The 118,659-nt window shown below is 43.1% G+C and overlaps 5 protein-coding genes across 6 annotated transcripts; 2 read left to right on the top strand and 3 right to left on the bottom strand.

Moving 5' to 3' along the window:
• The first annotated feature begins 4,494 nt into the window (after positions 1-4,494).
• On the top strand, positions 4,495-88,498 carry disp1 (dispatched homolog 1). Of its 2 annotated transcripts, XM_080514091.1 has the most exons (12): positions 4,495-4,578; positions 7,052-7,114; positions 38,810-38,884; positions 65,494-66,162; positions 79,536-79,565; positions 80,159-80,282; positions 80,378-80,505; positions 82,233-82,327; positions 83,086-83,183; positions 83,269-84,858; positions 84,945-85,208; positions 85,430-88,498. In XM_080514091.1, the coding sequence occupies exons 4-12, from the start codon at positions 65,522-65,524 to the stop codon at positions 87,134-87,136; spliced, it is 4,677 nt and encodes a 1,558-aa protein (XP_080370217.1). In that variant the 5' UTR covers positions 4,495-4,578; positions 7,052-7,114; positions 38,810-38,884; positions 65,494-65,521; the 3' UTR covers positions 87,137-88,498. The 2 variants fall into 2 exon arrangements, with proteins under 2 accessions (XP_080370217.1, XP_080370216.1); XM_080514090.1 differs by lacking the exons at positions 4,495-4,578; positions 7,052-7,114; positions 38,810-38,884 and adding an exon at positions 60,552-60,747.
• On the top strand, positions 18,315-42,637 carry LOC308143264 (uncharacterized protein; the record flags this gene model as incomplete). Its single annotated transcript, XM_080514003.1, has 9 exons — positions 18,315-18,502; positions 18,705-18,750; positions 18,855-18,946; positions 19,487-19,597; positions 19,823-20,099; positions 20,468-20,627; positions 40,799-40,918; positions 41,001-41,108; positions 42,621-42,637. The coding sequence occupies 9 exons, from the start codon at positions 18,315-18,317 to the stop codon at positions 42,635-42,637; spliced, it is 1,119 nt and encodes a 372-aa protein (XP_080370129.1).
• Positions 88,499-92,303: 3,805 nt separating the features above from the next.
• LOC308143263 (toll-like receptor 5) lies at positions 92,304-96,676 on the bottom strand (the record flags this gene model as incomplete). The annotated part of the gene is made up of 3 exons (XM_080514002.1): positions 92,304-93,093; positions 93,965-94,053; positions 94,378-96,676. 3 exons carry the CDS (start codon positions 96,674-96,676, stop codon positions 92,869-92,871), a joined length of 2,613 nt encoding a protein of 870 aa, XP_080370128.1. The 3' UTR covers positions 92,304-92,868.
• A 3,356-nt stretch (positions 96,677-100,032) lies between these two features.
• LOC308143406 (thrombomodulin-like) lies at positions 100,033-103,896 on the bottom strand. The gene has a single exon (XM_080514197.1). The coding sequence runs from the start codon at positions 103,686-103,688 to the stop codon at positions 102,006-102,008; it is 1,683 nt and encodes a 560-aa protein (XP_080370323.1). The 5' UTR covers positions 103,689-103,896; the 3' UTR covers positions 100,033-102,005.
• A 2,157-nt stretch (positions 103,897-106,053) lies between these two features.
• Positions 106,054-109,451, bottom strand: LOC308143022 (thrombomodulin-like). The gene has a single exon (XM_080513679.1). It carries the CDS (start codon positions 109,340-109,342, stop codon positions 107,768-107,770), a length of 1,575 nt encoding a protein of 524 aa, XP_080369805.1. The 5' UTR covers positions 109,343-109,451; the 3' UTR covers positions 106,054-107,767.
• Between the last annotated feature and the right edge of the window lie 9,208 nt (positions 109,452-118,659).

The following is a 118,659-nucleotide window of genomic DNA, read 5'->3' as shown; positions in this document are numbered from 1 at the left end:
TATTGCTGCAGTTAAACTCTACATATCATTCTGTTCACCTTCCAGGAAGGGAAAAATAAAAGCGAATCGTGACACTTTTACTGTATCATGTTGGCTTTGCTCGACAAGTCGATGCTGCAAGTTTTAATCAACGGCTTAACTCGAGCATCCGTGTAGGTAAAACTCAGAGAATGATGATGATCTTATAGTGCAGGGTTTGATGTGGATGTTGTGTTGGGAAAGCCAATGACAAGTGCTGTGCTCCATTTCTTTTCTTTTTTTTCTAACAAAGTGCTCTTCAAGCAGACAGTTAAAGCTAATCTGCCACAGTGGAGGTGTTAAGTAGTCTGATGCAATTTGAAGCGTTTGTGTTGCACAATAGAAGGTGATGAATATTAATGCTGTTAAAGCAGTTTGTCTGTGACTTAACGATCATGAATAATGCAGGATGAGCTGGCGGCGCTCGAATAAGGTGCTTATGGCACCATATTTACAGCGAGCTGCATGTGATGCACTACCACGCTCAGTGGGGACGCAGAAGCACACATTGTGTAAATGAGGTGCCAATGCTGCTCTGCAGGATCTGTACAGTTTATACTCATACTGCCCCCAAGTGACGGCTACAATACAGAAACTGTAGCGGCGAAATAAGCCGTATCAGTATGAAGAGGAAAAAGATTTAAAACTGAGCTATCAGGTTGTGGTTTTCCATATTTTTATATTGTCATTCCATATTCATTGAGTGATGTCATTGTTTGTGTCCATCAAACATGATGAAAGTGTCTAAAAATGAGGCCAGACATTAGCTTTAAGTCTCTTGGGTACTTGTATTAATATGCATTTCACACGATCACGTTACACGTGTCGACGTTTGTCCGTGTCATGCGTTTTGGGCTAACCCCTTGGGTTTGGATTGTATTACAACCTCTACGTCACTTCCGAATAATGCAGGAGGGGCTGGCTCACATAAAGTGACTATGGCACCATATCTGATCTCCCCAAACACAGGTGTAAACGGGCCCTTGGTTTGCAGGAGCTGATATAATCCTGTCGCTAATTTCCTTACATGATCATCTGATCCAAGCACAGCCACCACAAGTCTTCTTAGTGTTTCTTATAATGTCAATATCACCTGGAGACGTCTCTTTTCGTAATAGAAAAATCTATAAAACATCTTCGCTTTTTTTTTAATGTTTTTTTTCATCACCCAGTCTGCTGCGTCTGCTGCATGTAAAAAAACGTCTCCACATATGTAAATGATGGTGTGGTACACGTTAGTAAATGTTCGTGGTATTGGCGAAGCACAACTATTTTTCTTTCCTAACTGGACGATCATTAAAACAAGTTTGAAAGTCTTATAACTGCAGTCTATAAAGTAATAATACACCAACAGGATTGTAATTCTGAAAGATTTCTTTTCAGCGTTCTTTTGTAGTTTTCTTGTCAAAAATCACAAATGGTATAGTTGTCATTAAAATTTTTTGAGAATATGTCATTTTTTTAACATTGTCAACTATTGTTGTTATTTTAATTTGACCATTTCATTTACATTATGGGTTTTTTTACTTTAAAAATGGCAAAATATTCCAATAGTATCAGCACAATATCTGTTATTAGCCTTTAGTATATCATTGGCTGCAACAAATATCATTTGAAAACATGGAAATTTGCTTTCCAGGTTTTATAAGTCAAATTTATTTCTTTATATGTTATTTCTATACGTAGGAGATTTTGGGGCCCTAAACAGGATCAGTTTTAGGAGCCCTAATAAATAGATTGCTAGAAGTGCACTTGAGCTTTTGAAAATATAACCCATATAATTTAATTTAACTCTATCAACCCAAAGCCCTTTTGTGTTTATAGGCAGGGGTGCCTATAATTTTATTGTATGACGAGCCCTCCTCGCAATCACGCATATGTGCCTCTGTGTGCTTTGTATGCCGCAGAGGAGTTATACACTTTTGTAATAACTGCGCTCCATATCCGCCTTTATCATTTCAGTTAAACCTCCAGAGTCTGAGTCGATGTGTGACCTTGCATGACGACACTGTTATGAGTGCGACTCAGCCGAGAAACAAAGGGAGAGCAGAGCATCGAGAGCTGGGACGCGCTTAATTGCACGGAGGTCAAGAGCATGAAGCAAGGTGAGAGAGTGAAAGGTGTTTATGAACAGACCCTGACGTGCTGTCAGGAAGGAAGAAACAGGCCTTTTAAACGACTCCGCTGTCTCCAGGTACTCAGCTATTCACGATTCCCTTCACAATAAGGTTTTGTTCTTCGCTTTAAGCTGCATGCTACAGGAGTTTAAAGACCTCCGTATTATTGGTTAAAAAACGCTTGGTTATTCTCACAATATTTCTAAGTTTAGCAGTTTAGCACCTTCAGCACCGGGAATATTTAGTCCGACATTTATTTCAAATTCCACAACACATTATCCATGATTCTCTGCGACTGCATTTTTTTTTATTTATGTGACTGTGATATTAAAGCTGCTATGAGAATTGCTGCCAAACAAACTTTCATTTTATGTCTATATATTAACAATAAAGCCTCTTCTTCTTCTTCTTCTTCTTAGAAGTTCATTTTTCTTAGGCAGTTTTTGTTTATGAAACCATGCTTCTTAAAATACCTGCAGAATTTAGTTTTGCTTTGCTTTACTTCAATAAGTTATATATCCTTTTTGAAAATATGTGGGCTGAAAGGAGTCATATATAAATTAAGATCCTGGAAATATTATCTAACATTATTAGAGGAAAAGGGCAAATGATCTGTCATGTTCACTGTCATTAATACAACTAGATGTTATGTCTGAGAGCAGTTGGACTCTTCAGCACAAGGACTATTTCACTAATTGGATGGAGAATACAGGTTTTACATTACATTCCTGAGATCTGAGCTCAGTAGCCACTTCCGTTTGAGATTTTTAAATAGTTTTTGCAAATTAAGCAATTAATCAAACTTTGTTTTTAATTATATCAATTTGAACTTACAGGGCAAAAATGCATATAGCACATGGACACACAATTCATTGCATTTCAGTCATTCCAATAATAATAGATTTGTAATACTGTATTTGTATATTATGCAGCCCTGGTATGAATGCAATCATATGATGCTCTAATAGCATATGACCAAACACAAACGTAACCATCAGGTGCATCCAAACACACATCAGAGATGCTGGTGCTAATAAAGTGTTGGAAGTTTCTTCTTTTGTGTCGGGGTTTTTGTGAAATTGAGTTTTTCACTATGTAGAAATTCTGTTTGAAACTATTCAGAATGTGGCTTTACATTCAAGCTTTATGTGGTTTTATATTCAAGCTGTAATTTTAGTGTCAGCATATGTTGTTCCCAAACCTGTGAATATTATGTGTAAATGACTCCTTCATGTGTGTGGCTGTTCATGTTCACTCCTCCCCAATACATAGCAGCTCTTTCACTGCCTACTGAAAACAACAACAACAACTTAGAGCACCCATCATATATCATCACATCCAAAGGAGACTGTGACATGTCAGCATGTTGCTGGGTATATTTAGATATACAGGGGGGGCGATTTGCCTTTTTTTTTTTTTTTATAGAAGGGGATCTACCAGCTCTGCTATATCCAACCTTCTGCTGGAGTATTTTTGGTTGGGATTATGAAGGGCTTCCCAACTGTATGTAAGGGTCCAGTTACTAAAGGTTTTACTACACAGGCTAAAGCACGCCAGAAGAAACAAACATTTTCCTTAATTATAAGATACCATATGTTATATAATACAATCCGTTGTTAAGTAGCTTCAGTTTATCTTTTAAGAGATGCTTCTTTTCCCGTGGATCTACGATGGCCAATACTTATAACTCAATAATTTTAGGAGCACAAGTGATCTCACTAATCCCCATAGTTTTTATCGGGTTCATCGTGTCGGACAAACATAGGCCACGCCCTCAGGAAAGAGCACGCCCTGTTTCATTATTGGATGTCTCTGAGGCATAATCGGTTAGTGCATGTGGCTGTTTTTCGAAAGGTTGGTGGTTGAAGCCCACCCAGGGTCGAGAACTTTTCATATGTGTCTGAATGACCCATTTCATCTCAGTGTATTATAAGGTCAGAAATGACAATAATACACTTCTGTTTGAATAAAATATCAACCTGATTGTATATATATATTATGTAGTAAGGTAAGATGGGAGTTTTTTTATGGACATCGTATCATTCCTACATCATATTGTTTCTGCTGTCTATGCTTCTGCTACACATCAATTCATATGATTTAAGTATCTGAAATAAAACAAATCTCCTCCTTGCTATTATGATTTTCTTTTCTTTCTTTTAAAGTTTGATTGATAATGAACCAATTTCATTTCATTTTATTTCATCATGTCAACTTTTGAGCATTCCTTGGCCCGGGCCCCAGACCGGACCTCCCGCCGGGCCGCTGTTGGGCCGCGGGCCCTATGTTGTCCGGCCCCCCCGACTTTCCCAAACAGAAGTGAGTGCGCAGCTGCCCACCAGCATGCTTCCTGATGCCTGGATGGTGGATACATGAGCATCTAACCCCGGGAATCGCTGGCTGCTCGCCCGGCGCCGCGCCTCCGCTCCCGCGGGCTGCCCGTGTGAGTATGCGGCTCTCGTTTTGGGGAGGTTGGAGGGAAGGGGGGGGGGGGACCCGCGGAGGAACCCGCGGAGGAACCCGCTGTGGTCCGGCCAGCTGTGCGGCTCCGCGGCGCTAGCAGGGGCAGGCTAGCAGGCAGGCTAACGGAGCTAGCTCCCCGAAGAGGGCAAACTGCAGCCAGCGGCCGGAGCCGCTTCCTGCTTCCCGGGCAGGGGCCGTGGAGCTCCCTCCCCCCGCCGCCGTGATGGAGGGGGCTCCGGTTAGCCTCCGTGGTCAGCTGTGATCTGACATGAGGCCCAGAGATAACGACATGTTTGGTCCAGGATCAAACTGACTCTGGTCTAATGTTTGAATAGTGCAAATAACAATCAACAACAAACTGCGTCTTACTTTAAAATCACACGCAAACAGTGTTATTGTTTTTTTCTTGTTTAGTTTCCTGCCCCTTGATCGCACAATAACAAAAACTATAAACAAATCTGAGTGTTTGTAAACATCTGTTTGGCTGGAAGACAGCTGGATGTTGAGGCTGATTGAGTCCCATCTTTATCATTTTCTCGTATTTAACATATTCACTTCATGCTTTGCCTGAAGCAAGATTGTTTTTTCATCTATTTTCTCTAATTATTTCTTTACAACCCACTTCTTTGTGTTTTGTCTGCCCCAGGAAAGCTTTTTGTTTGAATTTACTGACTTGTAGTATTTAGGGCTCATAATTTGACATCATCCTCAGGTCTCCCTTTTTTTAATTGTGAGTTTCTGAAAATTATTTATGAGTTCAGCATCTGTCTGAAGTACTTGTTGTTATTGTTGCAGCAGTTTTTCAAAACATGAAAACAATCAACAATAGCAATGAGGGATTCCAGACTGCAACCTACAGCTTTTCACCTTTTTATTGGGTTGCATGTTCTCCCTGTGTGTGCCTTTTGGTTTTCCTCCAATTTGTTGTCTTTAAGCTCAATAGTTATTATTATTTTTTAGATATCATGGTTATAAAAAGCAAACATGGAAAAATCCTGTCAGTGGAGACAAGAAAGGGAAAACATGTCACCACTAGTCCAGGATGAAACCCAGAAACAAGTCGTTGTTGTATCATCTGCACCTTTAAGAGTTTCCTCCCTGAAATCCCAACTTCTTTGAGTCGGCTGTCCTCCAACAAGCCAAGGGTGACTGTAATTTGACACCAGCCTCACCATTTCAACACAGTGGTTAAGATTGTGGCTCAATTCCGCATGAATTTCCACCATTGTAATGTCCATCCAGCCATTCCTCCCTCCTTTTATAAACCACTTTCCTAAACGTCGCTGAAGGCTGCAGCAAATCCCTGCCAACAATGGACAAAGGCAGGCTACGGCCTCGACAGAATGCTTTCCGATTCTAAATGTCCTGCCTGGTTTCTCAGATGACGTGCGTTTATAGTGTTGGCTAAATGATAGAAAAAGTCCAGAGCTCTTTAAAACCTTGTGCCTATAGACTAGTCTACGAAGCTCTGTGTCCTTAAGTTTGTTGTGAAAGAGTTTCCCTCACGAGCATTAGCAGAGTAATCCACGTCTTACAGCTTCCCTGCATCATATGAACGTGACGCGAAGGCAAAGAGCAGTGGGGTTGAACCGAGGAGGCTGCAGAAGGCTATCAGTGCTAAAGCTAAGATGCTATTTGCCAACTGTGTTTTTGCTTGGGTTGAGTTGAGATCGTTAATGTCTGTCTCGGGAGGTTTCCCTGCTGACAACTCCCCAAGATTTCACTTTATTTTGCTGTATTGATTTCGCAGAGAAGCCTTTTTGCGACATCATGCTGTTTGCGCTCTGCTTTCAGTGTGGGGATGATGGTTTTATTTGTGTGTGATTTTGTTGGCACAGACGGAACAAAGTCCAATGTGATTGCTTGAGACGTTGGAGTCATGCGATCACGATGTTGGATTTCATTGTACTTCTTCTTCTATCCCAGTGCTTTCCAACCTCTTTATCCACAGTCCATAGAGATCTGACGCGTTTCTGCCCGTTGTTCCAAACGGTGTGCGTAGCCTTTCATGGAAATCATCTCTGAGGGGTTGATCCAGTTATGTTTGCTCTAATGAAGGTCAGACAGAAGTTTCACGAGATCCGACATCCTACCGTTGGATCTGCTCGGGCATGGAAAGATGCTGAGATGCACAAGTGCAGTAGAACTGCGACGAGACCGTCTCCTTTTCTTACCCCGATTCTTCAGAGGCTTTCAGAATAGCATTAATCCACATTGCACCGCAGTGGTCCACCTGTATTAAATTCAACATTTTCAGCTGAGAATCAGACACCCAAGAGTTCTGGGATTTTCAAAGGTTTTATTTTTTCCTATTTTCTAGAAAGCGTCTTATTCTGGTTTTCTTTACTGTGTAAATGTATTTATAATTTAAGAAAAAAGACGATGGAAGTGTTTCATATACGGATGACACCTGCTACTAATAAATAATGTTTAATGCATTTTGTTCTTTTCAGAGTTTTGGCAGCGGTCATCTTATTGAAACCTGAGACAACAAAAGAAAACTCCAAGACTTTACAGTAAGTATCAAGTAAAAAAACATGACATTGTCCATGTTGTCCTTTTTGAATTTGTATGTTTTTGTTGTTGTACAGTTTTGTTTATATTGGGCTTCTTGTAGCGTCTTGTCATTTAAAAAAAAAAAATATATATATATATACATTCCCTGTCAGATCACCAAGATATAACTCTGTAAATCTCTCTGCAAGTGTAATGATCAGTGTCCGAGACCAACCAGCTCTAAAAGCTGCCCACATGTTCGCTAACGGTGTAATAGTGTGGATTACAGAGCCATAAATAAGCAAATTAGATTCGTCCTTCACTTTCTGTCCCTCCATCCTGCTCGGAGTTGCTTGTATGCTTCGGTAAAAGCCACCAGGGGTCCCTGTAATGCTTGTTATTGTGTACAGTCAGCCCTCCACAGTGTACTGAAGGCTTCCTGTGGGACATCCTGGTGTGATTTTAGTGTTTCGGAAGAGGAAAAACTCCCAATCAGCATGTAAACACACTCATGAGTCCTGCAGTCCTTGTAATTGCTTTCAATGGCACAGGTTTCTACATGCAGGGGAGCATTGTGGGTGTTTGCTTGTTCATAATCTGATTTATATGGGTGCTTTCCGTGCGGTAAAGGAGCAGGAAACTTTTTGTCTGATAGGTTTTCTGTGCGGTGGCGACTTGTTTGAACACTTTTAACCTCTTTCCTTTCAGCTTTTTCCACTTTGCCCTCACCCTCTCCGTTTGCTTGTTATATATACCCCCCCCCCCCCCGCCTCTTTCTGAAATCTCTGAATCCCTCCATCCTGGCCTGCAAGCCCTTATGAACAACTGGCATGGACAGCTGGCTACAACAGCTGCTTGCCATCTCATTTCGGCCTCCGTCTGCATCTGGACACTTTTATTTTTTCTTTTTCTTTTTTTTTTCCATGGCGTGGGCCTTTTTATGAGCCACTTTTCCTTTCTGAATCAGTCTCAGTGCTATCTTTGTGTCACCGTTCCAGCAGTTTCTTTAAACTTTGGAAACATTTACATTGTCTCTATTTGCCGTTATCGGCTTGATCCAACCACCGAGACGTCTTCTCTTATCTGCGTGTCTTTGTTCTACGGTTTCCCCATCGTTTTCTTATTGATCCCCTTTTCCTCACACTGATTCCTGTCACTCATTTCAGCTGCAACACTTCTGTTGTCAAAGTGTCTTTTGTCCGGTCAGTGTTCTTTACCGAATGTGAAGGCAGACGTTTGGCAACAACTTGTCGAGTTAAAAACTCGTCGTTTTTTGCGTTTTCTTTGTTGAAAAGTTTTTAAAACGATGTCTAGTTTCAGGTATAGCTTGAATAATGTTGAGCTGCTTTGAATCTTTAGCAGGCGTTTGTTTGTGCCGATCAATAACGGACTGTACAACAGCAGTGAGGTCTCACCAATACCCCACTGTTGACTGACTTAATTTATCATTTTGTCTTTTTATCTCCTGACTTGTGGCATTTTATTAATTTTATTCATATTATGTAATAAGATTCTTCTTATTTAACGTAGGTCATGCGCTGCTGTGGCATTTCAATGTATGTGGTTAAAAGGAAACCAAAGAAGAGGTTCTAAGTAATGTAGTGAATAGCTAGTTTATAAAGCCAGTTAACAAAAGTAGGTCTTACACAACATTAAGTATAGCGGACGTCTGATCCTCGATTCAGGCTTTTCTCCTGCGTGTATTTAAAATATCGAAGTATAATTTTAGAGGGTTCTTCAGTGTCACAAGATCAGGTGTTAGGTGAAGCTCGTGAGTCATTTAGCAAAGCATTCATCAGTCACCAGAAAGGAATAATTTGAAAAGGAACAGATGAACTTATTATTGAGTCAATATATTGAATTATACTGCAAAAGCGTGTTTTACCAAAGGATTGTTCACCTGCATTTATTTGCGAATATATCTGAAGTTGTGTGACGAGCACCGTATCGAATTCTTCTATTCTACAAGACGGCAAGGCTGAGAGATGACGAGACAGGTGGCTGGACGTTTTGGCTCCGTTTCCATCTCGCATAATCGTCACACACATCGTGAGTCAGAGGTGAAACCTGCTGGACGCTTCGCTGCACATTTTCTCGGATTGGTTGTCGGATTTAAGAGATTGAGCCATCAAGCGCCCCGTTGACACGCCCGACCTTTTGTCCCGCTGCCGATGCGCAGTTGTTGGCGTTGTAATTCATATAGCATCATGAGGAGCTGCACTATCTTCCCCCCACCTCAGGGCAGCACAGGGGTTAATCAGGCTGTGAGCTGGATGCCACCGGGGGGGGGCATGACTGCACACTTGCTCTCTATAATTCAAACTGTTGCACTGGCGGCTTTGATGTGGAGCCGAGGGATGGAGACCGCTGGTGGGTCTCCCGGACCGCCGCGGCACCGGCGTGCCTAATCGCTGTCTGTCTTTGTAGCGGTTTGATGTCTCCACACAGCGTAGGATTTGTTCCTCTCGGTGCCGACAGGCCGGCTGTTCGGGCCGGAGCCGCCGAACGTATCAGAGGGAGACGCTGTCCCGGCTCAGAGCAGACAAAGCCGTCCGTTATAAAGCCCGTCAAGGACATGGATTTAGATTTATCTGAGATAAATGTTTTTTCTCTCACCGAGGATGAAATCCGAGCCAAGATTCATATTTCAAAGTTGGGTTCTTCGTAGCAGACAGAGGAGTCTGTGAGATCCTCCCATCAGTCTCCACATGAAGGACAATCTATCACCATCAGTTGACTTAGTTGGCCTCTGTGGGACACAATCACTTTCACTGTCGTATCTTCTGCCAGCCAAAGATTATAAATCAATATTTCTGCTGTTTAGTTGTTTGGAGTTTTATTTTTCAGTTTGATGCCATTGAGGGATAAGCTTAGAGGTGGGTAACCAGCAATCCAGATAGCCTGTGTTAAAATTTCCAATACAAACCCATATACATTTTTTTTTTTTCGCCAAACCAGAAAACCTTGGTTCAAAAGATTTTGGTGTAGAAACTTATCCCGTTTTCTCTTTGGTTAAAATCTTAGGCCTTGTTTTCACGCCAATGTTTTAAGTGAAAATGCATTAGAAATAAAATATTTTCACATAGTTATAGAATCACACATTAGTTTTTACAGTCCTGTGTACGGTCTAATATTAAACCCCCGCTTTTGCACTGGACTTCACTGTAAGTTTAGACGCTAATTTGAAATCTGTGAGTGATTTACACTCTGACAGAGGATAGTTGTGTCCTCTGTAGGGAAATAAACTTTCGCAAGAAACACAATGTCATTGTGTGGGTTTTATGGTTATTGCACTTTCAATTCAGGGAAGCTTGTGTCATTTTTGAATCCAGTCCTGGAAATATAAAAAAAACAAAAAACTTTTCAAAAGGCCTGGTGTGTGCTGCAACTTCACCTCTTCTGCCCTTGTGGATGGGTTCCATCGCCAAGAAGGTCAGGAGGACAAATGAGTCAGATGAAAACCCGATGTCCAAGTGAGACTGAAGATTAGCTGTTAACTGAAAACTGTTTTTTATGCTTTACTCATCTGATGAACTCTGATGACTGATGATTTGTTTATACCAACCTCCTCCATGGGACAGGCACGGAGGTTGCTCAATCTATTGAGAAGAAGTGAGCATGCGTGCAATATTGTTTTTTTCTTCTCATTTGGTTTCATTTATTGAATTTGGAAAAGATGAGACATGGATCCAAAGCTAAAATTGCTTTCATTGGACGGTGAAGGTATTGTATTGATCTCAGAACGAGGTGTGACAGTGTCTATCTATCCATCCATCCATCCATCAGATAAAATAGAAGACACAAGCTTTAAATCATTCCATATGAAATGCTTCTACACAGGACGACACATTGTCTTTTAGTCTTTTCCTGCAGTGTTGTTTCCAATAGACGTCTGACTGTTTTTTCTTGATGTTGAATGTGTTAACCTAAGACAAATGGAAGTATCCCCAACCCCAGCCCGATCGCTCTTCCTCCTCCGTCAGTACTCCCTCTTGTTTGATGGGAGGCAGCCTTGGGTCTTGGGTGTGTCTGGCATGTGGACCATCGCGCCCGGCCAACTTGAGCCTGAGCAGACCCGAGCCGCGGATCCTTTCATGGCGTCTCGCAGGCCGTCCATCACATCGGCTCCTATCTCGGTGTCTTTATGGAGCTTGTAATTGAAAGCAGCCTGCCCGATAGGCGGCTTCTCCTTTAACTTCCCGCGCTCCAGATTAAAGAAATCGATAGCGTCTGCCGTTCCTCAAAAAAAGCACATGTGAAATATTACAGACCCTGGCCACTGCACTCTGCTTGTAGCTTTTTGACCTCATGTAGGAAGTATAGCTCCCAGAAACAAGGCCCCTGATCTCTGTCCTCCTGCAGTATCGCTGGCCCGCACCACAGCTGTCACTGTTTGTGTATTTGATATACTGACGGACGCCGAAAAGGAACAGGTGTTCCACGTTAGTCCCACTATTTTATTCTCCTCCCCTCTGGAAGAAAAAAAAAGGTCAACTGTGCTCAATAGACTTGTCAGAGTGTATCATTGTAATACATGAGGATTTGACTTTTAAACCAAGCTTTGCTACGTTTGCTGAGGGGAAGAACCGGGCGCAGAAAGCCGAAAATGAATTCAAGTGCTTCAGGTGGATTGACCCTCAGGACACATCACGAACTTGGGAATGTCTTTGAACGTCACAGGCTTTTTCCGCCCTGCTGTTTGGTCTGTATTGAATTTTTAGGAAGATCAAGCACAGATGGATGCTTTACCTTGCTTGATATTGACATTTATGGCCAGTATTTCTTGTCAGAAATGGTTAAAATCCCACAGACCCATCTGAAGTCAAATTGCCATGCGCTATGCGTAACATGTCACTGTTGCAACATTATAATCAAGTTTGTATTTTTGTTGAAGGAGGCCTATATATGATTTCCTCACTTCCTCTCGACATCCAAACTGAGGTCGCATTTTGACATTTGACGTGTACGACCATGTAAATCAGCCTGATTCTAGCTGGTTTTATATGTTTAGAACTGTTGAAAAGTTTGGATTATGGTTGAAATCACTACATCGTCAGACTTGTGAAACATTCAACAGCTTGCACAGTAAATATTCTCATTCATTCAGGTAACAGTACATTTAATTCTTATATTAAGACTATTTTCGGTGACTTTAGCATTTTTCCTGTTTCTTCCAAACTAAAAATGGTTTAAAAATGACAGTTCTCAGTTGAAATAATTTGAATCGGTCTAGTTTCTAAAGAAATTCTGGAATTTCAAAAAAATTACAGTTCTCCTTGATGCTTCTGATCAAATAAACTTTTGCTTTGACAAAGCATCTCTCAGTGAATCAGTACAGCTGGTTGACATTTTAACTTGAATGCATCAACTTAGTCATATTTATTGGCGATTACTTTGGCAAATAACACATATTGTTGGACAATGTTTCTTGATGTGTAAGAAGTCTGAACCAGATTGCTCAACTTTCATTTTAAATATCAGTTTTTACGAGTTTTTACCTACACTTTGTAAAATACATCTGATTTTGACCAGTTGTATGGCTTTCAACAGATTTTTGGTAAATGTAAAAGACATACAGGATAAATATATATACTGAAGTGCTCTAAATTGGAGAGTTGGATATTCCTACCTATGACCTTGTCGGTAACGTGGAGAAGTTTAAAAAGATCATCTCATAGTTGTGGCTGTGCTCAACTTAGTTGTTGTCTGTCATTTTGTCTGAAAGAGTCGCCACAAAAGATCTGCAGTCAGTAATTTAATCAGTGACAGAAAGCCTTCTAATTTTTTGACTATTGTGGTTAAGTTAATCTTAAACGTATTTTGATGTCGCTATGTCTGCATCCCACCGTGTGCCTTTCAGAAATGGGTACGCTGCCCTCAGAACGACTACACAGGAAAATTGTGCAATCATTTCTCAAATTTGGATTGCAAAAACTTTCCACATCTCTGTTGTGCAACAATGAAAAGAATCTTTGTAAGAAAACAACGAGGGTTTGGGCCCTCAGTTTGAATTCCTTTAAAAACGGATGCAGCCGGTCAAAAATACCAGTTATAACATTGTCATGCGAACAGAACCAAAAAAGGCTTGAAGCCGAGACGCTGCCGTCTTTTGTACACTTGCTCATTCAGGTGAGACGGACAAAAGTCCCGTGGTCTAGTGAAGGAAATATTTTTGGAAAGTCATGCATGCTGTACCATTCATCATTTGAAGATGCCACTAGGAATTACATGGACGACTTTCAGGAGTTGGCGCAACAAGCTTCCCTTCCAAGTCTTTTTTTTTTCTGAGAAAACCCTATAAATCTTTGCAGGACTCTACTAGATACACCATCCTGTAAGTATTCCCACATCATGGTCCCAAGTGATTGACAGCTGTAATTGTTTCATACCTGGTGGCCACAGAGCAGAAGTAGGAAGTACGAAAATCAAGTGAAAATGAATTGGTCACAACTGGTGGAGCAAGATGGACAAAATTCAAAGCACGAAGAAACTAACCTCACATATTTAAGCATTTGTATTTTTCTCGAATCGTGTTGTTGTTGCAATATTGAGCATTACTGCGTACATTATGTTCAATTCAAGCTGTGATGCAGTCTCGTCGAAATTTGGGATCTCAGACCACAGGGAGGATATGATTGGGGATCGTGACTGATTTGCTTGGTAGAACTCTTTATAGCTTTGTGTGTTTTGTAAACTGCCGGGGATTATTATGCATTATGCAGCATTTAGCTCAGGAGGCTTTGTCAACATCAGAACAGCGGTCCACATGTGTTTTGTGTACAACCTTGTTAAAAAAAAATGTCCCGTGAAGCAACCATATGAACCAGCTCAGGATTAGGGAATTGCACCATGAGCGTGAGCACCACCTCAGGCTTCCTTCGCCTCGTTTGCTGTTGTTTTTGTGAGTGCTGGAGGATTGTAGGCAGGTGTTTTGCTTCGCACACACACAGAGCAGCCTCATTAGGATTTGTTGCTCAAACTGGAGAATATCGACAGGCCAAGGCAGCAACAAGGCCTCCCCTCCTGGGGGCGAGGGCTCCTCGCTGTGGCTTTGACCCTGGAGCTTTGGGTCTTGTCGGATCATATTTGACTCACGCGGCGCCCGGTCATGGGCTCGGTTACCTCTGAACCAGCCGCACTGAGGCCTGCAGGTACAACCAAGCTTCGGGTTTTAATAAAGCGTGTTGAGGAAACACGGGGAGGCCATGTTGCTATCACGAGGAAGAGTGTAGTGTATATCTGCTTGAACCTTTAATCCAGGCTCGTTAATTTAGTGAATCAATAAGTGTCAAGGAGTGTCGAGAGAATGAGAGGCTGAATGCTCACTTGTTCTCAGTTGTGAGTTGAATTGTTTCCAAGAGAAGTGGAGTAACTTTTCTTAATTTTTATTTCTTTTATGTTTCAGAACTCCTGAACTCTGGACGTTTCCATCATTTGTAGTCTTAAGAAATCGTTGGTTTTCCTGCATTTTATTTGACCCTGCGTCTTCTCCTTTCTGTAACGTGATGATGATGATAGTTGAACATGTGTAACAATGCTTAAAACCACTTGCGCGGTATTTCAAATGCACAGACTGCACTGAAAGTCGACAAGCTACCTACGAATAAATCAAGTTTGGACCTTGAAGTGTTGGCTGACCAGAGATTGAGCCCTGGTTGGGACAAAAAGGGCATCCTATAAGTACAGTTATCCTCTGTATACTTGGACATCTATTATGATGATGATGTGTCAGTGTGAGGCAGTACAGAAGCAATTCAATCAGACAAAAGGGGGGGGGGGGGGGGGGGGGGGGGCATTATTTGTCTCTTCCTTCTGTCTCAGCTCTTTGGTAATAATGATGGTTCTGATTGAAGAGGCGACTCTACAGTGTCACCTTCATCTTTGTGTGGCTTTAACAAAAAGCCTGCAGCATTGCCACAGAAATGAGTTGGCAGCTGTGCAGTAGACACGAGTGTGTCAGGCTTAACGGGAGAACAAAAAAGAACAGAAGTCTTTGTTATCCATCTCTCAGCACTGTTGAATCACTTCCATGTCTGCTGGTTCTGCTCTTGTTCCTGCCACTGCTCAGTTTCCCACGTGCGACTCACACTATCGTAATGCTTCTGACCCCCGCACAGATGGTACGATAAAGGTGCTGCTGTCTGTTCACTGTATATTCCCTCACAGGAAGTAGTATGATCCCATCTGGTGTAATGCTCAACATGTGGAATATCGCATCAGTCTCGGGAGCTTTCAACACCTACAGTCGGATTTTCACGAGGTTGTTTCTGCCACTTAATGAATTCAATGGATCCCGCAGAAAAGAACAGAATTTAAGACAAAAGATCTTCTATTGCATTATTTTCAAACCCCCATTGATGAAAAATACCATTTCCTGTTCGATTTTGATCGCTTCAGGAAGTGAGATCGACACCCTTGTCCGGTTGGCAAGGCTCTAATGTTGCCATGAGGCATGCAACGATCAGAGAACGAGGCAGAGTATAAAAAGGAAAAGGCGTGACGGGGAGTACACACCTGCTTCTCAGAACTCAGGTAATGACATGTTTGACTGCATTGAGAAGTTTGCTGCCGAGGGCTTATAAAACTGAATCAGTGGTCTGCCAGTCAGACTGAATCTATGTTTCCCATCATGCTGTCAATAGTGGTGCTTTCAGGCAGAGGTTAAGCAGGAGTTGTAGATCCTGATGGGAAAAGCTTCCCCCTAATCAGTCTCTTGCTCTGTAGTTAGCTTAGTGAGACTGTGACAATGAATGAAAGAAAAGTAACAGCAATTCAAAGTGTATTCACAGGAAATTACATCATTGTAGTAATTGTAGCATATCTGGAGCATACTGAAAGATGGTGGATGTGGTTTTTTGGAGTTTTCACTGTAATTTGCAGCAGGGAACATCATTAAAGTAAGCATACTGTTTAAAAAAAAAAAAACAACCCATGAAAATGGTGTATTTTTGTGTTAAATGTACTGCTCTAAGACAAAGGGAATATATATACTTAAAGGTTATGATAACATTTGTATAGAATTTCAGGAGTACATAATGTACTCCTGAAACTATATAACTAGACTCCAGTCAGGCCAATGTGGCTTGCAATAAAACGAACAAATGTCTGTTCATAACCAAACTGCCAGGATTCCATCACTAAGTGCACTTATTTTTTTTTTTTAGTCAGACTGTTGTTACATGTATGTTTCCCTTGCTTGATTGATTAATTTGAAACTGTCATTGTAGTAGAAACGTGCTCCAGTGTTGTTTCGCACTAATACTGGTTGTGATTGCTGGAAGTAGTTAAATAATAATGGCTGCTGACGCTGGCCTCAGGATGATTAATGAATCGCCTTCATTTCCTGACATCAATAGACGGCTATGTCTGATTCCTCATTCTTTCGGACAGCACGAGTCCTATGGAAGTAAAACTGTGCCATCAGATTCTGAATTCGAATTTCTAACTCTGAATTTTTTTACCATCGAAATCAGACTTTGAATTTGAAAAGCTGTCTAAAACATCTAAAAATATTCAGTGTGTAAAAATTCAATGTGTCTAAAAATTCATCTGCAAAAAAAAATTCGGCTGCACAAAAAATTCAGCCGCAAAAAAAAATTCGGCTGCAAAAAAAATTCGGCTGAAAAAAAAATTCGGCTGCAAAAAAAATTCGGCTGCAAAACAGCCAGAATATCTGTGCCATCAGGACGATGCAATCGATACCTGGTCTCATCCACCAAACATCCAATCAAGGGAAGCTTTGTTGGTCACGTGACAAGTGCAACACTGGGCAGGAGCGCGCCCAGGATTTTCAATCAGCCATGGAGGCCAGCGGTGACGGCGCTTCGGTGAGTATTTGCCATTTATGTCTGTAAACCACACGTTGCAAATCACCAGAAGTTATGAAGCAACATATGTGGCGAACTTTTAATGATGTGTGGAAATGTTTTCAAAGAAATTACATTTACTGTATGCAATGTTTTACATGCAGAAAATAGTCAAATTGTCTCCTGTTTGATTTTTTTTTAATGTCCATTGAATACTCTAATCTGCGCAGTGCTTGTTGTGGCAAAAAATTTCTTTAACAAACATAACCAGGTCATTGACGGTGGCGCTAGAAACACTATTGCAGGGGGAGGGAACCCGCGCTCCTGAGGCACGTGGCTCTGACGTGAGCTGCCCCACCCCGCGAAAATCTGTGAAAATAGTCAAGTCGTTTGTGCTGCGTTGGTGCTGGTTTGTGCTGATTAAAAGTATCGTTTGTGCAGCTTTGGCATCACACATGAACTGTAATGTCATTATGCAACAATAGCAGTGCAAAGAGTGTTGAAGGTTGCCATCCCCTGTACTAGTGGAACCAATGTTAATGGTAGGACACTTACCTCTCGGAAATAAACTATACTCATTCATGATGTAAAGCAAGTAATCAATATTAAAATCACTCAAAACGCTCATCCCTAGTTATAAATGAAGAGATGGGAAAAATTCAAAGAACAGACTATGCCCATAGAATGATGTCCTGTGATCAGGAGGTAACCGAGTAAGGGCTGAATGGTGATAGCAGCAGGGTTTGCCTTTTCTTTCATGCCGTGGTATAACAAAAGTTCATCATTTTATGGCCGGCATCAGAATTTGAATTGTTACTTAATCTGATGAAGCAGTAATCATTACAAATCACAATTTCTAAACACAATGTATTACAATCTTTGATTTGCTTTTCTATTAGTAATTTTCTGTTTTGCTTTTCTCTCCTAGGAACACTTGCTAGATTATCTTTTACAAAGACTTCGTTCTCGATTGGAACATATTCTTGGACGCATGCCTGTGGACGTGGACTTCTTAGAGTTCACTTGCACCCAAGAACTTGTGTTTTTGAATGCTGTGTCCAGCCAAGTAACTGTTTGTCCAGCGATATTAGATGCACTGACAGAGCTACACAGTCTCATAAATTCCAAAAAAGAGGAAAGGGACCAACACATTGCAGTTGTGCAGTTTGAGCAAGGACCAACTGGGCGCCAACGGATGGTCGTCTCCCCAGATCACCTTAGCAAACTTCTGGAACTTAACCTGTCTGTCCCATGTATAGCCAGACTTTTGGGGATGTCCAAACGCACAATATACAGACGCATGGCTGAGTTTAATCTCTCAGTAAAGGCCCTCTACAGCACCATAACAGATGAAGAGTTAGACCAGTGTGTGAGGGAGATTAAATCCAGGCAGCCTAACTCTGGATATCGAATGATGAAGGGCCTCCTGCAAGCCAGAGGACTGAGGGTGCAGTATAACCGTGTCAGAGCCTGCATGCACCGAGTCGACACTACTGGTGTCATAAACCGAATGGTCCGTATTGGATGTATTGCTCGACGGACCTACTCAGTTCCAGGACCCCAGTCGTTGATGCACATCGATACAAATCATAAATTGATTCGGTAACGTCTTCAGTAATGTTTTGGATAATATTGTTTTCAAAGCATGGAGTTATTAGTATGCAGAATGAAACATTTTTGTATACTGCTTGTTTCATGTTACTTTATGTAACATAAACTAACCTCCTAAAATGACACTCCAACAGTTAAATAGTTTGTCTTACTTGGTATGTTATGTACAATTGAAAAATTGTTTCTCTTTCAGCTACAACATTGTTGTCTTTGGAGGCATTGACGGTTTTTCCCGCAAGGTTAGCACAATCATTTGGACAAAGTGCACCCATTTCTTAGAAATTTCTTAGAAATATTAAATACTTGAGTGTTTCATAGATGTGTAATTTAATTTGTGCTGCAGATAATGTATCTTGGTGCAGCTTCCAACAACCTTGCATCAACCACCCTGGCATTCTTCCAAGAATCTGTTGAGAAGTTTGGTTTTCCTCTCAGGTAAATTTATATTTCATGACAGATTTTACACAAGCACTACCTATGGTGGAAAGTAGCAATATTTATTCAATTACTGTTCTTAAAGATTCCATTCCAAGCGGTATCATTGTAATAAAAACTTACTTTGAAGAATAATTTAAATCTGGATACTACTTCCACTTTCATATTTTATATAATGTATGTATTTCTCTGGTAGGCAAGTCTTGTTGGTGTGAAAAATTAAAACAGGTTTGCTTACACAACTATTTAAACTTGCCTTGTTTCACAAAAATTATCACTTGTTGCAAAGATGTTTACTTACTGGTCTTAGGAAGAATTCAGAATTACCACTACTGATTGCTCAGTCAGAACTATGTATCCAAGAGGTAAGTTGGAATGGAGGGACACCAGGTCAACGATAAGCACATGGCAAGAACAATTTTAAAAATGCCTTTTTCAGAATTCTTCTCTCAGGTGCTGTTATCACTGATATAATATTTTGGTTAACTGATTAACTGTAACTAACTTTCCATACATATATTTTAAAATGTTTTGTGTCAGAGTACGTGGAGATCAAGGAGTGGAAAACGTGGATGTTGCTCGCTTGATGTTCACAGTCCGGGGCACTGGAAGGGGCAGCTTCATATCTGGGAAGAGTGTTCACAACCAACGGTATGTTCAGTAGAATACTGACTATTACAAGTTTCCACCTCACTGATGTCATGAGATGGTAATGTGTTGGCTTACAACTGTCATCAGGATGGTATGTGTGCTCATATTTATGTCATGTGCAAGGTTTAATAGCATGCAGGACCTATGCATAAAACAAATATAATTCTGAACATAATGGGTTATGTGTAAATACAAAGGTTTACAGGTTTAATGCAAATTTTCCAGGATTGAGCGTCTGTGGAGAGACCTGTGGACAGCCGTAACTTGCATCTACTATGATGTTCTCCACTACCTGGAAGAAGACGGCTTCCTCAGCATCGCCAACGATGCACACCTCTTCTGCTGCCACTTCGTGTTCCTCCCACGCCTGCAGGATGACCTCGATACTTTTCGCAGTGGTTGGGACAATCACCCACTGAGAACAGAATGCCACATGAGCCCTACCCAGCTGTGGGAGCTGGGCCGCACACATTCTCCAGTTGCAGGACCAGAGAACACAGAGGTACATGAAGGCTGCTGGCGTAGCCCTTCCTTTTTTCTGAATCCTAAACATGTCTATTATCCAAATTTGACTGGTAACATTGCATAAACTGGAATGCACTATCAAATTTTAACACATTTTTAATGAGACCATCAACTGTGTCTAAAGAACCTAAGTGATTCTCAAAATGTTGGTTTCCTTTCAAATTGTACTAGAATCATCTTGGTGCATAAATGTTCCCGCCATTGTTTGGTCAATAGCTGGACCCCCTTCAGCCAGCAGGATAATGCAGATGTGATTTAAATGAATAATGTGGTTCACATGTTGAACGTGTTTAATTTGAAGCCCACGGCACATCGTATTTCAATTAAAATTGTCTCCATCTGTAGGGCCTGGATATTCCTGACATTGACTGGGAAAACAGTGGACTTCCTGATGATGACCACTCGAGCATCGTTGTTCCACACACAGGATGCCCACTGACTGATGGACAAATGGCAGCTTTAAGAGCTGCAGTTCACCCAAGAGCTGCATCCCAGTGCTTTGGCAGTGACATTTACATTGCTGCTGTTCAATTTTGTGAGCAATTCCTTCATGTCTGAAGGAATCAATCATAGAATCAGTTCTGAGTTTTGTATGTTGTAGCTTGAGTGTTGTAACAATGTAACAAAGACTTTAAATTGTGTAATATGGAAATAAAATCAGTGTTCACTTTATAACTTGAATATTTGGAACATTGCATACGTCAAACTAGAGTAAGAAGGGCAAGGAATCTCATAGTGCATGGTTCAGAGAATCGGTGGGTTGCTGTTGTAACAAATGCAACAATTCAGTCAAGTCTTGGAAGTGGGATCTATGCAGTCAAATTTATTTGAACAATTAACGAACATCAACATTACTTTGGACAAACAAGCTGTCTCAGAAATTGAACCATTGTCAAATTTGGATTGTATGAATGAAAAACCTATCCAGACATCCAGAGCTCTAAAACATGTCATTTAGGCTTGGAAACGAACTTTTCACTTTCCCTAAATACAGGCCCCATATTGTCACTCACACAAGACCAAATCCCGTATGGCAAGTGGCAATGCATGCCAGGATGTCATTTTTAAAAGAATTGTAGTCTGTATAATGTCCTGGGATGCGCAAGGTCTCAAAGCAGGTGGAGGCCGTGGGGTATCTGCCACTGATGATTTGGATGGTGAGATTTTGTGGCAGAACCTCCCATCCAGTCCAGAACTTGACCAGGTCGTTTAATTCACTTGCAGCTGCTATAGAGTAGAGTAAAATAGATTATGATCACGTGTACTCTGCGCACACTCACACATTGGTAGCATGAGGAGGCCTTAAACCTACCATTGGCTATGAACTGTCGTACATAGCCCGACATGCGGCATTTTGCTTTAATTGAGCAATCATCCTCATCGTCACTGTCGTCTTGAGGCCATGTGATCCGCTGAAGAAGAACCTGCATTGAAAAAATAGCATGATAACTGATCATTTATCATTCTTGAACTCGTACTCTTTTTCCAATTTGTGGTTCTTTGTTGGAAGACACAAAATACCAGCACATCTCTCCCAAAAATGTGAATCATGCCCACAACCTGAAGCTCAAGACAGAGATCATCAGACAGACACATGGCCATCTGTTTAAGGTGGGTTACCTGTGTAAAGATTATGTCACTGTTTTTGTCCCGATTTTTCATCTTTCCAACCAAGAGCTTAAAAAAGCAAAGTTTATGTTGCAATTTGTGGCACAATTCTGAAAATCATTGAAAAATGGATTCACGTGTTGCTGAAGATCTACCTGAGGTTGGTTTTAGTTAGTTTACTTTTAGTCATTTCAAGTAAACCAGCCCCAAAACACATTCATTTTCTTGAAGGGAGTAATGAATAAGTTCATAAAATGTCTTCTGGATAAGTGCACTCTATCTGTTTAAAAGATCATTTTCATCACTAGGGGCCTCTCTCGACCTAAAAAAGGCAAGATTGTTGTGGGTTAGGGTGATGTGGTTTCTGCATTTAAATTAAGTTTACACTGACTGAAAAGGAAGAATGAAGAGTCAGCCTGTGAAATTTACCACCAGCTACCACACTGGAGGGGTCTGTAAGAAATAAGTCTCTTCAAATTTAAGAAGCCTCTGTGTGTACCCCACTAAGGTACTATGACCACATTAAGTTACCTTTGTGTTATTGTGTGAATGAGTGAGTGAGTTCATGTTCTTCACCTCAGCGCTGACATTCCCCGCCCCATCTTTGGGAAACATCAAAGCCACCGTGTCAGGTCTTTGGGTCATCAGGGTCCACATTGGGGTTTCTTTGATACCTCGTCTTAGCTGCTTAATCTGCCTTGTGACTCGTCCTATCACCTGTTAATAGTAATAAGGCAGAGAAAATCAAAGTCAGAATTCCTTTAAACGCAATCTTGACTGAAATGTATAATAATTTTATTTAAATACATTTATGCTGCATGTCTCTGATAAAAAGAAATAATCATAGGCTGTTATGCAGATTTGCCAGAATACAGTTTTATGTGTATGTAAAATAACTTGTCACATAGAAAGGATACATTTCAAGTCAGTTTTTGAACTTGAGAATAAATGAGGGAAAAGTGCAGGAATTCTTTTTTCAGACATTTTTTTCTTTTATTTAGGAAATTTGTGATGTGCATTTATAACCAAGCGTTGCTCATAAGATTTAAAAAATATAAATAAAAAATTAACTCACGGCATGGATCAATAGCTTCTCAAAAAGCCATCTCCTGTTACTGTCAGTTAGTGCAGGAAGGTCCCATGCATAGGCCAGGTCCTGGACACTTTGTTTCTCCTTATCTGACAATGTAGATCCCTCTTCAAGCTTCAAGACAATGAGCCACATGTAAACGTCACTCATCAAAGACGATGGTCAATGAAAGGGTGCTCATTGCACATAACACATTCATGAATGAAAACAAAAAGTTTTTAATCAAACATACAAGCCTGATTGTTTGTCTGATGTCGAGGTCTGGACAGTCCTGAAGTGTAACAGTTGCAGTTTCAGGACTTCCACCAAGCAGAACATGAACAACAGCAGGGCTGAGTCCAGACAGGCGTGGTCCTCCATGAAGAAAGGAGTGGCCTACCATTCTACCTGCCACCATGAACAAATCACTTTCCACGAGAAAGTGAGAAGCTGATGGGACTAAATGGTCAGGCTCGCCTTCAAAAAGCCGTGTAAGATTTGAGTTGGCTGTCAAAGATATTTAAAGACATGCATTAACAACAATAAAAAAGTCATAGGCTCACGACAGAGTACAGAGACAAGCATGTTGATATTGCCCTTACTTGCTACTAGGTATGATCGTAGTAATGAATGGTTGTCAGAAAATTAATTTCAGTTTTGTGATGCACTTGAAACCCTACCTACCCAAACAGGCATTATACATTTACAAAAAAAACCCAAACATAAACCTCGTCTAAATATACAAATATTTAAAGAATATGGTTATACAGTATCTCAAAAAAGTGAGTACACCCCAAACATTTCTATAAATATTAACTGAAGAGATGAAACTTTGAGACAAAGTAAAGTCGTCAGTGTTCAGCTTGTATGGCCATGTAAATCTTCTAACAGGACAGGATCCACTCAGAACAGGCATCGCCATGGTGTTGTCCCATCAAAAAATACAATTTAATATTTACTGAAATGTCAGGGGTGTACTCGCTTTAGTGATATACATTATAAATGAACATAGCATTTAGCAACATATAGCATGAAGGATGTGATTATATACATACCAAAGTTGATGGAAAACCCTGACCTCAGCTTTTCCATGCATGTAGAAAAAACAAACCGCGTTACGCCCTCTCCAATAGCGGTGTCTCCTGTAACACAATGTAAAGTTTGAGGAATAAAGACAGAGCAAATACGTTAGTTAATTTTGGACAACTGTAACTTCTCGCTGGAGCGACCTTCAAGTTTGCAATTCAGTGGCCGTCCCCATTCCACATTAGGTCGCTTGTAGAAGGAAATAAGTGCCATGTCCTGGTCAGCAGGGCTCCTTCTGATGTCCATGGTGAGATGCAAGGGATTCGCATTTTCATTCTTCCGTAGAGAACTTTCAGCACACTGAGATATGGCCTTGGTGGGGTCACGGACAGTTAACCAGCCTTATATGAAACAAAAACATGGTTGTTTCATTATTTATGCTTGACCGTGAAGACACCAAAACATTATTTAATATTGGAATGTAACTGTGCATCTTTCTTAATATCCCTATGCAACTGCTCAACCTGATCAGCACCTACCATCTGTAACAGTTGTAGAAGTTCTGGACGGTCCAGGCATTGCTGCTTCCTCTTCCTCACCGACAATGCTTTCATGTACCACCTCTTTTTCTGCCCTACCCTCATAAAACCAGGTGTGTTACAACAGCACAGCATGTAAAACAAAGACCAACGCAATTACAGAAAAATGATTGACAATAAAAAGCCATTTGTTACCTTTCCACACATGAGGAAGCATGTACCTCAATGAAGTCAGTAGGAAACATGTTTGTGCAGACAGGACATTCCTGCATATCTGCTGTTGACAAACGTTGAGAAGTTACAGGTAAGAACGTTTTATTTTTTCACTGTTTCTGTTGTTTTACAATATATTAAGAAAGGAATAATATTAAGAATACTTACATGTTATATCTTCAGGTTCACTGGTATCCACATTAGTCAGGTCACTGTCACTTTTATCCATGGCATGGCAAGTCTTTATATGTTCTGTGAGGAGTGGAAGGGGAACTACCACTTCACACTTTTGACATTTGGATTTTGGCATGGTACTGAATGCTTCATCAGTTAGTGGCAGGGGGCTCGTACTAAGCTCTTCTTGAATTGGGGCAATGAAGAGAGTTGTAGACCCACGAGTTACAGATTTTAACATCATGCCTGTATAGCCAGTATCCTCAGGAGCCACAAGACAAAGTTTTCGGCTACCCCATCCACCTATAGAAAGGAGAGCAATATTGCAGAGGAATATTAGATTGTAATCTATCAACAGTTCATTTGATATCGACTATTATGAGTGACATCAAAGCAACTACACTTCTTGTCTGACAACAGACCAGGCTGAAGAAGGCATCAAAAGCAAGATATGTCAGACTTTTTAATTACCAGTACATTTTTTCAGATACAATGAATGGCAGTGGGTAATTTGCAGGTAGACATGAACAAATAAATGATCAAATAGATAGGCTTAATAACAATGAATATACAGAGATGAGATTAAGGATATCTATTAACGTTTTATTTAGACTATATTAAATAATGTATTGCATAATGATAGATTAGCTGCAGCATGTATATGTACTTGACACAACAACACTAACACTTGTTGACCTACCTGAAGATTTGTATAGCAGCCACCCACCAGTGACTGTTCCCAATTGCGGAAATAACTCTATGAGGGCATCACATAACTGAAAGGAAAACACAGATACAAGTGTAATCTTCTCAAAAAGAGCGTCAAAACTCTAATCAGAAACATCAATAACAATACAACTAGCCTAAATAACAAAGTGCATGTTTTTACCTCATTGTGTGTTGTACTTTGATCGAGATGAGCAGTCCTTCTGCCCAATCCTGCATGCATATGTACTATTTGCTCCTGCTCGTTTGGGGTTTTTTCGAATCGCTTTGGCAACAAATAGAAAGTCAGATCCAATGGTTTCGGCCTCTTGGCAGGAACAGGGCTTGCCACAGGTAAGCGCCTCTTCCCTCTGCCCCGAGCAAACATTCCCGGAAAGGACCTGCAGAATTTTTTTCATATCAAAAACAGATTTAACATTAGCCTTAAGTGAAATGGATCTTTCTATTTATACACAAAACATAAGATGTTTTATTCCAGGATTTAATAAAGTACATTTAATGGTCTGCAACATTAGTAGGAAACAATAAAGACAATACTACCATCGCTTACTGTCAAAATATAAAGCTGCACACATCAATAGCAGGTTAAAATATGTATAGGGCTTTATTTAAAATAAACTTATTTTCACCTGGTCAAATCTGCTTGGACTGATGGTCTGGATTCTGTCCATCTCTGTTCTCTGCAGGATTGCACCCAAGAATATTTATTGATGATCAATACATCTACAATGCAAATAAGATAACCCTGATGTACATGAAATGTTTAATACAAAACCTCATATCTTGACTTGTGCCGCCACCACTGGCTGCAATTTGTTGTGTATTAGACGAACGTAATAAATGTAGAAGGTTCCGGGCTGACTGCACAAGATCATCATCACCATCATGACGACCCTGTCATCATAATTGACAAAGAATAAATTATGTTATTAGAAACTAGAACTTCAAAGATAGTTTTAAACAACTGAATATTACTGGACTTTAATTGAAGTGACATAGTTTGATTAGCAGAAAAGATGACACTTAAACTGTGGTTTATACATACATTATCAAGACCTAACAACTAAATAAAGCATTTCCATCAGCAAACATAAATTCAGATATGCTCATTCAATATGCCTTTAAGATATAATTTTTTGTTCAGGTTTTGTATTTCCTAAAATTATTTATTTAATATCTGAAAAACAAAGGCAGTACAACCCACCACCAATGCAGATTGACACCATTTTTGTTCATAATAATTTTATTATATCTTACAAATTAAAGCTGCACAAACGATACTTTTAATCAGCACAAACCAGCACCAACGCAGCACAAACGACTTGACTATTTTCACAGATTTTCGCGGGGTGGGGCAGCTCACGTCAGAGCCACGTGCCTCAGGAGCGCGGGTTCCCTCCCCCTGCAATAGTGTTTCTAGCGCCACCGTCAATGACCTGGTTATGTTTGTTAAAAAATTTTTTTGCCACAACAAGCACTGCGCAGATTAGAGTATTCAATGGACATTAAAAAAAAATCAAACAGGAGACAATTTGACTATTTTCTGCATGTAAAACATTGCATACAGTAAATGTAATTTCTTTGAAAACATTTCCACACATCATTAAAAGTTCGCCACATATGTTGCTTCATAACTTCTGGTGATTTGCAACGTGTGGTTTACAGACATAAATGGCAAATACTCACCGAAGCGCCGTCACCGCTGGCCTCCATGGCTGATTGAAAATCCTGGGCGCGCTCCTGCCCAGTGTTGCACTTGTCACGTGACCAACAAAGCTTCCCTTGATTGGATGTTTGGTGGATGAGACCAGGTATCGATTGCATCGTCCTGATGGCACAGATATTCTGGCTGTTTTGCAGCCGAATTTTTTTTGCAGCCGAATTTTTTTTTCAGCCGAATTTTTTTTGCAGCCGAATTTTTTTTTGCGGCTGAATTTTTTGTGCAGCCGAATTTTTTTTTGCAGATGAATTTTTAGACACATTGAATTTTTACACACTGAATATTTTTAGATGTTTTAGACAGCTTTTCAAATTCAAAGTCTGATTTCGATGGTAAAAAAATTCAGAGTTAGAAATTCGAATTCAGAATCTGATGGCACAGTTTTACTTCCATAGAGTCCAAATTCCTCTAATAATTCACACCAAATCGCACCGGTCTGCGGAATCATTACCGACAAGCCTCAGACCGTGCCAGTCCTCTGACGTCATGGATAGACCGTACCTCACAGCAAAATCCACAACATATTTAACAGAGGCAGGTGAAGGGAGAAAAAAAATGGACTAATGTGGAAATCACCTTATGTTACCACAGTGTTTCCTCAAATTCAAAGAAAGAGCTGTTTCAAAATCATATGTTTATTAAAGTCTCAGGTGCTTTTTAACTTCTTGAGTTTGGAAACGGTTGTGGAACAGTGTTAATGAAAACTGCCAATATAAAGCCTTCAAAGTCCCATTTTTACAAAAATGTCAGTCAAAAACATTTTTCATTACTCAAGCGTTGCACAATATCCACATTGTTTGACTGAGCTTCTTTAGGGACTCTTTAAAGACCTGTAATACCTGGGAATAGAGCTGTGAGCATGGAAAAGTAGACCTTAATGATCACAGATGGAGAAGCGGCCTGTTCAGACTTCTTTCTCCTCATCTGGTTCCTTATGTCGCTACCAGAACTCTGGGACTGTCCATAAGGACCTGTGAATGGAGCTTTTTTGCTGCAGCGCACTACTGTCGCCTCTTGATAGTCGTTCCAAGTCGCCACTTTCATGGAAAATCCAAATGGTCTCCCTGACACATTATAAAGAATCTGGCACCTCAGGCTTCTTACACTACCTCAGCAAAAATAATGGTTTTACAGGTTGAACTGTAGTTTGAGTACATGTGGTCTCCAACTAACGTATATTTATTAATATTTGCATATATTAATTAAATGACCCGATGTTGCTTTTTGAAAATGGCTCCCAAGGTGGAACTTTTCAAAAATGCTCCGAATATCTGCTACTGCACACGTGCGCAAGGCCTCCGTAAATGCTTCTTCTGCAAATGTGTGAGTACATGGACAAGAACAACAATGGCGGCCTCCAGAGTAGCGCGACTCCCAGTCCACGTTCTCCTGGGTTTTGGTAGTTTTATCGTTGAGAGTCACTGTAACAATCAAACTTGGTTGTCTGTCTGTATGTCCGTGTACTCCCATCGTTCATGTTAATAGTGAATTACTTTCTGCGCACAAGTGGATCGTTTCATTACAAAAGCAACCGTCAGTGCCAACTTGTGGCCTGCCATGCTAGCTACATCATTTTAAGCATCTCTGCTGTTTCTGTGGAAACTTTGTTGTTTGAATGCAAAAATGATTTGTTTTTAATTTGAAACGTCGTGTAAATGGGTGTCTCTTCTGCAGGTGAACGAAGTACGATATACTGCGATAATGCTGAAATGCTCTGTTGGACTCCGCGGTCTGATTGCCGTTGACTTCTCGGAGCACAACACCGGATGCAAAGAACACAAGGAGCATGCCCCTGGCCTTCGTTCTGACACGCCTCATCTGCTTTAGCTTTTCGAGTACTGGTTCTCACAACGCACACACTTTTGTTTGATGTCTGGATTCTTTCTGTAGCCGTGGTTCTTGTCATCCGTTAAGATACTCCATGTTGCAGAAGCGTCTTGGCTCCGTTCCCACAGGTTTCAGAGTCCTCGGGGGAAAAAGAATACACCAAAGTTATTTTTCACATCTGGGTGTCTGCGAACAGCCGACACACTGAACCATCATGGTGATGTGTTCAAACAACACATGTTGTCATGGCCTTGATTTGTTTGGGTACCAACATTGCTTATCTATATTTAAGAATAGAATCAAAAGTCATACCAGTTCACCCATGCATGTTCAGAAGTACATTTCTTGATAGGTGACAGTTTGTTAGAGTCCACAATCATTAAACTTTTGTAATGACTAGTAATGCAATAATGGCAAAAAATATAGTACCAACCAGTACTGTAATCATTTTGTGATTCCTGTTGGAGGAAGTCCTCCACGCTAACTGTCAGTATTTACATAAAACCTGTGTATCAGAAAAACAAAATAATCCCAGCTATGATGCTTAAGAAGAGATTAGCTCACATTATTTCTTATAATGTACTAATTTCATCATCCAGTAAATGGCTTTATGGATAAACTAATGAATGTGAAAGACAGACAATTGAAATGTATAAAAGAAATTGGTGTCTCATTTATCCGATGGAGTGTGCTTCTCTGCCCGACTACCAGAAGCTCCAGTTTACCATAAATGGGAAACTGCCAGGTTTTCTGGAAATCCCTTGCTTTGGGTTAGTAATCTTGAGCTCGGTTGCTTCAAATGTCAAAGTACTTCAGATTACTTGTTTGCGATGTAAACATAGACCATCTTCCCTCAGAGAGGCTGAAATTTGTTAAACACTCTGACAAAAGGGAACGAGAGGATGTACTTTTTCGATAAGGGGAACCCCTTCATCACCAGACTCTTCTAAAAACAAAGTATATGCTGATTATACATGAGAAAACATATGTCGAAAAGCACATTCCTGGTTCCAGCTAGTTGACAGATTGTTGATGTCGCGGGCACTGAAATCGTCAAAATAAATATGTATTTGTAGCATAGTATCATTACTATTGTAATAATACAGCTGTGCCCTGGAGGTCAAAACTAACCTCGAAATGGAAATATGCCCTTTTTACGATTGTTCCCTCCATGGAAACACAAAGCACTCAATGTCCAGTATGAGTGGCTGGAGTTCATCTACCTTGGCTTGTGCCTGCTTCATGAAGCATGAAGATTTAATAGGGTCACATTGTGATATTGCATACTCTGAGTAGGCCGAGCTCCCAACGCCATCATCACAATTATATATTACCCGTCATCCTCGCGGCAAAGGCGTTTCAAGGGAGACGGTGCGGATTTAGCCCTCCCTCTGATGCCTGTACGTCCTGCTCTCAGTCTGTCATCCTCTTCGTCCTTCGCTGCAATCTCCCAAAAGGCGTCCACCAGTCTGAAGCCCTTAATTCAATAAGAGATAAATTGGAAAAATGTGCAAATGTAAGGCATATCTCAGGCTTGCCGGCGAAGAGAGCATTTCCAGGGTGCATTTTCGTACTCCCCTCTCTTGCTACTTTAACTGCCCTTCTTCCCTCTGTTTTCTCTCCCTCTGCGTGCTGTAAATCGTTCCCGTGGTCGATCGGCTCTCTGGCTACAGCGAGTTTCAGGGGCTTGTTCATTAGGCTGACACAAACCAGAGAGGTTTTTCGAGCGAGAGGGGAAGGTGCTCCTGGGAAGGGCGGATAGAGAGCGTTGTTGGCCTTAAGCCCAAGCTGTGGACCCTGCAGGTTTTGTTAGTTTTGAGCCATAGCGCGATAAGAGGCAGATAAGAGCTTGGAATATGTTGGACTAGCCCCAGAGTAGCTCGCTACAAAAAAACTTTATTTCAGGGTAAATGTTTACCTGCAAACAGTGTTGAAGTTGAATGGTTTTCCTGATGGGGCTTAATCTAAATTTCTTTTTGTCAGCAGAGAAATTAGGTACCGGGGACAGACCTCAGAAAGGACAAGTGGCCTCTTGACTTTCCCCCCCTATTTTGTTAAATGTATTTTCTTTATCACTTTCTTTCAGCCTTGACAAGGTTAGAGGAAAGTCTCTCTGTCCCGGATTTAACCTTTGTCTTCTGGTTTGGAGGCCGCAGCCGCAGCCGCTGCTTCTGCGGAGTCTCATTGTTTGAATCTCGATTTAATCGCGTGTTTATTTTCAACATCAGGTTTTATGGCAATGTTTGTTTTATGCTTTGCTCATTTTTAAGCGCTGCTGACGTTTTTCTCCCCCCTCCAGGGAGTTGTGTTTCTTTCCTGTGGATTAAAGTTGACGAAACGCATGTTTAATGGTGCCAGTGGTATGGACACACCTGCACGCAAACAGCCGCTCACACACACGTGAACTTGGATGCACATTCGCATTCATACATGTCAAAGTGAGTGAGCAACATTTGGTTTTCATTACCTCGGCAGCTTCTTCCAGAGGGGGGAGGGGGTAGGTTGAGTATGGAGCCACGGGGAGAGAACGGGACTTCAAAGTTTTGTGCTTTAAGCACAATGTTTCACAAATGTTGGTTTTGTTTGGGATTCCAGTTGGATGTAGGAGCTTTGGGACTCTGGCTGGTTTCTGTCTGAGATGCCTGAGGGTTCTTGCAGAGCTGCCCGCCTGCTTTCTGTGTTGGGTAGTGTTTTGCTAATGGCACTCGCCGTGGTGTTGACGTCTCTTCAGTCTGCTGTCTGGATATAAATCCAGCTTCTCTGTGGCTATTTCAAGTTCCTTTTTATTGTAGTTTTCACTTTCCTTAATGATGATAGTTTACCCGATGAGTTGAAATCTGATGGTCCAGAACTTGTGAACATTTCCATTTAAGTAATTATGAGATTGAATAGTTTCTGGTTTTTAAATGTAATCCAGTAAAAGCCAGCAATACACAGCAGATCCCATGTATGATTTGAAACGGAGAAGTTGATTGATACATTTGATACCGAAGGTTGTTGATTTTAGGATTGATTCTTTGCACGCTCATTAAAAAGAAAATTGTGTTATGTTAGTTGTTGCCCAAAGTTTAGGGCTCAGACAGTTGTGTCAGGAAGGGAAACAGGTACAACGTGTGTCAAGTCAAACACTTGAATCAAGACCTGCTGTAGTAACCCCGGAGAACAGAGCGTGTAAAGACAACCTCACAAGAACAACTGTAGATAGATAAATGACCTTATAATGGCAATTGATTTATCAAAATCCCTTTAACTTTTCTGTAATACACTCAGTTTTGTACCTCATATGGGCATTTTATTTTCAGTAATATGTGTAATGCTGGAAAGAAGATCAGTAACAAGTTTGCATAAGTCAGAATTTATTTGATTGATTTGATTTTGTCGGTGATATTTGCGTGTAATCCCTCTGACTGATTGTAGGCAGAAATACAGAGCTCGCGCTCATGGGCTCCACTTGAAGTGCACTTGTGGTCTGGTCTCCGTCAGCTGTCGGCGGTCCTCCTGCTGGTCCGGCCTGGGTCGTGCCATCCTTTCTGTTACCTTAAGAGCAGCAGGTTTATAGACCTCTGGAGACTCAGTGCTGCAGCGCAGGCACGCTGCTTCGTTTGTCAGACTTAATTGTGATTTGTGGAGTTAATGTCTTTGGGGTCAACTACATTCTCCAGTCATTGACCAACTGCAGTCCGGGTTAATGCTTTTCATTACCTCTGCATCAGTTGGATCATCTGTGACGTAAGTTTGAGTCTGATTTACAACGTCGCGTCTTTCCCATCTTTAGGAGGCGCTGCTCGGCAGGAGGCACTCCGAGTCGTTGATTGGACAAGAAACAACACAAACTCTTATGTTTTTCACATTAACTGTGTAAAAACATTGGCGTTGCTCCTATGTTAACATCTGTGTCTTGTTTTACAGCCAGTCCTCAAATACTACAACATAATGGACTCACTATTAGCCAAGGGTTGCTAATAACAGGGAGTTAATTCTCCTGATTCTCATGAATCCTTCAAATAAAGGCTTATTATTGCAAACCTGCTGTCAGGCTCACTTCTCTTTACCCTACACCTCCATCACACCCTTCCTCCCTCCGTCTTCTTTTATTGGAGAAACAGAGCGAGCTTTGTCTTTGTAATAATCACTTGGGCCTAAATCACATTTCCAAAGCTTGAAGGGCACAGCAATTTCCCCTTTGGGGTTTGATTTAAGTGGCACTTAGGCTCGCTACAGTAGCTAATCACAAGGATTTATAGAGTGCATCACCAAGGGGCCGAAGGACCAAGGAATGTTTGCTGGCACCCTGCTGCAGGTGTTGCAGACCTCTTTTCTTTCGTCCCGTCTTTCTTTTCCCTCTTCTATTATGACCGCTGATGGAAGGCAGCTGGAAGACCTTGCTTGTTCTCCACTTGTTGGGTTAAGGGGGGGAGGAGGGGGGTAGTGGTTCTGTTGGTGGAACATAATGCTGGCAACACCCCTCCTCCTCCGCCGCCGGTCTCTCCCCAGTCCGGAAAGTCCTCCATGTAAAGCTTTCATAATTACATTGATCTTAAGGGGGCCTTTTTACAACCTGCTGACGCATTCAATCACATTTCAGCACGGCCCTTGTTAAAGCCTCCTGCGTTTTGCATATTCCAAGTTCATGTCCACCCATTGGCACTTCTCATGTTTCTGGTAATTGAGAGTTTTCGCATGGTCTTGAAGGACAGGGGTGGAGAAGGGAAGGGAAGGAGGACAAGGCAAACAAGAAGAGGCGGAAGGGGCAAGGATGCACCACAAAGGGGATTGTTGCTCAGTAGTGAGAGAGTTGAAAATCTCTACAGGCATGCAGTAAGAGATCCAGATGTTTTATCCCTTCTTTTCAGAATACACCCAACCCCATCATCTCCATGGACCGTACATAAAAGTAAAGATGGATTATTTTGCATTAGAGAAATAGCTTGAGTTCTCACCATCAAATTGTGTGCCCTCTGTTTTGTGGTTCAGGCCTAAATACAAGAAGTCTTTATTAGGTTCTGCCTTATCCAAGGAAATGTATATATGGTCCCTCACCCCCACAGTCACTCTCCCGCCCTCTTTGAATTTCCACCCGATCATGTCTTTGGTCCGGTTTGAGTGAACGCAACAGCGGGTCACAGCTAATGAGGTTTCTGTGATCTAAGAGCAATGCCATCGAGAGGCATTCACCCTGAGACCATGCCAAATAGCAAACACTTGGAAGAGATGGAACTTGACTATCTGTTAAAGCTCTAAGGAAGCCTTTTGTAGAGATTTTTTCAACTTGTGGTTTTGAATCCATCACTGAACAAAATTCAGCTTAACGCAATTATAAATCCAGGAAGGTCCCGTTCCCCGGTGAGGTTACCTGAAGGTGAGGGTGTTGAACAGACTTGTTCTTAGTTTTAACTCTTGCTCACCTTCGTCATTCACCCTCCTTTCCTTTCCTTTAAAAGATCCGCTCCCCTGCCTCTCCCCATTGCCGAGTGACCTTTGGCATGAAGGGTCAGTGTTGCGTTCCAGCAGAATGACCTCTGATAATGAGGAGACAGGTTAGCGGGCGACCTGGAAGCGCTTTGTGCACCTCTCCTGGGAACACAAACAGTAATAGGCACTAAGGCACACAGGAACAGCTGCAGGGTTGTCGTCTTGTGTGCTCCGGACTGCTCTTATGCCCATTTGTCACTTCACTGGAAAAAAAACGAAATATAAACAAGAGGCAATGCTCCGCGACTCATGTTCTTGAAGTGTCTGGGCTCTTAGTTGAGATCTGGTCTGGAATATCTGAGAACATTTTGGTAAGTGATGATGGAAGATTGCAGGGGACTGATTGGAAAAATATGGCCAAATGTAATATTTTCAATCTAATGGTCTGAAGTACACCATGTCACACAGTCACAGACAGCAGATTCTGAATGCAGCTCATATGATCCAATATTGAAATTGCTGAAAGTCTAGGAAAACCTGGTTTTGGGGAAATAAACTTTGAATACAACATTTTTGGACCAGTGAGACCCATGTGAAAGTGTTGAAAAGCTGTATAAAATGACCCCTTTTAAATGAATGACCTCCTACTATTTCTTAAACTTAGACAACAGCTCAACGTTTTCACTGCTTTCACTGCTATGCCAAACTTGACTACTCTTTCAGGCAAACATGTTGGGTGGGTGGACAGATAGTACTTTTGCAATTTTAACACGAACGCTGGATTCAAATGACAACAAAATTCTCTCGTCGGCATCCTTGTTGACCGCCCTGTTTTCAAAAAGCTAGCTCTTTGGGCACAGTGTCTCGCAAGCTGCGCTTCTGTTTAAACCGGACGGGATGTGAGAATGAGTCATGGGCCCACACGAGTGTGAGCTGACAGGTGTGTATGTGGGTTGAGGTGTACTTTCCCTTGAAGGTGTGGGTATTCATCTGTGATTTTAACACCCAGAGTTTTTGTCAAAGTCTGCAAAGGATGGTGCAGTCAGGCAATCTCTACAGTTTGTAATGGGATTAAAACTGAATGCTGGCATAATTCTAAAGTTCAATCAACCCTTTCAAAGCCAAACCCTCCCCTCCATCCCTCCTTATCCTATGATCATTTCCATTGTATAGTTACTGTATGTTGTTTTATTCCTGCCTTAGCCTTTCCCCAGCTCCCTCTCTCAACGCTGCAGCTTTCATCACTGGAGATCTCCCATGTTGATTAGCGAATGTCATTTGATATGAGCTTAAGCTTTGTGTGTGTGTGTGTCTCTGTGTGTGTGTTGTTACCCTTTAAAATCTGAGTGGTCCCATATGAACGCGAGTCTGACTTTCAGAAGCAATTTACATATCTGGCACAGAATCGAACAGCTGAAAAAAGACACAAGAGGGGAGAGAAGCTGGTAGACACGTCCTGGCTGGCATCCACCAAGTGCAAAGATTGCTAATCTGCCTGCACCACTGTGCTCCATTTCCCTTGACTTTCAAGCACTTTAGAAAAAAAGAAAAGAAAGGGCATCCTTGAGTCCTCTTTTGCATTGCACTAGCATGTCATTGACTTGCAAGTACAAAACATTAGGAAATAGGAAAATGAGAGAAAATGGCAAAGTGCCACAATCATTGTTGGCATTGATCCTTCATTGAACAAGAAAGGTTTTCTCAAGGTTGCTTGATCCCACCGCACTGAGAGCATGCTCTGGCCTTTCACTCTTTTCATTCCATACTTGAAAGCCACGCAGCTATGGGACCACTTTGATCCCTTACAATTGGGAGAGACTTGCATTTGTACAGCCTGAGAAGGTAAGCCCTCTGGAATCCTATAGGCTGCAAGTCATTTGCAGAAATCATCTTCTTTTTTTTTTTTTTATCATAAAAAAGCAAGAGATTAAGAGTGTGCTTAAAGACAGTTGCTGTCTTCCTTCCTGAACTAATTCTGATGAATTTTTCACGGTAATCTTGATAATAGGCTGCCATTTATTCACACGAATGAAAATGAGTGAAGAGTGATGGGCGTTCAACCTTTTGAAGGTCTGTGAAGTCACTGGGAAAAAGTTGTTTCACGATCGTGATCCATGTATGAACGCATCACGTCATTATTCGTTTGTGGCTTTTCTTCGCGACAACCTGCTTGCTGCCCTGCAGCGTGCAGTCTGCACTTTGTCTGCAGGCCATAGGGAGATCTGGAACCAGAGCAGGAACAAACCAGATTTCGCTGCTGTCTTGTCTGTCTGGAGATGGCTTTCACTCAGAGGAAATGAGTCTACGATACACGGGCATTGCTCAAATTCCTACCCTTGTGTCATCGCCGCTAAAGCAAATAACGGCTTAGGGGGAAGGATTCTGCCACTGAGTCAACAGATTGTTTGGGTCTTCACTGTCTCAAAGGGTGCATTTTTAGAATTGTGGAAAGGTAGGAATTCGGGGAGTAGTTTAACTCTCGCTGGAAGACCCATGACTTCAATCTCTGATTGAAAAGGTGCTTTTTCAAAAGCTCAGTCCGTCTACTTCTAAATCTCTGCAAAGTGTTTCCTATTAGGAGGGAGACATTTGGACGGCAGCTTTCACAATTTGGAAAAAAAAAATGGTCTGAATCACTGGATTGATTGATTAAATTAGTAATGATCAGACGACTGTACGACTAAATCAGTTTAACAACGTTGCGGTTTTCCCCTCCAGCACTTTGCAATATGCAAGAAGGAAGAAGTAGAAGAACAAAGAACAGAATGTGCTTTACAAAATGCATATTGCTCTTTCCTCAATGACGCAGATCTTAAGTTGACTAATGGTATTAATTGCAAATGGTGACTCTTTGGCCTTTTAGGAAACAAAAATGCTACAGATTCTAGTTTGTCTTACTGCAACTTCACATTCGGGACTTTCCTAATTTGATGACTTTCCTAATATGATGACATACATGGGTTATTTTCTAAGCCTTCTTGGGATTTTCATTAAATCAGAGTGTCACGGGCCTTATCCTAAGTGTAATTGGAGATTAATTTTAAAAAAAAACATTAACTTTCCTGCAAAACAACGGAGGTTAACCACAGTTGCAGACTACATATACCTTAGGCAAGACAAATAAGAACAGCCAAACACCTCTTGACACTTTGGCCTCCTGGATGAACCTATTTTATTCTCCACTATTGGCAGTTATGAATGTCACATTTTGTGAATAACTTTTGCTATTCGCTCACACAATTTTCTAAATAGTTTGAAGCAAAGAAAAAAATGAAAGTGCGATTAAATAGACTGTTTTCATTGATGACAGTGTGTCAGGCGTGAGAGATGTGAACCCATACATTGTTTTTCCTTTAACTTACAATCAACCACATGGGATATATGTGTGTGTGTGTGTGTGTATATATATATATATATATAACATTTGTTACGAGGGAAACATAAGCCCTATCTGAAGTACAAAACAGGAAGCGTGTTGGTCATTAAAAAGTCATTGATGCTTGCGTGCACTTTGGAACCTTTGTTTGCTAAGAGGTCAAAATTGTGTGCTTCTGTGAAGGCTGGTCCAAGTAGGATGTTGAGTAGACAAACACTTCTTACATTTCTCTCTGAATAATTTGGTTGCCTGTACACTGTTCCCCGAGTAGGAACTAAATGTCTTTACGCCGGGTTAAACGGGTCCCTTTGACCTGCGGTTGTCGCTCCGAAGTGGCTCCTCATCTGTCCATATTTAATCGTCTGGGGCTACCACCCTCTTCATCTTCTCCCGATCCAAGCACACCTTAGTAATTGATGATGTGGACCATATGTTGGCTTTGAATGGCCTTCTGTTCTGGAAAACCGACATGCTCTAGGATGTATCAGAACTTTCTTGTGTGGCTACCTGTCCCTTCCTGGACTGGCGTCACAGGCGAGGGGGAGAGTCGCCCCCCCAAGTCTTACTATCAGACCTCCTGATCTCCTCTTCCATACCTGTCAAATCATCACCCATAGCTTGTGGGTGTTGATCTGTCAGTGTACGTAATCTTCACCATTAGACGACCTCCTCAGCCCGATCAGCAGGCTGAGGGGAGCCGGCAGTGGTATGAACTCTGAGCTGGTGGGTCAGAGGTGGTAAAAGACTTTCGGATTTTGTGGAAAATGTGTTCTTTGTTGGGCTGTATATGATAAATCTCTGGAGAGGCAATATATAAAGTGAGATGAAAGCAAAATACATTGAGAAAACCCACACATATACCAGGAGAACATGCAAACTCCACAAACGACCCTGATCGTAAATGTTGATGAAGGTTGCGACTGTGATTTTGCGTGTGTGCCGGAAAGCGACCTTCACTTTTGACGGAGAATATTTTCTTCACTGTGTCCACCTACAGATTAACCGGTGTGTGGGAGGACTTGAGTGTGAACGCATGAACAGATGCAGAGTACGGTCCATTGTCATCCAACAGGTAAGACAGAACAAGGCAAACATCTGTTTGCTGACTGAAGCAGACCTTTTCCATACAAATGAAATGATTTGCTATAAAAATTGGATACAGACGGGTGTCAGACGTTCTGCTGCTACAATGAGACGGATGTTCTGTTTAGCCTGTTTAACCTGTTCACTCCCGTCCTGATGAGCTGTGGCATGTGTAGCTTTCTTAAACATAATTCCATTTCGTTTCTCATAACTTTCATTCGTTTAATTTAAAGTTTGCATTCAGATTGATGTGATTATCATGCTCAAAGTAACAGCTGAGGGCCGTTGCTTATCCCGGATCATCATTTCCTGTCTCACCGCTATGCATTTAATTGTAGTAACTTTGTTTCTGAAAAAGACATCCTAACTGTCTTGGTATATCGTGAGAAGTGCACTTCGAAGATACTTTACATTTTCTTAATGCGCACGTCTTTCTGTGGGATCTGCGAGCGGCCAGCTACAGTGGTTAGTGGAAAAGTCGGCCTCCTTTTATCAGCGTGCTGTAATCACAAGCAGCCTCATAAACATAACATGCAAACCCCCCCCCCCCCCCCCCCCCCCCCCCCACTGCTCTGTCTGGCGAGTCCTCACAAGCCTCCAGTAGAAGGTGAGGATGTTTGTTCTTCACCTCGATACAGCTGGGTCATTGAGCCAGGTAAAGGTGTTTACCCACAGCTTCTATCGGTAAGACATTATTATGCCCCTGATTTCTTTCAGTGACTCGGTGTGTGCGAAGATTAGAGCTCAGAACTTACTACTCTCTGTAAAATATATCACAAATAGTTTTCAGTAACCGGTATGAAATACGTTCCCAAGGGAAATGAAGGAGACGCCAATAGTTTTTTTCTCTCTTATAGAATGAATACCAGTGCATAAAAAGTTTTTTTTAATAATTTTTATGGAGCAATATTCACGTAGCAAAAGTATGCCTGAACTGCAGTAAATTGAGTTGAAAGCTGAGTTACTGTCAACTCTTTTTTTTTTTAGCAATTTTTCAACATTTTCGGCTCCGTCATCTGGCCTGTGGCCACCAGACGTGACATAGTGTTTAATTCTCGGTGTGAATTATGAATCATTGTAAACATGAGATGTGAAAGTGACTGGTTTACAGTTCCTCTCTTGTAGGAACTCTCTTCTGCGCGGCTTAATGTGGTTTCCTGCACTTATATACTTTTTACATATTGAGCTTGGAGCCATTTCCAGGACGCGTCTTGAGACACGCTGCTGGTTTCTAATGAAACAGCAACTGACGACTCTGGGCTGCGTCTGTTTTGAATTATGGTTTTACTGACCATTTGCCACAACTTGTGGTAACATTACCAAGGGAACAAAACAATGATTCACCCATTCAACTGCCCTTACATGATAAGATCACCTATTGGCACAAGCATAGTGGGAGGAGAATTATTAGAAAGTTCACAGGTCAATAGTTAGCGAGCTTACCTGTGTGTATATTGTAGACACAATGTACACGTTAAACATGCCCTTAGCCTTGCAATACTATTAAATAGTCATTTTAAATACATGAAAAAAGATACAGATTTTGTAAATGCCTAAATGTAGTAGTTTTGTTACATAAATTAATCAAATGCTGACTCAACTAATTTTAAGACAAAAAAAAGTTATATCCTTTAAAATCAAGAGTGCTTTATGAGCCCCCCAACCCCTTTATAATTGATTATTAGCTATTTAATAACATTTGATCCAAGAAGCACCATTTTTCTATTCAAATTGATTTTGGTGTATCTATAAATCACTGAACATACTTGCATATGTTTACGCAACAATTAACGTCATCAGGAATTTGCCATTTGGAATCTGTTCCTCACATTGAATATTGGCCAGCCAGATCCAAATTGAATGTCACTTTCCTCTCAAAGTGTCAGATGATTTGTGGTGGTAGCGGCGTGTGAGGGCCATTCACAAGTCATCCCCACCAAGAAAAACAAGAACGCACAGTTCGTGGGGCGAACCCGTGACGCCACGTTGGAAGTGTGGACGCAGAGCAGTCCTTCACGCTCCGGTGGCCACACTTCTCTCGCTAACCGCGCCGCCCCGGGGTCGGTGTCACGCCTGACAGGCTTCCCTCACACTCACTCCGTCAGGTGTTCCTGCGGGCACCGTGTCCCGACCTGCTGACAGGCTCGCCGGGCAGCGTCAGTCAGCCAGCAGCTCCGTGCTCAGAGCCTCTCGCTGGTCCCAGTTGGACGCCGGTCGGTTTCCCCCACTTCATTCCTTCAGTCGGGACCGATTCGGAGGGTTAACACGAGACCAACACAGGCCGTGTGCTCAGGAATTACGCAAGAATTCACGTGTTTTAAAGTCCGGACGGTGCGTGTCTGGATTCATCTCTCACTGTGTGTGTGTGTACAGTAACTTTGAGAACAGCTGCGGTTGCTCTCCGACATGGACTGTTGTAGATTTTGTTGGATGAGTCGGATCCAGCACTACCTTTTGTAATCGCCCTCAACATCTTTGGAAGTAAAACACTGACCTGGTCGTAAAATGGAAACGTGCAAATGATAATAGTCGTTCAGCTTTGGTGCCGAGCAGATTTTTTTGGGGCTGTGATCGAGCCCAAATCAGTTGTTCCCCTCCGCATGTGTTCCCTCTTCGCTGTGTCATCCTGTCCAACAGGAAATGGTGGATAAAGTAAAGTAGAGCCAAATTACTTGATTACAGGTAATCGGTTCAGTTCTTCTATTGGAACAGAATAGTTGGCTTTGCTCATTGTGTTGTTCTGTAAAAATGTGTTCAAGTCATGACTTTTTTTTTTTTTACTGAGCTATTCCCGTTTGGATTTTCTGCCGAGTGTCGACAATAAAGCCTTTGACTTCAGTGCTGTTAAACTGCAAATTGAGCTGCAACAGATACTTGGTTAATTGAATTGTACATGACGGAGTAAAGAAAATAACTTTTATCATCCTACTAATCAATCATTTGACTTATTGTCGAGTTACTCAGTCATCCATTCTTTCTAGAAGTGAAAAGTTTAGGAACTTTGGTGTGGGATTCATAAGTAATTGTAAAAGGAGGGGAGTCTAAGATCTAGATCTGACATCTTGTGTAAGTGACAACAACATTATAGTTGCTGTATTGGATTATCACATAAAATAATGCTGTGGAAAGATAAAGTTCAAAAGGTGTGTTGATTTTGACTATTTGCTTCGTTACATTTGTACAAGTCCATACATCCTTCCATCCATTAAAACAGTTTTATCCTTATTTAATGACGACCTTCAGAGTGACATAACTCCCAGTCCACATCCTCCTGGAACTGGGTAGTTTTTGAGTTGAAACCTGTGTAAAGTGTCTTCACTGCTTTTTGAAAGGCATTTTAACAATTTTAACTCTTTGCAGCTTTTGCCACATGTTTTTGGATTGTTTTTCTCAGTTTTTCTAGTGGTTTATCGTGCTTTAGTAGTATAACCTGAAGCGTTGAGTTATTTTTAACCTTTACCATTAAGCTTTACACATGGGTTTATGCTATTTGTTGCCAAAAATAGACATTTCAGCATTTTCAATAATTTTTATGTAATTTTATGTTTTTTCTTTGTTGTGTTTTTCTGTTTTTATCCCTTTTTAGCAAAGAGAAGATGGTTAGAATTGCAAAATATATGCAACACATACCAAGAAACTGATTGAAAACACAGAGAAAAGTGGCTCGGGGGGTAATTACTACGTACTGACAAAGGGTTTTCGTGATTTCTGCCAATGTGTCTCAGATCCCTCGCTGGGCTAAGTGTGCCGGTAACCAGCGACTGCTCCACCCTCCCCGCTCCCCACCAGCAGCTGTGTTGACTGTCTCGTGCCTGGGAACCGCTGATTACTAGTCTGACTGTACGTTTTGGGCCGAGTCTGGCAGCCTTGCTCATAGAGCCTCCCTCGCCTCGCGCACGTTCAGGCCCTCTCCACTTTGATCGTGCGGAGCTGCAAAACGACTGCCGCTCCGTCATCCGAGGCCTCGGGCCATCCACCGGGATTTATTATCCTAATGAGCGGTTTGGAGATGTTTATCTATGCTACAGTACATCTGCCCGAAGACGCCTCTGGCAGCCGGTTCGTGTCCAATAAGCTCACGCTGGCAGACGATGACATGTTGTGCGCTTCGTTAGAAGCTTCAGCTGCGATACGTTGGAATGATGTCTTTGTTGAACTTTATGATTTGTTGATTTAATAACCTGTTGTGTGTCTCGATGTGATTGTTAAAGAAAAACACGGCCGCTGGCGATAACAAGACGCAGGTGGAGTGCAGTGACATCAGTGCGCGGGCTCAGTTGGAGGCGAGTCGCCAGCCAAAATGTGATTTATCTGACATTTGCCCACAGAGTGATTAATGATTAGCCTGGTTCTGCGTAATAACAGCACAGATTCATACCAAGGGACAATGAATGCGATGAAAACCTGCTCGTTATGAAGCAATTTAAACAATTTGGATAAAGTGTTGGTTCAGGACCAAAAACAGATGCTTTTGAAAGAATGGCCGTCTTAGTTCTTTAAATGTTTGGAGCTTGTCTGGATCAGGGATTTGTTTTCCAAAGCAGGTTTAACAAAGTCTGAGAGTATTCCTGAACGCTTGAGTTGACAAACTGAACCGCAAGGAGAAGAATGAAGTTGGTTCACTGTGCATTAAAGCCATTTTGCCATTATCAACTTGGCTCCATTTTAATTTCATTCCATGTACAATTGTATAATTAAATGTCTGTGTCTTTAAGACTTTCTGTCCCTCTGAAAACTTTGTATGTAGTATAGTGCCATTGCTGGTGAATAAGTTTTCTTATTTATTCAACCAAGTAAACCATTAAGGACAGATCTTAATTTACAATGACGACTTGGCTAAAGGCCCTTTTATACAGATTTTGTACACAGGTATAATGATAAATAAACAGTACAACTAGACATTATACAAAAAGAAACACTGAAGAAATCCAACTGCAGAAAGCAGTTCCATGTATCAGTGAGAAAATTCTCATTTTAGGGACCATAAATTGACATTTTAATGCAGTTTTGATGAGGGTTTTTTTTTCTCATAGATTATACCAGCTCATTGTATGCGGTAGTTTACATTTGCCTTTACTAGATTTGAAGTTACTGATGCTGTGAGAAACACTGGGTGAAGCCCCCTTTTTTTTTCTGAGCCTCTTTGTTTTAAGCCTCCTCTGCCACAGGATGCACTTTAACTCATGTTTAATTCAGCCCGGGGTCTGAGAAACTTTAAACTCCTCTCATTTCCAAGCCTTTCTCAGACAGGAAGCAGATCTTAGAGCCGGGAAGCGGGTGGAGGAAGCAATAAATGAAGGACAGGCGCAGGCTCAACGCTTCATGCAGATCTGAGCTCTGTTTATTGTTCCAGGCGTTAAGGAGGTTGTCGCTTTGATCCGGCGGATTAGAAGCTCCACCTGTGTGACACCTGGCTGACCTGTTGCATGCACCACGAGGTTGTTTTTTTTATACAGAAAGCGATATCAAAACAGAAAGTCGCCTACGAGGAGGGGTCTCCAAGAAGCGGGCCTCTCACACTAAAGGCCCAGACCAGTGAGGACCGAGTTCTTTCTCGCCGGATTTCCCTCACATTGATACATCTTCAGTTCCCTCATCCTCCTCATTTCTTTAAGACGAACTCAACAAATATTGCTGCTCTGACATAGACGATTTGAATTTGGCCGCCCCCGGAAAGCCCTGTTTGGTTCCGCCTTGGAAAAAAATGACTATTGGTTTTGCTTTGTTGAGGGAGCTTGGCGAGGTGGAGAGATGAAGCCTGGAGGGGCGTGTGTATTCATAACAGCAGCGCCTCTTTCCTTTGTGCCGCCATCGTCTGCTGTTGTGGACCCTCTTCGCCCTATTGTCTCAGGAGTTCCGCTGGTGGTCTCTCGTGTAAACAGCTCTCAAAAGGGGGAGCCTTTCTCCACTCTCCTTTTCTCTCTTTCTTTTTTTTTTTCTTCTTTCTCTTCTTTCCGCAAGGCCTGTGTCTCTTTCCGTGGTCGCCTTCTCCACCCACGCACACACAAACACACACGGGCTCAGATTGTTACCGGCATTAGGTCCGTCCCGATGCAGCACTAATAGTGTATTCTGAGATTTTTTTGGGGGGGGAGGGGGGGGGCGCCAAGGGCTAAGGTGCCAGTTGGATAGGAAGGACCCTGCTGTCTCATTGGCGTCTCTGACCCCCTCTGTCACAATGGCTCCCTCTCCCCGCCCACTCATTTCCCTGCCAAGCTGGGAAGAGTAAATATTTATCAGCCCCCCCACAACAATGGGGCAGCCCGGTGGAGAAAGAGACCCCGAGCAGAGCCCTTGGAAGCGAAGCTGGTGTCAGTCGGAGCTTAAAGATGGAAGATTAAGACGGAGCCTCTGCATTTTGGGGGGGGGGGAATCACATTCCATAAGCTTGTTCCGTCGCCAGAATCTCCTCGCACTTTGGCTACAGTTGAAAACCGCCAACTGACACACATATCGAATGGGCCACAGACAGACCACCACTTTTCATGGGGGTCGACAGCAGAAATCAGCAACTGGTGGCTGCCCGTTTCATATGGCGCAATCAACAAGCCAATTTCCAAAAGCCAATAAATGATTGGTTCCAGAGATGAATGGCGGATGACAAACATCAATTGTATTATAATGTTGTCATAATTATTTACTTGTTTTTTGTTCCGCAGTCGTTACAGTTGCGTCACAAGATATTGACAAACTGAATACCTTAAATGATTAAATCATTCAAGGAAAAAAACCCATTAAATTTAGGGTTAGCCACACTTGATTTGGGTGTCCATTGTTTACTTTACACACATATGGGTAGGAACACACCCTTATTGTTATTACTCACACATTCATTGGTAAATTTGGCCAATTCATTCATCATTCCAGTCCTGTTCCCCTATATCCCGATAGATGAAACTAAAAAAAAACCTTGGAATAGATGTTGACAAGTACACCTATTTCACAGCCTTAACATTTGTTAATATTGGCACCGCATCATATGTCGCAATTTTATCGTTATCTCGATATCCGTGTGAGCAATAGAAATATTGCAGAAGGGTGACTGAATTGCCATTCGATAATCGCAATTACATTTCTTCAAATTCTTCCAAGTTTATTTCCGACTTATTACTTTGAGATAAAATAGAGAACATCTTTAACTTTTGCTCGATGGAGACACCAATGCCCAAGTGGCGATTTAAGCAAGGTGACCTGTTTGTTTGCTTTGGTGATGAAACTTCAGAAGAAACGTACATGTTCATAAATCGTGAGGATGTTCATTATGTTGTTGCACTTTTTTGTGCATCTCCGCAAGCAGCTTTACAACAGGCACAAATCTGAAATATTCTGCACATAAAATGTGGCGAAGGAAACACCTGCTTCAGTGACGAGCACGGTGTGTTGCGAGCAGGTGTCTTCACACATGTTCAGTCTGAAGGATAATTAGGCACTTAAACGTAGCTTTATGGGCTTGTATATAGCGAGTCGATTAGCACTGTAGCTCATTCTGGCTTTACCTGTGTCGCACTTCGCGCAATTATGACAGAACAGACAAAGCGTTTACAGGAGGATTTGAGAGAAATACTGTGATTCTTTTTTTTTCTTTTTTTTCTTTTTTTTCTTTTAACCAATCTGCACATATTGCACCTTTGCACATATTTTCCTCAGTAACAGCGGTGCACCGACCGTGAATCTGCACATGTTGCAAACCATTACCAGCATTCTTCCTGATGTGCTGCGCCTCTCTTTACGCCCATTAATTGGCCCAATAAGAGTTGTTTTGGCGTGGATCCATAATGAGACGCTCCCCTGTTAGATACGGTGTGAAGTGGTGCAGGGCGAGGGGGTTGGCAGGGATGAAGGTGGCGCATGCCAGAAAACTGCTGCTTTATGAGACGCTTGACGTGCGCGCCGCGCTTTTATAGCTTTTATTTGGTAGGAGCCTTGTTTTTGTATGTTACGTGTTTCAGAGTCCTTCCAGTCAATGCAAAGTTTCTGGAAAGTATATGCTTGGAACAATAAGCGTACTCGGGGTGACGGCAGTTTTATATCAAACGGGGTCAATAATCTGGCTTCGGGCATGGGTGGGTTGTGAGACTGTGATGCCTTCGCACAAAGACACAAGAAAGGATTGCTTGCCCTCTAAACATAAACATTACAAAAAAAGTTTACATTTTAATATAAAAGAAAAGTGCAACAAATTGTGTGCATTTGTTTTTTTCTTTCTTTTTTTTTGTACAAATTAACAATTCTACAGCAATACGTAATCATGTCAAAGAATTTGATAATCATCTGTTAGCATTTGGCAAATAAATAAATAACTGGACACAGGTATGGCAATTAGATTGTTTACATTACCTATAATTTAGCAGGAATAAAATGCTGTGATGACGAGCTGCATCCGTGCAAAGTTGTTGGCACGTCATGAATAAGACTGGATGACAACAATGTGGGAAACATCAACAAACACTTCACATACACTCAGAGGCTGAGAGGACGCATTTCTTTCCAGGGCTGCTGATTCATAATTGGTTTGTCTGTGTGTTCAATGTGTGGAAATAATTTCTCCGGCATCTACGTGCACAGTAACAAACACACATCCCCACCTGCAGCCAGTTATTTTTAAGGGGAGGGACTTTTGCTCTGCTCTTTTCAAGGCCCTCAGCAATGCAATAACCTTATTCTTTGTTTAAGATGTTCATTATGGCCTCGATGCTTTATTTATGTGAATTTGAAGATGTAACACCCCATCAGATGTGACCATAAACTGAACCTTCGCTGGCAGGTGGTACTCCCAAACCTGTTGTATTGCCTGGGAAAACTCACTCACTGCTATTTAGTTCACCTTCCAACCTGCAGAGAGTTTACAGAGGTGGGACCACAAGGTCCCTCAGCTCCTCATATCATTGTGTGTCTCTGGTCATCTGTTGCCAAGCCTTTCAGGAGAGGCCCACTGACCCAAAGCATGATGTAATTCCATAAGCCTGTCACTAATAATTTCCCCCACATTTTTAATGACTGCAAGATTAATGCCAGACCCGGACTGGGGCCCCCAGTCATTTTCAGGGTGTGGAGGGGCTCTTTTTTTTTTTTTTTTTTCTCCCCTCCCCGTCTGCTTTTATAGCAATTTTGCACTGTTTATAAATATTTATGGACATATACAGACAGCTAATAAAGCCGGAATGGGAGAAAAAGGAAACCAGACAACTTTCCACCTATTTTCATTTTTCGAGCATTACTGTTCGCCCCGCTTCGCGCTGCCAAATAGCCGTACCCGCCATTTGAGTCATAATAATAACAGCTTGTTTTCTCACATGGGAAAAGAAAAAGGGCAGTCGGGTGGTGGTGGAGGGGAAAAAATTGCAAACAGCACCTCGGACCAAAGCGTTTGAATCTACATGCCTGGGCGCGGTGAACGTACCCTCATGTGTCCACATTGCGAGTGGCTGCATGGCGCTGTTGGATGGCGCACGCACACACACAGGCACACACACACACACCTACCTACCTACCTGTAGCCCCCCCCCCCCCCCCCCCCCCCCCCCCCCCTTGTGGTACTGTATCAGTTTTCCTTTTGATGTGGAGTTTGTTTTTGTTCGTCGCGGCTCAGTGGCTGCAGAGGAGTCAGATGTTGTGTGAAGCAGATGGGCCGTCCGGGGGAGAAAGGGGCGCCATTATTGTGTCACCACAGTGTGTGTGTGTGTGTTTTTTTAAGGTGGCAACTTTGATGATCACAAAGATTTCATTCAGGAGAGTTCTGGATGGGAGGAAACTCACAGCACTCTCATTTTCATGCACTTTATCGTCTCCACTCGTTCCGTTTCCCGTGCCGGTCCGCGCCGGTATATAGGATTATTTCTCGACTCCCATTTGTCAAAGTGCACATTTATCACAGAGCCCAGCAGTGTCAGACCTGCTGCTTTCCCACCACGTCTCCATTACGCTCTGCTGGTACTCAGTGAGACACACAACACCTGATGTGACACCCACACACACACACACGCACACGCACACGCGCACACGCACACGCACTGCATACTGTATCCTCACATTCTTTTACTGTATGTGGGACCCAGATCAATAGATTAAAAATGTTTTTTTTTTTACAACATTCTTTTTTGCTCTGTTTCCCACATCATCAAATCGGAAATTGTATAGATCACGTGTGTAAAACCGGTGGGCCTTAAGTTCGCCTTACATTTGACAAAAGCGTGATTATTTAATTCTTGTGTTAGGTTAATGTGCAGGAGCTGAAGGGGGGAAGCTGCTGAGATGGATATTCCAAGGGGAGAGTTAAAATTGTATATGTGTGTTTAGAGGAGAGTGGAGAGCAGCTGTGGAGGCCCGAGTTCCCATCTCTGGTGCACACCTCTCCACGGGGAGTGGGACGGGCTCCAAGTGCCTGGAACCAGAACAGCCTATCTTATTCACACACGGACATGCATAAATACCCGACATTATATGCATGCCTCATACACTAAAGGGCCCTGTCATTTGTTTTGGTTTTTTTCCTCTCGTACTTCCTCTCTACTAGAGTATTTTTTGGCCAATAATTTCATTTAATTTCCACCTCATTTCGGTTCATTTAACATGCATTTTGGCCCACGGCATTATGCACAAGTACTCGGTATGTGTTATCTCTACCTTGCAGTCTTTATCCGGAAAGCTCTTTTAGCAGGCCTTCACCCTCAAACCTCGAGAGGCCTTCTTGTCCTCCAGCGAGATGACACAGGATGAAGTCACTCCATTTTCTTTGGCACCGGCGCGCCAGTTTCAGGCACTGTGGTGACATGCCAAGGGCAGTGCAGCTCCCACAGCAGAGCTGTCTGGCCACTGCTCGAAGACAGGACAAGGCCATAAAGACTCAAGTGTGCTCAGGGTCGACCAACAAAGTGCTCTGTGGAACGGATCGTGCCAGAGTGTGGCAGTAAACCTTTTTTGTTGTTGTTGTTGTTCTTCTTGTTTGTCATTAAAGCAGGTTGGACATTGCACAACACAGCTGCATTCTGTTTGCTCCTATTTCAACACTTGTCTCATTCACTCTTTCAACCCTACCTTGAGAAAAAAAAATGAATTGTATTTTTTCCATGAACTATTTACTCCTGACTGGTTTCGCAACATCAAATGTGTTCGTTATAAACGCCTCAAGGTACGAGCCGTTCATTGTTGGAGCAAAAATGTTAAGCGTGTTGTGACACCGTCACATTTAGTTTTGAATTATATCTACCTATCAAATTAATAATTGATCTAATTTATGTGCTTTTCATTGGAATACAAGAAGTGCTTTTACAACTACTCTTGGTAAATTCATCCAACCCATACTCACCAGTCTGCTAATGTGAACTATCTCATTCTTTGTATGACCTCTACCTGATATTCTGTTGTGTGCCCGTCATAACTACCCTGACCACCAGGGGGTTCCCCTTCTGCTCGAGATGTTATGGATGTCAGTCATAGTTAATAGCTTAAACCCAACAAAGTAGTTTTGTTGTCTAAACGTGGCGAAGTACTTCCAAAGACTGAACCATCTTTTTTTCCTCTCAGTCTGAGTGAGCAACATCATAGACATACTGAGTGCAACAGTCAGGTTCTTACCCACATGATCACTTTACAACCAGCACTTTAGATATCTTTAGCCATTTGTTGGACTGAGGAACCTTTTAACTTCCTTCAGATTCTCCAGTGGAACCCAAAGCTGCTCTTAGACCCCGGGCTATGTCTCGGAGACATAAGTCTTCAGCTGTCTCAGTCGATCTTGTCATTTGACGGACAAAAGACTTGCAAGAAAACGAGAGATTGGTCCTCTGTATAAAATTTGTATGTCGAGCTCATGTATCCAGGATACGGTCGAAGACTTGGACGACGTCAGAGAGCAGACGACGATTGAGTTGCCCAAAGTACATTGAAGTTGCCTCAACGTCAAGGAGAACTAGACTGGCCTTGTCTGCATTCCAGCAGCCGACTGCGGTGACACTTCGGTGACAGTTCTGTCTGCTACGTCCGGACTTTGTATTTGTAGAGAGGGCAGAAGGAAAGCTGCTGCTGCCTTTCTTCTCATCCTGAAACCTTTCCCTTCAAACTCGGCTTCCGCCCCGCATCTCTGCCTCTGTCTCGGTGTTTCTGACTGTCGGAAGGTTTATGGCGGCAGGATGTGATCTCCCACCTCCTCAAACATCTTCAACCACACAAAAAAATGTCTTTTTATCAGTCCCACCCCCCCGACCTCTACAAGGCCATCCAGCTCTGCACCCTCAGAGGCCCCCGGAGAAATTTGACACACGGATGTGATCTTTCAAGTTTTATCACAGTTTTTCTTCAGAGCTATTTGCCCATTTGGGACATTATGTGCTCCTCTAGTAGTTTGGCCTCTCCTTGCTGCCCCCACTGCAAATATTATTATCTATTTAAACTCCTAATGTCATATGTTCGACTCATATTGTTTGTGGGTGAGGCTGTAACATTGATTGAATCAAGAAGACATTATCATTATGTAGCAAATGAGCCTGTTTTTTAAGTTAAATTCTTAATTTTCTTTCTTTAAGGCTCTGAAATTAGTGTTTTGTAAATAATTATCAAGTAAAACATCTAAAAGGGGTTTCCATTCTTTATCTACACTATCTTTTTCAGCCTTGTATGATGAAACTCTTTTCAAACTTTGGGCTTTCACCAGTGTTAATGTCGTTCCTCCTTCCACAAGAAAGCAGATAGCAGCACTGCCGAATGGTAAAATAGCTTCTCCGGCCATGTCCAGCTCTCATACAGTAACTGTCGGTCTCCTAGAATCTCCTCAACGTTCTCGAGACAACTGGAAGGCAGCATAAAGAGGGGGGAAATCAACGTCTCCGCAAAGCATCTCCCATTCTGAGGTTGTCTCATGATTGGCCCTTGATTTCACCTGTTGTTAGTTTCCACAGCAACGCAGCTCAATCTGAACAATAACTGAAATGACCAGATCAGACTGATGTGAAAGAATGATTGTTCCTACTTTGTAACTACTGATCAGAGAGTCAAGCACAAAATATCTCTGCAAGTTTCACCTCCGTAAATACAAACAATGCACACACACACACACACACACATACACATACACTTGTAGCATTCGTTGAGTTTTGAAGCTTTGAAGGAGAGCCGAGTGTAAAATCCGGCTGTGTGTATGTTTGGGCAGTTCCTCAAAGAGTGTGTGCTCCGTCTGATGAGCAAACGCTAACTCCCGTCCACTCAAAGAGGAACTCTCTTCCATTAATTCTCGCACACAAACATCTTCCCACCAAATTCCTCTGACACAGTCTTTTGTGTGAATTGTCTCTGGGCCTCCATTTCTGGAAGTCCACCTACCTGCTTCTGGCCTTTGCCTTCCTCTGACTTTCTCTTTTCCCACTCTGTGTTAAGTCCCCGCTGCCCTATTTGTGTCCCAGATCAAACCAAGTCTCAAAACAGTTCAAACAAGTGAAAGTCCTTTCCCTCCCTCCTCTGTTGCTCCTGCCCATCCACTTCATAAGACCTTTGCGTTTGCCTACCGCCACTTTTCTCGGTCACCCCTCCCCACACTTTTCTCTCTGAAGGACAACAGAAAGAAGAGTTTTGATTGAGCTGCGTCTATTCCCAGAGTAAGAAATTGCTCAGGCACAAGTGGAGAAAAGATAAAGAGGTGAATGTAGAGCGAGGTTGGGATAAAAGACAAGTGTGATCCAGGGTAAGGAAGGACAATGGCTGCTTTAAGCACACTCGCATCCTGTGAAGTCCACAGGGGAAACAGTCCTAATTAGAAGGTTGTGCCCAGTTTTGGCCCAAAACCATGCAACACTTGTTATTTCTCAACATTGGATGGCTTTTGTGTCATATATTAATCACCACATCTGATGTTGTAGGCGAATTAAAACTGATATTGATGAATAATTTGGCAAAATGATATGTCTTTCCTATTTGCACTTTGAACAAACTATCTTCTTCATGGACTTTTATATTAGGATACTATGTTCTCCAAATGACTCCTAAACCACATAGGATCTGTAATGTTGAACTGATACACTGCTTTTTTTCCAGCTTGGTGGCCTGCCCAGAATAATTTCCTAGTATCTTGAACTTCTAATGTGTTTTATCGCTGCTGATTTTGGGAGTAAACAACATCTTCTGTTTTGAGACGTCAGCACATTCCAACTCAGAACACCAGCTCAGCCGCCTCTGTGCGGCGAGGAACACATCACTGCTCACCCTTATATTAGGAATCCTGTCTTAGGTGTTTCAAACCTGACAATGCCCAGTATATTCCAAATAGACATGAATATTGTATGCTATCATAGCGATATCACTGACTTTCTTCAGAAGCGGGCATCTTAAAGTGAGTTGTTCAATGCCAGAAAGCTGAGATTCTTATAATCAATGAGGCTTGAACCAGTGACTATAAGTATCTGAGTCAAGGCCAGAGGTTGAGCCATTTGGATGGAATGGGTTCCATGGATCAGGGGTGATGGGAGCAATTATAGTCCCTGCAAACTTGAAACGTTTTGTGGAACTTGCTTGAACAATGTAACCCAAGATGTATTGCACCACAACTCAAGTTATTCCATCAAATGCCTCCAGGCATCTGATCGGCCTCAAGAGTCTGATCCTGGGGGGCCATTTCTTTATTCATAAATGCCCGAATTTGTCCTTTGGCACCGCTAATTTCTCTGCTCTAAAGGTATTTGCTTCACACAGAATTCAAAAAGGCTTTAAAAAATGCTTTATTTACCCTTCAATTCGTTGGTTTCAGTCTGTTTTGAGTGATCCCTGACCTCTCAGCAGAGCGACTGAGACGAGCCTTTTGGCTCCACTTTAGTTTGTTTCCACAAACTGCTTTGGAGTCACAGCACATTAAAACTATTTTCGCATTCTCAAATTAACAAGTTTTCTCGCCTTTGGATCTTGCACCTGCCAACCAATGGGAGTCTGGCATGTGCGTGTGATGTCATTCTCACCTTTGAGCTGCCATTCAACACCTCCGAGGAGGAAATGGGCTCGTGCAGCTCAGCCGCTCTGCCATGTCTCTTATCGCTGAAGCCAACTGGTATGGCTCTTTTTCTTTTTATCTCTGTGGTGCATATTAAAATAAGTAATGGGGAAACAGACAGATGGGTCATCTGGATACAGCATGTTTCTGCACAACAACGCGGTCCCTCCGGTGTCTGCTTCCACCTTCCAAATCATTCATGAAAGGGATGATCCATCATCATTTTGTACATGTGGCCTCTTGAGTTTTGTTGATGGAGGCTTCCATCTCACCTCCTGCTCTTCATATGTCAAATCTCTATCTTTGAACATTAAAGTTTCTCATATATTGTAATTGATGGAAAAATTGAGGACCACACCATTCAAACTGCAACTCACAGCACAAGCACCGAATATATTGATTTTCGGGATATATGAACTCGGCCATCATGTTTTCCTTTTTTCTCCAACCTGTGGTCCCTTCATGCGACCATTAGTATTTTCTTCATTACTAAACGCAAGTTTCATTCATAGTACAAGTTTTCCAAGACATTTCAGTTCAAAACTCACATTTATATAAGTAGATAGTAAGATGTAACCCAAATGACGGCATGAAAACATGATGATAATAAGTTTGTCTCTCTTCTGTTTCTCACTTTTTTTTACTGTAACAGCACCATTTCAACAATTGTGATCACTGAAAATCCTTCTTGCAATCTGTGCTTTATATCATTAGATGACAGTTTCCATGAAAGCAGTCTCTCGGAAATAATATATTCATTGTGGCCATGTTCCATCATTTATTTAAAATTACATTTTCATAAAACAGGTTTGTCTCCTTCTTGTGTAGATTATATTATCCTTTAATATTGTTCCTGGTCACAGCTTTTCCCTTCAAGTAAAAACTATTCTTTATATCTGTCTGCTTTAGTACATTTCTCATTTTAGCAGTTTTCACTATTAACCAATGCTGTCTTTTTCACGTAGGCTTCAAATGTAGATTTCAAATGGCCTTGTTTGAGTCAAACAAGGTAAGAACAAAGCCGAACAAACCAGTTTTATTCCACACCTTGCTTTGAAAATGAAGAACGGGACTTTTTAGTGGTGGTTATAGGAAAGAATGTATGAATTATCCCAAAAGGAATTGGACTCGTGTTGAGTTTTTGAGAACTCCATGAAAGTTAAATGTGTACAGTCACACTGTTTTCTGTGTCTATAAAACACTGTAACGTGAGTACACGTGGACACGTGGACTTTTATGCTTTGGTCATAGTTCGTACAGCCTCTAGAGGCCACATTTTAAATAATGCTCTCAGCCTGGGGTTATGAATGTGGGAGTATGAGACTTGTCATGCCGAGTTATAATATTTGGTTGAATTTTGGACAGTGTAATGTTTTTCACATTAAAAGACAACATTGCTAATGACTGTTGGGCTCTTTAGAGAAATAACGAGAAAAAAAAAGTCCTTTTGCAGTAACTGTTAAATTTACGTTTTAAGAAAATACTAAATTGTTTCATCCTCGGAAACAAATGCTGAGAAAGGGAATACCCTTCCCTCAGATTATTCTGGCTTTTGCACTCCAACCCCCCCAAAGCTTGCTGAAGCCCCCCGACTACTGCTTTGCCCTCTCCATGTTGGGATATAATTCAACAGTAATTTTGAGTTCTGTTAAAAGTTCTCGACAATATATTGCAACCACAGGTCCTCTGAATACTGTGTTCCAAACTTGAACTACGCCCCTGGAGCTCTGCAGCCGGCCTTTTTCTGAGACACCATACATTACCCGGTGTACTGACATACGCTAACTGGCGGTCGCTTTATTTGGAAACTCTATTCAAAAAAAATGTTGACCAGGTTGCCAAAAACCTCACAATAAACTAGAGCGTGTGCACATGTGTGAGGCACATGTTTCTTGACGGGGCCCTTACCAAAGCCTTCCCCGTGTGTTTTATGTATGATAAATTATTTGGATTTGGAGAACCACACCAGAGAGGCAGAAATGAGTTGGAATCACACTGGAAGCCTCTTTGTTACTCACGTTGGCTCAGCTCGTGCGGACAACTGTGACTTGGCTCTTAGATCTTGTTTGGGTTTCAGTAATTTCTCGACCCCCCCTTGGGGTCAATCTGGAAGCGAGTCGCCGGGCTCTGTGCTAATCAGGTGCGAGATGTCTGTCCTCGCTGCCAAGGGAGTCGCCGGGCTCTGTGCTAATCAGGTGCGAGATGTCTGTCCTCGCTGCCAAGGTGTTGAAGGCATTGGGTTTCCCTCATTTCCACAACTCAGACCAACAGAAGCCAATGAGCAGATGCAGGCGTCTCTTCTGTACTGTCTCTGCTCGCTCTCGTTTCCCCACTCTCGTCCGCTCCAACGAATTCAGAGGTGGCTACAATGCTCCGGGGGCCTATAGTATTACCTGTCGCCTTTCTGTGGATGTGTCGGAGCACATTACAGCCCGGCGTCTGAGCGCTCCGCTATTAGGTGGCCGTTGATGTGCTCTGGGATCATGTTTAAACTTCCAGGACAAAGCCGTGTGGATTCGAGTCCCTCCCCCAGGTCACCGTTTTCTTCTTCTTTGCAGCTGTTTGAGGTTTCGTGCCTTACTCTTGTGTTGGTTCGTAAAAAGAAAACAACAATTTGCAGTTTAGGCTGCGTGTCTGCTTTCGGTGTGTCACACATGCTCTGGTTAACAAAGGAAAAATGCCGAGTCATCAAAGAAATGGATTTATTCTAGGGAGAAAGAAAAAAAAACTAATTTGAAGACATTATTTTTGACATGGCATGCCAAAGCCTTAAATGGTTCCGTAACATCGTCTCCTTCACTTCTCTCCCTCCCTCGTCTCTTCTTGTTGTTCGCTAAACCTGTCACTTTGATGAGTTGTGTGCAATCTTCCCGGGGGCCGTTACGCTTTCACCGGGGGCCTCTGGCCTTCCTTGGTACAGTGCCGTCTTTGATGTAGTTTCCTTCTTTAGCTCCATGCGGGCAGGACTCGGCCCCTGCTGGCCGAGGCCACGCACGGCTTCTCTGAAGTCATTATACGACCGCATATCAGAAGAAAGTGTTGCTCTTGGAGGAGGTGAGCGGCTGGACAGTGGTGTCGGCGCTGAAAGACCTTTGTGTTATTTTAAATCAAGGCGGCGTTGTCCTGAGTTGACCGCCTGAGCCTGCTGGCATCGGTGCGCTGGCATGGTCGCTCACAAACGGCTCATTCACCACTGCACCCACAGGGATACGGTTCTGAGGCCCTGCAGTGATGTAGTGTGCTTTGGATGTGGACACAACTTGACAGAGATATTTCTTAGTCGTTGAAGACAAGAGTGGCTGTTTGCTTGTATAAGAAGAACAACATGTTGGAGTCATTCAGCTAAAACCAACTATGCAGTGAAAGATTTGTGAATAAAACAAAAGGAACTTCAGAGTATTAGTGCAACCGGGCATTTCTCGGATCAGTAGGGTACATAACTGCCGTCTAATTAATGAATTGAGTTATACATGTTGATATATTCACAGTCATCTACACAATAGTGTCAGAATCCAACAGAGGGGCACAAACACAAGTTTTCCATGGCACACTCGAGAATCTAACATCGTCCCAAATAATCTGCATTAGCTTTTAGGGAATGTGACTCACTGTGTGTCATCAAAGTTGGTTCAGCACAAACAGGAAACCTCAAAGTAGCTATCGAATAATCGTGGGTGCAGAAGTTCCTCTGAGACGCCCTCACTGTGTAAAATAAACTCCAAACTGTGCAGTGAGTTTGTTTCGCCTCGTCTCCGTTTCTCTGAAAGATACTCCTTAAAGTGTAAACAATACACACATTAGCCTGCTTGGCCCCGTGGTATGGCGCTAGGAAAAGCTGCAGAAACTACCCAGGAAAAACTATAAAACACAACATTTCCTCATGAAACATCAAAATAACCCTTGAAACCTTGGAGCAGCTTTTGAATATATTGCCGGTACAGTTGCTATAACTGACATTCCCCACAGTGACGATGAAATGTACCTATGTCGTACCACCATTAGTGTACTTTGCCCCTTGTCAAGGTCACAATCAATCACGTCTTGGGGAAAGACACATTCAGAGTTTAGCTGAAAGCAAAAAAAAACCCCACAACAGTCCGTCATGACGCACTGAGCAGTCCTCCATAGTGCAACGAACACATCAGTACACGTGACGCAGTCCTTCATAGTCTGAACATTTTCTCGTATGTTCAGAGACCAAAGTGTAACACACGAACATGTTTTTTTGGTTTTTTTTAGGATCAAAACATAATGCAATACAATGAACTCTGCTAAGCCCATTAGTACCAGGTTATTAGTATTAGAGACAACTACAAAGCAGTGACTGGTTCAGGCTCTGCCTGGCCTGGGGGCCAGCTGTGAACAAGCGGCTCACTACTGCAGATGATTACAGCTTGCTATATGAACTGTGTCCTAATCCTGCTAGACAGCTGAAATTAAAGCCAGGTACGCCTCAGCCTTCCCAGCATTCCCTGTGATAAACTCCCCCCACCTCCCCTGCTGAGAAGAATTTGTTGTTTGTGAGCAAAAAAAAAAGAAAGAGGCTATTTCTAGAAAGTTCCTCCACTTACGACAGACGAGGCATTTCTCCCAACGAAAAGATTAAGGCGACACGACTGATGATTGATGATTCCATTTCTACATTGTGCAACAAACATGCGTTTAAATAAAATGATGCAGTGCATCGAGTCAGTGTCCTGGCCCTGCAAACTTCGTGTGAGATTTGGACTCTGCTGCATCAAGATCTCTGACATGAAACTCAAAGATGCAATAGAAGTATTCTTTCTTGTAAAGAACATAACCAGAGCAGATACATTTCTTCCAAACTAAATGATTGCCAGTACACGATTTAGAAATGGTGCGGTACATGGAAATGTTTGTTTTTTTTTTAGTTTTTTTAGCATGTTGTGTTTTTCCCCTTTGCTTTGAATTGGTATTTGTCACTAGAGCTGCATATCAGGTGAAAATATATTGTTGTTGGGTGTTGCAATAGCATGTGATCTGAGATAAATATAGTTATTTCGTCTGAAGGTGCTCTTTCTCTTGATCGTCTGCAGTTTCCACCAGCAGTGATTCAGAAGTGGCACATTTTGTCAGTGTTATTCTTTTTGGTAATTTTTTTGATTTTCTTAATGATTCTGATGTCTTTCCTGAGCCAACCAGGTGTATAATTATAATATAACTAAGTAATATGAGTAATAATGATAATAATTAGATCTGCCGATCAAACTATTTTATCAGTTGTTACATAAATGAATGAGTGATGAATCAAAGACTTTTCTTTCATACTGTAAAATCAGTCTTTTTAAAATTGCACAGCATGAATGCATTGAGAACAATTTATAACAGTGCATAATATCAAGATAAAATACATTTGTGATATGTTGCAGCTTTTTTTTGCAACTTTAAAACAAAAGCAAAATACTGTTTCTGTTCACTTGAAGTCATATTTTTTTTTTTACAACAAGTTCATTAACATGCAGCCTTTATACAAATCAGTTTTTTTCATCAAGCCTGTGGGTCACAGTGTTTATTCTGAGAGTGTAAATACTGACATTTTGTTGAATATCTGAAATACTTAACTGAAAACATGACATACTGCTCCATCAAACATCTCATTTTGACTGCATGAATCTGAATCTTTTACTTTAAAATGGGTTTGAGGATGTGCTGATACGGACAGTTCAGCTTTCTTTGACACCTTCATATAACTGCAATTACCCAGGGCTGTCGTAGCCTTGGGTGTGGAAGAAGAGTCTTTCTAAGTAGTTATTACAGTGAACCTCGAAGAGCAGCCAACACATCTGAACAGTATTCTATAATTTAAATTGACTGATGCATCGAAGACGGGTGCGGCCTTATTAAAGAAAAATTACGCTATTTAAAAAAGAAAAAAAAAAGGAATTCGGTGGTCGAGTTACAGATAATTAAAGAGTGTTTAACTGTAAGATGTTGATGAAAGCCTTCTTTGGTCATTTGATTCATTGAATTTTTCTCTTTTTTTTAACAACAAATTCTGTAACTGGATTTTTAGATTCTTAAGATGTGGCCTAGTTTGGAGAGGTTTTCTTCTAATACCAGGGGTCGGAGGTGGTTTTTGTCAATGCATAGCCTTGGTGTTATCGTCTGAATATGGACTTTTGATAATTAGGTTTAATTTGTGACGGTGCGTCGCAGAGGTTCTGGGTTAGTTTGCAGAGATGCAGAGGGTTTGCGTCGTGACGGTGTGAATGTGACATGTACTATAAATTGGGTTTATTTTGACCATGTTGTTGTGGTCCCCCCCCCCCCCCGCCCCTGATCCAACAGATCCCGTTGATCCGCCCCTGCTCGGTTAATGTCCTTTTAATGCCCCACCTGAAACCAACTTTAAACAGTTCTTTCACCAAGAGCGGGGCTTCCTGGAGGCGGTAAGATAAGGCCCGGAGCGGGTACCCGCGCTGCGGGTCGGTGCAAGCGGCAGTGAGCGGGTTAAAGCAGACAGCGTGACCGTCCTATCAGTGCTCCGCGGCGGAGTCCCGGCCCACCGCCCACCGCCCACCGCCTCCCTCCCGGGGAGGGAGAGAGAGAGAGAGAGAGAGGCAGAGAGGAGCCGGGGCTTTCAGTCCGTGTGTGTGTGTGTGTGTGTGTGTGTGTGTGTGTGTGTGTGTGTGTGTGTGTGTGTGTGTGTGTGTGTGTGTGGGGCTGTTTGTCATTCTGCCAGCACACACTCCCAGGAGCTCCAGCCCGCTCCTCCTCGGGACTCTTTGCCGTCTCCCCCCTCCCCTCCCCTCCCTCTCCGTGTTGTCGGATATTTCCCCTCCGATCGGGGGTCGTTCGTGTCTCCGCGGCGTGCTGCGGATCGTCCGGCTGGAAGCACCGCCACCGGGCCGCACAACAACACGGTAGGAGGGCAGAGCGCGGCTCCCGGCCGCTCGGCTTGTTTGCACAGTTTGCCTTTATGTATTCGGAGACTTTGAGTCGTGGGGGGGAATCTGGATTCCGAGTTGGGTGCAGTTTTCCTGGACCGATGACTTTTAACCTGATGAGAAGAATCGCGTAACGTCTGAGGACTGTAGTCAGGGTTTTGTTTACATAGAAATTGAACAGTTCAGAAAAAAAAATATGACCTGTAACAAGTTAGATCAGTGAGATGTATGGACATGTTCTTAAACTGCATGCTGAAATCTTGGAGGTTTCATTTACAATATATACAAGAAAGTCCTCATTTTAATGAAAAGGGTGTCTACAAAGTTTGTGGTGCTCATGACTTGTTTCTAACATCTCTGTTGCACAACTGCAACATCCATTTGTCACTGTTGACTGGAGTCACTGGAAATCCCAAAACTTTCCTATTCATAAAAAAGTCTGATTGTGTTCGGTCTGATCCTACAATCTTCAAGCGACTTAGGTAATTGAGATGTAGGGATTTGTGTCAGACCACATCCTGAAAACGATGCACTTCCATTAATGGTACGCCCAAGAAAAACCTAACGACAGGAAAGTGGTGCTCACAGTGCAAGAAGAGGTTCTAGCAAGTTTATTACAGTTGCAGTATTATTTTTGTTTGATATATTGTAAAAGATCAAAGTTTGTGGAGAGTCGAATCAGAATCGCTTGTCACATTCAGTTAATGACACAATCAGCTGACCGGTATGATTTCAGTGTTTTCTTTTTCGCATTCTTGTTTTTAATGTAAACATCTGTGTTAAAGTTGGCTGGCAACTGTTAATAGCTACAATGTGGACTGGCATCAGCAGTCATTAGTCATGGATCATTAAAACCAAACTGTACATTGCAAAACTCCTTATCTTATGAGTGTCAAGTTTCAGACAAAAAGAATTAAAACTGATGACACAAGTCGCCAAACAACTAAGACTTTTGAGATGTTGGGACTTGCAGTCAAGGACAAACATTGTTTTTTGATGAAAAGTTCTTATTACAGCCAACAAACTCAACACAGCCACGATTTGAATATTTGAGAGGAGTTTCCGCAACATCAAAGAGTTCTCGTGTTACAGTTTTGTGTATAATCAAGACAAATTGTCCCGTCAGCTTCATTCTGACACAAATTCAACAAACAAATAGGATTTCAGTTGAATTTAGGGACTTGTTCTTAGACCCTACTTCCAAAATTTAAAGACACTTTTAATCAGTTTCAACAGAAATGGTTCATATTTGGTTGAGATTCTCCTTATGGACTTTGTTTTTAGACTGCATCTTGAAGTAATTCTCATTTTATTTACAGTAAACTCGAGAAGAAATCTCATAGAAACGATCCTGAACAAGTTCATAAACACTTTTGTAGTAGTTTCTGTATGCTAATTCTATATTTAATTTACATTTAACGTCAAACTATTTCTGTTTACAATCTTCTCAGAGTTTGTCATCACACAATAACATAGCTTAATTGAGTTACTATTGAGGGACTATTTTTGAAAGCTAGATTTTGAAATTATGGGCTTTCTGTAGCAATACAAGGAAGAAAATCCTCATTTTAATTGAAAATTATTGTTGGGGTTGTGCTGCTTTATTGGACAAGGTGAACAGCCAAGTTATCCTTACTTCTCAGATACTTTTCGATTAGATTACATCCTCTCATAAGTGACTGCAAAATAAGCTTTTGGTGCAGCTTGTAGCCAGATATCTTGTAATATTCGTCAAGTACTGCCATTGATGTGTGTGGGGGGATGTGACTAACCATGTTGAGTGCTTTGGGGAGTTCTGAAGCAGTGGAAAAATGCCCCGTGAGATAAACTATTTTCTCCATCTTGAAATCAAGACTCTTCTTCTGAGCAAAAAAAAAAAAAAAACTAAAACTAGTTTCCTCCAAATGATCATCACTGTATATTGACTTTGTTACAGAACTGCAAAACAGACAAACCAGTTTATGATAAATACATTTGATTATTCCTCATACTTTACAGAAATGAAAATTCTCACGCAGTATTCCACTTCAGTGTCACTTTGATACTTTTCCTTCACTTGTATGTTCACATTCACCAATAATATCAATTTCACCATTTTCGTCCAGCTTCTCGTCCAAACTGGTCTTTTAGCTTTCATGTTTTCCTTGTTGGCACTTGAATTAATTTGCCCATTTGGTACATTTTAAACTACTGTCTTGCTTTGCCGTTTCCATTGTTTGCAGGGTCTTTTTTTTTTTTTTTTATGCCCCATTGACCATTTTTCTTTTTCAATGTGCCGGCGTCTCACGGCATTCACCTGATTTACCCGGAGATTCACCGTTGTAGGCGCGAGCCGGCCTTCCTCTACTTGGTCAGATTACCAGCCCAGCTGTGAGCCAGACCCTCGGGACGGTCTCGCACGTCCAGAAAGTCTCACGATAGCCAGAAACGCGTCAAACCAAATGACGCTGTGGAGTCTAGCGAGTGCCGAGTGGGGGCAGACTGCCTGCTGCTGACGGTATTATTATTAGGAGCAGTGTTGTTATTAACCGTCTCTTGACTGATTCCTGGTAATTGCCAGCTATTAGCTTTAATTAAAGGGATGCAGGATGCCTCTGCCTGGTGCTGTGTAGCCGCCTGTCGCCCAAGGTCTCCGCGTCTCTCTCGCACCCCATAATCATCAACTTCACATGAAAGACGGCAGAAGAATCACTTCGTCATCACCTGCGTTCACTCCAAACCGCTCACACTGGGAATCATTATGCGGGTAGCTTTTTTTTTTTTTCTTCGCTCGGCTTCTTCTTTGGCTTTCTCCTTGAAGGTGAAGCGAGATGAATGGTTCTGCTGAGCGAGGACCTTTGGGTCTTGAGTGAGAGGGTGACCGAGCGTGGCTTCGCCCGGGCTCGGACTACACCTTCCTGTAAAGTTACACGGTTTTTCGCGAAGTCGAGTTGGCGCCTCGTCACTTCATCCAGGCTGACGTGTCGGATGAGGTGATCGTGATGGTTGAGGGTGAAAGGTCATGCTATTTTACCCCTGCCTTTTTTTTTTGTTGAAAGTCAGTCACTGTGGTTGTGAATGAGTTGGTATACAGCTTTTATATGTCAGTACTGTTCCTTAGCAGAGAGTGGACGGCGAATTCTTGATTCACTTCAAACTACTTATACAATTACTGTCAGGTACTAACATTGTACACGCCAAATTTTGGAATTAACTACTTAAAAAATGGTCATATTCCTTTGAAAACACACTTCTTTTGCTGGCTGCCTTTTTCTTTTTCTTCTCTCTCTCTCTTTTCGCCTCTTCATTTCCCATTTCTGTTTTGCAGTCTCAGGTTACCGTCAGGTGGATTGCCACAGCACTATAAATACGAGATAATCCCTCTGCATATAGAACACATTTCATGGGCGATAAACAACAAGGTGAGAACGAGGTGAAAGACTGAGCAAACATAAGAAGTGGCGAGGAGAGACTTATTGAACGCGATTTGTGTGGAGACGCCGAGGCCACGTGGCTGAAAGCGAAGCGGAGATCTCCGACGGGGGGGGGGGATTCAGAACAAGAACACGGTTATGGAAGAGAAATGTCTCAGCCGTCTTTCAAAGGGACATTCAACTGAAGCGTTGAAGCGTTGAAGACAAACAGCAGTTTGAGAAAATCCTCCTTCCAGTACTTAATCCTGATTTTGTTGGCTTGTTTACTTTTAAACTTAATGAAAACCAGGCGGCCATGTTTACAAGCTTCATTTCGGTTGCTTTGGTTTAAAAAAAAAAAAAAAACAACACGAAAAAAACTTTGAGTGGCTGTGGGAGTTTTTTGGAGCTTTGCCTCCAGTTGTTCTCTGGACCCAGCTGTCAGTTTTGATTCTGAATTAGACACAAGACCCTGCTTGTGTCCGCTCGGTGGGCCCGGGATGTCTCACCTGTCTGTCAACGCCGCTCGGAATTCCTCCAGACAGACAACGCGCTTCACTCAGGCGCATGTTGACCGTCAGCACCGCGAACCACTGAGCTGTCTTCTGCTCGTGAAACAACCCCCCAGATCTAATCTCCGTTAAATTCTCCCGCTTCCACGCAGCGTCTTTGACTCATTACAGGCTTTCTGACAGCTGTGGGAGCCAGACTAATGACTTCATCTGGGTCTCCCTCGGCGCTCTGCTATTCTGAGTTCCCCAGTTCTGATCCCCGGCGCTGATATGAAGCAGGATGGATCCATGTTGTCATGTTGGCAATGTGTCGTCTTGGATCAACTCATCAGACCAGATTTCCTTCTTGGTTTTAATCTTCTGTTTCTGTCACACGTTGTGCGAGTCCGCGTGGATCGTGGCCTTGGTTTCCTGTTCTCTGCCGACAGCAGTGACTTTGGGATTTGTTCTGCAGGTCTCGGTTTGAGCAGGTGTTTGTTTGAGTTTCAACTCCAACCAGTCTGGACATTGTCATTTGCTCCCGTCAAGCCACGTTGACACCGAAAACTGCAGCTCTAGTCAGATTTACCCTCTCTGAACAGTCTTGTTGCTGTCTGGAAGATATCTTTGTAGGGATGTTGACTAAATTAAACAAATTAACTGACCAGTCTTGGCTTGTGATACCATTTTATACCACATAAAGAAGGAGGAACGGTCCGTTTTTTTCCTCTTTTTAACTTGGCCTCATCATATTTGATGACCAAGCAAGACCGATACTGAAAGAAAATGAAGACTGAAACAAAGACGGCGCTTCATGTTTTGTTGTTGTTCTTCCGCAGAGGAGTAACGGCTGACTGGGAGAGGACCATGGCCCTGAGCGACACCAGCCGAGACCCTCTGCCTCTCAGCAACGGAGGGCATCATCATCATCCTCCTCCTCCTCCTCCTCTCAGCGCCAGCGGAACTACTCTGTCACACACCGGCGATGTCCCGGACCCTCTCTCAGCCGCCTCTCGTGGTGACTGCCACACATCGGACGGAGACGAGGACGCCACGCCCGCGAACTCGAAGCCGCCGCAGAGGTCCAAGGTGTCGCAGAGAGCGAGCAGGCCCAGCCAGAACGGCGGGGTGGCCAAGCAGAACGGCTCCCTGAGGAGCCTCCCCTCCGCCTCCACAGACCCCCAGAGACTGGCGAGGGGCGCCCTCCCGTCGCCCGCCTCCCCTCCCCCGCTGCACCCCCTGCCGCTCTGCTGCCAGCACTGCCACTTCCACTCCACCCTGTGCTGCCCCTGCGGGCAGCAGGACTGCCCCCTCTTCCAGGGTCTGGGCTCGGGCGCGGGCACCCTGGCCACCGCCGCCGCCGCCGCCGGCTCGCCCTGCGCCTGCTGCCTCTCCACTTGCCCGTACTCTCACCCCCACCCCCCTCACCCGACCTCCCCGCTCCATCACCACCATCACCCCCACTGGCAGGAGCACCTGCAGAGCCAGATGCACGCACCCAGGATCAGGTACGTCTCTGCAATGTTTCTACTCGTTTAAAGTGATGTCGAAAATACGATTCGATCCATTGGATTTTAAGATAAATGCATTAATCTGTTGCTCTGTTAGGAGGTCAGATCATAAAGAACTTGCGCTTTATATAGTTTTGTGCATCTTATACAATGATTGACATGTTGGTTGTGTCAGTATTATAATTGGTGGTGGTGCAAAGATCACATCGACAGAAAGTGTAAAATGTTTTGGTTTCTTCCAATTATTAGATCTGATATTTTCTTCAGATCAGGCCAAGAGTAGTAAACCAGACATTATTGCATTTCACTCAGTTCTGAAATCAAATTGTTGAACTTCGAATTTGCAAGCATTAATTGATAGTTTGGGACTTGATCACTCTGATTTGTTCACTTGTGCTCCTCCAGAAGCTCTGCTCATTCACGGGTCCCTTCACAAGATTTCACGGCTTTGTATCTTTCCACTGAACTGAACACTGATGGCAAGAGCAAGGATACACTAAGTTTTCCTTTACACGTTTCCTACTCGCTACCAAACACACTCACACATGCAGAGGCCTGGCCACAGCTTAGCACTGCAGCCTTTTCCTCAGCTGATCCATATTTAGTGAGTCGTTTCTTTTCCCTTTCACTTCCAAACCACAAGGCCTTCCCACCGCATGCCGAACTGGAACCGTTTTAATGCTTCACACAATAATTTACATAATCCTATATTTACCGTCTCCGCTGAGAAGGGTGAAGATTTTTTTTCTTCCACAAGAGTAATTATTTACTTATGTTGGCGCCTTTTTTTTTCTTTTTTTTTCTTACAACCTTGCAATTCAATCTGCAGGAGACTTTTATTCCTTCTTGCTGCTCGACATGGAATTTTCCCTTCGCCGAAAAAGTCGCACCCTTCCCACCCTCCGTCATAAGGTCATCAGAAGCGGTGGCGAGCGGCGAGGTTGGTGTGTCGCTGCGGTCGCTCCGTACACACTTGCGGACCTCGACCGGGCAGAGGGGAAGCATGCTCGCATTGTGTTTGCAGATATTTAGATGCATCCATCGGCGTACTTTTCCCCTCCAAGCGCTGATCCTTCGTCAGTTTTTCCTCCTCGCCCACCCCATCAACACTCTTCATTCTGTCCTCATTACCTCCCCTCCCTCCCTCCCCCGTCCCTCCTCCCACATCGGAATGAGGAGCAGATGTGGCGGGGGACGCCTCTCGTGTCGGATCGCTCGCCTATTTACCAAACAAGTCACTCTTGTTCGGTGACGACGGGTTTGGATTACGGCGCCCCGGTTCGTTTCTGCTCACTTCGGGCCGTCTACGGTTTCCCAATCGTTGCTCGTTTAGTGAATATGCGTTAGATTGTGGAGATAAAACGGGAGGAAATTGTATACCTGTATCAGTTGTGCAGGTTTCTAACTGGAACGCCTCAGACTTGGTCTCCTGCTGACTCTGGCCCTTCTGACCCTTCGGCCACATGTTACTAACGTTTAGAGGTTGTTAAACCCAACGCTTGCGTGCCACTTATTCCTAATACCCTCCATAATTTGAGGGGACGGAGTCAAGACACCATGGTGTCGGATATCGGTTTGATCTACCCCGGGGCTGCGATCTGCCAGATTAGCCGAGGGATTACACTTGTGACGGCGGCACACTCAAGGTCTCATTCGCACATAGTCTTGACTCGTAGTCGTTACATTCGCCCTTCAGGCAGACCTTTTTATGTGCGTTTCACAACGGGAGATTTTTATGCTCCCGTTCTCGGCTTCACAAAGCTTTAATCCATTTAGCGAGATTAGCACACGCTTTGTTTCCCAATGTTTCTATTTTGAGATCCATCGAAAGCCTCGGGGTGTTTATCCTCGTATGAAATACCTCAAATCCTCCGAATAGGAGTTGAGGCACAACTCAGCAGTTTTTATAAAATGACAGACTAAAGCTCAGCCGAGTTTTTTTTTTGTTTTTTTTTAACTGGGTCTGTTAAAAACATTAGCGGAATGTCAGTGGAAGATTCTCTATCCCTGTGTATTATTTAAGATCGTCTGGAAGCGGAGTGTCCTTCGGATGTCAGGCGTTGTTTGGCTCCAGCGTGTGTCAGCAGGTTAAAAGGCCTCAGGTAAAACCTCAGCCGTGGTTGAAGGCCAATTCCCCCCATTACTTCTACTTAATTTCCTCGTAAACCCCGTCGCACTATGTTTAAAAGTGTAAGCTAAAGCCAATGCACAAGTGCAGCCAGTCAGCCTTGTCTAAATCTGTTTGCAAAGCACCATGTTTATGAGTTATCAATGTGTTGAATAAACCAGAGCGCCATCTTGCTTTGCCATTAAGAGCTCAGCGTACAGACTTCCTGAGAGGAAATACATATTCTCTGGAGTGAAGACGGCTGCTCTGTGGCAAATAAACTGTTTACCTGCCGGATAAACTACAAAATTGCCTCTATTGTGTCTGCCCGGACCTCGTTCGAGGCAGTCGCCATTAAAAGATGACAGTCATTCGCCATGAAGACATTGTATTGGGTTCCATTTTCACCAAGCAAAACCGCCTTCTTGAATTAAAGTCTTACACTTTATACGTATTGTCTGCAGCTGACACCTTGCAGCCTGCCATCCCATGAATAAATTACCAGTTTAACAGGCAATAATGTATAAAACGAACATTTCCACCAGGCATCAATTCAAATTACTTGAAATCTGTCCAAGATTGGCTTTATTTCAAGGTTGAAAAGCTTAAATAAATGCACATTGATTAAAACTAAAGGCATGTAGTCAGTCCTTTTCATGAAATGAGCTGCTTTATCGCCTATAAGTTCTTGTTTTAGAGGCGCTCGCTCGTAATTTGACACATTGACTGTCGACAGCTGCTGACAAATTGATCTTATCGTTCCCTCTATCCATCCGTCAGTCTGTAATGGACGACTCCTTGATCCCTGAGGACATCTGTGATGGTGTCCTGAGTGAGAGTAAGGCCCCGCTTACACAGGCAACATTTCAAGTAGATCATTGAAAGGTTTTGCATTTACACTGCGTCATTTTAAAAATGATGCAGATTATTGTGAAAACACTGAAGTAGTTTTCATGTTGAGTCACTAGCAGGTGCTGTTGTTTGTATTTGTAATGAAACCACACATGGCCTTCTTAAAAATGCACAATTGTAATGTACTTTCAGTTCTATAGCGGGACCATTTAAACCATGGTGGCCCATCACAGTCTCCTAATTAATGGAAAACATTGGAAAAGCTCATTATGCGTGGCTTCAAGGCTCCTGAGGTTCAGCTAACCTGCTCCTACCTGCACCGACGACCTTGTGACAGCTAACAAACAGCTCACCGACACTCAGGCATCCAGGGTCACGGCGGGTATTTAACCCCCACCGCCAGCCCCCACCCTCAACCACCGCTCTCTCCTTGCCCTCGCCGCTCCCGTCGTTTATGGCAACCACAAGTTTGCTGGAGATTCATGCCTTGTCAGATAAGAAAAATTCCTGCCTTGCTCCCTCCGACTGGGAGAAGAAAGGTCAGCCGGAGTGGGTCTTGAATTTCGAAGTGCGAGTGTCCAGGCAGGTGGTTCGGTTGCTACGACACGTCAACTCTGAAAACATGACGGATTCGCAGAGCACTTCCATCACATGCAGCTTTGTATCACTTGAGGGTATCGGCTGGTTTTCTCCCGCCGTGCTCCCCCCCTCTTTTCCTTTCCGTTGTCTCCCTCGGTCTTTTGCTGGTCGGACAGCTGCTGGCCCAGCCCGGCGTAGTGCTGCTGTCTGCTTCGGGGTGTCAGCTCGACACAGGCTTTGCACATTATCAAGGAGGGAAAAGGGTTTGCATTGCATGGCTTCTCTGTCAATTATCTCGTCTTCATTTCAATACTTGATACGCAAATTGTGTGTGAATAAGTTGGGTGAGCGTTGCCATCTGTACAGATTTACCACGGGGGGGGATGCAGCCATGAGTCTTTTTCAAGCATTTAAGTCCATCGTTTCCGACTGAATCCCAGGTTACGCCATGTAAAGATTCGGTAATGACAAGGTTGTATGTCAATGTGTATTTTGTGGCTCCGAGGGCATCCATAAATGCTGTGTGATGGATGGGGGCAGAGTTATTGACATCCGGCGTGTCTCATCCAAGCTTCAGTGTCCGTTTTTTTTAACTTATTTTTGACTTTTTTTTTTTTTAGATTAACCCCTTGAGATGTTTTTCCAGTTCTATGTTTTATATTCTATGCCCCTAATTATTTAATCTTTTGATGTTAATCCTGGCTACTCCCCATAACTTTTTTTCTCCCCCAGGTAACTTCAATTATTACAATCGGTATCATATGTATGAAATCAATAGTTTGACTGTAAAAACTTTTAATAGCATTCCTCAAATGATGTTTTCTGAACATTGGTACTTGTTCACTGTTGTAGTTTTTTTTTTCCTGTCTGGTATTATACACAGGGTGCGACTTATTTAAGAAACTGTTGACTATCTTGTTTTGGTTTGGCCAGAAACATCAAATTAAGTGAAAGCAGATCATTTTTGCATTTTCTACTATCATTGTCTATTTAGCTTTGGTTCATATATGATCCTTAAGCATCTCTGATCTAGACACACACTCATGCTAGATAACCCTGCAATAGTTCTTCATTTTACAGTCAGTCATGTTTTTTTCAATAAGCCATCAAATTCTTCGATTCCATCTGTTTTTCTATATTGTCCAACTCGCTCTGGATCTTATTGCTGCCAGATGGGAGTACGTCAATAAGTGCAGGAAGACGAGTGTTTCATGAGAATGTAATGTTACGCCATGTGCATGGCGGAGCTGATAGCTGTTACAGCGTGACTGCAAGGATACAGTTTTACATAATTATTTATGTTGAGGATTTCTGAAGAAGATCCACACATTTGATCACATCGTGTTCTGGTTGGTGTTTCACTGTAAGGCTGCCCAACATGTGTGTGTGTCAGGTCTCTGCCTCGAACTCCATAATGTAAGTTTCGTCTGGAGATACACTCTGCAGTTTATGGTCCATTTCTGACTTTTTATGCCCGGAGGCCTGTGCTTTAGATCATCTCTGTTTGGATACCGTGAGAACGTGATGTTGGCGTATGTATATAAACAGCTCATTAATACAGATGTCCTACTGTTTAAGTGTACCAACATAAAGCTCTGTTCATACACCATGCATGTGGAATTATATAATTTCATATTAAAACTGGACTCAAATTTTTTTTTTAATACAACTTTTGAAAGTTTTTAAAGCGGCTAACCTGAATGAACACAAACATACTGTTATTTATTGTAGTTTATTCAGCAAAAACAAGACTTTTGAGTCCAGATGGGAATTACTTGAAGATTGCCATGATTTATTTTGCCTCATTTAAATGAATAGACAATATAATATTTATTGATGTCATTTACATACCAGTACATGATTCATATCTGGCTAAAAATTTAGGATTGTCCTGATATGAATTGTTGATTTTTCTTTATTTTTTTCCCTCCTTACTTTTTTCCATTAACATTTATATTACCTCTCCCCTCACTCCTCTTCTCGCCGCCCTTGGTCTTGCATTATCATAACTGAGTATGACCCTTGTAAAGATGTTGCTCTCAGAACAAAGGTATCTCAGTCCCATAAAGCCGGATCAAAAGCCTGACGGACGAGCGGCGTTGTCATAACTCCTCATGAGCTCCAGAAGCGGCTCGCCGGGCCTCAGCTGGATAAATGTGGCTGCTTGAGATTATCGCGCCACTTTGAAGGGAATAAGCCACGACATGTGTCCAGACTGCAGCAAGAATGTATTCAGCTTTTCAGGGGTTGTACTCTTGACTTGATGGGCGTTAGCATGAGTGTTTTTTTGTTTTTCCTGATTCGTCAAATTTAAGATAAAACGTTTGTTTGATGGAAAAATATCCAGCCCGAAGTCCTGGTCCACCTCATCCTCGAATGAAGGAGTGAGTGCCACAGCAAGTCCAGCTGGCGCGCTGCCGCTTCCCCAATCGCCGGCTTAAAGCCTCCAGATGTTTCTTCCTGAGGTTGTAAAAGTTTATTTACTTGGTAATTCCTCACAAGACATTAAAAAACCCTGTTAATTTGCTGTGTGTTTGCGGCGTGAATGCTCGGCTGGACGGCGCAGGATGCAAGGGGTATGAATTCTTTGAATTGTGCTCGTGAGAGGAAGGGAAAAAGAATCAAAAACACCATAAATGATTCGTATTCATGCTGTATGGCAAGAAAAGTTTGCCTGTTAGCTTTGTTCTTTGAAAGACTTTCCGACACCTCTGCAAAGTACTACCTTGAAATGAGCATAGTTATATATCGTCTACACGAATATATACGAATCACTATTTTGTTTTGCTTCAATTTCCTCTCCTGCAATTTGTGAACTGTTAGGAGGAATTTTTCCAGAATACTCCCTGTATTCATCTTGTTCAAACGCCTCCTCAACTCTCACAAACACGGCGTGTAACGTCTGAAGAGCGTCTGATTCCAAAGCGGTGTTTAGGCTTCTCACATTTAGACTCGGGGTCATCGACGTTCTGGGTAAATTCAACCTAACAAATGAAGCTGTCAGACACGTGGAATAACCCGAGATGTCACAGCCCTGCTCTGCATCATCATACTCAGCCCAACAGCAGCATGAAGTTCTTCGAAGTGTTTAGAAATTTAAACGTCTACCCTGCGAAGCAATTGCAGTCTAACTCCTCTCGTGTCCTTTTGAAGGGGAATCGTGTGTGCGAGAGATTTTTCTCCCAGTGGTGTTAAATAAACAAGCTCATTCCCCCGGAAGAAGCAGAATTCATGTTGAAATTTGGTCTCTTGTAGATTATGGGCTTCTTTGGCTTCTCGCCCGGCGTCCATGTTTGATCAGGAGCTTCCGATCCCCGGTCATCTCAGGACCTCAAGCTAAGCGACGCAGGCGTAGGTTGAATCCGTCGGTTCGCTTTCTCACCTGGATCCTCTCGCGCTCGGCTTTCTTTCTGCTGCGCCCCACCTCGAGGCTGGCAGGATTTCGCCATTCACATTTTTCACATTAATTCTACTCCCCGCCTGCAAATACTGAGAAGTCGCCCCCACTCGAGCAGAAAACGTTCGGCTCTGGTGTCCGTGAGCTGGGAAGCGACTTGGGGGGGGGGGGGGGGGGGACGGCCCAAATAAAGACATCAGGCTGACTGACAGCTTGCAACTATTGGCTACAGTCCTCAGATCCCGCCTGCACGTCTGGAATTCACTCGCGCCCGTATTTCACCGCGGAGAATTTGGGGGAATGGCAGGTGCAGCCAGAAAAGGCCATGCTCACCAACGGATGCTTTCATTCCAGATAAATCCCACTTGCACACACGGGACATCTGTTGCTGCTCCTCAACGCTGGAGACGGGAATCAGAAATAAAATAGCTTTCTTCATTCTCATTTGGCGCAGCATATGAGGCTGAACAAAACTAACATTTTCTGTACGATTCTGGCAAAACGGAGTCACACTGTTAATGTTGGCGGCCTGTAAAGGCATTAATCACCTTGTAATGTGCGAAAGTCATCAAAAGCTTGTCAGAAAAAGCCACTGGTTAAATTCCACTTGAGCTTTTCTTTCATCTTGCCATTAATGCTGTGAACCAGGGCGTGAAATCAAATGCAGAACAGTGACTTTCTGCAGTTTTTATTTCCTATAGCCTCTGCTTGTACCCCCCCCACACACACACACACACACACACACACACACACACACACACACACACACACCCACGCGCTCCCAAATGTGATAATGAGAGGCGAGTGTCCCCGACTGACCTCTGCTTAAACCTTTGTGTTTAAAGAGCTCGAGCCTGTTCCACTGTTTATTGGAGGCTTGTTAGAAACACGATGCCCTATGAATCACAGTGTGTTTCCGCCGAAGCTAAACGACGAGGGTTTCCCTCCACCTCACCCTCCACTCGGATCCTGCTGGGAGATCCAACCTTGCGATTCTATCACAGTTAGTTCATGTCACACTTGTTGAGATTAGAAGGGTGTTGATATGCTTCCTTTACGCATACATTTAGGCCTTTTAGAGGTAAAACTGAGAGCATCATTCACTCTCTCAAACATTGTACTGTGTGTTCAACTGTGGTCAAGACATATTTTATCTGGGTTTTTGTTTATAGGCCTGTATGGTAGTAGTATTGTGGTTGGGGTTTGTACTTCCAAATAGCAGTACCGTTTACCTTTTTGGACCAAATTTGTTTCTTTTATGTTCTGTTTCAGACTTTTTCTGATTTCGGGCCTGTTATCTCCAGCTCTGATGTAATGTTGAAATAATCAAGTGAAATGCGATCAGTCTTCATCCAAATGTATACATTTATTGCAGTTCAGTCAGCTTTTGGCTATATTATGAGTGTTGTGTTGTGGGTAGTATAATTCAGCCTTCTTTTGTGTTTTTTTTTTTTTTTTTTTTTTTGGTAAAACATGCTTTATAGGTTCTTCACTGTCTTAGCCTGCATATAAATATTAGTGAAGCTAAAGAGCTCAACGTCAGCTGTAGTTATTTAGCACTTCTTCTGAACACAGCACTGTTGTACTTAGATTTAGTACTCCCCTTTAGACAATTCAAAAAAATCAATTTTTACTGACACGGATGTCGTTCAGCTTTACACAGCAGCTCACTGTGGGGGATTGTCGATCGCTCTCTCGGCTCTCTGCTTCAGTTACCAGAGCTTTTGTTCAACTATACACACACACACACACGGGCTGACTTGTCAAGCGAAGCCAAAGAGGGTTTTTTTGTTTTTTCTCCCCTGCCGTCATGTTCTCGTGATGTCACTGGAACGGGAGCACACGGTAGACGGGACCCTATTTCATGGGTAGGTCGAGCCTGTAATTGCGCGCAGCGTTCCAGCGAGGCTCTAATCAGGGCGAGGCGGCCCACCGGCCTCACGGCTGACACTAATTGCTCCGGCTCTGACTCGTATGAAATATTTAGCCGCCCGTCTGTCGACAGTTCACCCTCTGAATCCTCACACACACACACACACACACACACTCCTGTACAACAACACATGCAGGCATTCATGGGCATGTTTAGTCACGGTCACCGCTGTTTCCACACCAAATTCTCTGAGACGCTTGTGGATGGACTTCATTTCAATCGGGTTCTGTTAAGTTCCTTAAAAAAAAAAACATGCTTCTCTCTTCTTTTTTTTGAGGCAAAACTGAACACTGTTTATTATCATGAGAATAAAACAATCAAAAGTACCCTTTATTTCAGAACTTTGTTAGTTTTTTATCAGTTTGATTTTAGATATTGTCTAGAGTTTATAGTTCCGGATTAACTGTTAGTAGTTACAGACTGATTCAGTTTTAGAGGTGCAGTAATTTATGGGTAATATTCCGAGAGCAGGTTTGTGGAGTTTGCAATCGTGTCAATGTCTGTCTTTCTGGGGTCATCTCACCATGGGAACATCTCCAGCACCCCCTCAACCCTGAGACTAATGATGTGGTTTAGAAGGTGGATGTATTTTTTGCGATAGGTGGAGGCTGTCCCATGGAAAACTCCGATATGACAGATTTAGGTTCTGCAATCCTGCAAGAATCAGAAGATTTCTCATAGTTAACCTGCACGGAAGGTGCCAAGAAAAATACTTTTACCGTCCATGAGAACTATTGTGAAAATATCACATTTTCGTGGAGCATGGATATGCTTATAAAATGTGCTTATGTGGATGAATATGAAAAGATATCATTGCTAACTCAGTTTATTTGGAGGATTACACTGCTTTAACTTGCATAAGACGTTTATTATTTAAGCCTTTGCTTTCTAAAAGGAATATTAGATTAGTATAACAGTTTAGCAACATTTTAAAAAGATTATTTGACTTTTAATTGTTATTCCACGGGGACCCAGCAATGCACTTTTAAATGTCGATCTGATAATGTAAACTTTTCTGCAGCCATCCTCAGGTGTCACCCTGCAGAATAGTTTAAAAGACACTTTAAACTCCCACTCCACCTCTTAAAACACTTGAATTCAATCACATAAGTTTCTCGATCTGTCGGACTGTAGGTTTTGGATCAGTGCCCAAAGATTTCCCACGGCCGACCATTTTTGTTTGGCATACGTTGATGATTTCTGAGGGTCTATCCATAAAGCAGAAGCCCCTCGACATGCATACCGAGCCCCCGGCTGCTTCTGTGCCCCTCTCCTCTGTCAGCGCGGTGCTGAGTGAGCGGCCGGCGGTCTGTGTTTACCTTATTAATTAGCCCAGTGATCCAGAAACACTCTCCCTTCGGTAAATAGAATAACAGTGAAAGGTTAGTCAGGGCCGGAGGAGACAGAAGGGAAAATAAGAGGTGGGGCCAGGAGCCGGGGGAAGGAAGAGGGTCTGTGGCTGAACTTTTGCTTTAGAGAAATCCTGAGCTTGAAGTCATCAGAGGCTGGAGGAGGAAACCTGACACTGTGGCCTGTCATCCTGCACAATTTAAAGCCTCTGTGATCATCAGTCAAAACTTTGCTCTCTGTAGCAAACCTCCCCACAGTTTCCCCCATGGATTTTCTTGTGCACAGGTTGTAATAGTCGCAGAGGGTAACTTCGACAGGTTGAGTCCAGAGGTAGAAATTCCCTGGGAGTGCAGATCGATCGCAGCCTGCCAGCTCTGCTTGAGTTTTTAGGAGAGCAGGGTGAATTATTGCCATCGACCTGACGGATTCTTGATCCGGCTGCGCATCTTTTCCAAGCGGCTGAAGTGAATTCGGATTGCAGCTCTGCGGACCGAAATTCAAAGCAGACCTTGAGCAGACAAATAGATATGCCTGACAGCGCTTTTTATGAGTTTGTTCCAAGTATTTCCAATAACTCACCTCCATTTTTGGGCCATATCTCCATCCAGAGGCCTGCAGCACAGGGCCATACATGGAAGAGACGCTGCACATTAGCAATGCAGGATTTTCCCCTGGCTACTAGTTCAAAGAAAAGTGGAGAAATGTGGTTTTCATTCGCCGGCGTCGGTCTCAGTCAGGTTAAAGGTCAGTTTTGTGGATGATAGGAAACATGAGCTGGGTTTGGATGAACATCACTGATGATGTGTTTTTATGAAGAATATATGAAAGGCCAGGGACAGGACTGTCACAGCTGAAGTGAGGAAACAAAATTCAATTTATGAGGTTTAAACATGCATCAAACAGACTTGAAGACCAAAATAAGAAAACGGTTCTAAATAGATAAAATCTTAATAATGTGTTTTGTTTTGTCTTTAATTTGCATACATTCCTTTTTTTATAATCAAATATTTTTGAGTCATACCATCTAAAAAGCTTATGTTTGAGTTTTCTTGCTGTATTGGACACTCAGTGGCTCGTTTATCTGTCTGTACATCTGAAACAATGTTCTGTTTGTCTCCGAGCTTTCCTCTGCTGGTAGCTTGCACTTTAAAACTGCGCTGCTTGATGGTCTTGCTGTCATAATAATGTGCCCAGAGAAACTCTAAAAGGGATTTACAGCCCCCCCCCCCCCCCACGGAGTGAAGCTCCCTGCCAATAGTCGTTGGTGCTTCCCTTTACCACTAATTACAACATTCCGCAGATTTCACTTCTCAGCAAAATAGACGAGGAAAAAAAGGAAACCTTTGACTTCCCCTGACCGTCTTTCATAAATCACAGGACTTCTGTCCGTGGTGTTGTTGACCCGATCGGCCTCAGAAGAAGATGGCCCCCCGAGCTCACGTCCTGCTCTTCTTTCGCCATTCGAGGAAATTGAGGCCATTTCCCTCACAGTGAAGATGTGAATATAATCTGTGACGGGATAAAGAATGTATTTGCAATCCTTTTAGCTTTTAGTTGAGGCCATTAATGCAAAGCATTTATCTTTACTAATGTCTTTGCTGGCAGAGGTTTGTGTAAAAATGTCAAATCTGTCCCCCCGGATTCTCGGGAGTCTGTCTGGATGAAGAAGGGCAGTCAATCTAAGACACTGCAGTCTTTAAGGACTGCGCAACTGAATATGAACTGAAATCACACCGGATGGGAGTTGAAAAATAGTATTGCAGTAGACGATTGACCAAATATCATGGGTTTGACACAAGTTTGGGCTGAAAAGGCTCCTGTACTCCAATGAGTATGTGCATGCTGAGTTCAGTAAAGGCCTCATGACGAGGAGCTTCAATCGCTCAGTGGAAGGACAGAAGGTCAAATTGTTACATCTGTCAGACAATCGCAATTAGATATTCTTCCTCACAAAACAGCGCTGCTATTCACCTTCATTCTTTCTGGCTTGCCACACCACATACATGCCTTTCTTGCTTCTGTTCCCCCCCACTGACTTACCTACCTTTGTACTTCCTCACTTCTATCCTACCTTCCTGTCCATCCTTCCTAAACCATTTCTAAATATGAAGGAAGAATCAACGTCAACCTCCAGATTGCTGTTTACTCTGTCTGTCCATGGTAACTTTACATGGAGCACCAACGCTGATGCTGCAGCAGGCCAACGAAGCTGGTGTCAAATAACAAGTGTTTGTTGCAAGCTTGTTAAAAAGATTAACTTCCTAGTAGCAGGATAGTCAGAAGTTAGTGGGCTCTGAAGAAGACCTCCAAGATGCAGAAAACGAAACCTCTTGCCTCAGACTTTCTTGGTCTGTGAATCGAGGCGGATATGAATCTGAACGTTTCCCCACCGCCCAGGATTCGCACCCCGTGGACACGTCTCCAAACCTTTCGCCTTGGATCATCTCTCATCTGGCCTCTCTGTGATCAGGTGCCCATATCTGATTTTCCCACTTCCTCCCTCCCTCCTCCTGGAGCCAGTGCACTTTCGCTGCTTCTCCCGGCATACCGGACGCCCCCCCACTGCTCCCAGGAGGAGCTGACGAGAAATCCAGACGGATCCCGAGCAGCTGAAAGCCCCCTGTGTCTCCGTCTCCGTCTCTGTGTTTGAGTCGCCGTATCAAAGCGATGCGACGCGTTGTCTTAAGAGACGCCGACTTATCTGAGAAACACAACATTAAATATTGTTGTGAAGGGTCCGGACAGGTTTCTCCTCCTCCTGGTGGAGATCAGATTGAGAAAGGTTGTTCATACTTATTGGGAACATTCGGGTCTTTATTCCACTTCAGCCTCACATCCTTTTCACATTTGCTTTGGGTTCTGACTGAAATCCTCCAGGATCACTTTAAGCCAGGCAGCAGTTTCCAGGTTTCTGCAGTGTAAACGTGTCCACATGGAGGTTCAAGCCCAGAGTGTTGGAACTCAGTCAGTCCAGGATGATAAGTTCACTGGAAAGTGGCTTTGACAGCCGTGTCAGGTTTAATGTCATCAGTGTAGCAGTACCAAAGGTCTGTCAAGGAAAACAAGAGGAAAGACGACAGGTCTTAAAGGAAAGCTGCTTTGACTGTGAAATGTGCACCTGATTTATATCCTTTCTTTTTTTTGTTTTGCAGCCCTGTGAGGCCGTTCCGATTCCCCAAAAGGTAAGACCTGCCAGAAAACCTTTCCTCTCTGTTCATGCTCCGTCTTCCTCCTCCTTCTAGTCCTGTCATTCATCCATCCATCCTCTCTGGTGCGCCACCATTCCTGAGCCGTGAGTCATGAACGTTATCGACATGAGCGCTCACACAGCTCACCGGGTCGAATCTAGCAGGCTGTTCAATGAAAGATGAATACTTTTTCACAGTGTTTACAAAGGAAGACCCTCAGTAATGGAACAAAACTCCAGAAAGCTACTGAAACCGTTCATAAACACGAAAACCTTCCAAACAAAATCTCCTGGTTTTCAGTTTTTACTGGGTTTCCTGTAAAATGAAGCAGGGTGTAGATGTAAAGCAGTTAATTTAATTGAAAAAATCTAAACAAAAACATCGACTTTTAACATTTCAGAATAAAGCATAAACAGTTCTGTGTAAAAATTCAAAAAGCAAAAAAAAAAAAAAAATCTGAAGCATGAACTGACAAAAGAAATCATACGATTTTGTGTTTCTATACCCGTCTCTCAGCTCTTCTTTTTCTCCATCCATCATTTCTGTCACTGCATTTCACTCTTTTCTTTTCTTTTTTTCCCCTGCAGCTACGCAGAGCTGATAGCTGATTGGCCGGTGGTGGTGCTGGGCGTGTGCACGGTGCTCATCGTGGTGTGCGCCCTGGTGGGCATCCTGGTGCCGGACCTGCCCGATTTCTCCGACCCAGTGCTGGTGAGTTCAGGAAGTGAGCACGTAAAAGCTACTTTATAAAGTTGTTTACTTCAGCTGACTGTTGTTTGTTTTGTTTTTTTCCCCCCCACAAAAAGGGCTTCGAGCCGCGGGGAACGGCCATCGGCCAGCGTCTGGTCACATGGAACAATATGGTGAAGAACACGGGCTACAAGGCAACGCTGGCTAACTACCCCTTCAAATACGCTGACGAGCAAGCCAAGAAGTGAGCACACAGCCGTCTCGCACTCTTTTGAGCTCCGTTTACGCGACGATTCAAGTGAAATCGCTTCGCTTCTGCTGGGATCAGAAAGTATTTCTAATCTATTCCCAGACTCCAATTGACTCCAATGACAAATGTCAAGACTCGCATATCAAATGTCATTTTGACAATACTCAACTTGTGGTGCATTTGTAGTTTGTTCCCACATATTATGGGAAGTTACCACAAAATAAAGTCCTTTCGGACATAGAAGTCTTTGTCGTGTTTGATGCCGGAAGCTTCAGCAGCAGTTTGTTCTGTTAGGCATTTATTTTCTGCACGTCTCATCACTTGTGAACGAATCTAACGGCCATCTTGAGCCGGAGACAGGAAAGCGTGCCGTCTTCGTGTGGTTAAGATTAGAAGGTCTAAAAACTGCAGCTCCTTTCTGCTGATTAGATAATGGCTCGGATCTTCTCTTCCTCTGTGGCTGCCTTTGTCTTCCTCTGCGTCTCGTTCCGAGCGTCTGTCCTCGGACGTAATTGCGAGGTTCTCTGTCAGCGTCCCCTCGGCCTTTCTTCTCTCTCTCTCTCTCTGACAGCCACCTGATTACTCCTCCTTCTTCACAGGAGGGTTGTACTACATTAATCTTTGCTTTTCAGCGCCGTCGTTGCCCTAAAGCTCACGTAGAAAACACACACATCCAAAGAATCGTGTTCTCCGCAGTCCGCCGGGCCCCTGCTCAATCAGAGCTACTATTATCATTATTATGATAATAACGCCGCCCTCCTCGTACTGCAGCGGTTTGTCCGTCTGACTTCAGAGCAACGGCAAATTACTGCGGCTTATTTCATTACCCAGCTTCCTTCACTGTACGTCACGCTGACTTAGCGGCATCTCTGCTCTCCGCTTGATTACTTGATGACTTATTAAATTGTACATCAGACTGCGTGCCGTGGTCGTTTGTGGGTTCTGGTAGATGAAACCAGCAGGGCTCCTATTGATGTCCTTTACGAGGCGATTTCTTACCGGGATGCTTGCGTCTTTTACCAACATGTGCATGTTATCATTGTACTGGTAGGAAGCGTCTCAAAGCAACTCGACCTGGCCTCGTGTCTTGGAAGACATTAGTTAGACTAGTCAGATCCTTGTACAACAAGATTAAAACAAGATAGTCTTCATGAATACAGTTTATGGCTTTGGAAGCCAAAGTGCTGTGGCCTTAAGAAAACTGACAACATTAGACTGATCAGAAGCTCAGAGGTATCGGCATGAACTCAGCAATGTGATACTTCCCATGTGTAGTGTAAGAATTTTTGGCTTTCTGTAACAGTATATTGCACAATATTTTAATGCTGAACTTAATCATTTATAAGATGGTATTAAAACACAAGTAATAAAACCCAGAATAGTAAAAGAAAGCATTAAAAACTAAACTAAACCCAGCGTGAAAATCTATTGAGTCACTGCAGACCTGATTCAATCCACCAAATAACCAAAACTTTAAGCAGCAAAAACTGCAAGAGAAATTTCATGACAGGCTTAGCAGGAGGCAGGTGTCAAGTTACCAGCACTCGGTGCTGTGTCGACAGGCTTCCTCAAAAGGGGGAAGCCAAAATAAAATGTATTATTACCGGGAGTTGGTCCATTTGTCTGACATGTTTTGATTCTACTGATGTTTCTGACTTTGTTGCTTTTGTAAACATGTTTAGTTCTCTCCACAAACTCAACGTGGATTTGTTGTTTTCTAGCCACCAAGAACCCCGGTGGCCTAAAGACCACTTCGAAAGAGACAAGCGACAAGCTGAGTGGGACTTCAGTAAAGACTTCTTCTGTGATGTACCAGGTAAAACCTACAGTGTACAATGGAGAAAACTGAGACGACAGACAAAGGCAATATCCTCAGTTCAGTGTGAGAGAAAATCTCACACTGAACTGAGGTTATCTTACAAAACCATAATTAATGTTTGTACCTTGATTCAAACAAAACAGAAAGTTTTGATCTATTGTGAAACTAGGAAATCTTTTTTTTTTTTTTTTGTTAAAGGGCAGCCAGATTTGAATCATCCCTCTCAAAACACCAGTGTTTTTAGTGCTGCTGAGGAAAGACATAAATAGGGATGTAGCGGTGGATACATCCAGAAACAGTTTGGACAATGTTGTGATCTGCATCAATAGGTTGTATATGTCTGCCCCCAACCACAAAGTTTACACAACTTCACCATTGAGTAGGTATTTTACACCAGATCCACTTTTTGCCGCAACAGGGAATCAGATAATTATACTTAAAGGTGTGTGCGCAGTACTGGATACGCCGGGTACTCCGACCCAGCCAGATGGTGATAAAACGTTCATTCAAGTTAATCTTGCAGCCTTGTTTAGAAAACTACTTCCTCCTGGCTATCACAAAAAATATACTTGCATATTTATAGAAAAAAGATTTTGCATATTTATAGACATTCATTAAATTCATGTTCTATAAAAAATACGTTTCATCTCTTGAGTTTTCAGGTTTAATTGAGCAGAAAAGTATTTTTAGATGGATGGTTTAAAGATGTATCGGTCTTGCTCTTTTCTCGAGTGTTAAGCTTTCAATCTCTGCAGGTGGCAGTTACCCTCGCCTGGTGTTTGCATCAGCTGAAGGGAAGAACCTGTGGAGCATTCAGGCCATAAAATCCATGTGCAACCTGGACAACACCAGAGTAAGAACACGGCAAAATGCTCCCTCATGGTGGAAGAACTGCCGTTAATGGAGATGTTCCAATAACTTCTTCTATTTGCCTTCAGGTCCGTTCCCATCGTGACTACTGGAGCATCTGCCAGCGCACCAACAACGCCTCCTGCTGCCCCAGCTGGACCCTCGGAAACTACATCGCCATCCTCACCAACCGGTCGTCCTGCCAGAAGATCACGGAACGCGACGTCTCGCACACACTCAAAATCCTGCGCTCATGCGCAAAGTACTACCACAACGGCACTCTGGGACCCGACTGCTGGGACATGACCCTGAGACGGAAAGACCAGCTGAAGTGTGCCAGTGTTCCTCGCAAGTGTACCAAGCATAACGCCGTCTACCAGATCCTCCACTTCCTAGTGGATAAAGACTTCCTCAGCACCAAGAGCCTGGAGTATCCGCCACCTGTGCTCAAGTACAGCATGCTCTTCTCCCCCACCGAGAAAGGAAAGTCCATGATGAACATCTACTTGGACAACTTTGAGAACTGGAACGCCTCAGACGGCATCACCACGGTCACCGGAATCGAGTTTGGCATCAAGCACGACCTCTTCCAGGATTACCTCCTCACGGACACCGTGTACCCCGCCATCGCCATCATCATTGTGCTGCTGGTGATGTGTGTGTACACACGCTCGGTCTTCATCACGCTAATGACAATAATAGCCATCATCAGCTCTCTGATTGTGTCCTACTTCCTTTACCGGACGGTGTTCAACTTCGAGTTCTTCCCCTTCATGAACCTCACGGTGCTCATCATTCTGGTGGGCATCGGCGCGGACGATGCCTTCGTACTCTGCGACGTGTGGAACTATACGAAGTTTGACAAGCCCCAGGCCGAACTGTCAGAGACGGTGGGCGTGACGCTGCAACACGCTGCGCTCTCCATGTTTGTCACCAGCTTCACCACCGCCGCAGCGTTCTATGCCAACTATGTCAGCAACATCACCGCCATACGCTGCTTCGGGGTTTACGCCGGCACTGCCATTCTGGTGAACTACATCCTCATGGTGACGTGGCTGCCGGCTGTGGTGGTGCTACATGAACGCTACCTGCCGAACATGCTCCCCTGTTCCAAGCTGCCGCAACAGCAGGGGGGCTGCTGCACCCGGATGTTCTGGGCAGGTCTTTGCCAGAAGGCCAGCAAATGTCTGTTCACAGTGTCCGAGGCATCCAGAATCTTCTTCGAGAAGGTGCTGCCCTGCATCGTCATCAAGCTGCGCTACCTGTGGCTGTTCTGGTTCTTCGCCATCACAGTTGGTGGCGCCTACGTGGTTTGCGTGAACCCAAAGATGAAGCTTCCGTCCTTGGAGCTTGCGGAGTTCCAGGTGTTCCGCTCGTCCCACCCCTTCGAGCGCTACGACGCCGAGTACAAGAGGCTTTTCATGTTCGAGAGGGTCCACCACAGTGAGGACCTCCACATGCCCATCACCATCATCTGGGGGGTGACACCTGTGGATAATGGCGACCCCCTCAACCCCAAAAACAAGGGGAAACTGATGCTCGACAGCACTTTCAACATCGCCAGTCCAGCCGCTCAGCTGTGGATCCTCAATTTCTGCCAGAAACTGAGAAACCAGAGTTTTGTCTTTCAGTCGGAGGAGCAGGACTTCACCAGCTGCTTCATCGAGACGTTCAAACAGGTCAGTACTACATGTGTGCTTATGATGTATACAGCAGATTTTGTGCTGAACACTTGACCGATTAAGCCATACCTTGATTTCAACAGTGGATGGAGAACCAGGACTGCGAAGAGGCCTCCATCTACCCCTGCTGCAGCCAGTCAACGTTCCCATACAAGCAGGATGTCTTTGAGTTGTGCATTAAGAGAGCCATCATGGAGTTGGACCGGAGCACCAACTACCATCTGGACAGCAAGACCCCCGGCCCTCGATTTGACATCAACGACACCATCAGAGCCATTGTTTTAGAGTTTCACAGTACCTACCTGTTCACACTGGCTTACGAAAAGATGTACCAGTTCTACCGTGAGGTGGGTATTTTCATGAGTAACCTCATCAGTATGAAATGAAAGGAGTCTGTCCTGTTCAGAATAATTTCTGTGGATTATAAATTCCTTCCTGTTGTGTGGTTTGGTTGAGGTGTAATATTCTGTCTGGAGCAACACACAGACGTACTGTTCTTGTAGATCTTAAGTCATTATAATGTTCTTTATTCTATTTTTTCACGTTTGGCAATGTTCTTCTGTTTCAGGTGGACGCCTGGATTACAGAAGAGCTGCGCTTGGCCCCCGCAGGCCTCAGCCATGGCTGGTTCATCAGCAACCTGGAGTTCTACGACCTCCAGGACAGTTTGTCGGGTGGTACCCTGGTTGCCATGGCTCTGTCGGTGGCCGTGGCGTTCAGCGTCATGCTCCTGACCACCTGGAACATCATCATCAGCCTGTACGCCATCCTGTCCATTGCAGGGACCATATTCGTCACTGTGGGGTCTCTGGTGCTTCTGGGTTGGGAGCTGAACGTCTTGGAATCCGTCACCATCTCTGTCGCCGTGGGGCTGTCGGTAGACTTCGCCGTCCACTACGGCGTGGCGTACCGACTCGCCCCAGAGCCCGACCGCGAGGGGAAGGTGATCTTTTCACTCAGTCGGATGGGCTCCGCCATCGCCATGGCGGCGCTCACCACCTTTGTGGCGGGTGCAATGATGATGCCCTCAACAGTGCTGGCGTACACGCAGCTGGGCACGTTCATGATGCTCATCATGTGCATCAGCTGGGCCTTTGCCACCTTCTTCTTTCAGTGCATGTGCCGCTGCCTCGGGCCTCAGGGCACCTGTGGCCAGATCCCCCTGCCCAAAAAGCTGCGGTGTCAGGCCTTTAACGAAGTCACGTCCACGAGCCCGCCACCTCAAGGAAAGGGCTCGGGCTTAGGAAAGTACCAACTGGACAGCACAGGCGGGGAGGTGGAGCATTACGAGCTGGAGCCGCTGGCCTCCGCTCAGAAAGCAGAAGATAAACCACAAGAAGAGGATCCGTTATGTACTCAGCTTTACAATGGAGTCCCTCCTCATCACCACAACTCACATTTCTCACAGATTCACTATAAGGGGGCAGAAACTGGCAAAGGAGGCCCAGAGAATGGGATTGTAGCCACCCTGAACACAGCAACCAGGTGTCAGTACTCCCAGAACACTAACTGTACATGTGGGGACGCTCCCCCTCCCCCGCTGCTGCAGCACTGGACCCCCCAGGACTGTCACCCGCGTCCCCCCGCCATGCAGATCTACCCCGTCTCAGGAAACACCCTGAACCTGGACCCAGTCTACACTCACATGGAGTGCCGGATGCACTACGTTCACTGCCCCCTCACCCACTTCCATCACTGCTCCCAGGGAAGGGTGGCGCCCCCCAGGCAAGGACCTGCCCACACGTGCCACCTCAGGAAGTACTGCATCCACGCCACAAACGCACAAAACAGCTCGGGCCGGGAAACGAGACCCACCACCCCGGCCCCACCCCCCGACACGGGCCCCGAGCAGGTCTGTGGCTCCGAGGGGGGCGACGACAAACCTCACAGACGCCCCGCGAGTCCTTCCCGTCCCGACGTGCGTCAATCCGGAGGCGCCACGTCGCCGTCACGCCCTCGCAGCCCGCCGCTTTGCCCCTCGCACACGCCCTGTGTTGGCGAGAGTCGCGCGTCCACGGAGGCTTGTTGTAAAGTCCCTGACAGCCAGGAGAAGCTCGAGAGTATTCCCGTCACACGGGAGGAGAGCGCCAAGAAGTGCAAGCGGAACTCTAAAAAACAGCGGGCGTCCCCCGCCTCGCCAAAGAGACTCAACTGTTTTAACAGGACGTTGAATGTGAAGTGCAATTCAGCTTCAGAGTTTACCGAGGCCAAGAGCGAAGCCGGCGCGCCTCCAGTAGCAATAAAGGCGAACCCCTCCTCTGAGAGCTTATGCTGACGACACGGTCGATGGATTTCACTTATAGAGCGCTTCTCCACCGCTTGAGCAGCCGCAGAGTGCTTTACACTGTTGATCACATTCACACACCAGCGGAGGCGGCTGCTATATGCCAGGCTCCCAGTCCCTCCATTGGGAGCAATTTGAGGTTCATCGTCTTGCTCAAGGACACTTTGACACGTGGACAGATGGGGAATCGAACCTGCAACATTCCGATTCAGAGACGACAAACTGATATTTTTATAAATTAACGGGGTAGATGGATGGACGAATGAGGTGTTACTCCTTTGTTCTTTGTTCCACAAGTGAAGTCAAAATGTGATCATGTGGCTTTGGTTGTAGAGAATACCACACACACACGCACACATACACACACACCAGTAATTAATTTTAGTTTATAACACCATGTTGATGTTGGAAATTTAATGGGCAAACTTTTCCATGTCCTGTGATGATTTTGATAAACTGCAACCAGCCATTGAGGGGCCATCAAGCATATTCAGAATAATTATCTCATATTTACTGTTTTCTTTCTCCATATTTTCTCTCAACTTTTTTACTGTTGCACTTTGGTTAGTTTTTATGTTGTGAACAAAGGGGGACTAGATTTAGGACGTTTACAAAAACGATCCAGCCGCAAGCAACAATGAGATACAAGTTTGTCATTATTGAAGTTTGTCACAATACCACACATGTTAGCTTTAGTCAAACAATTATACCTTAGGATTTTTTTTTTCCTGAATCATTTAGCTCCCTAAAATAATACTTTAGGGAGCAATGTCTTCATTTTGCAGTAAAACAGCGATGAAAGAAATTCTCCATTTGAAAGGAGCGAGTTTGAACGGCCAGTCATCAGGGGGTGAAGATGACGAGGTTTTTTAATCCATATTTAAGAAGAAAAAAATAACATTTATCAAATTGTACTGAAGATACTGGAAACCAGCCACCAGGGGGCGATCTAACTATTTTGGCTTCACTTTATTGGGAAATGTGCATCTTTTTTTTCTTTATTTTTAATGTGCAATCGCACAAATTGTGTGATGTTTGTTGACCAAGTGCCTCAGTATGTTTCATACAACACAACGATCCTGGACCCTCTGAATATTTCCTGTTTACAGTTTTTGGCTTGGTACTCGTCAGAATGTGTGTTCGATTTCTACTCTGTCGCAGTCGAACACCTCCTTTTGAAGTTTGCGAGCAAAAGTGATCAATATCCATCAGTTACTGTGTGTCGTTTCCCATCACATCGACCTTAACAATAACAACGTGCCACATTTTTACAAACTCGATAGGCGCGTGTCACTTTCTGTATGCGAGGTCGCTTGTGCTGGATTCTCCTGTTGCTCAAGTCACCACACTAAATAAAAGCTGTACTGTATGATTAAACATCTTTTAATTACTGTTTTCCTGCTGCTGCTTGACAGCCGGCTCGGTTCAGAGAGGTGAAACGGTAACACAACCATCAGATATCTGTAACATTTGGCCTCAGGTCCACGGGATTCAGCCGCCGTGTTGTCTTGACTGCCTGTGTGAGGAATTCTGGGCGTTTCTGCTCGGCGATCAATGGGGGTTAATGGATGAAAAGTCTTACGGTTTAACGGCGTCACCGAAGCAGAAGCTCTGCACTCCCAGGCCTGCTGAGGCAGACGGCTGTAATTACAGGGAGACTTCACTCTGGCTCGGAGCGCGCGGCATCAGTCGCGGTTTCCACCCGTCAAAGAAATATATATTTTACACGAGTGGGTCTTTTGTAACGTGACGCCGGAACCAAATCTGCTGACTGTTCAGACCGTTTTTCTTTTGTAAGGCTTTGGTTTGTGAATTGGCCTCCTGCAAACTATTGTGAGTACATTAGGGCTTCCTATTATCTTCTTTTTTCAAATTTTCATCCTCCAAAGTAATGCTTCATAAGTCGCTGCCACTTACGCAGCCACTGCATTCAAGTTGTTTCAGTGGAAATTTTACTGGTTGGATTCCAAGCTCGGGCCTCTTTTCTGTGTGGAGGTTGCATTTTCTCCCAGTGTTTGCCTAGATTTTCTCCAGGTATTCTTCCCGCCAGCAACTTTTTATAATGAAGCCTCACACATGCACACAGAGAACAATAGGAGAATGTGGACTGGGACCTCTGGGATTAATCAATTCAGCTCTAAGATGGACGACCTCTATTTGTTCACTAACTACAAAACGGGGACGTCTGTAGATGTTTGGAAGAGGAAAAACAACCAGAGCCGCGTCTCCCCGCCAGTTTCCCCTTCATGCGCCACCGAAGGGAAAAACACCTCCACGCTATGGCTGCGTCTTTGTGCTCACGCCCCTTAACCCCAAAGCACTCTCGCACGTACAACCAGCCCCTATAAAACACGTCACACAAAATCAAAGTGCCACTCGCGGCTCGTCTGAAGCTCCCACGATGAAGGAGCCAACTTGTTTTGGTTCCCACAGCTCGGCTTGTGTTCCCCTCATGCACTGGAGGATGAGTCCGCCTCCCTCTTCAGCCGGCGTGTGCATCTCTCTAATTATATTTGCTCGAACAGAGGTCAAATATTAGCCGTGGCCGCGGGACCCGGTTTATTGCATTTCCCCGTGAGGGAGAATCTCTGCAGCGTGCGTGTCTGTTCTAAATATAATCCGCAAGCCTGAAATAACTGTGAAGAAGCCGCAGAGCTGGAGAGCTTGTTTACAAGGTAAACATTTGCTTCCACTTTTCAAATTAGATTTTGGTGGAACTGCTGGGCTGATCCAGATTTATGGAAGTGGAACTTTGTATTTCTTTTTTTTCCTTCTTGTCTTCCTCAGTATTGATCAATTCGTGGATATCTCCAATAATTTCATAACTACTGACCTCTTGGTCCAGATACCTTCCAGATGGAGTTTACATGGTTCCTGCAATGAAGGGAAATCTAATATATATATATATATATATATATAGAAAACACCATGAAAATCCATGGAGCTATGATGTACTGAAACTAGTCCTAATAATTCTTGGAGCCTCTGTAAACCCAGTCTGTCCACAAACCAGTTAGAAAGGATTGAGGACCTTTGACATCCACTTCAAACACGGAGCGTCATTTGAACAGTTTTAACAAAAACATTTGAGAACTCAATTTGTTTGAAGGGTCAGGAATTCTAAATCAAAGGTCTGAGAAAGGAGTTGATAAATCTTTAAACTTTAAAAGAACACGGTTTTGGAGTTCTGTCTAATTTGTTTGATGGTTCAGATCAACTGCTTTTTTTTCCCTTCAAGAGGAAGTTTTAAAAGTCCCTAGAAAAAACTAGTGTGAACCGAAAAATAACTTGAAATGACATCCTCATCATGAAAGCAACATGATTCCTCGTCTTTGAGCTGCTACCAGGAGGTGAAGGTCACAACGTTTCTTCATCTACTCGACTGTAGTTTGACTCTTTGGGGACTTTGGATGAACCGTTGGAGGGCGCGAATAACTCCGGTTTGGAAAAAAACCTCCCAGGAAATGGAAACGACCGAGCGATAAAAGCAGGCTGAAGCGGACAGATGTCGAGGTTGAGCCGGGCTCAGATTAATGGACTGTCCAGAGTGTATAAGCAGCAGGAGCCTGAAGACGGGCCCTAATGCTCCCAGCAGCTGGATCGTAAAGGCCGGGAGGACGCAGGCGGTTGGGGGGGGGCAACGGGACAGAAGCTGTCCGCTGCCCGGTGGCTTCCTGTTTTCAGACCAGAGGAAACCGGCTGACCCCTGCATGCCCACCCCCCCGCCCTTCATCACCCAACACACCTCCAACAATCAAGCTGCTCTCATGACTGAATCATCAATGCTCGATGCTGTGAACATCATACAGGAAACACGGTGAACATGCGCCACCTAGTGGTTTCATACAGGGAGGGGGGAACAGGGCTGAAAGTTCATGCTCTCGACTAGAGATAATGTTTGAACCATTAAGCCAACAACATGAACCACTTACTTAACTTAAGGTTTTTACTTAATTACTAAAAATTTATGTTATTGGCCCAAAATGCATGCGTTCAATTTTCATCCAACCTGCAACTTTAATTGTATTTAAACCTATAAAACTTTGTTCACACTTTTTCTATTAACTGCTTTTTCATTTGTCGAAATTGTTTTGAAAGATAGTGATGTTATTGCACCTATTTGAACACAATTTAAGTCATTAGTGTGTATTTTTATCCAAATGAGCAGGGTTGCCAGATCTGACATTATCCAGCCCAAACGCAAGGTGAAACCTAAATAAATCAGTAAAAACCCTAACTTACAATATCTTTAGAAATCTATTTCAATGATCACATGTGTGATATCAATCACATTAGAAGGTCATCGAGCATTTAATTAATCATTCAACCAAAAAAACAGCTTTGAATTCTAAATGAACTTCATAATCCTGCCGGGAAAATTGTTCTGACATGAGCAAGAGTTTTCAAAAGTAGCAATGACATTGAAAATGTTGTCTCAAACTTCAATACAACTAAATAAATGAGGAAAATCTTAAGCAAGCTCCACACAAAGACCTCAAATTAATATTAAATATAAATGTCGAGCACCAATCATCCTATTGGAACAAGGGTAGAACTTACCGGCATGAAATGTTGGTTGTTTGTTATCCATCTTAATTTTACAGCTTTCAGTGTTTCACACTCAAGGTGGCCTTCAGTTTCCTTTATGCTGGTGCAGTTATTTAAATTGAGTCACCAAGACATTTATCTGACACAAGATTAAGATATTTACACACAGGTAGTCCAGTTTAATTCACATCCATGTCTTCATGTTGAATATGTGTGCTCAGTACATTGATTGCATTTGCTTTGAATAATCAGTCACTTCAGGCTCACATATATGGACTGAAATATTCACGTTGGACTGGCAGCTGTTTGGATGAGGAACGTCTCCATACCGACTCTCCTAACAGGAGACGGCTTCAGTCCTAAACCCAGGTAAGACTGCTCTCTACTTCAGAAGGGGCCAACAATTTAATTATGTGATTTAATTTTTCTTTTGTTTTTGTGTCCATTGCATGGATCCGTCTGTGTGTCCACTCTCATCTCAGTCCAATCCTGGTGAAGCTCCTTCAACTCAATTCAAACAAAGTCAGCAGACTGCTGCTCCTCACCGTTATTTTGAAAAACACAAAGACATTAACATTTTCTAGTTAAGTACGGTATTTATCAGTAATAATATAATTATTGCAACCATTTAATCACATGCTCAGTTGACATTATGTAGCTCTATGACCAACAGATTAAAAAGATTCATCATTTACTCCAACCTAACATGATGTTTTTCTCCTCTTTGTAAAGACAAACCTTTTGAGCTGCGACACTTTTGCTCAGGCTTTATTGATATAAACACATTTTCCCTTGTTGGTCCGAGATGGACTGCTGCCGTTTGAAAGTGAAACTTTTTGAAACAGCGTCACAGTCAAGGCTCTTAAAACAGCTTTAGTTCACATATTCTGTTTTAAAGGACGTCATCTTCAGTGTCCTTTTCCTGATGTTTGTGCGCAAACACACATTAGATCATCTCTGAGCCCTTTAGGAGAACGGTGATACATAAATAACAAAAGAATTGACGATTCCCAACTATTTACTAATCGTCTCTATCTGGTGACGTCTCTTCGCCACAGCTGAACCTCCACACATGTAATCAAACTCAGTCTTTGTCTGAGGGCAGATGTGTTCTGCTCTTTTTGAAATCCAGTCCTCTTTGTCACATATAATCTACTGTGACATTAAGCATTAGTTCAAGTGTTCATGTTCTGCAGCTGGACCCCGTCCTCGGCGCCGGGCTCCGCGGGTTCGGGCCGCTTCTCGGCAAACTTTTTCACCTCGGTGTCTTTGAGCATCTGCGAGACGAGACTCTCGTAAAACCAGTCCAGGTCCTGAGGGTCGTCGGGGAAGGTCAGGTACTCCCTCCGCTGGACAAAAGCCCTGATGGCGTTGCACTTCATCAGCTGGTAGTGAGCCACCTGCAAAGCATCATGGGAGGTCAGTTGTGAGATCAGCTTTATACTCAATAGTATGTAAGGATATCCCGACCGGACTTTGTCTATAAGGGTAAAACATGCGTTAATATCTCATTGAAAAACTTCTAATGATGCTTTTATTGTTTATAGAATCCAGTGAACAGCTGATTATTTTAATGTAAAATACCTTAGGACCTTAGCACAGCTCCTGACACATCATTTTAAGGGTAGTACATGTATGGCATATGTGCTCACACAAACATGCAATGTGTATTTAACAGCATCATGATTGAAAAATCCAAGTTAATATTGTAAAAAAAAAAAAAAAAAAAAAAAAACATTTCCAGTGAGGAAATATTGTATTCAGAATGCTAAAATGGATGAAAATGGCAAAAATGGCCAACCACAATGTGTGAAGGAAACATTTCAAATCACTCAAATGACTACAAATGGCAGAACTGGGAAAGAACTGCTTGCAGAAACCCAAAAATAAGTAAAACTGATAAAAAACAACAAACATCCCCCAAAACCTGTAAAACTATTTACATTTCTAAAACAGCTTAAACCACAAAGAATATTAAGACAAATGTGTAGATTGGTTAAAAAAGTTAAAATCTAATTTTTTTGCCATTCTGCATTGTACTAAATCAAACTCCACTGCAACACAAGCCATAATGTTTCTAGAAGCTTTACAAGCAAATTAGCTATATTATCATTATTTTTGAAGGTGAAACATATTTTGCAGCTCAAAATACATTATATTTAGTAGAAAGTTGCAAAAAAAGTATCTTTAGGTCATAAAGGCTGCAAATAAACAAATCATCTGTACAAAAAAAAAGTAACAAGAAAAGTGAATCGGTGTCTTCATACCAACCTTCCCCACCACCACCATCACCAGGACGTTGGTGAGCTCCTCCAGCATCCGGCCCTGCGCCAAAGTGAATCCCTCCAGGCACCAGCCGTCTACCAGGAGATACAGACTTTTCAGTTTTACTGTTGTACTTTAGCAACTAAACAGGAAGTTGGGGGATGGGGGGATCCAACGCTGCGAGTCGAGCCAGGTTTTAATGCATCTGCAGATGGTGGATGTTTAGCTGCTGTTTAGAGACTTTAAGATAAACTGAGAAAAGTATTTGATAAATATCTTGTCCTACAAGTCAGATGTTTACGAGAGGAAGGGACTTTTGTCATGGCCACGTAAATTGCTTTCGCCAATTCAAGATTTTGAGGCGAACGTTTTCATTTTCCTCTAGTTTTCATCTTCTCATTGAAACGCTCAAGCCGTACCTTTGAGGAACCGCGTTGAGACGACGCACAGAGTCTTCCTGCTGCTCCAGATGGCGTCTCTGATGTTTGACAGGTGATCCTCACCTGGCAGGAAGTCCCTGGCCTCGAAGCAACAGCGGAAGAGGTTGTCCTCCGCAAACTGCTTGTCCAGTTTCTTCAGCAGGGCGGCCTCCACCCACTTGTAGTCGTTGTTGCTGAAGCAGAGGAAGGCGTCGTACTGCGTCTCGCTGGCGGGCGGCGGCGGTCTCGGGCCCTCGATCACCCTGTTGACGATGGTTTTGTAGAGGATGAAGATGTGGCCGCGGAGGCGGGTGTAAACGACACCAGCGAGGACTGCGCCCACGTTGACGAGGGCGGAGAAGACGAAGAGGGCGAACTTTAGACCCTGGACGAACGGCTCGTCGTCGTCGTCGTCGCACGGCTCAACGCTGGCGGAGTAACTGAGCAGGGGAAGGTCACGTAGTCCGTCTGGAAACTCACACCTGTGCTCTGCAAGCGGGCTCAGGAAGGTCACGTTTGTCGCGTTCATCCACTTGAGGAAGCCCTCCAGCTTGCAGTCGCAGTGGAACCGGTTCGCCGACAGGTCGACAAGAGTCAGGGACAGAAAGGCCTCCGGATCGGGGGAGGCCAGGAAGTTGTTTGAGAGGTCGAGTATCTGCAGGCTGAGCGGGAAGACGCCGGTCGGCAGGTAGGTCAGGGCATTGGACGAGAGGTCGATCTCGTGGATCGAGCCCAGGCCGCGAAAAATCCCCCGCGGGAGAGCCGAGAGAGAATTGAAGCTTATGTTGAGACCGAGCAGATTGTGGAAATTGTCAAACAAGTCGAGGCAAGTCCCTCGTTCCCAAACGACCTGCAGGGAGCTGTCGTGGAGATCCAGCACCAGCACGCTGTTATTCCCAGGGATCGCGACACCCCGATTCAAGGTGCACCACTTGATGTCGTTGCCTCCGAAGAATAAATGCTTGAGATGCTTGAATTGAGCCACGATGACATAAACATCTTCCAAGTTTGTTAATTTATTGTTTGAAACATCTACATGAATGCTGTTTGAGCCCAAATGAGCAATAGAGTAGATTGACTCCAAATTATTGCTTCCCAAGAGGAGATATTCTAAGTTTGGTAAAGACTCCGGAAAGCCGAGGACTTTCAGGGAGTTTCCCGTCATGTATAAAGTACGTAGTTTGTTCAGACCACTGAATGAGGAGTGTCCCAGAACACCGATGTGATTGTAGGACAAGTCTAAAATCCTCAGCTCTGTTAGGTTGGTGAAAGTGTGAGAATGGATTTCTCCCACAAGGTTGAAGGAGAGGTTGAGCATTCGTAAATGGCCCTGAAGACCATCGAAGGCATTCTTGTTAATTTGGTTTATGTGGTTTTGGGAAATGTCAATGATAACAACATCTTTCAGATGACTGAAGACGGCTTTCTGTAAAGCGAATATCTTGCTTTGGGACAGAACCAAAACGCTCAGCGCGCTCCTCCGGAGGCCTTCGAAGGTGCTTTCATGAGGGTCGACGAAGTTGTCGTGCGAAAACCCTTTGCCAAACAGTCCGCAATAAATCAGCCGAGTTATGGACGTTCCCTCAATTGCTTTAAAAAATAATCTCATTTTGGTTTCGTTCAACCCATTATTTGATAAATCGAGAGTATCAAAAGCGATTCCTTTGAACGGGTTCCCACAACTTCCCAGGTCCGCGGCTAAGAAGAATTTGTTGTACTGCAGGTTTAAATGTGTAAAATATTTCCCTCTGAAGCCGACGAGGTCGTCTTCACACAATGTTTGGATTTGATTATTTTCGAGATTCAGCTGCGTGAACTTTGTGAGTCTTGAGAAGAACAGGCCCGGCTTGAGTCTGACGACTCCGTTGGTTTTGAGGTCGAGCGTCTCCAAGGACAACAGTGGCTCCAGGTATCTTCCGGACAAAATGGATTCATTCAGGCTGCTGTGCTGCAAATACAAGTGTTTCAGATTGTAGAGTCCAGAGAACGCCCTCGGCTCCAGGTGAAGGCCAGTGTTCCAGCCCAGAAACAGCCGAACCAGCTTCCTCTGTCGGAGGAAGGCGTTGTTCTTGATGGTGAGCTTCCCCTCCTGATGTTCAAGGTTCAACTCCTCCAGGTCTCTGAAGTCTCTGAACGCGCTGCTGTTGATCTCGCGGATGGAGTTCACACCCAGGACGAGATTGGTGATGTTGGGAGGCAAAGCAGGCACCCAGCGCAGCTGCCGCTTGCTGCATGACGCCTTGAGTCCTTGCGCATTGCATGATGGGACGCATGTGGGTACCTGGAAATGATCAATCATTTCAGGAAAATTGACTGTTCTATCTTTACTACCAAGGAAACGTGATAAGAATCAAATCAGTCTTGACCATCTACAATGTGGATTTCAGGCCAAAACAAGAGCGTCTAACGCAATGTGCAGGACGACCCTGAACCCCAATGAAGGACATTTTTGGACGTGATGCGCTGTTTTCTACGAAACCTTTATGAACAACCTGATGTTTCGTAGTTAAAAAAAAAAAATCAAAGTCATTCTGAAAAATTCTACAGTAACGTTTGTAAAATCCTGTCATGGATGTTTTGACTTCAAAAAGTCACAAAGGCGTCAAAACAAGGGAGTTTTCAAACACCCAAATACGAGGGTCTGTTACCTGCATGCTGCTTTTTGCTTCAGCTGATAAATATTCAGCGTCTAAAGTTCCCTCTTGGTGAGTCAACCATCGATTTAATCCAAATAAAGAAACTTCTCAGAATGAAAATAAGCAGTTTCTTGCGACTTGGACACACTCACTTATTTTCAGTAGCGACGATGCCAGATTACACGGATGGTTGTTGTGTGTAGAAACTAAAAAGTTATGTCGAAACTTCTTAAAAAAAAAACAACAACCTAGAAACAGTGAGATGAAAAGACTGAAACTAAAGGAAACGCCCAGAAAGTAAAAAATAACAGCTAAAAGAATAATCAACATATGTAAAAACTATAACTAAATAGCCAACCATCTATGTTTTAATTATGCAACTTGATAAATACACACGAAGGTGCAGTTTTTGTGCAAAACTATATGCATCTTTATAAGATGTGTTTTAAAATATCAAAAGTCGATCATGTTTTGTGACTCTGGACAAATTTTACTCTGCGTGACACCCAACAGTCCAAATGTTTACTTTACAAAGGAATAGTAAGATACAACACATACCTGTAAATATAAAACGACTCCGGCCAGCTGGAGGAAGAGCGTCCACATGCTGCACTCGCCCCGACAACACACCCGGAGACAACGTTTAAATAAAATCAGCGGCTCGTGAGCGAGAGGGCCTTTAATAAGAGAGGGAGACGGTCAGTGTTTGCTCTGGCAGGTTCAGGGTTCACTGGGGCGCCACTGCTCAACAATCAATCCAGCTTTCACGATAACGCCGCATCTCAATAACAAGACGTGTTTTCCTTGAGCGAAATCCTGGAGCGTGAGTAATAATGTAGATAAGACAGGGGGCACTCATAAAGAGACTCAAATAAAGTCAAAGTAATAGGTTTTGTGTACTCTTTGTATACTGTCATAAATAATATAATATTATAATAATTTATAACAAAGGTCAAATCTATGGCATATGCATGAATATGTAACATTTGTAATGTAAGTGTTCTGCATAAATAAAAAGACATTCAAAATACTTAGAAAAAAAAAACTTTTGAAAAGTTGTGTATCTAATCCGTCAATCTTTTTGGATAGTGAATGAAAAGAAAAAGAACTGAGGTCTATTGTTTACGCAGCTTTTTTCTCTGTTTGGTTTTAATTTAATAATTAAATAAATCAGAAAAATGAATGCAACTAAAATACCTTTTGGATGAAAAACATACTTGAGACCTTGAAGCTTTTTACTTCTTTGATAGAATCCAATACTGAAAAATTGAAAACAGTGATGACGTTGAAATGGCATTGTTAGAGAAAGGTGTTAGAGGTATTATATTTCACATTATAGCCTCTGACATGACTATGTTCAGCTGTAGCTTTTATGGGACCCTTACTAAGCTGTATTAGCATCAGTTGTTACACATAGGAGGATAAGAACGTATGCCAACATTCAGGTAAAAGGACCTAAATAACACAACAATATTTAACTTTGAAAAATGAAAATGAAAAGGTAACAATGTAAGTATTGATACAAAAGTAAGTATCCATGGTATTGTAAGTATAAACATTTTGGAATCAATTTATTACTGCATTGTATTATCTTCTGTTATTTTGGTTGGGTAGTTTTTGTTCTGCATGTTTATTTAATTTAAAAGGGAGTTTTTCCTTCCCGTCGTCTCTTATTCTTGTTCATGTGGATCTTTCTCCGTAAAAGTGCCTGGAAATGACTGTGTTATATTCGGCACTGTAGAAATAAAACAGAATTGAATTAGATGGAAATTATCTCATTTTTAAATTCCAACAGGATACTTTATACAAAAATGTTGTACAAAAACCTTAAAATATATTGTTGGATAATGGGGTAAAAGTATTTCTTATTATTGCCTCTGATATTACTTCTTATTGTTGTTGTTATTGTCAATATGATGATTATTATTGTTGTTATGATTATTCATATTACTATTTCTCATTGTAGTACAAGCATTATTGTTTTATAGTCCTTTATTTGTTTATAAAAATAAAGAAAAAAGTCTGAAATAATAGATATATCATACCACAATGTAAATATCATGATAATCGATCCAACATCAGAAATATGGACGTTTTGGTATCAAACCACACACCAATGTTTGATTTGAATGAATGTGAACTTTTGTGAGTTTAGAGGTTAAAACATGTATTTACTTGTGAAACATTGTTGGAGGTGTGTGTACTTTGTGTGTGTACGTGCACTTTGAGGAAAGAAGAAATATTTAATAGTCACACTGGTCCTCTGACTTTTCAGCTTCTCGCGCGCGGGTTTATAACTTTCGCTGGAAATGTCGATTAGAAACGATCAAAGACGGTTGATTAAAACAAGAAAACATCAGGAATCTCCGCAGTTGCTTGTTTTCTGTGAGGAATAACGTTAAAAGGAGGAGAAACTCTCACCTGTTCGGTCCAAACGGTAAGAAAGCCGGAGTCCAGACGGTCGGTCCGTCCGGTTCGGTCTCGGTTCGGTTGGTGATTCGGTCTTTTCTCCTCGGATCTTTTTTTCTCTACACATAAACGTGACTTCCGAGGATTCTACTGAACACTGGGGTTTATTTTCAGACAGAACACAGGATGTCGCAATTTCCCAGATGGCTCAATGTTTTCTTCCGCTTTCAGCTCTTCACTTTCTTCCCTAATAATGGAAATCTCGAGCTCGAATCAATGAAATGACCTGAGTCTTTCTGGTCCCAGGTGTTTTCTCAGATTGTTGTTAAAATGAATTATCAAATATAATGTTAAATATATCCAACAGGTATATCTCAATAAATCATTTAAAAGTTGATTAATTTCAGTGATTCAATTCCAAAAGGGAAACTAGATTTCATTAGTTGTAAACCATAATCAAAGATACATGAACTGCATCACTGTGGGGAAATGTAATGTTTCCCATTTGGAATTGAATCACTTAAATAAATAAATATTCAGATGCATGCTTTTCTTGAATTTTACACAAACTGAAATCATGGGCCAAATTCAATCAGGATGCAAGGTTTTATTCATGAAATTCAGTCATCAGCAGCTTCACACTGCACAAAAGATATGGAAATAATATTTTTACAGAATAATAACTATTGGAATGCGATGAATATTTAGAAAGAAGTTGTAGACAATTGTAAGAATTGCAATAAAAGAGTTTGTGTTTCCAGTATTTACACTGGATTTTAGCTGTTCTACAGTTTAATTACAGAGGATATTTCATGATCCCGACCTTCTCTTTCAGCCCTCGGTGAAAACACACAACCGCAGCATGTCACGCAGTTGACAGATCATGATCAACGACACAAACTCAAATCATTTCAAATATTTGAGCTGCTTCACTCCTGAATGACACACTGTGAATCTCCACTTCCCCCCAGCGGTTCTCTGAGTCTTCTGCTGATCCATCAGCTTTACTGGGTGCCCCACCAGTGGCTGTGACTCATGGAGTGTCGTTGATGTGAGAAGAAGTGTCTGTTTAGATGTCATCACATCCTGTACAACGTTTTTTTTCTTCCTAATTGTATATTAAGTAGTGATTTAAGCTTTGTAATATATATCTGCCAATAACGTAGTTGTTTTAACCATTTTAAATGTCATCACTCAATAATGTCATGGTTTGCTTATCGAGTCATAAGATGGCTGTGGCTCGCTGGGCAGGGCGAGTTACAGCATCAGAGGTTAAGCTCAACACGTTGCAGTTGTCAACACTGGTGTGAAAGTGTGAACGTGACTACCAGTGAAATCGTGATATGAAATTAGGTCACAAAACGTAGTCAAAATGTTTGAGTTGGATGTTTTCAGCTACAGTTTTGGCATTTTGCCCTCACATCCAGTTCATATTTAAGGCCTTTGCAGTACATCGCAAGCACGTTTTGACTGAACAATGTCCTCTTAGTGGAAACAGATCAGTTAAAACGGCCATTCTGACAATCAAGATAATGGTTAATCCTGAGTAAGAATTCTAGAGAGCAGGAAGATTGTATTTTTGTAGATTTGTAGCATTTGTTTGTGGAGAAAAACATCTTTACTCACACAATAACACTTTTTATTTTTTTTTACACAAGGCATGAAAACACAACAGCTGATTGTCACGGCTGAATCAATATTTCCTGAATTTGTTAAACACTGGTGGATTTAAAATGCATACAAACGGACCCAGAAGAGCCTTTCTGTACAAACGCCCACACTACCATAACAATAGCTGGTTTGGGGGGTAATTTTGCCAATTTCAAGGTAAAATTATTATAGTTAAGGTCTATTTGTTGCCAAAGTGAGACAATTCTGACCAAAATAGTTGTAAGGGTAAAGATATATAGATGTGTGATGGCACAGACTGAATATTCTCCTGATTTTGACCAACTTCAATATTTCACCGATTGTAAGTCAATAGAAAACATTGTTTTAATTTGCAAATTTTGACCAAAACAAATATTATATTGTCTATAAATGCACTTATATGCTTTCCTGAGCTTTAAGAGCTCTGGTCACACAGCAGACGACAATGTATGAACAAGGGAGAACTTAAAGTTAGTAAAACTAGAAAATATCTGGTGGAATAGTGGTCAAGTAAATTAAGACGACTTTGTGACGTCTGGTTTCCTGAAGCCATTTGTGGAGCATGTAAAACACGCTTTTCTCCAGACGGTGGCGCAGTCAGTTCGAGTATCGAGCGGGAAGCTTTGGAGGAGAAAAAAACCCAGCAAGATGGATTTTTTTTTGGTCAAAACATAATTTATTATGCATCCAAGCTTAAAGCATTCTAAAAAATAAAAAGGAGGAGTCCTCTGCCAGTCTCTTTGCAGGGCTGCTGTGGTGTGTGAGCAGCTTCTATCCTCTGGAAATCATTAAAAAAAAAAAAAGAGTCATATTTGTAGGATATTTGTGGCTCCTTGAGCTTGTTTTGCTTTTTGAATCCTGCGTTTTCCCAAAAGGACTCAAATCAGTCACAGTGCGTCTATACATTCACATGTCTGCTTTCTTTCTTTCTTTCTAACTGTGACTGGCCACATGCTCTAAGCCGTGCGCCTCTCCATCAGCGGCTTTCAGCGCCCCCGCGCCCCCGCCCTTCCCTCTGCGGTTCAACAGGTGATAAACCACAAACACCACCAGCACCACGAACACCGCGGTGCACACTATGATGCCCACCAGCCCCCCCGGGCTCACCCCGGACGGCCTCTTGGTCGGGCTCACCCCGGACGGGCTCTTGGTCGGACCCGGGTGCGGGGCGACAAACCGGGTCGTGGGCACGTTTGGATCCGTGGTCATGCCGGACCCCTCCGGCCCCCCGTCCGCGTCCTCGTCGTCGCTCCGCGCGCACTTGTACCCGTCAACCAGCGTGTACCCCGCAGAGCACCCGCACACATGGCTCCCGTACGTGTTGACGCAGTGCTGCTCGCAGTAGGAGAAGGCGCACTCGTCTATGTCGACGCAGAACACGTCGTCGCCCCGCTCCTCGGCGATGTATCCGACGGGGCAGTAACACTGGAACCTGTCGTTGGGGTCGCACTCCGCGCGGCATTCCTCCTCCCCGCAGTGCAGCTCGCACTTGTCGGGGGACGCGGGGTTCACCCGGTACCCGGCGAAACACTCGCACTTGTAGCTCCCGGGCGAGTTGATGCAGTTGTGCTCGCACGGGGCGTGCGCGCACTCGTCCGCGTCCACGCACAGCTCCCCGCTCTGCTGGTATCCCACCTGGCACACGCACTGGAAGCCGCCCACCGTGTTGACGCACATGAAGTTCTCCCCGGGACACTGCCGCTCGTCCCTGCAGTCGTTGAAGTCCAGACACGACCTGCCGTCCTCCGCCAACTGGAAGCCGTGGTCGCACGTGCACGCGTACTTGCCCTCCTCCTCCTCGTAGCAGACCTGCGCGCAGCGCAGCGCCAGGCACGGGTCGTCGGTCACCCGCTCGCAGGTGACCTTGTTCTCCGGGTGGACGGTTTGCCCCGGCGGGCAGTAACACGAGGGCAGGTTGTTGGGGTCCGCCGCGCACTTGTACTCGCAGCCGCCCTCGTTGAACTCGCAGCTCCAGGGCGCCTGCAGCCACTGCTCCGAGAAGCACACGTACTCGGTCTCCGATGGCATCCGTGTGGCGGTGCTGCCGGGCGGCAGGGACAGCAGGTCCTCTCCCCCGAACCCCAGCGGGGTCGTGTAGGTGACAGACTCCCCCGGCAGGAGAGCCAGACCCGCGCACTGCTCGCGGAAGGTGTGCTCGCACAGAAAGCCGGCCGCCTGCTGCGCGCATGGCTCCTGCGTCCACTTGAAGTCGCTCTGCTGGGAAACAGAGACGCAGCGCGGCGCCGAGCAGCTGCTGTCAAAACCCGGCAGCCAGTTGGAGAAGTCGCTCTCGGTGTCCTTGGTGACCCACTGGAAGCCCCGCAGCGCGTCGGGGGAGTCGGGGCAGCCGGCGAGGAGATGCAGACCGATCCAGAAGTTCTCCGTGAAGTTTCCCAGCAGGATAAAGAGAATGTCGTGCGACACGGAGGAGCGCACCGTCATCAGGTGGCCCCCCTGCTCGCTGCATCCATCCTGCGCCGCCCTGAAGCTGCTCGTCTGGCGGAACACCGTGAAGCATTGGCTCTCGATGCAGTATCCGCTACTCGGCGCTATCCCGCAGGCTCTGGCCACCAGGAAGACCCAGAGAAACACAACCGGCCCTGAAACATCCTTCATGTTGGAGCCTCTGCGGTGTCCGTCTAGGGTCTTGCGCGCCCCTGCACCGCGTGGCCTTGTTTGTTTGAGAACTTGTTTTGGTCGTATTTATAACCCCCCAACTCCATATTAGTGCCCCGGCGGAGGAAGGAAGTCGCTCTTCTGCTGCCTGTTGCTGCTTCTTCTTCTCGCGGTGCCTCCACACTCCTCATAACGGAGGAGCACATCCCCACTCGACGCACGAACTTTACGCGCTGACGCAGCGAGTGTTACGTGTTGCGCGCACGCAAGGGGGCTTTTTCACCCAACTGCCCACTCCTCTTTTTTTTTTTTTCCAAACAGTGGCCCCTCCCAAGTCCTGTTTCAACTCAGTTCGAGCAAGTCGGACCAGAGTTAGCGCCACGTTTCTGTTGAAGTGATGCCAAAATATGAACAATTTAAAAAGTTTTGAACATTTTGGGGAACAAAATGTATTTATATCCCACTGTAGGAGAAATCAACACCGTGAAAGCATTGCTTTTTTTCTATTGAATGCTTACATGTAAAGAAAAATCGAATATACTGTATATAACATAAATGTTTGTAATTGCCAGATACTTCCAGTACAATCCAGAACAGAATCCAGAATACAAGAACAATCAGTTGCATTAATGACCCATTGAGTAAGCAGCGTCCCTAAAACCAGTAAATTAGAATAACTTTCAGTCAATTTGTTTGAGATAGTGGCTGTGTTTATAGGATTTCTTGAATTTCATGGAAATGTACTTTTAGTTCATCATGAACTAAGAGGCTGCGCTTGTGAACAATCACGCCTGGTTCAGTCAAACTTGCAGTAGCACCACATTATGCTCAGTACTCTCACCTCGGAGGTCAAAGGTTAAAATACCAGCCAGTTCTTTTTCTTTGGAGTTTGCGTGTTCCCCCTCATGTGTGCTTGGGTTTCCTTCCACGGTCCAAAAACATGCATGTGAGGTTCATTACGGACCCTAAATTTCCCAGAGATTTGAACATGAGTGTGTAGTTGACCTGTGATGGCATCGCCACCCGTCCAGGGTGAATCCTGCCCTTGCTCATTGTGAGCTGGAATTAGCTCCAGCAACCCACGACCTGCATCAAATCTGTAGTATTTTCACATTCAATTCACGAGAGGCTGTGTAAGACTTTGGTAATGTCACTCTGGTCCTCTAGATGTCAGCAGTGAGTCACTTTTCCTCAGAGTTTTCGCCAGAAACTTCTCATAACCTTCGAGCAGATTTGAATCGATTGAACGGTTCTTTCAGAGAAGCGTTTGCAACCAAGTCGCAGATGCGAGCCCTTCTGTTTGTTTTTGGCTCTATTTCACCAACTGAGACGCGATACACTCACGATAAGAGGGATCATAACAGGGGACACATGCTGCTAGTTTAATATCTTGATATGATTTACACTTTCATTTGTTATTGTTTGCAGCAGTGAAGCTTTGTTTTATCTGACGAAGCTCAAAGTCAAAGAGCTGAGCTGTTTTTAATCAAAGCAGCTGGAGCGGGAATGTATCTAGATATTCTCCGAGCCCTAATTCCCCAATATATGTACGTGTATTTGTGTCTATGTGGAAAGTTTTTTTTATGATTACGGTCCGATCTTTACCATAGAATTCTTCTGAGTGCTTATAAAATTATTATAATATAACTTACCTTCAAGCAAAAACGTTAATCTAATAATGAGCCGACCTTTGGAGGAAGTGATATTCAAGATCTGACTCATTTCAAAGTTGAAAAAATCTCATATTTCTTCATATGTCCTGGCTCTGCTGCTGCTTTGCACTTAAGAAAACATTTTAAGTGACTCGCACCACCATCATGTGGTGTAATGTGGTATTACAAGATTGATCGTGGACACGTTAGCTTGTTATTAATTATACTGGATTGGCTTTTTTCAAGTTGGTTGAGTAAACATGCGTGTCTGATCATTTTAGAAGAAAACAAAGTGCTTTGTATAAATGCTTAAAGACCCAGAGTTGTGTTTCAGACCTCCATTAACGAGTAGTGACCTCCACATTCCTGCTGTGCAGCCTCTGATATATGAAAAGGGAGAGAAGGAGTTAATATAAAGAAAGGAGTGAACTTTTCCCTCACTGCTGACTAATCTCCCCAGTCTCTACTGCTCGAAGCAGAGCCTAACCTTTCAGGCAAACTGTGTATAGAAATGCAAATACAACTCCTAAAGGAGCCTTTGTGGGAACCACCTCAACTCTTCAGTGTGAGTTCCACAAGCTAAACAGAAAAAAAAGCAGCCAATCTAAACTGGGATTGTATTTTAAAACAGTTTCTGTAATCACAGTATAAAAATCGAACAGGATCTTTGATCGATCCAACACAAAAACACAAAGCAAAGCATGTTAATCGTTATTTATTCAACAAAATAAAATACAAAATACAGTAACGATCCAAAGAGGTGGAACAACAGGTGCAGATCTGTGAAGCACTTTTAGCAGCGCGTTCCGAGCTATTACATTCATATTTGCGCGATCTGTCATGACCGGTGTGTTGTACAGTAAGTTAATAAGCTGCTGTGGTGATCGCAGAGTGCAGCCAGCATGGTGTGTCAACATTTCTAATATCATCACCTGCAAGGATGAACTGCAGTGGAACTCAAAAAATGTTTACAGATGAGAGAAAACAACAAACATCAGACACTTTCTGGCAGATCTAAACAGTTTTCAGGCACTTTTTTCTTTGGTTTAATGCTTGGGCATATTTCTATTGTTTTATAACTGTATGGGTCTATAGACTAGTGAAAACACACACAGTTTGTAGTTTTCATTCAAGTTTATGCCAAACTTTGAATTTGTCAATTTCTCAATACATTTATTTTTCGAATAACTGAAGTTATTCCATAAATGAATGATATATTCTTCAGTCTCATCTTTTAAGTTATGGTATTAAGCATTGTTCTCTCACATTATGAAGAAACAAACAAATAAAACCCACCCGATGTTGACGCTTTCAAAAAACAAAAGTGTGGAGAAGATGGAAACAGGACTTCACCAGATTTAAAAAAAAGAAAAAGAAAACCCAAGGTACTCAATTTAAACTGCCACATGGATGAAATCTAAAAGTAATCACTTCATCTGCTTTCAGCTTTTTACACAAGAAAGGTTCACTTTCTGAAGTGAAATCACTGTTTATTCACCGCGTAATAACAATTCAAAGCCCAACAAAGCATTTAAGAGAGCATTTACTGGTGACAAAAGCTGTCTGGAGTTACAATGGGATGGATTGTTATTATTATCATGTTTTAGCAGACAATTTAACATTACTTTTGTTTTAAATTCTGGAGGAGGCTAAAATGAGATAGTAAAATTTTCCCCTTAGATTTGATTTTTAATCACACATTTTTTTCTTTTTTTTTTAGAAGTAATCACATGTTTTTTTTTCATATTAAAAAAATCTGTCACGTTGGAATTGCAGGGAATTCGTGCCTGAAAAGCTAATCCAAGTTCAGACCATTTTTTTTTTGCAACATGTATCACGAGTTGATCACGTGTTGATATCACGATAAAAAAAAATTTTTTGCCATATATTGAAAGGTCCAAATCTTGGCCATATATGATATTCATACACAAACACAGACAGTTACCAATAATTTCACTGTGAAGTGGAAGTACAAAGCACTGATCCACCGTGTAGCTTTACTTGATGTCATGAAAACAAAACCCGGGAGAAAGCGTCAGGTACAGTTTAAAAGTTGTTCATTCAGTGTACAAGAGTGACCATGAGTGGACACAAACACCAGTGTTTATCAGAACCACAGTGAAGGTTATTCACTTTTCAAAATGATCCAACACTTACAAAAATGAAATATTGTGTGGAGTAAATTGGAGGGACGACTAAACCAGCATTGTAGTACCATTGTTTTTAGACAATTTCCTTTGACTTTCTTCAGCATCCAGGTTAATATTTCCACAACTGTCCTCATTTAAAGTCCTACATCAACACTTTTATGTGCTCCGACTTTACAGTGTGTGATGTATTGCAGCTTTTAAAAAGTCCCTGCTGGACGTTGCGCGTCACGAGGGGGGGAAACAGTGTTTTTAGACAATTGGGAGTGTGTTGGAGGCATCACAGTCTCTGGGAGTCGTTTTTCAGCTGCCTGTCCAGGGACAGTCTCTTGTAGGTCTCCGTGCTCACCTGCTGCAGGTAGTAAATATCCAGATCTGGGTGTTTGAAGGTGGAAAGCTCGAATTTCCCGCATCGTTTGATTGCGTTGCGCGTGAAAAGCGCCAGCAGCACGACGCACAGCAGCATGAACACGGTGATGCCCAGGATGCTGCCGGTCTTGATGTAGGGGGGCAGCGCGCCCGGCTGCAGCCCGGCCGCCGTCACCGTGCGCTGCGTGGGCAACTCGGACTCGGACCCGGACCCCTCCTCCTCCACGTCCTCCTCGCGTTTCACGCACTTGGACTCGCCCCACAGGTCGAAGCCCTCGTCGCACAGGCACCTGTAGCTCCCGAACAGGTTCTCGCACTGGTGGTCGCACAGAAACTGACCCGCGCACTCGTCTATGTCCGTGCAGAAATGGGTGTCGTTCGCGAAGTCGATCACGTAGCCGTCTTGGCAGAAGCACTGCGACCCGGAGTTCGAGTCGCACGTGGCCCGGCAGTCCCTCTCCGTGCAGTTCCACACGCACTTGGTGGGGTCTCTGGGGGACACCATGAAGCCTTCGCGACACGCGCACCGGTAAACGCCGTCATACTTTTGACAGTCCATGTGCTCGCACAGACTGCAGATGGTGACGTTTACGCACGTTCCGTCCTCCCAGTCGAAACCATCCGCGCACATGCACGTGTAGCTTCCCGGGGTGTTCCTGCACTCGTTTCCCTCGCCCGTGCACGAGTTCGCATCCTCGCACTCGTCCACGTCCACGCAGCCACTCCCACCCGGACCCTGTGTGAAGCCCGGGGCGCACTGGCAGCCCCCCGGCGGGCACTGTGGTTTGGCGCGCGGGTTCGGGGCGCAGGAGAAGCCGTTCCAGTGGAGGGAGTGACCCTCCGGGCACGCGCAGCTGGCCTGCGAGTTCATCTCGCACGTGTGCTCGCAGCCGCCTTGCAGCACCTCGCAGCTCCAGGGAGCTTGTAACCAGTTGTTGGAGAAACACAGGCGCTTGGCGTCTGGATATTCACCGTCAATCGGCTGCGCCAAGGCGATGGTTCCCGGAGGAAACGTACCCAAGCCGTCCATGACCAAGCCTGTGGTGGTGGCGTACCTCAACAGAGCGCCCCCGGTCGGTTCCAAGCCGTCGCACATCTCGTCGGCTCCGTACTGGCACACAAACCCGCTTAATTTGTGGTCGCAGGGCTCCCACTGCGTCCCAACGTCCCGGTCCACCGTCAGGGAAGCCGCGAGGCAGCGCCACTCTCCGTCCACTCCGGGTCTGTCGCTTTTCCGGAGCCAGACTCCACCGTGGAAGCTGTCCATCACACTCTTCAAGTTCTTTAGTGTTTTACCAGGGGGGGAAAAAAGGTGCCCGGCCATGGTGGCGCAGGCTTTCTGCGCTCCGTCAAAGTCCAGGGAGTCTTGGAATAAACAGAGATCCCCGGCGCAGCGTCCGAGCTGAGTGGGGAGCGCGACTCCGACTCCGAGTCCGAGTCCGAGTCCGCACAGGAGCAGCAGCGCGCAGCCGACAGACTTCGTCATACTGTCTCTGTTCCAAAAGCTTCTGATCTCCGGTTGTGTACAAGTCTTTGTTCGACAACCTCAATCAAATACCGCGAGTGAAGTCGTGGCATAGTCTCCGATTATTTATAAAAGCCGAAAACTGTGTGTGTGTGTGCGTGTGTTTTTTTTTTCTCCTCCAGGACCAGTGGAGGAAGGAAGTCCCGTCCTAGCCAGTAGTTTGAAGCCCCGGTCTGATTGCTCAACCCCTAACACTGTCCAACAGGCGCCTTATCTCAAACTAACTGCTCGATCAAACATCAGCGCACGCACGCACGCGCTTTGACTAAGCACGAGCGCACGCATGATCTTTTAATAAGAAGAGGATCAACGCAATCCCACAGTCTTTCCCCCTCTGGGTGCCTCTTCTCAGAGTCCCGGCTCATGGGAAGAGAACTGTGCCAACAAAATAAAATCAAATAAATCAAACCCCGATTTAATTTAAAAGCATTTAAATGACACATGTATTGGAGAAGTTATGAAATGTCTAAGTGTTTATACAAACTCAGAATAATGAGCTGAAGCAAGTAGTTAAAGATACTATATTTTAATAAATATGATCATTAGTTAAATAAATTGGATTCAAAGTGGCTCAAACTAATTTCTACTTCTTTTTAAGGAGGCCAGGATACATTTCCGATTAATCACTTGATCCTGTTCGGGAACAATCAACCGATGAAACGAAAACCTGATTTGTTTTTTATTACAAGACCTATATGTGAGGTAAATCGATGACCCTAAATTTCCCCTGAACGCGTGTTTGGCGATTTGTCTGTGATGGAGCGGTGACCTGCAGGGTGGAACGGCCCTCACCCACAGTGATCTGGGATCAGATCCAATACGCAGCCACCCCGTGAACAGGATGGATGAAGCTGGATAATAAAGTGCAGCCACACAAAATATGAAGAGGAAAGTTACTTCCACCGGGCGTTTCAAGATGCAGACAAGACAGATTTTATAAATTAAAAAAATAAAATCAAAAAGCATTTATTTTATATTAGCTTATCAAATTCTTTAAGATGCTCCAGAATTAATATTTTCTTACATTTGAATGGGTTTATTTTGTAGATGCATATTTGCTAAGAATGAACTCTTACAAAGAATTTTCTTAAAATTTAGTTCATTTTTCTTTGTTGCTTTTAACATTTTCTTAGAATCCTTTGAATTTGAAGATTTTTTGAGTGAATTTGTAGACTTTCATAGAATATGTTTGAATGAGCATTTTCTTAGGTTAGTATCAGATAGATTTTTTTTGTTGATTTTAATAAATTATTGTTGAATTCGGATAAATTAAAAATAAATTCAAATCTGTTGATTTTCTATGAAAGTTGTGTATTTTGATAGAAATTTTGAATTTGCATATTTTCTTAGAGTCTTGTTTCTTTAGCATCTTTTATAAGAAACTTAAAAGTTATTATTTCTTAGGATTCCAGTACTTCTCAATATTTACTTGGAAACACTGAAACTTGATCGTTAATTACACATAGTTTCTTTTATTCAATGCAATTTAAGAAGAAGAAGAAAAAACCCCAACCTAACAGAATACAGTCAAAACGTTCAGATAATCTGGCAGTGGGATCGTATGAGAAGTGGTTAAATAATGTCAGTCAGAAGTAAACATCCTCTTTACACATGGGGGCAGAATGTGAGGGATGATATTTGGCTTTCAAAGTTACAAAACAGGATTTTATCTCCAAACCGTTTGGACCGAGCAACTTTATTTCTCTGGGTAAATTTGTAACAAACAAAAAAAAAAAAAAAACCCAAAAAACCCAGTTTTGATTCACCCCACAACCACAGATTACTCATTTAATCGAGGAACATAAAAGGAGAGTGAGAAGCCTTTGTGCATCATGATCTTCAGTAAACAAACAGTCTGATCAAAGTTTTTGTCGCTCAGAAAGACAAACACAGATTTACAACCAAACTCTGGCAGCCTGCTCTATTCTGGCTCATTGTTTAGATTTTACAACCTGACAATTTATTCTGTTTTGGCTCAGTCTCATGGCACCAATGAACTCGTATTGTTGGCTGAGGTTGTTTCCCTACGAAGAAATCTGATATTCAAAGAGGGAAGATTTGCTGTCAACGTGACAATAAACACACTCCAGTAGATTCTCCGCGACAGGTCAGAAATGTACCTTAAACATCAGAAATCTTCTTCATTATCATATATTTATATTTCCTGTGACATTATTAAAGTAGTAACATTAAAACATTGTCTAAAAACCTGAGAATACCAGACAAACTTGAGTAAATGTTTGCAAGAGTGTCACCAATGCGATTATATCAGCATATTTCCATATTTAAAAAAAAAAAACAAAGTCACTGACTGAACTCTTAATACATAAGATTAATTGCTATTGATACACACAAATGTATACATGTATGTAAAAGAGTTTTCCATACATGGTGGTTATAGGGAGAGGTTAGAAACCTATGAATCGATGAATGTTGACGAAGAAGGGGGAGGATGCAGAGTACTGTTCTTTGGAAGAAGAAATCTCAAAGCACAAAAGACATCAGCATCATCACATGATTCATCACAATAATCAACCACTTATTGGAATCCGATTCTGAGGTTTGATTGTTCATGTTTGACCTCTCACAAAAGGATTTCTCCAGGTCTGAAGCATCTTCCGGGGGACTTTTATTAGCCACAGCGTGAGCCGCTCTAAGACAAGAAGCATTTCCAGGAGAGACTCTGACTCATGACTTGTGAAGGTGAATGAGCCTCCCTAAGGTGCACCAAGCAGCGGCGGCGACAATTGTCTGATTTACTGGGGGTCTAATTTAGTCCTCGGTCTTGAAGCAGTCACCGCGACGGCTTCCATCGGAGGGTGGCTCCTGGTCTTTCGTAGGGAAGTGGGAACAAGAGGGCCGGACGAGCTTCCTGCCCACAGGATGCAGAAACGCAATGTGACGGCGTTGCATAAACACGTAGTGAAACACTCTCATTGCACAAGCTGCCGGGTTTCCAGGTGGAGTCCCGGGTCGGAATGTGATCACATCTGATTGACTCTTCCCTGGAAGTGACTCAAGTCGATAAGATGTGGGATTAGAAATGTTTGATGCAATGAGGAAGTGATCGTGGAAGTGATCGCAGTTCGAAGGTTGAAGCCACAGTGAGAGATTGCAGGCGTCCGACTTTACTTCAATGCCTCAGCGTTTCCCTCTCTGTAAGAGGTGTGGTGGGACAAAACGGGGTGGAGGGGATGTGACAGCCCTGGAGCAACAAAATAATTAGTCGAATGTTTATTTATGGGAGACGTGACTGATTTCAGGAGGTTGAGCGGCGGGAGGCTCAGTCGCAAAGAGTGACACCGTATTCCTGTCTAATCTGAACAAGTCAGTCTGGCGACAAAAAAAACAAACAAAAAACAGGGAAGTTAGTCTCCATAAATGTTTTCTTTGATAGTTATCTGTAAAGCCGAGGCCGAGTTTACCCGGGACCATGTTCAAGAAATGTTCCAAACCTGTTTTGTTTCCCCTGAATCAAAGTTACTGTTCAGAATTGACCTTTAGTGTGTTTTCACAGTCAGACGATTGGATGCAATCACTTTGAGAAAGTTTGGTATCGGTGCCAATATCCTCATTTCGGCTGGAAAATAACATTAAACAAGGAACATTTAGGAAATCTGCCAGCCGATTATACTTTGTTTGATTCTATTTTGTTCCCCTGTGAGATTTTTAAGTGTGCGATCTTTGTCTCGCTTTGATAATACATTTCAACTTTAAATAAATTGACACAGAGACGAAAGGGAATACCAAGAAAAGAAAAACTGGCCAACAAGGCAGTTAACGAATTTGCAATATTTCACATCAGGGTACAACAGTTTTTTTTGAAAGAAAGAATGACTTAACAAAACATTGAGCAAGGGGAGCCACAGTAAGTCCTGAAGTGGTAGTAAAACCAGCAACTAGCCAAGGCCTAGGGGGCGCTCACACCAACACACCTTACTATTGACGTTTGCCTACACCACACCAGCAACCCCAGAAACCAGGCCAACCTCACTGGGCCCCCGAGCACCGCCGCCAGGGCCCGAGGACCCCCAACAGTGCAATCAGTTACCAATAACTTAATACATTATGATTATTGACAATTTATTGGTTGATGCCAATAAAAATTGGAACAATTTCATAGAGATATGAGTTTGGTTATCTAAAGTAGGTATAGTGGATGCTAAAGTCATCACACTCATTGAACTATGCTGCCATTTTACGGTTGTGACTTTTTTTTTTTTTTACATACTTGGCTTTCTCACTGTCATGTTCCATTTCTTTGATTCGTTTGACTTCCTCTCCTCGTGTCTGATTGCTGCTCCCACCCTGATGTGTTCCAAGTCTAAAGTATTTGTTCCATCACGCTACGTTACTTCTGCTCCAGCAGTGTGACCTGAACTGAACCTGGCTCATGTCCTGCTCCATGCACATCCAGCTACACCCTAAAAGTTCATTGATTATCGAATAAAGTGTAGAAGAAAAGGCATGATGCCAATGAGTTATATTACAGATTTAACCTAAAGTGACAGCACACAGTTAAAATAGAAAAAACACAGAATAACACTTCAATTATTTTGTGTACAAAACCTCGATGGCTTGCGCGGTTTAACTGACTCACAGACCAAGAGAGTTTACCGTAAGACAACGTGGAACATTTGAATTGTAACGTGGAGCGATGGTAAACTCAACGGGCTTAAGAGAGTAGGATACGGCTTATTGCTGCGCTGAGTCAACGCCGCTGTCCAGTCGGGGTGACATTCTCTGGCTTTTGTAACTGACGCTAATTGTCAGGGAGTGGCGTGGAACTGCAGCACGGCTGACATCATGGACATGTCGTGTTTTGTGCTGCGGAGTTGAGCTGGCGCTGTTATCAGCGAGCCTGAGGTCATTCCACTGCTCCGGGAGTTCAAGTCGCTCTCATACAAACGCAGAGCCGCTGCTTTTGTCCCAGTGCAACTTTTCCATGGATGTAATGTTCTTCCTCGACCGTCAGCCTAACCTACGTGTTTGAGAGCTTTACACCATTAATGTCGCGTTGTTTCTTTCAAAAGAAACTGTTTTTCCAGCATGGGAACACAATGATCACTTCACACATCTTTGTGATAAATAAACAAGTTAAATAAGTGTTTTGAACACTACTCCAATGTAAAATGAAGGCTTTAAACCAGAAATTAAAAAAGTAAAAAGTTTAATGGGTTTGGTTTGGATAAGTTAATATATACATGGCATTTTGTTCTATGTCTGAAATGAACTGAGGGAAAACATTTGAAGGAAAGTCAAAGTATAATGTGTTAAAAATGCTTTATGTAATTTAGAATTTGTTTGTTATGATAAACAAAACATAAGCAATCAAATGCACAAAAATGTAAGTTTAAACATTTAGATGCAAATTTCCTTTTTGTGGAATTTGTTGGCTCGTTTAAAATACCATCAATAATTTCTCAGTTCAGTCTTGACAGTTCCTTATTAAATCCATGCAAACCAATAAGAAGCTCTGCATTTTGGGCTTCATAAAGAAAGTTGAATGTTTCAGAGGTTTCATAATGTAATGATTTAATGAATAATTTGTAATATTAATGTAATTGTAGTTACATTAACAGAAATTGTATAATTTTTATTTCAATAACTTACATAAACAGCTGTCTGTCAATCTTGAGATATAACCAGTCATGTGGTAAATAAAAAAATAAAAAAATAAAAAACTATGCATTTGCATTTATGAATTTTGGGCAATTTATTGCTCTTGGATTCTTTGGTGTAACACAAAAGTCCCCCCCAAACATATTCAAATTTGACTTTCCCTTCAATGATTTTGCTGAACTTATTGAAACACAGCAGATTTCCACTGAACTGTATTTACAAATGAAAGAAATCTGCATGTTAGTATGTCTATAATTCCAGGTAGGGCTATGAACGCTGGGAAACCACTGAAGGGATTCCAGAGAATCTCAGCGGCCGTCCGCTTTCATAAGTCTGTCTGTACAAAGTCAGCTGAAAAAAACTCCGACTATTTCTCCCTGCAGAGCGGCTCACGGAGCTCCCGTCTCCTCCTCGTCCACCGCTGCCCCGACTCTGCTGACGGATCGGCATCAACGCGGGGTTTTCCTAACCTTCAACCTCCAGCCGGTTCAATGACGGCCGCCAGCGACATCGAGGAGGAAGAGGGAGGCGTCGCCATGTGCTGGATGGAGATGAAAGGAAGGAGAGGTGAGGTTAATACGCCCGTGACCTTACACACACACACGCATGTATGCACACACACACACACACACAATAATAATAACAATGACTGATCACTCTCGCTTAATTCCTGAAGACACCAATTGTGACTTACTGAGTGCTTCTTTGAGTTTTCTGCGTGAATTGCTCAGTTCAAGCAGATAAGTGCAAAAGTTGTGTGCTCTAATGGGAAATGTGATTAAAGGTATGCTAAAAAAAAGATAAAAAAAAAAAAAAAAAAACTCATAGAGATGCACAAGTTGCCCGTCATGATAAAGGGTTAAATACATGTAAAATAAAGTGGGGTTCTGGTATTTGGCACCTTGAAGCAGGTTCTTTCAGACCCGACAAAGGCAGCGAAACAAACACACCCACTCTTGTGCGGGCACATGATCTCACACACATGACCTCTTCAATCCCCTCGGGGAGTGGTTGGACTCTATGTAAACACTTACGCATGCCTGAGAGTTGTAAGAACAACTTATCAGTTTCCTGTGAAAAAAAAAAAACCAAACTACCAACATAAATATAGAAGACGGAACATGTGGAGCTTCAACTTGCATAGTAACCGTAGCAGGTCCTGCACGCTGCGTGTTGCTCTTAAATAGTGGGAATAACCTTCATCAAGATCCAGAAGGAAAAACAATGACAGCCACGTTTCTGGTGCAGGGTGGTCCAACATTCACCTTGTCAAAAGTGCCCCGGTTCAATCAGGCCCACACAGCGACCTCACTGAGGGTAACCAAGGAAACATGAACATTTTTTTTGTCACATTTTGCCATAAAAGTTAAGGAAAATGTGAGAATTGTTGGTATTTTTAAGGCAATATGCTCATATCTGGAGCTGGAGATAAAATATGGTTGAGAGTTTACGTGTGGGAAAGGTTGAAGTTGTGAGGAATTCCAGCTAGTACACTGGGGTTAAGAGGATTAAAGTAAGAAATTCACTATTGCGCTCCTTGTAAAAACTTTGAAAGCAGTATTTGTGATGAAGTAACAGAGCTGAACGTCACTGAAGACGACATGTTGGATGATGCTACATCTGAAAACCTGATTCCTGCATCGTAGTAAATAAAGGCAGATCCATGGAATGAAAGCAGAAAAAATGTAATTGACTAATGAATTGAAGTTATTTTCGATTTTACTCACATTATCAGAGTTTTCTCATTTGTTTATCTAGTTTTGAGAATAGCTTGGTTTGGGTTTTTTTAAGAGCAGAAAGCAGAAAGAGAACATCTTTCAGAACAGAATATGAACACAACAGCTTAATTTTTTAAATTTTTATTCTACTTTATTAAACAACACTGAGTGAATGTGAATCCTAGGACACGTAAAACTAATTAGATTAGCAAATGTATTCTGTTTCCTTTATAAAATAGCCGATCCAATCAAAAAATTAAAGTCAAATGCTGTTCTATCCTGTCGTCAGGTATTCGAATTGACCATTGTGGAAACATTTGAATTGTTTTCAAGCAGATTTCCCTCCACAACACCTGCGCAGGCGTACTTTCAGCACATGACCAAGGCTGACCTGGGAGCAACTCGCTGTGAGGATATTATGTTTTGCCTTCTGCGACACACAGATAAATATTCACAGCATAAATCATGTTATCCAGCTGAGGCACAGGCTAATAGGGTTTATCCACCGTCTTCAATGGCAGGAAATGCCCCCTCGGGACTCCTGGTCGAACAACACAAGCCTTCAGGTTAAACAAGCAGAATGAAACTATCTGGAACGTCTTTGTTTTCATTCCAGATTGACTCTGTTTGGAAACTGAAACACAATGAAACACAAGAGCTGAGAGGAAAATGATTCTAAACTAGGAATGTTTCTACCTCAAAGAGACGACATTATGAGAGTGGCCACGTCGAACACGAGTTCTGAGGATTAAAAAAAAAATTATAAAAAATGACGGCTTGTCGTTGGAACTGTCGTGTAAATGGACCCCAAAAACACAATAAAAAGTTTTCTATTTCCATTTGAAAACGTTCCGGTCGTTCTGCACAATATGCATTTTTTTTTATTTTTTTTTGCACAACTTTAGATTTGACGACAAATGAAGAGGAGAACAATCACCGGGGTGGGATGTAATACGGCAGTAAAGCAGAATCTATTAGATTATTTTCCTTGCAGTGTTTAGAACTTCAACAGGCAGACCAGAACAAAACATGTAAATAGAAGTATTTTTAAATCCAGGCAATAGAATAAAGTGTCTAATCTATAATCTCAAAGACAATAAAAAGCATTAATAATGGTGTGAGAGTTGACAACTTCTTTTTTTAAGATTGCTTTTAAACAAACACACATTAACATTTTAAACTTTATTTTTTCGTTCCCTGAACTTTGCTGATGTTCTCAGTTAAGGGAGTCATTTATCATCACTATCATTACAATGGTCAATTGTATTGTCTCTGTCCTACAGGAAAATGGTTTTCTTTGTTTGATATGAAGCTGATATATGCTTTAATTGTCAAGCTATAGTGTTATTTAGCTGTGTAGAAAAGGCCGTAGGAAGCACGGGCCTTGTGATATTAGCTGGAGAATGAACGGTGCCCGGGGGACAGTGATGGTGGGCTTTGAGTGCCAAGACAAACCGAACTCCGAGCGTCCCCTCTGTTTTCTGTTCTGTGGAATCTCCCAGCGGCTCTCTTCATACCAACGTTAATTTCTGGAATCCAGTGAAGTCAGCAGGCCTCATTTCACTCACACAAAGCCAGAGTCTTCCCGACAACGAGCCGAGCTGATAAGCATGTGGCCCATGGGCCAAAACCAGCCCACGACGAGGTTTGACCGGGCCCGAGAGGTGACACTACAAAGAGTAAACACACCAAAGAAGACTTTACTGTGATGTTCTCCCAATCAAAACGACCTCTAAGACACAGCTGAGATAGAACCTGGCTGTTATATGGCTCTGAACTAGAACGGGTTTGACTCCCCGGCATGGAGGAATGTGTTCCCACAAAGGCAGCGGGGCTCCAGTTCTCGCTGCGTTTGCTGACTTCTTCCAACAGGAAATCACAGCGAGACGCTGCGTTTTATTGCTTGTTTTCACTCACGGCTCAGAAAACAGTGGAAGG

This window comes from Blennius ocellaris, assembly GCF_963422515.1.
Source record: "Blennius ocellaris genome assembly, chromosome: 18".
Classification (NCBI taxonomy): Eukaryota; Metazoa; Chordata; class Actinopteri; order Blenniiformes; family Blenniidae; genus Blennius; species Blennius ocellaris.
This window is presented reverse-complemented; position numbering and strand designations above follow the sequence as displayed.

What these genes read in the sequence shown, in the direction of transcription:
- disp1 (XM_080514091.1), top strand. Translation starts at nt 65,522, where the DNA reads ATGGCCCTGAGCGACACCAGCCGAGACCCTCTGCCTCTCAGCAACGGA. An exon ending in GCAACCTGGACAACACCAGA is followed by an intron (nt 83,184 to 83,268) that starts GTAAGAACACGG and finishes ATTTGCCTTCAG; the next exon opens with GTCCGTTCCCATCGTGACTA. An exon ending in TGTACCAGTTCTACCGTGAG is followed by an intron (nt 85,209 to 85,429) that starts GTGGGTATTTTC and finishes CTTCTGTTTCAG; the next exon opens with GTGGACGCCTGGATTACAGA.
- LOC308143406 (XM_080514197.1), bottom strand. Translation starts at nt 103,688, where the DNA reads ATGAAGGATGTTTCAGGGCCGGTTGTGTTTCTCTGGGTCTTCCTGGTG.
- LOC308143022 (XM_080513679.1), bottom strand. Translation starts at nt 109,342, where the DNA reads ATGACGAAGTCTGTCGGCTGCGCGCTGCTGCTCCTGTGCGGACTCGGA.